At 39.1% G+C, this 144,179-nt stretch overlaps 6 protein-coding genes and 1 pseudogene across 9 annotated transcripts; 3 read left to right on the top strand and 4 right to left on the bottom strand.

Moving 5' to 3' along the window:
* Positions 1–32,407: 32,407 nt before the first annotated feature.
* On the top strand, positions 32,408–62,302 carry LOC132121385 (putative lysosomal acid lipase/cholesteryl ester hydrolase). The gene is made up of 10 exons (XM_059530721.1): positions 32,408–32,664; positions 35,125–35,236; positions 42,789–42,906; positions 49,906–50,104; positions 50,882–50,991; positions 51,321–51,457; positions 59,822–59,968; positions 60,069–60,140; positions 61,202–61,270; positions 61,698–62,302. Exons 1-10 carry the CDS (start codon positions 32,642–32,644, stop codon positions 61,929–61,931), a joined length of 1,221 nt encoding a protein of 406 aa, XP_059386704.1. The 5' UTR covers positions 32,408–32,641; the 3' UTR covers positions 61,932–62,302.
* Positions 62,303–76,934: 14,632 nt separating this feature from the next.
* LOC132120962 (ankyrin repeat domain-containing protein 22-like) lies at positions 76,935–81,420 on the bottom strand (annotated as a pseudogene).
* A 16-nt stretch (positions 81,421–81,436) lies between these two features.
* LOC132121383 (AMSH-like protease) lies at positions 81,437–92,127 on the top strand. 2 transcript variants are annotated; one of them, XM_059530718.1, is made up of 11 exons: positions 81,437–81,863; positions 83,642–83,748; positions 85,921–86,138; positions 86,324–86,399; positions 87,243–87,338; positions 87,455–87,764; positions 88,431–88,555; positions 89,103–89,240; positions 90,102–90,214; positions 90,672–90,771; positions 90,899–92,127. In XM_059530718.1, the coding sequence occupies exons 2-11, from the start codon at positions 83,719–83,721 to the stop codon at positions 90,953–90,955; spliced, it is 1,263 nt and encodes a 420-aa protein (XP_059386701.1). In that variant the 5' UTR covers positions 81,437–81,863; positions 83,642–83,718; the 3' UTR covers positions 90,956–92,127. The 2 variants fall into 2 exon arrangements, with proteins under 2 accessions (XP_059386701.1, XP_059386702.1); XM_059530719.1 differs by lacking the exon at positions 83,642–83,748.
* A 670-nt stretch (positions 92,128–92,797) lies between these two features.
* Positions 92,798–98,928, bottom strand: LOC132121384 (actin, aortic smooth muscle). The gene is made up of 9 exons (XM_059530720.1): positions 98,780–98,928; positions 97,118–97,289; positions 96,605–96,733; positions 95,928–96,038; positions 94,813–94,897; positions 94,567–94,728; positions 94,160–94,351; positions 93,880–94,061; positions 92,798–93,292 (listed from the first exon to the last, which is right to left on the bottom strand). The coding sequence occupies exons 2-9, from the start codon at positions 97,244–97,246 to the stop codon at positions 93,149–93,151; spliced, it is 1,134 nt and encodes a 377-aa protein (XP_059386703.1). The 5' UTR covers positions 97,247–97,289; positions 98,780–98,928; the 3' UTR covers positions 92,798–93,148.
* An 18,839-nt stretch (positions 98,929–117,767) lies between these two features.
* Positions 117,768–119,222, bottom strand: LOC132121382 (cholesterol 25-hydroxylase-like protein). The gene has a single exon (XM_059530717.1). It carries the CDS (start codon positions 118,898–118,900, stop codon positions 118,139–118,141), a length of 762 nt encoding a protein of 253 aa, XP_059386700.1. The 5' UTR covers positions 118,901–119,222; the 3' UTR covers positions 117,768–118,138.
* A 687-nt stretch (positions 119,223–119,909) lies between these two features.
* LOC132121381 (cholesterol 25-hydroxylase-like protein) lies at positions 119,910–121,087 on the bottom strand. Its single transcript, XM_059530715.1, has one exon. It carries the CDS (start codon positions 121,042–121,044, stop codon positions 120,283–120,285), a length of 762 nt encoding a protein of 253 aa, XP_059386698.1. The 5' UTR covers positions 121,045–121,087; the 3' UTR covers positions 119,910–120,282.
* Positions 121,088–123,957: 2,870 nt separating this feature from the next.
* LOC132121380 (interferon-induced protein with tetratricopeptide repeats 5-like) lies at positions 123,958–128,770 on the top strand. 3 transcript variants are annotated; one of them, XM_059530713.1, is made up of 4 exons: positions 123,958–124,034; positions 125,212–125,334; positions 125,936–126,058; positions 126,504–128,770. In XM_059530713.1, exon 4 carries the CDS (start codon positions 126,506–126,508, stop codon positions 127,931–127,933), a length of 1,428 nt encoding a protein of 475 aa, XP_059386696.1. In that variant the 5' UTR covers positions 123,958–124,034; positions 125,212–125,334; positions 125,936–126,058; positions 126,504–126,505; the 3' UTR covers positions 127,934–128,770. The 3 variants fall into 3 exon arrangements, with proteins under 3 accessions (XP_059386696.1, XP_059386697.1, XP_059386695.1); XM_059530714.1 differs by lacking the exons at positions 123,958–124,034; positions 125,212–125,334 and adding an exon at positions 125,705–125,751 and having other exon boundaries at positions 125,828–126,058; XM_059530712.1 differs by lacking the exons at positions 123,958–124,034; positions 125,212–125,334 and having other exon boundaries at positions 125,811–126,058.
* Positions 128,771–144,179: the final 15,409 nt, after the last annotated feature.

Genomic DNA, 144,179 nt, shown 5'->3' with positions numbered 1-144,179 from the left:
CTAACGGGGTTAATGCAGAATGTTTACATTAATGAGAACACAGAAACATATTTTACATATATACATGAATGCATTCTTATTGGCACGTCCATTCTGTTCCAAAACCCATTGAGCTTTCTATGGAGGAACCATTTTAAAGCGTTTAAGGGACACTACTTCTGCCTTCTAAGATACCTTGTTTTTGCCAAATTCTAAAGTAGCACTGAATATATCCTTCTTAGAAAAGGCAACGGCAAAATGCTCAGTACAAAAAACATCAAAAATCAAAAACTCTATCCAAGATGGTGGACAATGCACAAATGTATTGCAAAATCAAAGTGTCAAATTAAATACACATTTGTATTATTAATATTCAATTAATATTAAATTGTATTAAACATAAATACTACATTACTACTACTAAGTGTACATGTAAACATTTTGGGTTGTGGTTTCTAGCAGAGCTGCATGTCATTTGTTGGGCTGGTTACACATAAATGCTACTTGGCTTGAAAATATAAATCCGGAGTTATTTTGCAACAGCCTCTCTGGTTCACAGGCAATCAATGAGGGGTAAAAAGGAGAAGGTGATGAATTACGATACAAGGACATTTTTCTCACAAAACAAAGTGCATATTTTGACTACTAATGTGTCATTTCTAAACACACAAAGTCAGCCAGGACTGTTCCAGCAGTGGTTGTGGAACGGTGTGATTTTTTCCTTGGGGATCAAGTTATTTTTTCCTTGTCAATGATTGGCCTAATTGGAGGTGTCAGGGGATGTGATTTAGGAGGTATGACTGTCCCATTGTCAAGTAGAGTTAGGCCTCTTTGACTGTCAGTGCTGGAGAAGTGAAGAATGAAAAATGAGGGTCTATTCTGCAGTGGTTTTAAAGGTACAGGGCATCAATGAAAATTCTATCATCATTTACTTTCCCTCAAGCAATCCCAGATGCGAATGACTTGGTTTCTTCCGTGGATTTATAGAAAAATAATCCATCTCTGTGAGTCCATAAATTGCAAGTGGATAGGTCTCTTAAAACTGAGGCTTCAATAACCACGCAAAACAAACACAACCCATACAACCCCAGTTGATGAAGCAATGTCTTCTTAAGCAAAACAATAGGTGTGTGAGAAAAATACTATGAAATGCTTTCAGCCATTCGTCATGCGTTTATTCTCACATCGACTTGCTTCAAAAAACATTGATTCATCCACTGGGGTTGTTTGGAATACCGCCATGTTTACCTTGTGTGGTTTTTGAACCATCAACTTCAGAGGTCCCATACACTGGCATTATAGGGACTCACAGACATGAATTATTTTTCAAGAAATCTTAACAAAGAAAGTCATGTACATCTGGGACAGCATGGGGTCAGTAAATGATGAGAGAATTGTCATTAGAGTGGAGTGGAGTATTTTTTAACTCACCCTCATGTTGTTCCAAAACTGTATTACTTTTTTTGTGTGTGTGTCATTAACTGTATTTAGCACCATTCAGTAGAAACAACATTCACAAAATGGGAATCTTCATTTTTTTCTTTGAGAATAAGCAGAAACTTGGATTTTCCATATAATAAATGACATACTAGGTTGATTCAAGCTTAAATAATGAATGAAACACAACATCCAGCATGCAGTGAAATTCAAAACATGTTTATTTTTGAATTTGGGTGGTCATTTTGTTTCACATTGGCATTGTTTGAGGCAACATTGTTGCAAGCGCACCTCCCAAGCATTCATCATTGTTCCCTGGAAGGGCTGGCCTTTGCTGCTACCCTCTGGGGCGCCACACAGCAGCACAGCAAACTGGAAGGCTACACAGAGAGACCAAGAGAGCTGAACCATTTCCCAATTTATGATCTCTTAGCCCTTTAAAGGTTGATTTAATATTTGCCTGAGAGGTTCTGGAAAGCTTCCCGAAAAAAAAAAGAAACGGAGTAGAATGTTGTTTAGGTAACCTTTAATGCACTTGTTGGTGACTTGTGTCCAACAATAAGTAGTATTTATTAGTCTGGGTGAAGTGGAGGGGGACTGACACCATTCAGATTCAAAGAGGCTTTGCACGGGAGTGAGAGGTTCATAGCCGTAGTTTCTATTGAACCACGTTTCAACACACATTTGCTCAAATGACATGTGATTGGGATGATGTACAGCAAGTTGGGAGGGAAGAGTCCTGAATTGCTTTTCCAACTGCTCACGAGAGCCAGGTTACATAGCCAGGTAATATTCGAGTCACTTTAAATAATAAAGCAGATGAGATGTGTGCACTCAGTATCCAAGGCAAGCTGAAGCTAGCGCTGCCAAACCACCTGGATGCGAAAGCACTTTATCTCATGTATAAAATTAACGAAGTGAAGGCCAGCAAAATAATATATGCCTCCAAGTTGTCTGAAAACATTTAGTATCTAAACACTGATAAATCACCACTTTTATTTGCCATGTGATTTCATTAAAAGTGACTCAAAAAAAGGCCTCCATGTAGGCTGGATTCACTTAAATGCTGATCCTGTGGATGAAGTTTTGCCCTTCAAGTCTTAGCCTTAAAAAAAAAACTTCAAATGATGGCACTTTTGGTTTTGAATGTGCCAAAGCCTGTAACACATGCTCAATCTTTCAGATGTCTGCCAAATATGATTAAATGTGCATAGAACCAAAATTTGTGCTGTAATTCATCTGCAACAAGATGTTCTTGAGAATGTTCTCCATGTATTAAAGAAGCTTCTATACATATTAGAGGAAATGGCCCTCACTATAACACACATCCAGGTTTTCTCCTACAGCACTGGCCCATAACACAGAGGATTCTGTGAGCCAACTACAGATCATCCATAAACCACAGTCTTTGGCCGATGCTTTAAATGAAAATTTCTCAGCTCTTTATATCAGGAGTTTGAACCCTGGCTGCAGGAGAGACAGATAAGCCTCCACAGATGCAGGCCACTTTAAATCAGCACAGGTTTTGATGGATGTTTATTAATGTGTTTGCTGGAGGGACTTTTTCTGCAAACAGGCCAATAACGACACTTTTGTGTATAGCCAGGTAAACAAAGAAGAAACTGCTCTAAAATCAGCTGAAATATCTGCTGGATAAACAAGGTGATTGCCAGCATGCCCGAGTGGTTTGTTTCATAGATAGCTCAAGTGTAATTTGGGACTAAACCGTGACATTTAGGGCAGCTACCTGAGGGCTTCAGTGTTGACGTCAAGCCACAGGTTATTTTAAGCAGTAGGTCAAAGGTGACCTATTTCTTTTACAGAAAATTTTGCCCCAACATGGCAAGCTGAAATCCATGTTACAGCATAAAAACCTGTTTTTAACTAATGGACAATGCTAAAAGCCTTCATCATAAATGTGTATAGTGTGTCTGGCGCTGCAGTGGACTTTCAATGATGTGGTATAGGAAATCAATACATTCCATTTCTAACTCCAGACTCATTCAAAGAGCAAATAAAAGGTGTTCTACTGTGGCAATGCAATCAATTTGTTTATCTAATTTACTGTAAATTACATCAGGAGTGCTACAACTCAGATTTCTGGATGTAATGCAAATTTTTTTCTTTTTTAACTATCTAAAATACTTTCCAGCCTCATTGGAAAAATGTGCCTGTGGTGACATTGTTGCAAAATTATTTTTTCTTGCATGTTTTGCGACACTTTCAAAGTGAAATGTCAAGGGAGCGGAACTAAATGTGTGTTCAGTTTTATCATAAACAAATGAATGTGAATCTGGCAACTTCTATTAAAAGTTGCTTGTTGTACATATTGTGTCAGTTTGGAAATGTGAAAAGTGCTCACCAGGTGAGCTACAGAGCAAGTTTACTACAACAAAAGTGCAATTACATATGGAGCTGGTTATGTGATGCAAACATCAAAATGTATTAGTTTTACAAATCATTTACTATGGTAATGTTTTGAGGTTATCATAATTATCATAATTTGTGTAAAAAGGAGTTTCTGTTTTACTGCAATAAATTACATGTATAGAGTTTTGGAGCAAAATAGTAGGTAGAGTTAATTTTGGATAATTTCTGACAAACAGCGTTTAAAACTAAGACACATAGCTTTCTTAGACTTACATTAACAAAGAACAAAAGGCTGTTTGACAAAATGGCAGTTGACAACAGTTGCTAAGGTAGGATTGGTCAGCATGTAATTGCATACTGTAACGACTGAGTGAAGGAGTGGCAGGAAGCAAGTGCGAGATTAATGAGATTTAATGAAGACAATGAGAGAATAGAAAACTGAGACACAAATAACGCTGGGAGGAATACACAGTCCAAGATGGTGGTGAGGAATGACGAATCCGGAAGGTGGAGGTGAGTTGGCAGCAGGAGAGGGTGACACAGGAACTGCGGGGAAGCGAGCCGAAGGTAAGTGGTTTTGCTTGGTGGTGGGTTGCGTAGAGTGGACGGGGTTCCGGGGAGACACGGACATCCAACGCAGAAACACACAAGAAAGCAAGGCATAGGTTACAAACATGAAACAATGCACTCACTAACACAAGACGCTAGACAAGCCAATATATAGGGATGAGTAATGAGTGACAGCTGTTGCTGATGACAATTAACGGAGACGCCCACAAACTAATCAGTGCTGACACGTAACACACAGACTTCACCCACAAAGTGCAAAACCCAGCCGTGACAGTACTCCCGCCCCCCCCCCGAGATCGCCTCCTGGAGTTCCCAGAAGGGCCTACCTGCTGATTGTAATCATCAATAAGGGAGTGATCCAGTATGTCCCTAGCAGGTACCCAACTCCTCTCCTCCGGACCGTAACCTTCCCAGTCCACCATGTACTGGAATCCTCGTCCCCTCCATCTCGAGTCCAGAATACAAATTAACCGAATAGGTCGGTTCCCCATCTACAAGACGCGGTGGCAGGGGTGGCAAATTTTAGACACATGGAAGGCGGGATGTATACTCCTGTACGCTGGAGGTAGTTTGAGGCGGACTGTCACCGGACTAATGAGCTTGGTGACAGTAAACGGGCCAATGAATTTGGGAGCTAATTTGTTAGAAATGGAACGGAGAGGAATATTGTTAGTAGAAAGCCACACTTTTTGACCCACGATGTAAACGGGAGGCTTTGACCGGTGGCGATCGGCCTTGGCCTTAGTGCACTCCCTCATCCGGAGCAGAGTCTCTGGTCCAGGTGTGGTTGCACCTCTGGACAAATGCGTGAGCGGAGGGGACCGCGACTTCAGATTCCAGACTAGGAAAAGCTGGTGGCTGGTAACCTACGCTGCACTGAAACGGAGAGCGGCCCATGGCTGACACTGGTAATGAATTGTGAGCGTACTCCACCATAGAGAGTTGTTGGCTCCAGGAAGAAGGATTCTTGGAGATCAAACATCGCAACTTTCTCTCTAAATCTTGGCTGGCTCTCTCAGACTGCCCGTTAAACGATTCGGTGGGCAACCGGACGGAGGCGTTACCCCTTCTAAGGCCATCTTGACCCTTGATTCGACCTCCCATACAAGTGCCGAGACGACTATTTTCTCAGGTAAAATACACTCGGGAGTCACCGGGCGGGCGGAGGGATCAAAAAGACGTGACAAAGAATCGGGTTTGACATTTTTGGAACCCGGGTGGTACAACAGAGTAAAATCAAAACGACCGAAAAAAAGTGCCCACCGAACCTGCCTGGAATTGAGTCTTTTGGCAGTTCTAATGTACTCTAAATTCTTGTGATCGGTCCAAACAATGAAAGGTACCCCTCACCCTTCCAACCAGTGACGCCACTCCTCTAAAGCTAATTTGACGGCCAACAATTCTCTGTTACCAATGTCATAATTGCCTTCAGCAGGAGATAAACAATGTGAGAAAAATGCGCAGGGATGCATCTTATCGTCCGAGGCAGCACGTTGGGAAAGAACTGCTCCTACCCCCACCTCTGATGCGTCGACCTCCACCACGAACTGCCGTGTGGGATCAGGAACTACAAGGATGGGAGCCGAAACAAAGCGGCTCTTGAGGTTGATAAATTCAGTTTCGGCTGCATCCGACCACCTGAACGGAGTACTGGGGGAGGTCAAGGCCGTCAGAGGTGAGACTAGTTGGCTGAAATTACGAATGAAACGTTGATAAAAATTGGCGAACCCCAGAAACCGCTGTAGGGCCTTACGGGAATCTGGAGATGGCCAATCTATCACAGCCTTAACCTTGTCAGGATCCATACGTATTCCCTCGGACGAGACGATATACCCTAGGAAAGGGACAGACTGTGCATGGAATACGCATTTCTCCGCCTTGACAAAAAGCCCATTCTCGAGTAACCTCTGGAGCACTCGTCTGACATGTTGAGTCATTAACGAGTGCTTGGAAAACCCCTGGCGAGTTGGAGAGCCCGAACGGCATCACCAAATATTCAAAGTGCCCTCTAGGGGTGTTAAAGGCGGTTTTCCATTCATCCCCCTTCCTGATGCGGACCAAATGATAAGAGTTACGTAAATCCAATTTTGTGAATACGGATGCTCCCTGTAACCTCTCGAAAGCTGAAGACATCAACGGTAACGGATAGGTGTTCTTTATCGTGATGTTGTTCAGCTCTCGGTAGTCAACACAGGGTCGCAGAGAACCATCCTTCTTACCCACAAAAAAGAAGAGAAAGGGCGGATGAAACTCGATGCCAAGGAATCAGAAATGTATTTCTCCATGGCCTCCTTCTCCAGAATAGAAAGAGAGTAAAGCTTGCCTTTAGGCGGAGACTTACCTGGCACTAAATCTATAGCACAGTCGTAGGGACGATGCGGAGGAAGAGAAGCAGCACGGGACTTACTGAACACCTCCTTCAGGTCCAAGTACTCTGCGGGCACGTTTGATAACACCATGGTCTCTTTCTGAAAGACAGAAACAGGCACAACAGGACAAGCAAAAACCAGACAAGACTCATGACAACTTTCACTCCACAAGGTGACTGTGTTGGAACCCCAATCCACTCGTGGATTATGTTTGATTAACCAGGGGTGACCTAAAACAATGGGAGCTACAGGGGAGTCCATGAGGTAAAAGGATATGGTTTCACTGTGGTTGCCTGAGGTGAGCAGAGTTATGGGTTCAGTGTAGTGGGTGACGTGTGGCAGTTCCTGGCCATTGAGTGAGGTGACCTGGATGGGATGAGACACAGGAAGGACTGGAAGGTTCAAGTGACGTGCAAGGAGAGAGTCAATGAAATTACCTTCGGCCCCAGAGTCCAGAAGGGCGTGACAGTCGTGAGTGTGGTTCTCCCACCGCAGTTTCACCGGAAGGAGAGTCGATGATGTGGTTGAGGACTTCCTGGCGGAGATCCCACCCGATAGTAGCCTCAAACTTACTACCGGGCTGGCTCTTTTTACTGGGCAGGAATGGATGGAATGCTCCGAGCCACCGCAATATAAGCATAGTCCTTGGGACCTCCGCCGCTCTCTCTCCCTCCGGGAAAGCCGAGCTCTACCCACCTGCATGGGTTCGTGATCGTCGACGGGACCGACCATGTTCTCTTGACTCGAGCGGCCCCTTTCCGGAGAGACGTAATGGCGTGTAGGACTGACTTGTCTACCCAGGCGGTTAATCCGAGCGTCCACCCGGAGTGCCAGGTCGATTAGGCCGTTGAACGTTGGGGGCAGCTCGAGGAGGTAGATCTCCTTCTGAACACGGTCGGCCAGCCCATGCAGGAATCGATCCCACTGCGCCGCCTCGTTCCACTGGCACACGGCCGCCAGGGTGCGGAACTGAATGAAATAGTCCGCCACCGATGATTCTCCTTGTTTGAGGTCCGAGAGCTGGTGAGCGGCCTCCCTGCCGGCCGCGGCTCGATCGCAACACGGATGTTGATTCTGCTGTCCCCCATAAGGCGGCCCTGCCAGAGAGTAGGGTAAGAGCAAACGCAACCTTGGACTCCTCTGTCGCGAAGGTGCGTGGCTGCAATGCAAAATGCATGGAACATTTGTTAAGGAAAGTCTTGCAAAAGTTTGGCTCACCGGAGTAACTCTCTGGCGCCGGAAGTGGTCTACTGGGGGACGGGCGGCACAGGCGGTGCGGTGGGCGCAGTGGGAGAGGTGAGTTGATGAATCCGCTGGGTGAGCTCGGACACCTGTGTCACCAGCGCTTGGATCGCGCGTCCGGTGTTCACGATGCTCTCCTGCTGCTGTTCCATGCGGTTGACGCTGTGGTGAATGAATTCAGACAGTGAAGTGGTGCTTGCTGCTTCCATGTTTTGGTGAGAGCGTTCTGTAACGACTGGGTGAAGGAGTGGCGGGAAGCAAGTGCAAGATTAATGAGATTTAATGAAGAAAATGAGACAATACAAAACTGAGACACAAATAACGCTGGGAGGAATGCACAGTCCAAGATGGTGGTGAGGAATGACGAATCCGGAAGGCGGAGGTGAGTTGGCAGCAGGAGAGGGTGACACAGGAACTGCGGGGAAGCGAGCCGAAGGTAAGTGGTGTTGCTTGGTGGTGGGTTGCGTAGAGTGGACGGGGTTCCGGGGAGACACGGACATCCAACGCAGAAACACACAAGAAAGCAAGGCATAGGTTACAAACATGAAACAACGCTCTCACGAACACAAGATGCTAGACAAGCCAATATATTGGGATGAGTAATGAGTGACAGCTGTTGCTGATGACAATTAACGGAGATGCCCACAAACTAATCAGTGCTGACGCGTAACACACAGACTTCACCCACAAAGGGCAAAACCCAGAGATCACAGTTTACCAACCGTGACACATACATACAGTTTTTTCAAAAACATTACAAGAGTGGTATTATGTGCTTCCTCAAATGACTAATCAGATTAAAACAAATTCTTCCTATATTTAAAAAATAATATAAAAATAATAATAATCTCTCAGGACAGGCTCTATTTCATAAGGGCAGATGGTTCTTTTTTCATGCAGTATAGCTGAAGATAAAGCTAGAGTGCATGATGAAACAGATGAAGCAGAGAACTAACATACAAATGTGTAAAAACCGCCATTACTATAAAAGAACATTTCAGTTTTAAGATGGCTTGTAAAGAGAACTGCTATTAGTATCACGACTTAGCCGGAGCCTTGCCTGGCGTTGTCAAAAGAAGCTCTTTCTCTGCATCACAAACTCCTCTTAATTTAGAGAGCAATTCACTGCTCATTCATCCTCTTTTCTAATCCAAATACAGATCATGGCACTACCCCAAAATGGCATTCGCTCTTGGCAGACCAGGGGTGAGATTATCTCAAGCCTCTGAAGTCACAGTGAGCCTCTTCAGGCAGCAGAGGATTTTACACTCACAACTCTGAGGTTTGGGCTCAATTTCTCACATGCTTGACTGGTATCTTCTTTTCTGGTTGTGACTCTAATTTTAGCTTTGCACACCTTACTTCCTCTTTTTATGCACAGTTTCCTGAATGGGGTTTGTATAAAGACACATTAAAATGCATGCAAAAAAAAAGCATGTTTCTGAAACAAGTATGCAAGAGGCATTTTATGGGTGACATCCTAAAACAAGTTCTGTTCTCTACAGTTGCAGATTCACTTGAAAAAACAGTTAATTAACTAAAAAGGGTAAATAAATCAATAATTAAGCTTTGACTTAATTTTTTTTACTCTCAATGCAAATGCCATTCCAAACCTGTATGACTTACTTTTGTTTTATGTGTCTTTTCTATTCAATGAAGACAGACATCTTAGACTAACTTGACTTTCCTTTAATAAACTTGTGAGCCCCTACACACATTTTCACATGTTTCCCACTACAACAAACAGGAATATGAGCTGTTCTATACCACTGTTCTACTAACATGTTTTACGAAATAAACAGAGAAATTCAGCAGAAAACATTATTGTTTATTAATTAGTGATCAAAATAAGAGAACATAACCACTGTAGCAAGATTGAAGATGACAACTGTCAGAAATGAGTAGGAAGTGTAGAGGCCCTTGCTTTGAATGTCTTCAGCACATCTGCGACCAGAGGATATCACTGGTTTCTCTCACTGCGCTGGTGTGATCTTGGTCCTCACTTCTTTCAGTCTCTTCTATAGTTCAGCAACTGTGGTGAGTTTCTTAACCATAACTTTGTCGCCAAGGATTTCCCAGAGATTTTAAATTTGGTTTAGATCAGGACTCTGGGCCAGCTATTTCATTAGTTCATTGCTCTTAGCTTCAAGGAACTGCTTTCCCCACTTTGCTGTGTGATGGGAAGCATTATCTTGCATGAAAATTACAGGCTGATTGAGAGATGCTTGCAGGGAAGGTACCACATGTTGTGCTGAAGGAGGTTCTGATAAACATACGAATTCATGCTGCCATGTATCTATTTAAGAGGCCTAACTCCTGTTGCAGAAAATATCCCCCAAACCATGACACTTCCTCCTCCATCTTTCACTAACTTCAAGTTTGATGCTGAACAAAATGTTGTTGCAGGGTTTCAGTCACCTTAGAGCAGCCTACCATCTTGCAATCTCAGTGAAAATTAGAGGAATGTTGCCAGTTAAATAGGGTTTGTCATATGATTAAGGAAATTAGAACTACATGCCAGATTAACACCAATAATTTGGAGGTATCTGTTATTCTCGAATTCTAATCATAGATATTTTTCAAATTTCTCATTTATGTTTTTAAACTGTGATTCGTTTATGAAAAAATGCTTAAAAAAACGGCCCTTCTACTCCTGTTAGGAAAAGTTTTATTAGGACCTTGAAATTTAGGAAATTGGAGGTTGTTCTTTATTTTGATCTCCACTGTAGACATGTAGAAACATTCATATAAATTCATTTTTAAAATGTTAATTAAATAATATTTGCATTGCCCAGCTGCTTTTCTTATTCATTTCCTGTTTTTATCCCATTAACAACAACAACAAAAAGTTACATTGAATTAATCTGTCATTAAACATTTCACACATGGGAATGAACAAATGACTGGATTTCAAGACGTGCACTTTTGATACAAAAACAATTTTTTCACCACATTAACATAAAGGTAAACACATAAAAAAAAATCTATTGTTTTATGTTTTTTAAACATGTTTTATGTTTACAGATGTATTACTTATTGCATTTATTGCACACAATTACTATTTAATAACTACTTTTAAATATGAATAAAATATGTCAATTTATGTAATTTATTTCAAAAATAGTCTAATTATTATTATTTTTTTATACACAGATAAATGATTTCTTCATTTATTTTTAAATGGCACTCCTATTCTGACATAACAATCTAAATGAACTGCTTATTCACCAATGGTAAATAAATTTTTCTTAGCACTACGCACCGTTATTTTCATTCAAAATGGACATGATCTGTCAAATCAGTATGATGCGTCAAAAGGCGACTCACAGAACAAAGGTACCGCACCAAGTGTCAACAAAAAACAGACCGCAACTTTGATGGGGTTAAGCGACCCAATTATAAAGAGAGAGAGAGTGACGAGAAAAGTAAAAAAAAAATTAAATAAAAAAAAACCCTATCGCTCTATTGTTTGGTCTCCTGAGTGCCTTTGAGAGAGCTGTGTAGAGAGGAGCACTAAGTATCCATTTAGTGCACAACACCCAGACAGTGCAATGGAAATAAGCATGCCTTTCTGTCAGGAGTCAGAACAAGAGATTACATCACGCCAGACTTGAAAGCAGCAGACCCAGACAGCCACTCGATGAGAGACAAAAAGAGAATCTCTAACCAAGAGGAGGATGATGTAACTTGACACATTTATTGTATTCTGAGCATGGGAGGAGCTCAAGGTAATTGCTAGTCAAACAAAAAGCTTGGATATTTACTTGTATGTTTGGTGGCAGGGAACAAAAGATGCGCCATTTTAAGTTTATCGACGCATCCTGTCATGCCTTTTATCATATCTGCTGATTAACAATGCTCTTTAAAGGCAACGGGAAAAAAAGGAAATAATCAGCATGCTACCTATCTCGCACAGCCAGACCCCAAATCGAATAATGCAGCCAGGGAGACTGATTACCACATGTGAAAGAGAGAGAGAGAGACTGCCAAAAATAGAGCTTTAATTTTATTAGAAATGAAGAATCATGTTTCTCAACATCAGCAGACTTTCAAGGCTGTGAAGGGATGTGGGCCATGGAAAAGATCCGCACGAGTGTAACTGCACACAGAGGTTAGCTGCAAAAATGCCCTATTTCAGCACAATGACATAATCACTATAGCACAAAGGCTTGCTATGTTGGGTGCACCCTGACAGACCTACACACGGGATGGACAGGAAGTAAAAGCACACAATAGGAAAGGGTGTGTGTGGGCACATCATCATTTACTGACAGTAACAGAACGGGCAACTGAGTCAATCACTCCTATATGAATACATCAATATTGCATCTGTCATCCTTGAATATCAAGATGTTTGCCTAAAGGCATTTATTAGTAGCCCATAAACTGCCACTAAGTGAATCAGGAGTTATGATTTACAGCTTTAACCTCATACAAAGAGGTTAAATGTGGTCATTCAGCACATGGAAGTGGAATGTAAACTTTACACTCCAAAGCTTGGAGGAAGTGTGACAATCAATCCATCAATCAATAGACAAACACCTAAAAAGAAATATGTCCCACTTTCACAGCAGGGAATGAGCAAATAGATGCACTCTATAGTTCAAAAGTTTAGGGTCGGTAGGATCTGATAATGTTTTTGAAAGAAGTCTCTTATGCTGAACATTTTATTTGATCAAAAATATAGTAAAAATAGTAATTTTAATACAATTTAAAATGACTGTTTTCTACTTTAATGTGTTTTAAAATGTCATTTTTCCTGTGATGGTAAGCTGAATTTTCTACAGCCATTACCTCAATTTTCAGTGTTACATGATCGTTCAGAAATCTTCCTAACATGCCTATTTGCTGCACAGGAAATAATACTTATTATTATCAATTCTGTAAACAGAAAAGTGCAAATTTTAAAGCTGCTTGATATTTTTGTGGTAACACTGATACATTTTTCCCCCCATGATTCTTAGAGGAATAGAAAGTTTAAAGAACACCATTTATTTGAAATAGAAATAGGCTTTTGTAACCCTAATGACTCCACTCACACTTTTAATCAATTTTATGCATCCTTGCTGAGTAAAAGTATTATTTCTTTCAAAATGAAATCCTACTGACCACAAACTTTGAATAGTAGTCTGTATAATGAACAATAATATGGTTTAGGAAGCATTTACTCAATGTTTAACTGGAGAAAGGGCAGAAAATCTAAACCGTTTTTGTAAGCATTGGGTCAACTTCCTCTTTAGGGTCTTCTCTGTCTTTAACCACAAAAGCAGAAATGGTCCTACATAGGCTTAAGCAAGCCTGCCAAAGTGGAAGTGAATTTTGATCAGATTCTAATTTAGAAATGTACTTATTCAGCCACTTACTGCTTCGCTGGAGAACAGGCTCAACCACCTGTTATAGATTACATCCTCTGATGTGCAGGAAGAGCCAGACCCAGTGTTTTATGTTCAAAAATTCACTGTCCTTAGTTTGTGTTAGTACATGTGTAGGCTTAGGGTGTGTGTGTGTGTGTATGTGTGTGGCATGTTTCCTAAGCTAGAAAATGTCCATGAAGTGATTACGGAGTTACTAGTTACTATGGAGGAAATCAGAGGTCTGAGAACACTCAAACACGTTATGTCACTTCAATTCAAAGGGACTGTGCCAGCGCTTGCAAAAGCTGCATTCCACTCTCTAATGTTAATTTCTGGCAGCTGGTGGATCATGTCAGAGACAACAGACAGCTAGAATGAAAGAATTAAGGAAGAAAGTAGTTGCAGAATATGATTAAAAACATCCAAACATTAAGGAGGGGAATTTCTGGCCAAGAAGTGATCAGAATCTGTCAGGAAGTCAGCTGCAACTGTACGCTCCAGAGTTGGCAAAGCACCTCAGGCCCAAATATATGTTACATAATCCCAGTCAAACCGCTAGCCCGAAATGTTCAGTAATATATTAGAGGAAACAAATCAGAGTCAAGTTCAGGGAGGGCTCTGATCCACATCATGCACGCCACAGCCCAGAGTTCATTCATCTTTTGCTAATGATACACGCTCATATTTCCACCTCACATACAAATTTCCCCTGCACATACAAAGCCACTGGAAAAACCAAAGGCCACTGAATGGAAGGGCAGGGCTGTAAGGAAGTGATTGCCACTGCATTCAGATTAAAAGAAATATGGCTCCTCTGGACTTTCATTGGTTTCTATGGATATTCAGCTTATATAAGCACATACAAACTCTAAGCACATGTAACAGCCATGTAAAGAATTGTTCAAGTTGTAGGTCATTTTGCTTTGGCTCATTTAGAATTGAATCAACCTCTGAAAATATATGTAAACAAATTCATGTGGAATATGATCACTGTCATGAATCACTACATGCTGCTACATTGAAGAATCATACTTTATCAAAAATATGATTTACAATAATAACATTTTATCATCTATACAGATAATTTTCCTAAGTTATTTTGACAAAATTGACCGATTCTGGGGTGAACAATAAAGTATAAAAAAGTAAATAATATTCTCTTAATTTGGTGTAAGAGTTGCCTATAGCATTATTTCAGCATTGAAACAATTCCAAACAATTTACATTTGCATTCATAATTTCTTTCACACACATTAGACCTAAAAATGGTGGTCAAAAAGACGCTTCTGTGGAACCATGCTGTGATAAAGCAGGAAGTGTGAGGCATTCATTTTATTTCAGCATGCAGCTCCAATCTGTGAATTATTTCCACATTGCATCTCTGCAAGTGCCAGTGGCTCATACCTGCCTGCTGCCCCCAACTCTCCAGCTGCTGTCATTACAAATAGGACCACCAACACTGTGACATCATAGCAAACAGGACAATGAAGACAAAATAAACACGTTTTATCTACTTGTTGTCTGATACCATAATTTCTGAGAATAAAGCTTTTTTTCTCAACCTTTCTAGCCATATTAATACCATAGCTTCAAACTTTGGGGTTGGTAAAAAAGGTCTCTCATGCTCACCAAGGCTGCATTAATTTGATCATACATACAGTGAAATAGTAAAATTGTGAAATATTATTAAAATAACAAAACTGTTTTTTAGTTTAATACATTTTCAATTGAAATATATTCCTGTGATGGCAAAGCTAAATTTTCATCAGCCATTATTCCAGTCCTCAATTTCACATAATTCTTCAGAAATCATTCTAATATGCTGATTCTAATATTCTAATTCAGATACTGTAGATCACAAAAGGTTACAAAAACTCCAACTAAATATGACAATGTTTTCTAGGAAAACAAAGATGTCTGAAGAAGAGAGAAAAAAACAAGTCACAAATGAAAAACATAGCCCAGTAAAAATGAAAGATCGGACAGGTTTGAGGAATTTAAATAGCTGTAATATGTCTCCCAGGAGCAGTGTTTTTCTGAACACATGGGTTTTCTCACAGTAAAACCAGTCATGACACTAAACAGAATAACACTTAAAAGAGTCCAAAAAGCCATGTCTTGTTGAAGTGGCTTTAAAATAACTATAATTTGACAGAGAAGCACAAAAAAAGAGAGTCTGCATTGACTTGAGCCTGCATTTCAACTTAATCTATTTGGAAAAAATTCTGAATGGATATTTAAAAAGAAAACTAGCCAATAATTTGCACATTATTTGTTTATTTACTTACTGTTCGCACATCTTAAGGGCCTCTAAGAGTTTCAATCATCTTCTATATAGGATGGGTTATGTGAAGTCCTGTGCAACTGCACTGTGACATTGATCACATGGCCTCCATCTCCATCCAGACCACTTCAGATTAATTTTTCTGCTACTACATGGCAGCCACATGGCGTATCAACGGTGTAGAGACTCATCCGCCTCTGCCCTACTTCTGCTGCTCTGTGCGTGACACCACAACCATTTAAAGCTCCGTTTTTTCGCTAGCGACTCCTCCACCATTTTCAGCTGTCTCGTTCCATTTTTCATTCATCCCTTAATTTGCGATGCAGCTCTGTTTCTTTCTCCTCGCACCCTGCATTATTAACAGTTTCTCAGAAGCTCAAACACCCAGATTGCCCAGATCTGACTCTTCCATTTCCATATTTCTACTTAAGGACTTATGTTTTACCATTTCAAACACGTCACACTGAGAAAACCAATTTGGACCCTGATGCTAGACCTGCAGCCGTGAAGCAGCTGGAAAACAGTTGAAGAGATGAAGATTTGGGGTTTCTGAAGCTCACTGGTCTGAATGGATGTAAATGGGAGGTGGACTTGTGCATTTGAATGGAAATCTGAGACTACTGAACATACAATCTGGATAGTGTTCAACCTACCTGTTGTGTTAAAGAGCTGTGTACAACTTTGGTTTTGGGTTTGCCCTATTGGTTTCACTTTCCATGAAATTTGCTAAAAAAAAACACTAAAAAGTTGTGTTAAAACAGAATAAAAAATTAAAAACCCTATTGTATTAGGGGTCAATTTGACCTACATTTATTTGTTCAAAATCAGCTTGTCATTACTACTTGTAGGGACTTTTTGCATACTCATGTATAAATATATAAAATAGTATCATTATTTGTAAGTAGTTGCCTATTTTAGCTCTGAGCTTTCTCTGTCTTTTTTTGTCATGTCTTGTTCTCTAAACCTTTTGAGGTTAAAATGGGTTTCTCACACTTCTTTTCAATGCTGCAGCGGTCTAGTAATTGTGAAACTCAACTATAAAGAAACAGTGAATTCTTAGATGATTCAGAAGATGTGTATTCAATTTTGTGTATAATCTGAGTCTTTAAATGAATACATTCCAATGTATCTCATATTTGAATGTTTTAAAAGCTGAACTTAAGGTTTTCTATTTTCTTACCCGACTCTGCTGCTTTTTAAAGTGTTGATTTTTGGCAAACTGCATGGAAACCAATGGTGGAGTCATGACAGAGCTTTTAAACATGTTTAAGTATTTAGGATATGAACGCCACAGAAGATGACCTTTGACCCTAGCACAGTTGTTTGTGTTTATGTTCTTTAATTAATGAGCATTATATATATGCTCTAATATTTGCTCTTTGATCTCCAGATCGTATGCACGTTTGTCTTCCGAGTTTCCCCCCACACAATATTAATCACATATTTCTCTATTTGGCAGGCAGTGCTGACATACATAGAGCAAATAGAACCAGATGCAATATTTTCTGTTTGTCATTTTTTCCCCTTTCTTTCCCACCTTTATTTATTTACTTTTTTTTTTAGAACAGATCCAGAGTGTGCATAATATAATGTATAATTACGAAACAGTGGGGGTGGGGACAATTAGTTTTGTTTTTTTAATTGTTATTATATTTTGTTAAAGAGCAAAAAAAAAAAAAAACACTTTGAAAAAAAGAGAAAGAAACCATGGCAGACAGCCAAAACAAATATTTCAATTATAAGGCCAACGTGTGTGTTTGCGGAGGGGTGGTAATGTACTCACAAGATTCTACGTCTCCTTGCAGCTGAAGTATTTGGGGTACTGGCATGGTTAAAACCACAATGTCAAACTGCTCTGGTGCTCCTCCTTTGTGACACACTTCCCAGTCAGTGTCTTTCCGGTGAATGTGAGAGACGTGTCAGTCATAGAGCACCTTTGTTGCACAAAGCAAAAAAGAGATGAAAAGGAAACTGGGGAATGAAAGAAAGAATTCCAAAGAAATCCACAGAAAGAAAGATAAAATAATGTATCACTGAAAAGGCAAGATTTGGTTTAAAGCACATGCAAATATTTCTTCATGGTTTCTCATTCTAGATACAAGAGCAACAATGGAAATACCCAATCCCACAGTTATATAGAAAAAGTACCTAATGTGAATTAGCACATCGCTTTTCACATAAGGCTTAAGGTGACAGAACAATATTTGCCAGAAGTATTTGAAATCAATATCAGGGCAATAGTGATAAACAGTGTGCATATTTACATAATTCACTTTTCACATTCAGATTTTCTTACTGTTTTGCTGATCTTTAAATAACTGTGTCATTTCTCAGTGTTGCTGCACACATTAAAACAGTTCCATCTGACTGCTGCTTTTTGTTCTTTGTTCTAGCACATGCACAATAGCAAAACATCCTGAACTGTTTCTAAAGACTCTGGACTGTGAGCTGTGATCTCTGAGTTCATAAATCAGCTTGCACGATCTGGCCAAATTCTTCTGCGCTCTCTCTAGGAAATCGGACGTATTTCTAGAAAGGTAACATTTAGTAAGAACAACAGCTGGATAATTCGGGTCTTGCTGACCTGAAAATAATTTTTTGGCAGCACATTTCTGTCATTAAACAGCTGATGAAAAACAGTGATAAAATTGGTTATTAAATTCTGTTTTGCTTCTCTGATTGTGTAAACATATAAAAAGCATTTCTGTGTGAAATTGCCCTGATGGAAAAGGCTCCAGCGAATGTTATTTTTGCTATTTTAATACATGTTTTAAATAAAATCTAGACATTTAAAGGGGTCATATGATGTTGCTAAAAAGAACATTATTTTGTGTATGGTGTAATGAAATGTGTTTATGCGGTTTAAGGTTGAAAAAACACATTATTTTCCACATACTGTACATTATTGTTTCTCCTCTATGTCCAGCCTTTCTGAAATGCATTGATTTTTACAAAGCTCATCGGTCTGAAAAGCGAGGTTTACGCTGATTGGCCAGCTATCCAGTGCGTTGTGATTGGCCGAATACCTCAAGCGTGTGACAGAAATGTTATGCCCCTTAACATACTTTTGATGCAGGTCCTGGTCAGAACACCGGCGCTACAAGACAAAAACAATAAAACCCATTACAAACAAGCCATTTGTTGCATCCAGTGGGGACATAAGGATTATAATGACTTGTGCTACGTTGCATCGCACAGCACATCGCACATATTACGCAGCACCTAAAAATAGTCCCAACTACGATAACTTCCATTAATCCTATTTTCAGGCAGTGCGTAATATCACTGTGCCTGCTGAACCCATGGTACGGCAGCAAAGTTCCTTGATTATTACGCCATAATGAGAGTATAGTTCCTAGCCATATCAGCCTAGAAAATCGCAACTTTTCTTAAAAGTTCTTCGTCTTAGAACATGATGTAACTACAGAAGAGTCAAGTTTTAAATAGGAAAAATCTAGAAACTATTTGGTCATTTTTGAGCGAATTGCTAACCGTCTAATCAGATTCAATGATCTATGCTAAACTAAGCTAAAAGTGCTACAGCCAGACCCAGAGATCAGCTGAATGGATTTGAAAACGATTAAACTCAACTTGGGTTGGAAAATGAGTCTATTTTCAAAAAGAGTGGAGTGTTCCTTTAAGTGTCTCTTATGAATTATTTTGAATAGCAGTGTATATCATCAGCATGATTTAAAGCAAAACCAGAAGAAAACAATCTGCAATTTTTAGGAAAGAAGTTAAACCTAAACTCAAATTACCTACCTGACTCTTTGAGATAGTGTTTGACCATGGAAGAGACCCCATTGGGTGCCACGTCATAGTTCACAATTCCTTATTCCTTCAACATCTTCAACAGGAGGTTTTAAAATGTCTATGTTATGTAAAATATGATTATGATTAGAAATTAGAGAAGTAGTCCACCTGCTTTGAATACGAGTGTAGTATGGTGCTGCACTTATTTATTGAGCACCAAGATCAACCGTGCACGAAGGATCATTTGGACTTTTGCTTGTGGACACCCCCCCCCCATTACATAAATGAAAAATATATTTACCATCTATTAAAAATATCATTAGGTCAAAGGGCTTTTTAATCATTAGAGATTAAATGAAATATCTGAATGAAAACATTAGCATCAATGTAAATACAAATACTGATGCACAAACTTGCAAAAACTATTGTAAATATTATAAAATAAAATATGCATATCATAAATAAGTGGTCATATCAGATATGTTGTATTCATAGCATCATAATATTATGTTTGCTTGTTTTGTTTTTTTTCCTCCTTGAACTTACTTTTGGAAGCTACTGATGACAAAATACATTTATGGTTGAGTTTTGGAACATTTGAAACAGTTGCTCTGACCTTTATAAAAGTCTTTCAAGTGAGCTTTAAAAAAAAATGCATGTTCTCCTCAGAGCCACTAAAACGTTGTCTATGATAAACTTAATTTGTGTGAATAATATTTAAATATGTGTAAAAATGTATGTTATTTTTAATAGGATGAACAGCCTACATTGTAGTAAACAAACACTTATGTAAAATAAAAAAAATAAAAAACATGAAATCACAATTATAACCAGTAGAAAGCAGCAGAAGAGCACTTATTGGCTTATTAGCCATTCATTTCTTCCTTTTCTCTATGTTTAGAAATTACAAAATCACTATTATAAAATATCAAATCATCAAGATTTTGTCAGAATTTTACACTTTTTTGTGTATGAAGTAAGAAAAGTCACAAACTTCTCAATTTGCTACTAAAACATGCATAATCAATGAAGTTGGTCAGTTCCATATGCTGGAAAAATAACGGTACATTTAATAAAAGTGGAAGATATATATTTTCTGTATATAAAAAGTAGATTTTGCACCTGTTACTGTTGTTAATAAAAGTACTTTTTGTATGCATCTTAACTCAAGCTTACTGCCTTACTTGCAGATCTGTAAACAATAAACAAAAGAAAAATAAACAAGAAATGAACATGCAAAACAATAGTCATTTTATGATTAAATGACCTAAATGATCTTTATTTTGAATTCCCCCACACATCATCCCCCAACGCTACCAAATCTGCTCCTGGCGCCACCTTCTGTAGACGCTGGTGCCACTGCTCTCAAATGTTCGTCTGGAGCCCTGCGTTTGTGTCAGGATGGGGAGAAAGGTATTGTAATAATGTAAATTGTGTTAAAATAATAATAATAATTATAATGCGTTTTTCGAACAACCAAGCGTACAAATTCAAGACATTGTAAAAGAGAATAATAGGACCCCTTTAATTACTGTAAACAAGTGTTGCAATTTGGCTATGGGTCAGCCTTAACTTGTTTGTTTTATTAATAACTTATCGTCCACATTCTAATCAGAGGCTTTTTTGATGAGATTTGAAGTGTATATATAATCCTCATATTTATGTCGCTTTGGATAAAAGCGTCTGCTAAATGACTAAATGTAATTGTAAGTGGGTGTGTCCTGTCAAGGACAAAGTTTCGAGTTACCTCCAGGTTTGTTATTATCGTGCATAGTGATGGGAAGTTCGATTCTTTTCCGCGAACCGGTTCTTTCGGACGGTTCGATTCAATAAACCGGTTGAAAAAACCGGTTCAGCTGTTCTTTTACGCTCGACGTAATGACGTCATTGGCGATGACGTAATGGCGTCACGTCTATCAAACATTCAAATATATAGTCAGTAATCAACTTTAGTCAGTTAAAAACCTCATAACCATGAAACGTTTACAATTAAAGGCAGGGTAGGTAAAAAATGTATAAAAAACTTTTTTTCCAAATTTGTTTAAACTTATTTTATATATATATAAAAAATGTATAAAAATCGAGTGTCTGTAGACCTCTCACGACTGTTTTAAAGACAGCTCATTATTTCTATTCACTCCACCCCCTCCCTTCTGGGCTCTTTCCAAAGCCTCTACTACGGCTCGCTAAGTAATGTTATGTTAGCTATATTACGCAGCTACGTGTGTTAATGACACATGCTTCATGAAAAAATAAACAAAAATATATGTATGATCAAAAAACAAAAAGAAAGATTTACCTGTCCGGCAGAAATAAGGCATCAAGGAGTCACTTTTCAGCCCCTTGAGTTCCCTCAGTTCTCGCCATCGCTGGAAAGCCACGCCGATATTAACTCGTGTTTTATTTCTTTGTTTATCCAAAGACTTTTTGTTCATTGCCTTTTCTTGTACTGTTACTGTCTTTCTTTTTTGCCTGGTTTGCCTTCACTTACTGCATAGGCCGGTACTGTGAATTTTGCTTGCTGTTTCTCTGCCATTGTTTTGGTATTCCTAGGATCCGTGCCTCTTGAATTCCTCAAATCAAACGTGCGCGCGCAAGTGGGCAGGTCATGTGTGGCAAAAGGGTGGTTGCCATGGTTGCGAGAGAGTGACAGTCGCCTAAGCCAATCCTATGTTTCGTCCCGAATGGAAATAATGAGCTGTGTTTAATACAGATTAAACGGTCTAGAGTCACTCGATTTTTATACTCTTTTTTATCAGAGTACTTACATTTTAATTATGCATTGATATATATAGAAAGTTTAAACAAATTTGGAAGAAAGTTGTTTATAAATTTTTTACCTACCCTGCCTTTAAGTTTTGCAACAACGCACCCACATACAGTAACAGCAATAATGTGCATACGAGGATTTAAGTCTTGAAGATATAAAGTAAATAAATTAGGTGTCATCAGTGCAGAAACCATGATCCACTTACTATACATAATCCATTGCGATGCATTTGTTATTAAATGAACTTACATTTTGCCAGATTGCCCTTCATTCAAGCCCTCGGTTCCCTTTCATAGGTCACTTCGATGCTGCGGTGACGTCACCGTATGGGAACACCCCTCGGTGTGACGAATGTCTGAAGCCCTATACCATCCCGCCAATCCTATTGGCCAAATAGCGCTTGGCACCACCCCTACGCATGCGCACGCATCGTATACCTGGGTGCCGCGCTATTTCGCTCAGATTTCATTCCTTCAGGGAAGCGAATCATCTGTGCCCTAGAATCATCTCGCGTTCTCAGCGGTTTCTACGAGCAGTGCTAATTCCTCTTCGCGGACGCGATGAATTTCCGAAAATGTAAGGAACCATGTACCAGGTTCATCACAAAGGGAGACTCACATGAAAGCTGCGTAGTATGTTTAGGCTTACATCACGCACAGGCGGCACTTAGCGGCCTTTCCTCTTGTCCCCACTGTGATGGCCTGCAGCTCAGAGTATTGCGCTCGAGGGTGGATGTATTTTCTAATGTCACCCGTGTCTAACCCCCGTCATGTCACTTCTGCGGCTGCCGAGGCACTGCACGAGGCGATAGCTTGGGGTGACACGTGCGACATGGATTTTGAGGTCAGCGCGGCGCTGGAATTTTCTCCACGTCACTCGCTCTCCCCTACCCTGGTCCAGGAAAAGAGCTCTATTGAACCGGTCGTCTTCTCTAACGAGGATTTTCAGCCCAAACCGGAGGCATGCGACGCCATCTCCTTTGGTTTTGGACGTTATGACGACGACATTTTATCCACCGCGGCCTCGGGGTCTGAGGACTTTGAGGCCAACACTAGCTCTCTCCCTCCTAGTGGACAGGAGAAGCGTGTTTCCCCATCCTACAGCGAGCTGTTGGATGTGGTTTCTCGTGCGGTGGGTAAATTGGGACTGGATTGGGAGGTTGAGAAGGCCGAGGCCCAACCTTCATCTAAGCTGGACGACCGTTTCTTAACTAGTCGTACACCTGTGCAGCCCCGAAGGCCCTTGCCTTTTTTCCCGGACCTCCACCAAGAAGTTTCGAAGTCCTGGAAACAGCCGTATTCGGCGCGTATCACTAACGCTACGGCTGCGGATTTCGCCACCATTTATGATATGGCGAACCATGGCTATGCAGTGATGCCTCCGGTGGAAGAGACTCTCGCTGAACATCTCGCTCCTTATTCAGCCGCGGCATGGAAGTCTTGCCCCCTTCTTCCCTCTAAGGCGTGTCGAGTCACGTCGAACCTCGTTGGGAAATCCTACATGGCCGCCGGTCAGGCAGCTGCTTTGCTCCACTCTATGGCGGTCCTTCAGGCCTACCAAGCGGAGCACTTAAAGGAACTCGACGAAGGGGAGGGTATCACACCCGAGGCCGTGAAGGATTTACGACAAGCAACGGATATGGCGCTACGCGCTACCAAACATACTGCTCGAGCAGTGGGCCGTTCCATGGCTGGTTTGATTTGGTTCTCGCTCAACCTCCTCTCACCGCCAACGAGTTGCCTCTCGGGAAGAGCCTTCACCTATGGCGCCCCCTCATGAGGATTGGGGTCATAAGGTTTTTCCACCGGCTCACCAGCGACAAAGGAAGAGGTTACGGCTAATGCCTCTCGTTCTCGGGCCCCGAATAGCAGCTCCTGATGTTCTCGCTGCTTGCCAGGGACTGTGCCCTCCACTAGAGAGCGCTGTTGGACCGCTTTTGCGCATCCAACCCTCTCACTGCAGTCCCCATACTCAAACACTGACTGTCTCGCCGCAAATAGTGCCTCGAGCAGCATTGGATCGAGTTGTCATGCCAAGCGTTCCCTCAGACACTCTGCGCAATTCAGCTTTCAGAATTCGAGGGACGGTTCAAGGGTCTGGCAAAAACGACCCGTTTATGATGGCTCATAAAGACGCCACTTTTTTGCTAGCGGCAGAGCCCAATGTTCATCCTGTTGGATTAATTCCTGCCATGGACACGTTTCAGGATAATACACAACGAGACGCAACGACTTTTACACATGCACTTCCCCTGTTCACGAACGCCACGGGCTTTTCGTGCCCGGACATTTTAACGCGTATGAAAGCGTTGCAGGAAGCGGAAATTTTGAGACCGCTAATGTTGTTTCGGGCCGCGTGGGGAAGCTTGCCTGGCATTTCACAATGGGTGTTACGCACAATTCACTACGGATACACCATTCAGTTTAAAAAAGGCCCGCCTCCTTTCCGCAGAATTCTTCCCACAGTTGTGAAACCGAAGAAAACAGCGGTGCTGCGACAGGAGATGTCAACTCTGCTGAGCAAAGGGACTATAGAAGAAGTACTCCCCTCTCAGATGGAGTCAGGGTTTTACAGCCACTATTTTGTGGTACCAAAAAAAGACCCATTCTGGATTTACGCCAGTTGAATCTTGCACTCAGGACGAGCATTTTCAAGATGTTAACGGTAAAGTCTATTTTGTCTCAGATTCAACCAAACGACTGGTTTGTCACGATCGATCTGAAAGATGCATATTTTCATATTCAGATCACCAAGAGACACAGGAAGTTCCTCAGATTCGCTTTAGAGGGCAAAGCGTATCAGTACCGCGTTCTTCCCTTTGGCTTAGCTCTGGCTCCCCGTACATTTTCAAAATGCATGGATGCAGCTCTGGCCCCGTTGCGGCTCCAAGGCATTCGCGTTTTGAACTACTTAGACGATTGGCTGGTGTGAGCACAATCGCAGACTCAAGCACACTCTCATCGGGATCTTGTGCTGAATCATTCAAACAGCCTGGGCTTACGCACAAATTTCCAGAAAAGTGTTTTAATTCCCTCTCAACGTATAACCTTTCTGGGAATAGACTTGGACTCTCGCGCGATGACAACAAAGCTATCTCTCCCGCGCGCTCAGTCGATCGTGTCATGCGTGCGTCAAAGCGGGTCGCACAGTGGCGGTGAGCTTGTGCCTCAGACTTTTAGGTCTAATGGCAGCGGCATCCCCCGTAATCCGTCTGGGATTACTTCACATGCGCCCTTTTCAGCGGTGGACGAAAAGACGGAACATTTCACCCCGTTGTCTTCCGCATTGGACGATTTCGGTGACACGGAGGTGTGTTACGTCGATAAAACTGTGGATGCCGGAGTTCGGCTGGGGATTTGTGCTTTCCGAGAGACTGTCACGACGGATGCGTCTTTGACCGGTTGGGGAGCTTTTTGTCAAGGGCGCCCAGCCCACGGAGTGTGGACAGCGACACAACGCAGTTGGCACATAAACAGGTTAGAATTACTGGCAGTTTTTCTAGCTCTCCAGTATTTCTCGAATCTGCTGATCGGCCGTCATGTACTGCTCAGGTCAGATAACACAGCGTTTGTGTCGTATCTGAATCATCAAGGAGGATTCAGCTCTCGCCCCCTGTGCAGGCTGGCGAGACATATTCTTTTCTGGTCTCTGAACAAATTTCTGTCGATCCGAGCGGTTCATGTCCCCGGACGTTTGAACTTCGAAGCGGATTTGCTATCCAGACAGACTCTGGAGCAAGGGGAATGGAGATTGCACCCCCAAACGGTGAACCTCTAATGGCAGATTTTTGGAGAAGCAAGAGTGGACTTATTCGCGTCGAACATGACTACGCATTGCCCGCTATGGTTCTCCCTATGCCCTCCATCACCCCTAGGCTTGGATGCGTTGGCTCACAATTGGCCCAAAACCAGCTTGTATGCTTTTCCCCCGATTCGTTTAATCCCAGCGGTATTATCCAGAATACGGCTGGACAGAGTGGAACAGCTGCTGCTGGTGGCTCCGCGGTGGCACACACAGCCGTGGTTTGCGGACCTGATCAGTCTGTTAGTGGGCTCTCCATGGGAGATTCCCCTCAGACAGGATTTATTATCACAAGCACAGGGAATGATTTGGCACCCAAGGCCAGATCTATGGAAACTGTGGGCATGGCCTCTGAGTGGAGTGAGCTAGTATGCCCCGGTCTTTCTGTTGAAACCACCAAGACTATACTGACTTCTAGAGCAGCTTCTACGAGATGCTTATATGCTTTCAAATGGAAACTGTTTACGACCTGGTGTGGAATTCGTAATACCGATCCAGTTTACTGTCCAGTGGCTTCAGTACTGGAGTTCCTTCAGGACCGTTTTTCTGATGGAGTGACGCCAGCCACTCTAAAAGTTTACGTGGCAGCCATTTCAGCCAACCACGACTATATAGATGGTGCCTCAGTGGGCCGTCATCCGCTGGTTTCTCGTTTTATGCAGGGTGCCTTTCCACCCTGTACGAATTCCTTCATGGGATTTATCTATTGTGTTACAAGGTTTATCAGGGCATCCGTTTGAGCCCCTGGAAACTATACCGGATAAAATCCTGACTCTGAAGACAGTTCTTCTCATGGCTTTATCCTCCCTCAAGAGAGTTGGAGATTTACAGGCCTCTTTCTGTCTCCCCCTCGTGCATGGAATTTGCACCGGGCTCTGTAAAGGTGTTGTTGCCACCGAGGCCTAATTATTTCCCTAAGGTCGCTTCTATCCCCTTTCGTTTTCAACAATTGGTCTTGGAGGCTTTATCCCCTGCTGAGGCGGGGTCAGGAGATCTAAGTCTTTGCCCTGTCAGAGCGCTAAAGACTTATGTTGATCGAACAGCCCCATGGCATGAGTCTGACCAGCTATTTGTCTGTTTTGGACATAACGAACAAAATGAACAAAACAACGCATGTCCCATTGGCTGGTGAAAGCAATATCTTTAGCCTATGAGGCGCGCGGACTCGCTTAGCCATTAGGAATTAGAGCTCATTTCACGAGAGCAGTGGATTCTTCACGAGCTTTTCTCAGTGGATCTTCTATGGATAATATCTGTGCTGCGGCAGGTTGGTCCACACCGAGCACTTTTATCAAGTCTTACAGTCTGGATGTGAGGATGGCTCCTGGCTCCCGGGTTCTCTCCGCTTGAGCAGATGCTTCCTTGGATCCCAGCTATCAGGTACGCCAGGCGTTATGGTGTAGCATTCCCATACGGTGACGTCACCACAGCATCGAAGTTACCTATGAAAGGGAACATCTCGGTTACGTATGTAACCATGGTTCCCTGAGTAGGGAACGAGATGTCTGTCTGAGGGGGCGATGGAGGGCATAGGGAGAACCATAGCGGGCAATGCATAAGCCATAAGAGGCTCACCGTTTGGGGGTTCAATCTCCATTCCCCTTGCTCCAGAGTCTGTCTGGATAGCAAATCCGTTCCGAAGTTCAAACGTCCGGGGACATGAACCGCTCGGATCCATAAGAAAAGATTTGTCCTTTTCTTTGATATCGGTGAGATTAAGCCAGAGGTGGCGCTCGACCGTAATCAAACCAGCCATGGAACGGCCCAGTGCTCGAGCAGTATGTTTGGTAGTGCGTAGCGCCAAATCCATTGCTCGTGGTAGCTCTTTCACGGCCTCGGGTGTGATACCCTCCCCTTCATCGAGTTCCTTTAAGAGCTCCACTTGGTAGACCTGAAGGACCACCATAGAGTGGAGCAGCCGCATTGCCAGCGGCCATGTAGGATTTCCAGATGAGGCTGGACGTGACTCGACTCGCCTTAGAAGGAAGAAGGGGGCGAGACTTCCATGCCGCGGCCGAATTAGGTGCGAGATGTTCGGCGAGAGTCTCTTCCAACAGAGGCATCGCTGCATAGCCATGGTTCGCCATATCAGAAATGGTGGCGAAATCCGCAGCCGCAGCGTTAGTGATACGCGCCGAGTACGGCTGTTTCCAGGACCTTGAAACCTCCTGGTGGAGGTTCGGGAAAAAAGGCAAGGGCCTTCGGGGCTGCACAGGTGTACGACTGGTTAAGAAACGGTTGTCCAGCTTAGATGAAGGTTGGGCCTCGGCCTTCTCAACCTCCCAATCCAGTCCCAGTTTACCCACCGTGCGAGAAACCACATCCAACAGCTCGCTGTAGGAGGGGGAAACGCGCTTCTCCTGTCCACTAGGAGGGAGAGAGCTAGCGTTGGCCGCGAAGTCCTCAGACCCCGAGGCCGCGGTGGATAAAATGTCGTCGTCGTAATGTCCACAACCGAAGGAGATAGCACCGTATGCCTCCGCTGTGGGCTGTGAATCCTCGTGAGAGAAAACGACTGGTTCAACAAAGCTCTTTTCCTGCACTAGGGTAGGGGAGAGCGAGCGATGTGGAGAAAATTCCAGCGCCGCTCTGTCCTCAAAATCCATGTCGCACGTGTCTCCCCAAGCTATCGCCTCAGAAGTGACATGACGGGGGTTAGACACGGGGGCGACATTAGAAACACTTCTACCCTCGAGCGCAGTACTGTAAGCTGCAGGCCATCACAGTGGGGACAAGAAGAAAGGCCGCTAAGCGCCGCCTGTGCGTTATGTTAGCCTAAACATACTACACACCTTTCATGGGAGTCTCCCTTTGTGATGAACCTGGTACACGGTTCCTTACATTTGCTAAAGTTCATCGCGTCCGCGAAGAGGAGTTAACACTGCTCGGAGAAACCGCTGAGAACGCGAGATGATTTCTAGGGCACAGATGATTCGCTTCTCTGAAGGAATGAAATCTGAGCGAAATAGCGCGCGGCACCCAGGTATACGATGCGTGCGAGACTCAGGACTTGACTTGACTTGAGACACGATGACTTGAATGACTTGAGTGTTAATCACATTATGTTTTCAGTTTGAATATAAAATATATAAATTATTTTTTTTTAAATAATTTGACACTATCATCAGTCATGCCCTCTCTACCTTACGCAGACCACGCCCACTTAGATCAGATATCACATCACATCAACATCTCAGCTTGAGGGGTACAGAGGGTCATCGCTTTTGTCGTCAATAATTCGCGCCTAAAAACGCGTGGAAATCGCTTGTTGATTTCTCCTTGTTTCCAAAGCGCTCGGACAGTTGCGCCCCTTAGGCGTCGAGCGTGTCTCACCGCGTGCGCGTCGCGACCGCGTTGCTTCCATTATGAGCGCCCATACCGGTGGCGCATACATGGTGGGATAGGCCACATCGTGCTTGGCTTGCAGACAAGACTGTCGAATCTTATATTTTGCAAGTGCAATACCTTGTAATAGAGGTAATGACTTACGGATGTACTCTGAGAGAGAGATTGTGTGTGTGTGTGTGTGTGTGTGAGAGAGAGAGAGAGAGAGAGAGAGAGAGAGAGAGAGAGAGAGAGAGAGAAAGAGAGAGAGAAAGACACTCGTGCTTCACCTGATGAAGGAAACCCAAACTGAGTCTGACTCCAATCACAACCCCAACATTCAGAAACTAATTGACAAAAATCTGAAGTATATGATGAAAAATGAAAAAATGAATTTGAGCTCCAAACCAAACTCCAGTGTTATTCGGCCCTAAACAGAACCACAAAACTGGCAAATTACTTATCACTCAAGCAATTAAAAGAAAGACAAATCCTTTCAAAATATCGACTCCGTGATCATGATTTGGAAATAGAGATTGGTAGACATAAAAGATCCTGGCTACCGAGAGAAGAGAGGCAAACACTGTGAGCTGAATCAAACAGAGGATGAGAAACACTTCCTTCTTGTCTGTCCCAAATTCAGCACTACAAGAGAAACATTCTTCCCACAGTTTGAAGCTTTGAATCCTTCATTCTTGTCTCTAAATGACTCGGAGAAACTACTCTATATACTTGGAGAGAATGAGACGGCAGTCACAATAGCTGCTAAATATTTATACACCATACGAAAGGGATAATTTATTATATTCAACTGTTTTATTTGATATTCTTAATTGTATATAATTACTATTATTAATATTAGAAATATTATCTGCTGCTGCTATTTTTATTGTATTGTATTTTATTGTAATCATATTTTATTCTGTATCTAAATGCTAAATTTGGCAATACTGTAACTCAAATGTCATGCCAATAAAGCAACTTGAACTTGAACTTGAGAGAGAGAGAGAGAGAGAGAGAGAGAGAGAGAGAGAGAGAGAGAGAGAGGAGAAATGTAAGAAAGTTTAATGTTGTATGTAAACTGTGTTTGAGGGGAGGTCGTGGCCTAATGGTTAGAGAGTCGGACTTGCAATCGAAGGGTTGTGAGTTCGAGTCTCGGGCCGGCAGGAATTATGGGTGCATTCATGTAAAGTTCTCTCACCACATTCAATACCACGACTGAGATGCCCTTGAGCAAGGCATCGAACCCCCAACTGCTCCCCGGGCACAGCAGCATAAATGGCTGCCCACTGCTCTGGGTGTGTGTTCATAGTGTGTGTGTGTGTGTGTTCACTGCTCTGTGTGTGTGCACTTCGGATGGGTTAAATGCAGAGCATGAATTCTGAGTATGGGTCACCATACTTGGCGGAATGTCATGTCACGTCACGTCGTTTGAGAGAGAGAGAGAGGGGGGTGTTCAGAGAGGAGTCTGCTGGATGTTTAGCTGTTATTTGTTTTATGGACTCAATGTTGAAAATGTAAAACATTTCTGTTGGCAGAAGTGAAAAATAAATAATTTTATGAAGTTACAATTTTGTTTGATTCCATGATGTATTTTACTGAACATGAGTATTTACAATGCAAATCCAAATTATTTTAATTTACTGTTACTTATATCTTGTCTTTTAACTTTATTAAGATCAGATTCTGCAGGTAAAATTACTATAATAAGGTGACTTGACTTGGACTTGACTTGACTTACTACAGGACTTGACTTGACTTGACATAACTTGTGACTTGACTTGACTTGACTTGCCCAAGAAAAAAATACTTGGGACTTACTTGAGACTTGAAGGTTAAGACTTGAGACTTACTTGAGACTTGCACATGTGTGACTTGGTCCCATCTCTGATTACTAGTGTTCATCTTAAGACAAAGCAAAGGCACTGGCCTGTTTTAAGATCAGTTAGTGCAAGTTTCTTTCAGTTGAAACAACTCAGATTTGCATTTAGTCTAGGACTAGGCTTGAGCCTTGTCTGTGAAACCGGGGGTCTATTTCCCAGATAGTAAGTTAAGCTTTTCATTTATAGAGCAATATTAACAACATAATTTTATTATCCATTGTAATATATTCAAATCCATTTCCGATACTAATACGTTCATGTTTAACAATTCCTGAAAAAAAATATGTTCATAGAGAAATAGGCTATATTTTGTGTTTGATCAGTTACCTGTGTCTTCAGTGCGCAGCAGACACACCCACCTAAATGATTATACTACCCCAAAAGACCGTAAACACGGCAGATAACATCTGAAGTAAAGATGAATTTACATACACATAACATAAAAACGAATCCCATTTGACAGATTTGCTTCAAATAGAGTTAGTTTAGGACAGTGGTTTGAATGTAACTCAATGGTGCTCTCTGCTGGTAGGGATTAGTAAAATGGCGGATCGAACACTTCCGGTGGCTTCACTGTCTTTTGGCAGTTTAGAACGCGATGAGCGATCCATATAGATCAGTGGTTTTGACATGTTTATGAATGACAGTTGTCAATATGTTGCAGATACCACTAATTCAATGATTAAAAGCGATAGACATCCACCACTCAAAAAATTGTTTCACATCAGTATATGTAAGAAGTTTAAACAAATTAACACAATATGCTAACCTGCACCACGATTAGCTTTCTTTGGCAGCTCCCTCCGCAGAAGACAACTGCCCAGCACCAACTATTAGAACTCGAGACATTTATTATTATTATTATTATTATTATTATTATTATTATTATTTTAGAAAAGGTAAATTAGCAGCTTCTTATGCAAAAGAGCAAAGGGATATTGCTTGTTTGAAGAGCTCACGCGATTTAGCACCCTGTCCCTTTAAGAATTATGAAAGGCCGAAATGTTTTTTTGTTGGCCAACCAAAACATCACCGTGGTCAACATAATAATAATAATAATAATAATAATAATAATAATAATATACGTTTTATATGTTACACAGCAGAGTACGAAATCAAATTTATTTTTGATTACTTAATAGCATTTATAGTCATTTTTACTAATTATTATTATTTAATAGTGGACAAAGTTGATCACTGCAAAGCACAAAATATGTTTTTGTTGTTTTTTTGTCTCATTATCTAAAAACACACATTTTAAGTAACCTAATGACGACGTCAGTTTGACAAATATTTAAATAATAATGAAGGAGACTCAATCAGGAAAAATGAGTTAACACATGAATGAATCTTTCTTCTTCAGGAAGGGGGTCTGGTCGATTAAAGGCGCTACAGAACAGTGTTTGATGTCAGCCAGCTGATGTTAACGCATTTCCATCGCAATCCGTGTGGACACTACCTCTGACACTACTGATGCTCCACTGTTCTGATTTCAGTAGGCTGCCATGGAGAGCTCTACTGAAGTTGGGTGAGTTTCACTAACTGAGCTAGTTTTTTTTTTCGTTAATCAAGGCTTAGGACCATTTCATAAACACGGTTCATCAGACCATTAGTCTCTGTTTAAAACGTTCATATTTATTTACGTGCTAGGCGGCTCAATGAATTAGCAGTGAACAAATTTACAGTACGAGGAAGTGTGTGAAGCTACTACGTAATTAAATTACAGTGATTTAAACCATTTGTTTGTTTGCACCGACTGGCTTTAGTTCGTTATATTTCAAAAGCGTGGCTAACGTTACATGTCATTCAAAACCATTCAGATGTGCTGGGTGGACTGCTTTCGCTTTGTGAAAACGCAGGGTTGCAAAATACAGTTTAATTTAAACTACAAAAACTAATTGTGCTTAAAGTAGAGACAAATTATATTGTGTATATTGTCTCAATTCAGCGTGGCATGGAGGTGATCAGTTTGTGGCACTGCTGAGGTGGTATGGAAGCCCAGGTTTCTTTGACAGTGGCCTTCAGCTCATCTGCATTTTTTGGTGTCTTGTTTTTCATCTTCCACTTGACAATACCCCATAGATTCTCTATGGGGTTCAGGTCTGGTGAGTTTGCTGGCCAGTCAAGCACACCAACATCATGGTCTTTTAACCAACTTTTGGTGCTTTCGGCAGTGTGAGCGGGTGCCAAATCCTGCTGGAAAATGAAATCAACATCTTCAAAAAGTTGATCAGCAGAAGGAAGCATGAAGTGCTCCAAAATTTCTTGGTAAACGGTTGCAGTGACTTTTGGTTTAAAAAAAACACAATGGACCAACACCAGTAGATGACATTGCACCCCAAATCATCACAGACTGTGGAAACTTAATACTGGACTTCAGGCAACTTGGGCTGAGCTTCTCCACCCTTCCTCCAGACTCTAGGACCTTGGTTTCCAAATGAAATACAAAACTTGCTATCATCTGAAAAAAGGACTTTGGACCAATGGCAACAGTCCATTTCTTCTTCTCCTTAGCTTTCTTCTTTCTTCCTTGACACTTCTGTGTGTGGTGGTTCTTGATGCCTTGACCCCAGCCTCAGTGCATTCCTTGTGAAGTTCTCTAAAATTCTTGAATCCAGTTTGCTTGACAGTCCTCATAAGGCCGCGGTTCTCTCGGCCAGTTGTACATCTTTTTCTTCCACACTTTTTAGTTCCTCTCAACTTTCTGTAAACATGCTTGGATACAGCACTCTGTGAACAGCCAGCTTATTGGCAATTAATTTTTGTGACTTACACTCCTTGTGAAGGGTGTCAATGATTGTCAGAGACCATTTTGAAGGCTCAGGAAACCTTTGCAGGTGTTTTGAGTTGATTAGCTGATTGTCATGTCATCATATTCTAATTAGTTGAGATTGTGAATTGGTGGGTTTTTGTTAAATGTGAGCCAAAATCATCAGAATTAAATATTCTAATTTATTGAGAAGCACCTGTAACACTGATTCTTCAATCGCACCATCTAGTGGTCTGTTATTGATACAACCACAACTGCTACAACTGATAATGGAGCACTCAAGCTGATTCTGCGAGTCATGGTGAGGTCATTAAAATGTCAAAATAATATTTAAATAATTATTTACTTATAGCACTAGCACTTTTTTTTCTTTTCTTGTCTTTCATATTTAAAAAAAAAAAAAAAAAAAAAAACCTGGCTATGTGTTCTGTACTAGACTAACTGAGACTTGTCATGGCACTTGTATACTGTTGTTGTTCTCTTGTTGATCTGATTGCTTCTATCGTTCTCATTTGTAAGTCGCTCTGGATAAAAGCATCTACTAAATTATTAAATGTAAATGTACTTATCAGGCAAGTGGCCACATGATAAGTGGGACAGTTATGCAGTGTTGTCATTATCACCCTGCAGAGGTTTCTTTTGCAAAATAATCTGCTGACTGTGCACGATCCCTCAGTTTGGGAACCACTGGAGTAGACGATTTGCGCTCTATTAGTTTAGTCTGTTATGATACTCTTTGTGTTTGATTACTAAAGCCTGTGTAGTATGGCGTTGCAATGCAAATTTGAAAAGCGTACCTAATTGACAAAAAAAAAAAAAAAAAAAAGCGGTAATAACGGTATCCACAGTATAGCAAAACCCATATAATGGAACAACCTAATACAGGTAGTCACCTTCATACACAATATTAATGGGTGACATAAATGTAAAAAAAAAAGAAAAAGAAGTAAGCACTTTCCAAACACGTTTCCCAACCAAACTGCTCTCATAAAATAAAGTGCAGTGATGTTCAGCAATGTTTGTTTTGGCAGCTCGTTTTGTCTGAACAGATAAGGATTTTTAGCAACATTGACCTTGCATTTTCATACTATGTATCGCTTGCTTTGGAGTCACGTGATACATGTTGAGCAACACTAAACAATTTATTGATGGCTGCTGAAGATTTGCGTGTCTTGGGAAACCCTGTATGTTAATTCACTTTTTGTAAATGTTTGACAGAAAGATGTCAAGGCTGGTGTTGTCTCTGGTACTGTTTACATCTGGGCTGGTTCGGTGCAGGCCGCCTGTTCAGGACAAGACAGGACTGGACCCTGAAGTAAATATGAACATTGTAAGTAGCCAATAGTTACAAGTTAACATGTAATAAGCTGCAAGGAGTGATCTTCATTACTGTCCAGCAAAATTGTCATTAAGTAATAAACAACCATAAATATAGAAGAAATTCGGGTAAATTGGGTCACTTTTGCCATTCATTGCAATGACATGCCATGAATTCAATAAACATCATTCATATCAGCTATGTGGACAATACTGTTTATTTTGTGAAATGTAGAGTTACTGAGGTGTAATAGTGTGGAGCTCACAGTTATAGGGGATAAAACACATCAGTTTTATTCAGAGACCCAAGCTAAGAAAAAATATGCAATGTGGTGTAGATGTTGTTATTTATATGGCCAAAAATAAGATAAAATTCTGATAATTCTCATAGCTTTTAATGATAATCAATGAGATTTTTATAACAGTATAACAGACTTAAATACATTTATTTTATATATATTTTTTGCTAACTTTATCTGCTTTAGCTGATCTCATGAATGTCATGTCATATTATTCCTGTAGTGAACTTTGCACTACATTTGTAATCTAATTTCCAGTTCTCCATTTTGTCTCATGCTGTAGAGAGAAGTGGATTCATTAGATGACTATATCTGTAACAAAATATATTTAGCACTTTATCCTTTGGTGAGCACTGAAGATAGCAATGTGCTGAAATGTCTGTTTGCTCGTGTCTGTTTTTAATTTACATGCACTGCACTTTTGCATTATGCAATTTATAAAATAAAAAAATAGTTTTGTCAGACTTTTTCAGCTTTTACTGGATTCAGTGTGCAGCTAGCAAACATCTTGCTCATTTGCACTTTGTCCTTCCATGATTCACTGTGGCTCTAGTTAGCTGATTGCAGAGCACATCATCATGTAATCACTTGTAAAAGTGAATATTAGTTCTTGGGTCATATTTTCCCACAGACTCTGAATCGAAATTGAAGTGACATTCATGCACTTTCATATGTGGTTAGATACGAAACAAGTTTTCTTGGTTTAAACAACGATAACTCATAATCATTGTTTAATAATTTGTACAGGTCAAATAACCATTTGCTGAAATGCAGATAAGACAGTGGTTTGTTGCTTTTAATTCAATAACTAGGTTTTAGACCCAGAATAGAGACTACTTAGTGTTTTGTCACTTGGACAACTTAAAAGAATGGTTTACCCAAAAATGAGAATTCTGTTATTATTGTTATTTCATTAGAACATAATAAGATAATTTAAATACTCTGCATACAGTTCTTTTCCAGACTACAACAGGTTATAGTGGCAAAATCCATAAGAAAGAAAATCAATTTGACTTGTACCCATATTTCATAGTCTTCTTCTGAAGCCATACAATAACAATTTTGTGTTGCAAAGAAAACATAAAAATGTAAAGGATCAGGATGAGTAAAAAAAAAAATAGAATTTTTATTTTGGGGTGAACGTCACAATGTAACCGAAGTAGCAACAGATCTTTGGATTGTGATTTATATCTTACTGAAAGAGGATAAATGTGGGGCGGGGACTTGGTTCTATCCATAGGTTGTTGAATTGATGGAGGCAGATCGGAACGCAAGCTTGCAGTCAATTGAAAGAAATTGGCAGGGTTAAAACAGACTGAATTATTTAAGAAGTCTGACTTACATCATCAGAGAAAAGTTTTAATGGAAGAAAAAAAAAAATAATGATAATAATTCTATGTCGTTTTTCAGTGAAGTGTGTCATTTTAGCATGTAAACGCCCATTAGTTGTCTGTGTTGCTATATTGGACTGCTAAAAATGTTTTTTTTGAAAGCAACCAATTGCTTAGTTCTTTCTGCACATTAATTTAAGATGGGCAAAAGTATTATAAATAAAAAAATAAATAAAAATGACACTAATATACTAAAAATATACTTCAAGTGATTTGGAGCTCAGATATATTTGCTCTTGATTTACAGGGAAAATTATATTCTTTAACATGTGGCCATGAAGTTCTACGTATTTTCAGTAGTGGGCACATTCTGCATTTCATTAAACTTATTTCCTCTTGTACTTCCATTCTGCAGAAGTGCACAAAATATTTCTCGTTTCCAACACACACAATTTCTGCACGAAAAGAGGATGAATTCAAGAGAGAGAGAGATCCCCCAGTGCTTACCCTCCTCATAATGTGTGTTGAGCCAGCAGTGAGTTTATCCTTAAGTGGCCTAAAGTAGAATGAGCAGACAGAAGACCCAGTGGGAGGGGGAAATTGCAGAGCCTTTAATTATGCATGGGGAGATTGCATGACAGGCCTGGAACCAACAAGCTCACACAGTTTCTTTGCAATCTCTGATTATAATTTATCTCATATCTGGAGGAGGAAGAGGAGCAGTCTGTCACCATACAGCTTAAATAATTGTGCTCTTGAAAATACAAACTAAACTAATAATTTAAGCTGAACTGATGTTTTCTATTTTCATTACATTAAAAAATACTGCCACGTTGAAGACATTCATTTTAGACCTTAGCCAAGAAGATATGTAGCTATTCTTAAAAAATACTTAGGTCTTCTTTGTCAAATGAATTACATTATACTGTTTTCATCACAATAGAACAATGCTTGTGCTATTGAGAGTGAGGAGTTGTCGTCATAGCACAGAGCCCCTCCCCTCGATATCACAGTCTCCGCCATGTTGGCAGGACACCGGCTGCAAAAAATGATTGTGTACGTGTGTTGTTATCTCGGTAGTAGAGGAGTTCCCTTTCATAGGTGACGTCACCGTATGGGAACACCTCTCGGTGTTACGAATGTCTGAAGCCCTATACCATCCCGCCAATCCTATTGGCCAAATAGCGCTTGGCATCGCCCTACGCATGCGTACGCATCGTATACCTGTGTGCCGAGATTTCATTTCCTTCAGGAAAGCGAATCATCTGTGCCCTAGGAATCATCTCGCGTTCTCAGCGGTTTTCTTCGCGCAGTGTTAACTCCTCTTCGCGGATGCGATGAATTTTCGGAAGTGTAAGGAACCGTGTACCAGGTTCATCACGAAGGGAGACACTCATGAAAGGTGCGTAGTGTGCTTGGGCTTACATCACACACAGGCAGCGCTTAGTGGCCTTTCTTCTTGCCCCCATTGTGATAGCCTGCGGCTTAAAGTACTGCGCTCGAGGGTAGAAGTATTTTCTAAGGTTGCCCCCGCGTCCAACTTCTGCGGCTGCCGAGGCACCGCACAAGGCGATGGCTTGGGGAGACATGTGAGACATGGACTATGAGGACAGCGCTGCGCTGGAGTTTTCTCCACGTCGCTCAAAAAAAAGACGGCGGTTTGCAACCCGTTTTGGATCTACGCCATTTTAATCTTACACTCAGGACGAGCAAATTCAAGATGTTAACGGTAAAGTCTATTTTGTCTCAGATTCAACCAAACAACTAGTTTGTCACGATCGATCTGCGGGATGCATATTTTCATATTCAGATCATCAAGAGATACAGGAAGTTTCTCAGATTCGCTTTAGAGGGCAAAGCGTATCAATACCACGTTGTTCCCTTTGGCTTAGCCCTGACTCCCCAAACTTTTTCGAAATGCATGGACGCAGCTCTGGCCCCGTTGCAGCTCCAGGGCATTCGCGTGTTGAATTACTTAGACGATTGGCTGGTGTTTGCACAATTGCAGACTCATGCACACTCTCACCGGGATCTTTTGCTGTATCATCTAAACAACCTGGGCTTATGCACGAATTTCCAGAAGAGTGTTTTTATTCCCTCTCAACGGATAACCTTTCTGGGAATAGACTTGGACTCCCGCGCGCTCAGTCTCTCGCGTCATGCGTGCCTCACTTCAAAGTAGGTCGCACAGTGACGGTGAGTTTGTGCCTCAGACTTTAAGGTCTAATGGCAGCGGTAATCCCCTGTAATCCGTCTGGGCTTACTTCATATGCGCCCATTTCAGTGGTGGAAGTAAAGCCGGAACATTTCACCCCGTTGTCTTCCGCATCGGACGATTTCGGTGACACGGAGGTGTGTTATGTCAATAAGACAATGGATGTCAACCGAATTACTTCTATCTGGAGTTCGGCTGGGGATTTGTGCTTCCCGAGAGACTGTCACAACGGACGCGTCTTTGACCGGTTGGGGAGCTGTTTGTCAAGGGCGCCCAGCTCACGGAGTATGGACGGTGACACAACGCGGTTGGCATATAAACAGGTTGGAATTACTGGCGGTTTTTCTAACTCTCCAGTATTTCTCGAATCTGGTGATCGGCCGTCATGTACTACTCAGGTCAGACAACATAGCGGTTGTGTCATATCTGAATCATCAAGGAGGATTACGCTCTCGCCCCCTGTGCAGGCTGCCGAGAAATATTCTTCTTTGGTCTCAGAACAGATTTCTGTCGATCCGAGCTGTTCATGTCCCCGGACGTTTGAACTTCAGAGCGGATTTGCTATCCAGACCGACTCTGGAGCAGGGGGAATGGAGGTTGCACCCCCAAACGGTGAGCCTTTTATGGCAAATTTTTGGAGAAGCAAGAGTGGACTTATTCGCGTTGAGCATGACTACGCATTGCCCGCTGTGGTTCTCCCTATGCCCTCCATCGCCCCCTTGGATGCGTTAGCTCACAATTGGCCCAGAACCAGCTTGTATGCTTTCGCCCCGATTCGTCTAATTCCAGCGGTGTTATCCAGGATACGGCTGGGCAGAGTGGAGCAGCTGCTGCTGGTGGCTCCGTGGTGGCCCACACAGCCGTGGTTTGCGGATCTGGTCAGTCTGTTAGCGGGCTCTCCATGGGAGATTCCCCTCAGACAGGACTTACTATCGCAAGCACAGGGAATGATTTGGCACCCAAGGCCAGATCTATGGAAGCTGTGGGCGTGGCCTCTGAGCGGAGTGAGTTAATATGTCCCGGTCTTTCTGTTTAAACCACCGAGACTATAATGAATTCTAGGGCAGCTTCTACGAGACGCTTATATGCTTTTTAAATGGAAACTGTTTACGGCCTGGTGTGGAACTCATAATATGGATCCGGTTTACTGCCCAGTGGCTTCAGTACTGGAGTTCCTTCAAGACTGTTTCTCTGATGGAGTAACGCCAGCCACTCTGAAAGTTTACGTGGCAGCCATTTCAGCTAAGCACGTATATATAGGTAAAAATTGATAGCCTGAATGCACTGTAAGTCGCTTTGGATAAAAGCTTCTGCTAAATGCATAAATTTAAATTTAATTTAATTTAATTTTGATTTATATAGATGGTGCTTCAGTGGGCTGTCATCCGCTGGTCTCTCGTTTTAGACAGGGTGTGCGATGGCTGAGGCCTTTCCGCCCTGTGCGAGTTCCTTCATGGGATTTATCCATTGTGTTGCAAGGTTTATCAGGGCATCCGTTTGAGTCCTTGGAAACTATACTGGATAAAATCCTGACTTTAAATACAGTTCTTCTTGTGGCTTTATCCTCCCTCAAGAGAGTTGGGGATTTACAGGCTCTTTCTGTTTCGCCCTCGTGCATGGATTTTGCACCAGGCTCTGTGAAAGTATTGCTGCGACCGAGGCCTAATTATGTCCCTAAGGTCGCTTCGAACCCTTTTCACTTTCAACAAGTGGTCTTGGAGGCTTTACCCCCTGCAGAGGCGGGGTCAGGAGATCTGAGTCTTTGCCCTGTCAGAGCGCTGAAGCCTTATGTTGATCGAACAGCCTCACGGCGTGAGTCTGACCAGCTGTTTGTCGGTTTCGGACACAACAATAGAGGCCATGCTGTCACAAAGCAACGCATGTTCCATTGGCTGGTGGAATAAATATCTTTAGCCTATGAGGCGTGCGGACTCGCTTCGCCCTTAGGAGTTAGAGCTCATTCCACGAGAGCAGTGGCTTCTTCACAGGCTTTTCTCAGTGGATCTTCTATGGATGATATCTGTGCTGCGGCAGGATGGTCCTCACCGAGCACTTTTATCAAGTTTTACAGTCTGGATGTGAGGACGGCTCCTGGCTCCCGGGTTCTCTCCGCTTGAGCAGATGCTTCCTTGGATCCCAGCTATCAGGTACGTCAGGCGTTATGGTATAGGGTTCCCATACGGTGACGTCACCGCAGCATCGAAGTGACATATGAAAGGGAACATCTCGGTTACGTATGTAACCACGGTTCCCTGAATAGGTAACGAGATGCTGCGGTCCCGGCCGTTCCATACCTTGATAGCGTTCTTCTTCAGTTCATGAAATCTGAGCAAAATAGCGTGCGGCACTCTGGTATAAGATGCGTATGCATGCGTAGGGCGGTGCAAAGCGCTATTTGGCTAATAGGATTGGCGGGATGGTATAGGGCTTCAGACATTCGTCACCGAGAGGTGTTCCCATACGGTGACGTCACTGCAGCATCTCGTTCCCTATTTAGGGAACCGTGGTTACATACGTAACCGAAATGTTCTCGCAATTCTGCACTGTTTTACCATGCCTGGAAGTTACTGCTGTGTTAAAAAACTTCTCCAATACCTCACACGATACATATGGAAAACATAGGAACAATGGAATACAGTTTTTTTTAGGTTACACCAAGCGCAAAACAGCGGTATTTGGAGAAGCTCTCAGGCATCCAAAATATCGACCCATACGAGCTTCCTGGAGCGGAATGGCACAGAGACCTGGACCATACCTCCACGCACATATATGGACATTGTGAATTATCTTGTTTTTGGTGTAAGTCTGCTGTGGCTGGGTCCATCTACAAGCCTCCATGTGGTGAAAACAGGGCTGTACTGGCCAAAGTAAGTTTATTCACATGTGTTTTAGCGTGTTGAAATTACACATTGCATTTAGCAGACACTTCTTGACCAAAATGACAAAGTAACTAAAATAACTGCCACTATTTCGTAAACACTAGATTGTAGCGAGATGTTCAATGTACACAAACGTTTTTGTGTTGGGGGTTGCAAAGTGGACAAACCAGTTCTGGGTTGGCTAGGGTAGTTAAATGTGTGATTGCAAGATGTAAATGTCCTGGTTAGATTAAAGCCATTAACAGCGTGAATGCAAGGTGACTTACATCGTGAACAAGATAATTCACAATGTCCATATGTGTGAATGGAGGTAAATGGTCCAGGTCTCTGTGCCGCTGCAAGGGAGCTCATATGGGTCGATATTTTGGATGCCTGAGAGCTTCTCCAAATACCACTGTTTTGCGCTTGGTGTGAGCTTGTTCCTGTAAGGTCCCATTTCTTTCCCCTTATCTTTTTGCATTTCTTTACTTTCTTCCTTTTCTTTCTCGTATTCGTAGATCCGTCTCTGTTCCGCCGAGATAATAAATGCGCAAAAATTAAAGAGCTCTGGAATGTTTAGTCGCACCTCTGTGAAGTTCTGAAGGCGTTGCCCCTGGCAACCGATAGCGTGTCCTACCATCATGGGCGACCGGCTCAGACCCCTCCCAAATCAACCCAAATCGGCACGTGACTCCTCACTCTCAATTCTGAAGTGTGAATTGTCTGAAGGGAGAATGCATATGTTTGCTGTTCTATTTAATTTCCTTTATCTTACACAGAGGTGTATTTCCATTGATTTCTCCATGCTGTTATGCTTCTTTTGGACTTTGCCCGTGTTCACCATTATGTTTGTCTCTTGAAGAGTGAGATCATCAGACACTGGGGTTACCCAGCTGAAGAATTTGAAGTGGTCACTGAGGATGGATACATCTTGAGCATCAACCAAATCCCACATGGGGTCAAAAACAAGGATGGACAAGGTAAAGGTTTGAGTTGGTGTGCCAGAAGATTTGAATGAGCCCATTCATGCCTCTGTTTTGGCTTGTGTTAATGTGAATTATTAAAGATGGGAGCTTTTGTCCTCACTATAGTGGCCATTTAAAAGAGGAATGTCTGTAAGATGAACTCTTGAATTGTCACTAGGCATGGGCCGGTATGAGATTTTGACGGTATGATAACCTTATAACCTAGGACACAATATATTTTGTTTTTGAGCAACATACAGAACATTAGAAACAGTAGAATTTTTTTTTTCCTTGATTTTGTTTCCTAAAAATAAAAAAATTTAAGACTGACATCTTTATTTAACCTAAATCTGTAATTACAGTTATTTAATTTTAGTTATATAATTCATATACATAACATTTATATAATTTCATATCATTTAGTTATATAATAATAATCATACACATCATTTGATTGAATAATAACCCAATTTGAAGCAAAACAATGTTTGAAAAGCTTTGTGAAATTATACCACATATACTTTTCAGAAGACACTCAACTTCCCTCAGAAACACATTCATATAAACCCCCAAATCAATATTGAGGATTTTCTTCCAATAGTTTGTGCATCATGAACAGTGAGTGATCTGCCTGCTACTGTATTTTTCTCTGTGAGTCTGTCTTCATCGTCTCTGGCCTGTGTTAACGGGCGTTAACAGACTTCATATTATCACATAAATGACATTGTGCAAGCACAAAACAGAGAGTTGCAATGGGGCAAAAAATGGTCGGTTGCCGATCGCGTAAAGGCCAAAGTATTTTTCGGCCGTCCGCGCACCGTCGGCATTACATTATTTTCCTCATCAAGAAGGCTCACACACAGCCGCGCACCCCGTGGATCTGCGCATGTGAGCTCATCTGTCCGCACTCATCTGCGGTTGAGTATACTTTTGAAAGCTGTGCAGATGCGGCTGTGCGCAAGACGGAAAGGAACGCTAAATTTGAAGTGTACCCAGGCCTTAAGTTCAGTCATCCTACACACACGTGACTGACCGCTTGCTGGCACCAACAGGTGGAGGAGGGCACAGTGTTACTCTCTACACTGCACTCAGCTTGAGGGATTCCTACTCTTTCAGTCTTTGAGGAGACATGGAAAACAGTGCATACCGCAGGAACGGTATAATGGAAAATATTAGTGGTTTTGAAACCGTGACATCTTCAAATCGCGGTATACCTTGAAACCGGTAATCGGCCCATGCCTAATTGTCACCATTGTCTGGTTTACTTTGAATCCATTAAGAAACATACATATGTGTGTGTGTGTGTATATGTATATAAATACTGTACACACACACACACACACACACATACAGTGGGGAAAATAAGTATTTGATCCTCTACCAACCAGCAAGAATTCCGGCACCCACAGATTGGTTATGTGACCATGTGGAACACGGATTAGTCCTGTCACTTTAAGAAGTTAGATGGATAAAAAGGTGTACAGGAAACAAAAACCTCGAAAAATTATATACGACCCGCCAAATCCAGGCCAAATCACAGAGATGTCTAATATTATCACAGGACCTCGGTATTCGGCGAAATATGGTAGGGGTTTTGCGGGGGAATTTTTACTTTACAATTTACAGACATGGCCAATTTGAACGGGATTAAGATCACAGACAACCTCCGCAATTATTACAAATGACTGGAGGTGACCAGGATATACTAATCCCATGTGAATAGGGCTTTAGACACCTGTCCATACAATCTGTATCTTCCATTCCAACCTCTCCCACCACCATGGGCAAGTCCAAAGAGCTGTAAAAGGATGTCCGAGACAAGTTTGTAGATCTACACAATGCTTGAATGGGCCACAAGACCATCAGCAAGAAGCTTGGTTAGAAGAAGACAACTGTTGGTGAGATTATAAGAAAATGGAAGAAATTCAAAACAATCATCAATCTGCCTCGGCCTGAAGCTCCGTGCAAGATCTTGCCTCATGGGGTAAGACTGATCATTAAAAAAAGGTGAGGGATCAGCCCGAACTACATGGGAGGAGCTTGTTAATGATCTTAAGGCAGTTGGGACCATAGTAACCAAGCAGAACATTGGTAACACATTGATAATTGCCATGTTTTGCAAAGTGTGTTTTTGAGATTGCACCTTGGTTGGTATAGGACTGTCATGGATAAATAAATATGACACTAAAGCCGCCAGTAGTTGGCAGCAAGTATCCAGTCACACTGAAGTCATCAAGGGCTATTTGACCAAGAAGGAGAGTGAGTGGGGTGCTGCGCCAGATGACCTGGCCTCCACAGTCACCGGACCTGAACCCAATCGAGATGGTTTAGGGGTGAGCTGGACCGCAGACAGAAGGCAAAAGGGCCAACAAGTGCTAAGCATCTCTCAGGGAACTCCTTCAAGACTGTTGGAAGACAATTTCAGGTGACAACCTCTTGAAGCTTATCAAGAGAATGCCAAGAGTGTGCAAAGCAGTAATCAAAGCAAAAGGTGGCTACTTTGAAGAACCTAGAATATGACATATTTTCAGTTGTTTCACACTTTTTTGTTATGTATATAATTCCATATATAATTCCACATGTGTTAATTCATAGTTTTGATGACTTCAGTGTGAATCTACAATTTTCATAGTCATGAAAATAAAGAAAACTCTTTGAATGAGAAAGTGTGTCCAAACTTTTGGTCTGTACTATATATATATATATATATATATATATATATATATATATATATATATATACCGTAATTCCTCAAATAAAAACTGGTAGTCAAATAAACGCCGGGCCTCGTATAGTGGCCGGGGGCGTGGTCAACACGGACAAATAAAGGCCGGTCTTATATAAAGGCCGGGGGAAAATTTGTGCAGCAGAGCCAGATAATGAACGTACACTGACGTAACTGAACTGAGAACCGTTTCTGAACCGAACTGATTCTTTTGGTGATTGATTCTGAACTGATTCTGTGCTAATGTTATGATCTCTGTCCACTGGCACGCTATCGCTTTTAATTTAAAACGGGTTATTTAAAACAATTACTTAACAAACAGATGGAATTAGAAATAAAGGCCTGCCTCTAATAAAAGCCTGCTTCAAATAAAAGCCTGTTATCTTCTGCAGTTCAGGTAAATAAAGGCCCCGGCTTTTATTTGAGGAAATACGGTATGTGTATATATAAATATAAATATGTGTGTATGATGTGTGTGTGTGTGTGTGTGTGACCCTGGACCACAGTACCATTCTTAAGTTTCCATTTTTCTAAATTGAGATTTATACATCATCTGAAAGCTTAATAAATTAAGTTTCCATTGATGTATGGTTTATTAGGATCGGACAATATTTGGCCGAGATACAACTATTTGAAAATCTGGAATCGGAGGGTGCAAAAAAAAATCGAAATACTGAGAAAATCACCTTTGAAGTTGTCCAAATGAAGTTCTTAGCAATGCATTTTACTAGTCAAAAATTAGGTTTTGAAATATTTACGGTAGGAAATTTACAAAATATCTTCATGGAATATGATCTTTACTTAATATCCTAATAATTTTTAGCATAAAAGAAAAATCTGATAATTTTGACCCATACAATGCTTTTTGTCGATTTCTAAAAATATACCCAGCGACTTACGACTGGTTTTGTAGTCCAGGGTCACATATCAGAGGCAAGGGCAGCGGATTGGCCTGACGAGCACACTCTGTTGACAGCGCAACCCCCCCACCCCCAGTTTATTATGCAAGTAAAATATTAGTTAAATAATTATTGTGTATTTTAACTCAATTAATGAACTGATAAATCATCTTAAATAACTAAAATAAATAAAATGTGTTTTTGCATAATTCCTGATGAGTTTGATTGCCAGCAGTGTTACCCAATTGTTATCCAGGCTGTTTCGGGCATTTCGCACATTTAAATTAGTACGTGTTCACCCATTCAGTTGGACTTTAATTTGCAGCTGTGTGCAGGGGCGGACTGGCCATCTGGACGTTCTGGAGAAGTCCAGATCGGCCGTCCATCTAACGGCCATCGGCCTGCTGGTTCATCATCAAAGAAAAAGTGTCCGATTACGTATGTGACGTTGACGGCTACTTTAACACTGTTGCCAGGGGTTGTTTTTCATGTCCACAGGTTGAAAAACAAACTCAATAAGATGATATTTAGCCCCTGAAAATGTGAATTTTACCAGGGAAACACGTGCATTTTATCCCCAAAAAGTATTTTTAATGGTGGACCCCCCTCGAAAGCGATTGTGCTAGATTTTGAGTACCGATTGGGTATTTATTTTATTTATTTTATTTTTTTTTGTGAAAACGTGGCAACCCCGATAAGAGACCAAAACTTATGCGATGGAGTGTGGACTCGTGATGGCAAGCAAACCACTTTGAATATTAAGAGAGTTGGGAGAAGCTAAAAGGAAAAAAAGCGACGGTTATATCATGTTACCTTTGAATGTCGGTGCTACTTCTGCTATATTTTCACATTTAAAACAATAATTTGGTATTCCTGTTGTACCATTGTCCTCTTTTATACTAAGAAATAAGTCACCTGGCAGTTCTCTCTCAAGTGCTTCAACTGCTGTCAGCATTAAGTCGGAGTATGATTCAGTGGTCTAAATAAGTCTTTTAATTGTCAAAATATTACTTGTCTTTAAAAGTTTTGGTTCAATTTGGTTCACTTCAAAATCAAAAATAGCCTTTTCTAATACATTTTTTTTTCTTTAGTAAATTTTAGGAAGGTGTATATCTATATATATATTTATATGTATATATATATGTATATATATATATATATATATATATATATATATATATATATATATGCATGCTTATACTATATGCTAAGTAATCTTTTGCTAAATTAATCTTAAAATCAATATGCACTTTTCATGTTATATTAAAATGTTAAAATGCTCAATTTATCTGTAATGTGATACATTTGATTAGTGTTTAATTTTAATAAATTTTGAAAAAAAACAACTGTATAAAACGTAAAATCTTCCTCAATATCTAAATAACATCTTAATATCGAAATATTTATAAAGAAATTTGAAATAGCGTCAAAATAATAAAAAGCTTATATGTATCTCTGTGATGATAAAGCAGGCTGAAATCGATTCATTTCAGTTGAGTGTTATTGTGTTGTTCATGTTCTAGGTCCAGTACAACAGTGCTTCTGGAATCAGTATTCAGTTTGATATTCAGTGCTCCCCATCTTTCATTAATGAGCAGAGAGATTTCTAAAGCTCATGCTCTCGCACTAATCTCGCCAGGGACCCCACTGAGGCGGAAAACCAATTCAACAGCCATATATCAGCTACCACTCTCCCTCGATTTACTAACGCAATGTCTCAAGTTTTTCTAAATGAGAATACATTTCCCTGACACAAATCCCTCTGCTGGAGGATTTGAGGGCCTTTGAGAAACTCTGGCCTCATGCGTCTTTGCATTTCACTCATTGTATTAGATTAAGAGCATTGTTGGCTGCGTTCTTGTTTTTGACCTTCAGAATAAAATTGGCTTATGCAAATGAAAGTGTGGAAATGTGCTCGGTACATTTATAACTGTACTTAATCAGAAAGAGGCAATTTTGAAGACCATGCTAGCAAGACAAACCCCGTGAGACGTTTTCATTTTATAGTGATCTTAAAGCTGTGTGTGTCTGTGTGTGCTAAGAGCTGGTAAGTGTTAATAATAAATTCTGATATCTGATAAATAATTAAAGAGCCATCAAGTTGTTTGTTTTTACTGGATGTCTGGTGCTGAGGAGTGTGACGTTGGGTGTGATAAGAATTGAACCTCTGAGGTGGCACATGGGATTATGCAAATCATTTCCTGCTGTCCCAGTTCTTCAAGTCACACGAGACACTGTGCTGCATGGCTCGAAGAAACACCAAGGAGTGACCGTATTATTTTAACGCAAAGTAAGGTTTCACAAAAACAGTCTCACCTGAGAAAATACACACTCATGCAGGCCGTACACACAGCGACTTCAATACAACTCTTCTGTTACAAGTATATATTTAATTTTGGAGTTAAAATGCCAGGGTGATACAACTGTCATGATTTCAAAATAACTAATAATTTTTATTTTATTTTATTTTGTTTATTTTGATTGAATTGTTTTTGTTATTATTTCTTAGATAAATAGTAATATTTTAACAAAATTGCTTCACTCATAATTAAGATTTGATCAACTTTGCCTGCCAAATCATATCATGTGGTGTAACAAACTATTAGAAACAGGAAACAAGATAATAATAATAAAAAAAACATAATGTTGGTAGATAGACCTGTAGACTCCCATGACAGCATGTATTAATGTTAGTCTCTGATCAGTGTTATTATCAGATCACTTAAATTTTATGAGAAGGCAATATTAACTGATGGATATTTGTAAAAAAAAAAAAAACTTACATTATATATTTAAAAGTAAAAAAATGACTAACGTGTGTACACACATTTATTCAAGGTGAAAGAAAAATATATTATTTTTTACCTGATGGTAATTGTTAGAGTCATTCAAATTGGGCCTAAACTTTTTTTTCTGAAAATTGTATTACTTTTTCAAAATCATGCCAAGATTAACAGGTCAATATATGAGGTTTGAAGCAGTGATTTCCTTTGAACTTCATTTCCCATAAACCCTATCATGACTCATTGTGCAACTGCTCTCCTGGGATTATTCTGCAAAATGTAGTCTTCAGCTCCACTATACTTCCAAAGTCTTGCTATGAGTTACAGGGTTTAAGCGGGGTAGAAGGAATGACAGGTATGAAGTCAAACAATGCTGTCAGCTCAAACAGCGGTCTGTTTGTGCTATTAAGAGGACCAGCTCACATCCTGTTTCTGACAGATATTCATGATAAAGGTCCCAAAAAAGAAAGGATGGCATTATCAGTATGAAGCTAATGCACATACTCCCTCTGCTGGCCAAACGTATATACAGGTATATTTGATAAAAATTACATCCATTGATAGGTTTTGTGACTTTTTTTGGTCTCTTGATTTATATTTATGACAGAAGCCAAGCCTGTAGTGTTCCTGCAACATGGTCTTCTTGCAGCTGGAAGTAATTGGGTGACAAACCTGCCCAACACCAGCCTGGGTTTCCTCCTAGCTGATGCTGGTTTTGACGTGTGGATAGGCAACAGCCGTGGGAACACGTGGTCCAGAAAACACATCAGCCTTGATCCTAAACAGAAAGAATACTGGCAGTTCAGGTACAAGAACAACATTTCTTTGAACGCGGTGTGTTCTGCATGTTACTCTGTGGTTTACACTTTCTCAAAAAAATCAACCTTTCTACTTTTTAACAAATTTAAGATAAAAGAAAATCTTTTTTATAGATACACTAAGTCTCTTATGCTCACCAAAACAATTTATTTGATCAAAAATACAGTACAACAGTAATACTGTTATATTACAATTACAATTTAAAATAACTCTTTTCTATATAAATATATTTATGAATGTAATTTTCTATGTACCTTTGTAGTGTAATGTAATCTAGTAATCTTGTAATATAATCTTTAATATCATATGATCCTTCCAAAATCATTTTAATATGCCGATTTGGTACTCTAAAATAGTTTTATATTATCAATTTTGAAAACGTTTGTGCTGCTTCTTCTTTTTTTTTTTTTTTGGTATAATCTCTGATATATTTTTTCAGGGTTATTCAAAGTTCAAAAGAACAACATTTTATTTGAAATATAAATCATTTTCTTGTAAATCTTAACTGTACTATTAAGCATTTATTTCCTCTTTTCAGCTGATTACTTGTGTGCAGAGCTTGAAACCTAGTCATACCTCAAATTTTTACATTACTATTTTTCTTGCCTTTCAAGCTTTGCTATTTCCATCAGGAAATGCAGATCTAGTTCTTATTTTTGGAATTCTCTGTTGTGTTAATAATGTATCAGCCAGAATCCTGAACTCAAAATCTAAAAAAATCTATTTTTCTTTCTGTGTTGTTTGTTTTTGTGTGTGTGAGCCAGTCATGATGAGCTGGCTAAGAAGGATCTTCCTGTAGTGATCAACTTCATCACAAAGACCACTGGCCAGGAGCAAATCTTTTATGTGGGCCATTCCCAGGGAACCACTATAGGTATCAACTATCCTCTAAGCATTTTGGAGTGATTCATTATTTTAATATGTGGAAATGTGACTCAAAGTTGCTATACATCAAATCACTGGTCTACAAAATATGCTCAGAGATGTGTTGTGCATTATGCATCTCACACTGACAGTCAGCAAAATGCATTATCATATGTGTTATCGTGTGGGAACATCTCACACCACACAGCAGCTACAGTATTTCACACTTTTTCCTACGCATGGCGTGTTATTCCAAGTCTTACATATTTTATATTTATATAATTAGTTTTTATTTAAATGTTGACATATAACTTCCTATTGTTCATTGTTGCTTCTCAGCATTCATTGCTTTCTCCACAATGCCGGAGCTGGCCAGCAAAATCAAGATGTTTTTTGCTCTGGCTCCTGTCGCCACAGTGGGGTTGACCAAAAGCCCCATGAGCAAATTGACTGTTATTCCAGAGTTTCTCATTTGGGTGAGCATTTTGTTTAAAATACTATAATGTAGCTCTGTTCCAAAAAACTAGAAAACGTCTCTAGGTTACGTATGTAACCCTAGTTCCTCGAGGGAACGAGACGCTGCGTCGAAAGCGCTTTGGGGAACGCATCCAGCGTACGCGACTCTGAATATCGTGTGTAATCAGTCCAATGGAAGGGCGTGACGTCACCGACGTGGTGACGTAAGCGACCAGGAAGCTATAAAAGCACGTGCCACGCAGCTGGCGTCAGCTTCGAGTACCAGCAAGCGCCGGCAGGGGTGCCGGGGGTATGGCTCCGAGACGCAGCGCCTCGTTCCCTCGAGGAACTAGGGTTACATACTTAACCTAGAGACGTTCCTCATCAGGAACTCGAGCTGCGTCGAAAGCGCTTTGGGGAACGAGTCCTAACGCCGCCAGACTACCAAACCCCTGCCTGGTGTGTATCCGAAGAGCACAGCTCAGGACAGGAGGACAGAAGCGCCTGGAGTGACTGGCATATCTAGGCCATAGAACCTAACAAATGTAGAGGGCGTGGACCACCCCGAAGCGTTGCAGATGTCCAGCATGGATACACCTGCTAAGAAGGCCTTAGAGGCCGCCATAACCCGAGTAGAGTGAGCCTTGGCTCCCGACAGCGGGGGACGACCAGAGGACTCGTAGGTAACGTTGATAGCCTCGACTATCCAACGACTAATAGTCTGCTTAGAAGCAGGAGAACCCCTCTTGGGGGGACCGTAGCACACAAGCAATTGATCAGTTTTTCTCCACAGGGCAGCTCTGTGGACGTATGCGTCCAGTGCTCGAACTGGACACATACAATTTAGCTTCGCCTGGTCGGGCTCCCGAAAGGGAGGAGGACAGAAGGCCTGCAGCACTACAGGTCATGGTGTAACAGAGGGAACCTTGGGAACATATCCCGCTCGAGGGTATATGAACGCTTTAGTCATGCCTGGTGCAAACTCAAGATAAGAAGGGGCCACAGAGAGGGCCTGAAGATCTCCTACTCTCCGCAGAGAGGTAATAGCCAACAGAAAAGAGGTTTTAAGTGTGAGATGTCTGTCTGAGATATCTTGAATAGGTTCAAACGGGGGTTTGCACATTGCCTCTAACACCACAACCAAGTCCCACGGGGGAATACGGGACCGTACTGGAGGTCTCAGCCTCAGTGCACCACGGAGGAAACGTGTAACTAGGGGGTGTCTTCCCAAAGACTGACCGTCGAGAAGGGCGTGGTAGGCCGCAATGGCCGCCACGTAGACCTTCAGAGTAGAGTGGGTCAACCCTGCAGAGAGCCTAGCCTGTAGAAACTCCAGAACTGTACCAACTGGGCAATTTGCTGGGTCTAGCTGGCGGTCTCTGCACCATGAAGTGAAGAGCTTCCACTTCAGGGCGTACAGTTTCCTCGTAGAGGGAGCTCTGGATTGGAGAAGGGTCTCAACAACCTCAGTTGAGAGACCGGCTGCTAACAGTTGTGCCCCCTCAGGGGCCACACCCACAGCTTCCACAGCTCCGGGCGAGGGTGAACTATCGTGCCCTGCGCCTGTGAGAGTAAGTCTGTCCTGATCGGTATCTCCCACGGAGAGCCGTCGAGGAGCGAGACTAAATCTGAGAACCATACTCGGCCCGGCCAGAACGGGGCTAATAATAGCAGACGGGCCCCGTCCCGGCGTACTCTCGCCAGAACTCCTGGGAGCAGAGCGATAGGGAGAAAAGCGTACAGACGAAGCCTCGGCCAGGTCTGTACCATAGCGTCCAGTCCCAGAGGAGCTGGATAAACTAGAGAGAACCAGAGGGGACATTGTGACGTCTCCTGAGTCGCAAAAAGGTCTACTTGAGCCCTGCCAAACACTCTCCATATCTGATCTACCACCCATGGGTGAAGTCTCCATTCCCCGGGCCTCGGCCCCTGCCTCGACAGTATGTCTGCTCCCATATTTAACTTCCCAGGAATATATACTGCTCTTAATGAGAGGAGTTTGCTCTGGGACCACACCAGGATCTGGTGCGCCAGCTTGTACAAAGGGCGCGAATGCAGACCTCCCTGGTGGTTGATGTAAGAGACCACTGATGTGTTGTCGGTGCGCACCAACACATGGTGACCTCTCAGGTCTGGGAGGAAGTGCTTCAGTGCACGATAAACTGCTAGCATTTCTAGACAATTGATATGCCATGTTAGATGGCGATCGCTCCACAGACCACGGGCAGGGTGGCCACTCATGACCGCACCCCAGCCGGTGAGGGACGCGTCCGTCGCTAGTGTCACACGGCGACAAGGAGCTCCCAGCACCAGGCCCTGATTCAAGAACCAAGGTTTCTTCCACATGTCTAAGGCACAGAGGCAGCGCCGCGTGACCTTGATAGTGCGAAGCGGATTGCCCCTCGGGGAAAATCCCTTGGTCTTGAGCCACCACTGTAGGGGTCTCATGTACAGCAGGCCAAGAGGTATCACGTTGGACGCAGCTGCCATCAGACCCAACAATCTCTGAAATTGTTTGACAGTGAGTGACTGGCCTTCTCTGACTCTCTTGACTGAGATGAGGATCGACTCGATACGAGCAGGGGACAATCGTGCCTGCATCGCGGTCGAATCCCATACTACGCCTAGATAGGGTGTTCTCTGAACTGGAGAAAGTACACTCTTCTTGGCGTTCAGTCTCAAACCCAGCTCCCCCATATGTGCGAGAACGACATCTCATTGTCGAACCGCAATCTGCTCTGACTGAGCTAAGATCAACCAATCGTCGATATAATTGAGAATGCGGATGCCCTGCATGCGGAGGGGGGCCAGAGCCGCATCTACACACTTTGTGAACGTGCGGGGTGAGAGTGCGAGGCCAAAGGGAAGTACTCGATATTGGTAGGCTTCGCCCCCGAAAGCGAACCTCAGAAACTTCCTGTGTTGTGGAAGGATGGAGATATGAAAATATGCGTCTTTGAGATCTATCGTGACAAACCAGTCCTCGGACCTGATCTGAGCTACAACATGCTTGATTGTGAGCATTCTGAACTTCAGTCTCATAGCTGAACGATTTAAGACCCTCAAGTCTATAATCGGACGCAGCCCCCCATCCTTCTTTGGAACTATGAAATACCGGCTGTAAAATCCGGACTCCCTGTCCTGCGGAGGGACCACCTCGATGGCCCCCTTCTCTAATAGGGTTTTCACTTCCTGTTCCATAACCAGACCCTGCCTGGGGCCCACTATCGTGTGAACGACCCCGTTGAATATAGGCAGCACGGAGCCGAACTGAATGCGGTAGCCTTTTTCTACTATATGCAGGACCCAACGAGATACATTTGGCAGTAGTTTCCATGCTGCTAAATAATCTACTAAGGGAATCAGTCTCTCGAGACTGAGCTCTGGTGTAAGAGACCCCCGCAGGGGCGGCGACCGTCCCAGCCCCGCTACGCGCACGGGCGGAGGATATTGAGAGCGATGCTCGCCCGGGGCCGCTGCGCCCTGGAGCACTGGCAGGGTTGGCAGAACGACCCCCAGAGGGCACTGAGGTGGGACGGACACCGTGGACTGCGGTGTGTGCCGTTCTACCCCAGCGGAGGCTGCCCTCTGAAACCCCAGGCCCTTGGCATCAGGGTTTCTTGGCCGAGGACTTCTTAGCTTCAATAACTGCCTTTAGATCTAATTTGGGCTTAGAAGACCTCGGCCTAGAGCGTCGCTGAGACTCTCGTTCCCGACGCGGAGGAGCACGAGAGGTGACGCTCTGTTTCTGGGCCTCGTGGTGTGAGGAGCTAGGGTACGGCTAAGGCATCTCCTGCCCAGATGCCTTGAGGGAGCGACGAGGGAGGAACTTATGAAACGCCGCCGCCTGTTTGCGGGCCTCCTGGAACCTGTCGACGACAGAATTGACTGCGTCGCCGAACAGGCCAGTCGGCTGGATCGGGTCGTCCATGAGGCAGACCCTGTCCCGCTCTTTCATATCGGACAGGGTCAACCATAAGTGCCTCTCCGCAGCCACCATAGCTGCCATGGACCGCCCAATCGCTCGGGCGGTCTCCTTGGTGGCGCGGAGGGAGAGATCAGCGGTCCTTGATCTCCTCTCCCTCGTCTAGCTCCTTAAGCAGGTCGGCTTGGTACGCCTGTAACACCGCCATGGTGTGCAGACACGCACCAGCCTGACCTGCAGCCGCATACCCTTTGCCCACCAAAGCCGATGTTGTTCTTAGTGGCTTTGAGGGCAATGCCGGGGCCTTTAGAGACGATGCCGCGCCAGGTGACAGATAGCTCGCGAGCGTCTGTTCCACCCGGGGCATCGCTCTATAACCGTGCTCTCCCATCCCCACTACATTTCCGTAGTAATCAGACGAGGGGATGTAGAGGCGGGCCGAGAATGGACGTTTCCACGATCTGGTGATCTCTTCATGCTGGTCGGGAAAGAATGGAAGGCCCCGGCTGGGAGGTGGCTGACTCGCGCGCAGGAAGCGTTCATCCAGCTTGCTTCTCTGCGGTTCAGTTGACTTTTCGGCGGGCCAATCGATGCTTAATTTGGCCACCGCGCGAGTAACCACCTCTAAGAGCTCCTCATACTGTAGTGAGTGGGGTGGCGAATCCCTATCGAGCGACTCCACATCGACCTCCTCGGAGGAAGAGAGGCGGAGCGTCGATCCCTCACCCTGAGTGTAAGGAACCGCTGTGCGTGCTTCCGACTCTAGGGATTGGGTTGCGGATCTGGCAGAAGTGGAAGGAGATAGGGACTGGCCCGTCTCCATTCCCTCCACCAGATCGACTTGCGACTTGCGCCTCGGCAGAAGCGGGACCAGCACCGCGGGGAACGCTGGCGAAGGCCCCCTCCTCGAAGAGGGCCCTCCGGGAACGAAGCAGCCGCACCGACATTCGCTCGCAGTGCGGGCAGTCGGCCCCCTCGAGAGCCGACTAAGCGTGCTTCGAACCCAGGCAAACCACGCAAAGGTTGTGTGTATCCCCACCCGTTATATATCTCGGGCAGGGAGGAACACACAGCCTATAACGCGATTTGGAATCGCCATCAGAGTGCTTAACTTTCGCCTTGCTTTTTGGCATGTATAGGAGCTCTTTTAACTGGACAGACAACAGTAAATAAGACTCACAAGACGGACAAATGACATTCACACACAGAGCGCTTGCTGAAAGACGCGAAGCTGACGCCAGCTGCGTCGCACGTGCTTTTATAGCTTCCTGGTCGCTTACGTCACCACGTCGGTGACGTCACGCCCTTCCATTGGACTGATTACACACGATATTCAGAGTCGCGTACGCTGGACGCGTTCCCCAAAGCGCTTTCGATGCAGCTCGAGTTCCTGAAGAGGAACTACCCTGTTGACTACTTAGGCAGCTGCCATTTAAGGATCTGTCCTTTAAAAGAAAGGATTTAGAATGCTCTACCTTAGCAATAAACCTCTCAGTTGATTTTAAAGGGGTCATGAGTTGATTTTCCTGGATCTTTTGACATGTAAGGGGTCATTTTACTATAAAAACAATCAAATTCCTTGTTAGTCCAAAAACAGCTTTTATTGAAAGTAAGGTCAGAAAATGTCTCTGTTACGTATTGAAACACATGTTCACAGATGGAGGGAACAGAGATGTTGTGAGACACTAGGGGTCATACTTGGGAGCCCAGACACCTCTGACATCATTGAGAAAAGGCCAGTGAATTTGGGAAGCAAAATTTGCAAAGCTGGCCACGACCTGGACATTGGGGCATAAACAGGCCAGCGTGGCACCAGTAGGTGGTTTGAATGAGTGAGTCATTTATTCAACCTATTTGTTCAAATAGCTGATTACTTCAGAAACGATGGGATATGAATGAGCCACTGAATCACTGACTTGATTCGTTCAAAAGCGTGTATTCATTCACTAACAAAACACTGCTGTGTTACTCGTAGACACAACAGTTTTGCAGTGGCTTGATTAAAACTATATTCCTCCTGATCCCATCCAGAGACCAGACATGGATGTACCAGAGACATGGGCACGGCTGGCAGATTGAGTCCTTTCCCTGGGAGTGAAGGTCTTTCCTCAGGAAAATCTGCCAGGGAGGAGCTGATTCCAACAGCACAAGCTTAAGAAGTCTTTTTGGGCCATTATGTCACTATTATGAGTGTCCTCCCTGACTTTGCACAGAATCTGTGCAATGAGGCTCATGGGGAAAATGCATACTGTACTTGCATAGGCCCCTGGGCCAGCTGTGTGCCAGTGCGTCCATGCCGAGGGGGCCTCGATCAGGGAATACCACAGTGGACATTGAGGCAAACAGATCTATCTGCGTCTGATCAAATCGATTTCAATTCAGCTGGACCATCCTGGGTGAAGCCTCCACTCACCTCGGAGCGTGACATGCAATAAGAGAGAGTCTGCTTCATGACTGAGGTCACCCAGAATGTGAATGCCAAGCAGAGACCTGAGTAAGTGGTGGGCAAGATGTAACATGCAACGGGAACAAACACAACCCTGATGGTTGATATGTGTGGCCATCGCAGGTATGAAGGCAGTGCTGAATATGCATCAGTCCAAATGCTGTAACCACGGCTCAGGATGCCATATGCCACATGAGCCCCTGAAAGTATTTGAGAGAAGCATTGTTTTATAGTTGAGCATCCTCTAACAACTCTAAGAGGCATGCTGTCATAGTGACCAAGTCCAGATCTACACAGAGAAAAGAGATGCTCTGCATTGGGGAGAGTTTGCTCTTTTCGCAGTTGACCCGAAGTCCCAACCAAGCTAGGTGATTGAGGACCATGTCCCTGTGTGTGCTAACCAAGGGCCTTCCACAATTTTGTCAGCTCCTCATGCAGCACAGAGAAGAAACAATACTGGGACTGGACACGACTTAGTGTCACACTCAGCAGCCAGAAATCAATCGTCCAGCCTAGAGCATTCAGGACAGGGTGGGGAAGCACACTCAAGACCAATGCTCTTCTTCGTTTGTCACAGACTGAGACAGTTCCGTTGAGTCATCAGCTTCCGATGGTTCCAGCCCATCCTCCAATGCTGAGAACACCTCATCCTCTTCACAAGCCTCAAATGAGAAATTTTAATTTCCCTGAGACAAGCTGTCAAACTCATCCGGAAGCTCCACTTGGAAGACACAAAGTGTGGGAGAAAGTAGAGGTCTGCAGTTACTCACCCAGCGGAACTACTCTCACCTCACTATGTTCTTCCCTGACACACATTGCTGCGGCCTCATACCTGGAAGTAGAAGGACCAGAACAGGAAGCAGTTGGGGTGACTGCTGCAAGTGCAGTGTGTCTTAGTTGTGCATTATCTTTGGAGTACTTATACTATATAATGTTGCACAATATAACGGTACTAAAAAGGTATTGTGATACCCCGCTTAAAAAACGTTACGATTCCTCATTTTGATAGTAGCGGTAATTTAAGAATGACAGCGTTTTAATAAGAGCTGTATTTCTTTAGTTGCGTCGACATGCAACAGACATAAGGACAGTGTGTGTTCATACTCTGCTTCAGGTCCCTGCATGAACATTTGCCATGCCAAACTTTATATATCCGTGCAGCACAGCACTTCTTAAAAAATCTAAAATTTTGGAGTGAATAAGAAATTGGAATAAGAAAATAAAGTGCGGGATGTGCTTGATGTTGAAAAGAGTTATTAAAATGCAATAAACATCGAAAAGCGCTATCACACACCCGAAGCACGTGCACGAAAGTATAGCATGCGCTTGCAAATTCAGATCTCTTTCATCAGTTACTCCACTTCAGCAGTCAAATACACATACAATGATTTTTTTAAGGGGGAGGAAAAAATAACAGAGATTTCTTTCTTTTATTAAAAAAATTTAATATTTTAGTCAGGTATTGTATCGAAGTCCAAATTTTGATACTGTGACAACACTATACAGTGTGTGTGTGTGTGTATGTGTATATATATATATATATATATATATATATATATATATATATATATATTAATATTAATTGTGTGTGTGTGTGTGTGTGTGTGTGTGTGCATACTACATATATTCTTACATGCATACTACATATATTCTTATGATCTATTCTTCTTGTAGTGCTTTAAATTCTATCCTCTGTTGAAAGTTTACTAGGTTTTGGAACAGAGCCTTTAAGACATTATAGTGTTTTTACAGTTTTCTTCCTGGTGGTGATAAAGAAATAAATGTAACATTACAGAAATCAGTAATCAATAAAAACTGAATGTCATCAAGCACATACGGGTTAAAGTGAGTTTTTTTTTTTTTTAAGATTAATTACAGACACAAAAATAATTTGAAGCCTATTTACTTTAGATCCATTCTAGGTAAACATATACAAAAGAAATACTGGAATCAGCTCAGTCATGCACATTCAGCCATGGTAATTTATAAGAAACATGTTTTTTTCTTTTGTAGGATCTCTTTGGAAGAAAAGACTTCTTTCCTCAGAATGACTTGATTAAGTTTTTTGCCACTGAGTTCTGCAGCAGAAAGCCTTTGAGTGTGCTGTGCGGGAACATCTTCTTTCTTCTCTGCGGCTTTGATGAGAAGAACCTGAACATGGTATAACACTCTTAAGCTTTGTTAACTAAGACTTTTTTTTTTTTTACCTCAGTGGATTTGAGAAGGTTCCTTCATGGGTTCCTTCATCTCTCTTTTTCAGAGCAGAACACCTGTGTACACAACACACTGCCCAGCAGGAACCTCAGTCCAGAACATGGTTCACTGGGCTCAGGTACAAAAAAAAAACTCTGTTAATGTGTCTTACTGAATGTGAAGTGAAGTGACATACAGCCAAGTATGGTGACCCATACTCAGAATTTGTGCTCTGCTTTTAACCCATCCAAAGTGCACACACACAGCAGTGAACACACACAAACCGTGAACACACACCCGGGAGCAGTGGGCAGCCATTTATGCTGCGGCTCCCGGGGAGCAGTTGGGGGTTCGGTGCCTTGCTCAAGGGCACCTCAGTCGTGGTATTGACAATTCCTGCTGGCCCGAGACTCGAACTCACAACCCTCCGATCGCAAGTCCGACTGCCTAACCATTATGCCACGACTTCCCCCGTCCCTTTCCATCTGCAATAAACTTTAAAACATCCCACATTATTTCCTCAAAATTAGTGAAAGCACAAACACCAGTTTCTTCAGCTTCAACAATAAGGGCTTTTTGGTGAGACCCACAGCTGCACTGAGATTTTTCTGAATCTGCTTGATCACATTGCCCCACATGTATTCTCAGGTGCACTGTATTATAGTCTGTCATATATATATATATATATATATATATTCCGTTTATACTTTCTGTAAGCCGATGAACCCATTTGTTTTAGGTGCTGTTAAATGTCAAATTGCTGTCAAATCTGCAATTTGCCAATGTAAATTTGATATTACAAACTGATTTAAGCCTTCGGGCCATCACCCAGAGACCAGAGTTTTACACTCGCAATCTTTCTAGATAGGGCAAAAAGCTGAGTGATTCAGTGAGACAGTAGTTATACATAGCAGCAATTACTTGTAAAGATAATAAATTCAGACCACACCTTACTCTGTATGTCTTAGAGCTGGTTCACACTGCCCCACCAAACAGCAACAACTCAAACAATGTAAAGATGTCTGTTGGATTGATGTTAAGCAACAACTGTCATGTTCACACTGACCCAACAAACACCAGCATGGTCCAATAAAAGTCACACAGACTGCTCTTTGATAAATAAGGCACTATCAAACATTTTAATGTTCTACTTTATAGTTTTACCTGATTTTAAATACATCTATTGTATTCTTTTTACAGGCTGTGAAATCCAGTAAGCTTATGGCTTATGATTATGGAAAAGCTGGAAATATGGCACATTATAATCAGGTAACATTGAGGACTTGACTATTTCTGCCCTTAAAGGGACCCAAAAATGAAAATTCTGTCATCATTTAATCACCCTTATGCCTATATAAATTTCTTCCTTCTGCTGAACACAAACAGCTTTGGTTTACAATTCTAATTACCAACGCTTTCTTCAAAATACTCTATCTTCATTTGTGTTCCTTAGAAGAGACGGTTTGGAAATGACTTGAGAATGAGTATGTGATGACAAAATTGTTAAATTATTTTCATATTCATATGAAATGTATATTTACTATACAATTAATGTGCCTGTCCTTTTTTATTATTAAATACTTTAGAATCTAGTGTGGATAAATGTGTCATGTTTGCTGTCACTCTGAGAGTCAGTAGTGAAACTGACCAGTGCTTGAAGTAGCCTTAAAGTCTCTTCCTTCTTCTCCCCTATCAGTCGACCCCTCCCCTGTACAACATGCGGGATATGACAGTACCCATAGCCTTATGGTCTGGTGGGCAGGACACTCTGGCAGATCCTCAGGATGTGGCTCTGCTGCTTACACAGATACCTAAATTGGTGTACCACCGCAACATTAAGCACTGGGAGCACCTGGACTTCATCTGGGGTTTGGATGCCCCACAAGAGATGTACAACAAAATGATCAAAATGATGAGGGAGAATGTGTGAAGAGACATTTTGTTTGAGCAGTAGGTTCTATCAGCAGTTTTTCGTTTGTACTTTCTATAAGCAGATGAAGCCATTTGTTTTAGGTGCTGTTAAATGTCAAATTGCTGTCAAATCTGCAATTTGCCAATGTAAATTTGATATTACAAACTGATTTAAGCCTTCGGGCTATCACCCAGAGACCAGAGTTTTACACTCACGATCAGATGTTGCATTTTAATGTCTTTTAAATGACATGCACTTGTTTAATGTGTTTTGTACCTAGCTTTTACTAACTACAACTACAAATCTAAACTCACTTGTCTTAAGTGTTTATCACATAATGGATGGATTTTGTAAAACATGACTTGAAATAAACATGCATTGGAGTGGAAGACATGTATACAAAAAGTAACTTGGCTTGGTGAGAGATTTAACATTTAAATCAAAAACTTCACTCAAACCATATCCATATTAAATCTTGCAGTGATAAAAACAGACTTTAACACTTAAAACAACTGAATATACATACTATACATTAAATGATCAATGTACATAAGAAAATCAACAGAGACATGAGTAATCAAATAAAAATGAAATCAAATATGCTTAAATACATCTTTCATCTAAAAAATTAAGTGGAACAATGTGTGGTGCAAAAAGTGTAAAAAATTGACAACTGGTGAAAACCCATCAAAAAATTGTAATGGACCCCATCTGCTGCTGCACATGAAACATCTCTAATGTCCTCTATTAATAATCACATTGATTTTGTTAACATTGTTACAATTTTGTGGAATTGTAGTCTCTTTGCAATATCTAGCGGGGTTGGTTCTGTAAAGAAGACCGAAACAACATGTCAAACTATAAATAGAGTCATACAATGTGTATATACACAGTAAAAAACGTTGGGTTGTTTTTTGGGTTATCTTAAAATTTGTTGGGTCATTTTTTTCGTCCTTGGGTTAAATATGTTTCCCGCTTCATTCCGGTTCAAAATTTAACGGTCCAGTCAGTGACTCAGCGCGGACATCAGCGGCAGCCTGCATGAGGATAAGTAATTGTTAATATAATCGTATGATGTATATAACTTTTATAACATTAAGTAATGTGTCTGATACGTTAATTATTCTTTTTTATACGTTAAAAAAGTTTTTATTCCCTTTAGTCCGTTTGTTTCCCCCAGAGAGGAATCCTATTCCTGTGTGTTCGCCAGCATTAATACATAAGGTTAGCTGCAAAACTTTTTAGACAAGTATTACTTAAAGTTGATAAAAATGTCTGGTGAAATGTGAAAGTTTGACGAAATCATTAGAATTAAGCTAGAAAAGCCGCACGGACCATTTATCGGATCGGACAGTGAAAGAAGCTGCTCGAGCGACTCGCGAGCTGAGGTCACACATCAGTCATGCGACAGACAGCAGTTTCCGTGAGAATCGTTTGAATGTACCTGCTATTTCTGTTATAAAAGTTCAAAACCAAGACGAAAGAAAAGCGCTCAGTCGTGAATCAATCCGCTCTTTCAGTGGAAATTTATACCAGTGCCCCAAATTTACATAACGTTAACGTTACTCCTACAACCAACCTTTAAGAGGGGAGCGTAAACAGAAGCCATATTCGTCTTAGCGCACCAGCACTAATTAATTGTACAGTAATAGTGTTTCTATGGTTTATTCATATTGAATATTGTTATGCATCTATCAGAATACCCTATAATTACAGCAATATCTCTTATGAAGCTAGATTGATTGACATGTTTTTTTAAATGCTTTGTACTAGTCAAGTCAAGTCACCTTTATTTATATAGTGCTTTAAACAAAATACATTGCGTCAAAGCAACTGAACAACATTCATTAGGAAAACAGTGTGTCAATAATGCAAAATGATAGTTAAAGGCAGTTCATCATTGAATTCAGTGATGCCATCTCTGTTCAGTTAAATTGTGTCTGTGCATTTATTTGCAATCAAGTCAACGATATCGCTGTAGATGAAGTGACCCCAACTAAGCAAGCCAGAGGCGACAGCGGCAAGGAACCGAAATTCCATCGGTGACAGAATGGAGAAAAAAACCTTGGGAGAAACCAGGCTTAGTTGGGGGGCCAGTTCTCCTCTGACCAGACAAAACCAGTAGTTCAATTCCAGGCTGCAGCAAAGTCAGATTGTGCAGAAGAATCATCTGTTTCCTGTGATCTTGTCCTGGTGGTCATCTGAGACAAGGTCTTTACAGGGGATCTGTATCTGGGGCTCTAGTTGTCCTGGTCTCCGCTGTCTTTCAGGGCAGTAGAGGTCCTTTCTAGGTGCTGATCCACCATCTGGTCTGGATACGTACTGGATCCAGGTGACTGCAGTGACCCTCTGATCTGGATACAGACTGGATCTGGTGGCTACGGTGACCTCGGAATAAGAGAGAAACAGACAAATATTAGCGTAGATGCCATTCTTCTAATGATCTAGCAAGTACATAGGGTGTTATGGGAAGTGTTTCCGGTTCCGGTTTACCTAATTAATGCAGCCTAAAAATCCTTTAATGGATTTGGATATTAAAAGCATATTAGTATGTTATGTGTAAGCCAGGTTAAAGAGATGGGTCTTTAATCTAGATTTAAACTGCAAGAGTGTGTCTGCCTCCCGAACAATGTTAGGTAGGTTATTCCAGAGTTTAGGCGCCAAATAGGAAAAGGATCTGCCGCTCGCAGTTGATTTTGATATTCTAGGTATTATCAAATTGCCTGAGTTTTGAGAACGTAGCGGACATAGAGGATTATAATGTAAAAGGAGCTCATTCAAATACTGAGGTGCTAAACCATTCAGGGCTTTATAAGTAATAAGCAATATTTTAAAATCTATACAATGTTTGATAGGGAGCCAGTGCAGTGTTGACAGGACCGGGCTTATATGGTCATACTTCCTGGTTCTAGTAAGAACTCTTGCTGCTGCATTTTGGACTAGCTGTAGTTTGTTTACTAAGCGTTCAGAAAAACCACCCAATAAAGCATTACAATAATCTAACCTTGAGGTCATAAATGCATGGATTAACATTTCTGCATTTGACATTGAGGGCATAGGCCGTAATTTAGATATATTTTTGAGATGGAAAATGCAGTTTTACAAATGCTAGAAACGTGGCTTTCTAAGGAAAGATTGCGATTGTTCTAGGTTATTACAAGCAGAGTTTTTAGGTCCTATAATTAACACCTCTGTTTTTTCAGAATTTAGCAGTAAGAAATTACTCGTCATCCAGTTTTTTATATCGACTATGCATTCCATTCCAGTTTTTCAAATTGGTGTGTTTCACCGGGCGGCGAAGAAATATAGAGCTGAGTATCATCAGCATAACAGTGACAGCTAACATCATGTTTCCTGATGATATCTCCCAAGGGTAACATATAAAGTGTGAATAGCGGCCCTAGTACTGAGCCTTGAGGTACTCCATACTGCATTTGTGATCGATATGATACATCTTCATTCACTGCTACGAACTGATGGCGGTCGTATAAGTACGATTTAAACCATGCTAATGCACTTCCATAAATGCCAACAAAATGTTCAAGTCTATGCAAAAGAATGTTGTGGTCAATTGTGACAAATGCAGCACTAAGATCCAATAAAACTAATAGAGAGATACATCCACGATCAGATGATAAGAGCAGTCTCAGTACTATGATACGGTCTAAATCCTGACTGGAAATCCTCACATATACCATTTTTCTCTAAGAAGGAATATAATTGTGAGGATACCACCTTTTCTAGTATCTTGGACAGAAAAGGGAGATTCGAGATTGGTTTTTAATTAACTAGTTCTTTGGGGTCAAGTTGTGGTTTTTTGATGAGAGGCTTAATAACAGCCAGTTTGAAGGTTTTGGGGACATATCCTAATGACAATGAGGAATTAATAATAGTCAGAAGAGGATCTATGACTTCTGGAAGCACCTCTTTTAGGAGCTTAGATGGTATAGGGTCTAACATACATGTTGTTGGTTTAGATGATTTAACAAGTTTATACAATTCTTCCTCTCCTATAGTAAAGAATGAGTGGAACTGTTCCTCAGGGGGTCTATAGTGCACTGTCTGATGTGATACTGTAGCTGACGCCTGAATGGTTGCAATTTTATCTCTAATAGTATCGATTTTAGAAGTAATATAGTTCATAAAGTCATTACTGCTGTGGTGTTGGGAAATGTCAACACTTTTTGAGGATTTATTTTTCGTTAATTTAGCCACTGTATTGAATAAATACCTGGGGTTATGTTTGTTTTCTTCTAAAAGAGAAGAAAAGTAATTGGATCTAGCAGTTTTTAATGCTTTTCTGTAGGATAGGTTACTTTCCCGCCAAACAATACGAAATACCTCTAGTTTTGTTTTCCTCCAGCTGCACTCCATTTTTCGGGCTGCTCTCTTTAGGGTGCGAGTATGCTCATTATACCATGGTGTCAAACTGTTTTCCTTAACCTTCCTTAAGCGTAAATGAGCAACTGTATTTAAAGTGCTAGAAAATAGAGAGTCAATGGTTTCTGTTACATCATCAAGTTGTTCTGAGGTTTTGGATATGCTAAGGAATTTGGATACATCAGGAAGATAACTTAAAAAGCTGTCTTTTGTGGTAGAAGTGATGGTTCTTCCTTACTTGTAACAAGAAGTAGAATTTACAATTTTGGCTATATGAAGTTTGCACAAAACTAAATAATGATCTGAGATATCATCACTTGGCTGCATAATTTCAACACTATCAACATCAATTCCATGTGACAGTATTAAATCTAGAGTATGATTTCGACAATGAGTAGGTCCTGAAACGTGTTGTCTAACCCCAATAGAGTTCAGAATGTCTATAAATGCTGATCCCAATGCATCTTTTTCATTATCAGCATGGATATTAAAATCACCACATATTAAAACTTTATCTGCAGCCAGAACTAACTCGGATGTAAAATCACTCTTTAATAAAGTCTGTATGGTGCCCTGGTGGCCTGTATACAGTAGCCAGTACAAACATAACAGGAGATTTATCATTAACATTTGTTTCTCTGGATAATGTTATATGAAGCACCATTGCTTCAAACGAGTTATACTTGAAGCCTGCCCTCTGAGAAATCCTGAAAACGTTGTTATAAATTGAAGCAACACCTCCCCCTTTGCCTTTTAGACGCGGCTCATGTTTATAACAGTAATCTTAGGGGGTGGACTCATTTAAAATAATGTAATCATCAGGTTTTAGCCAGTTTTCTGTCAAACAGAGCACATCTATATTATGAACAGTGATCATGTTATTTACAAAAAGTGTTTTCGTAGAAAGGGATCTGATATTCAATAAGCCAAGCTTTATCATTTGTTTATCCATATTGCATCTGTTTTTTATTTGTTGAACCTCAATTAAATTATTAATCTTAACTTGGTTTGGACGTTTTTTGTATTTTCTAGTTCGGGGAACAAACACAGTCTCTATAGTGTGATATCTAGGTGCACAGACACTATTTAACTGAACAGAGATGACATCACTGAATTCAATGATGAACTGCCTTTAACTATCATTTTTGCATTATTGACACTGTTTCCCTAATGAATGTTGTTCAGTTGCTTTGACGCAATGTATTTTGTTTAAAGCACTATATAAATAAAGGTGACTTTGACTTTGACTATGTGCTGAGAATTAGCTGACCTCTGTGACGTGAGGCAGCTAGCAGACGGTCGGTTTAGCCAGTCTGTCTGCTTTGTAGCCGCACTGGGTTGTACATTATAATTAACTCAAATGATATATAGGGAATTTTAATAATTAATCAGGAATATGATTAATATATATATATATATCTCATATGACAGTTACATTAAAATTATTGAAGATGAAAAATAGGTCAATTGTATACATCAATAACTCATTACAAGGTACTGTAATTTACTCATTAATGTCAATATTCCATTCTTCATATCAATTATAGTGATATCTCTTACTGTAAATTACCACAAATCAAACAGTGGTTTGTCCAGCAAACGGCCGTAAGATTAACTTATCAACTTTCAATAAAGTTATCACTTCTTATAATTCAAGGAAAAATATTTTCTGGCCATGAAAACATTATCCTATCACTATGAAATTTCGGTTACTAAAAATTAAAGAGCTTGTAGCTAAAGATCAGACATTTCATTGACTCGTGATGTGAGCGACAGAGGCAATCATGAATATGATTCATGAGTAAATACGCATACGACAATACAGACAGTAACTTTGTACAAGACATAACGGAATCCAAATGAGGGAGAGAGAGAGAGAGAATGAGTGAGAGAGGATGAGAGAGAGAGGTGAGAGAATTAGGCGTGATCACAGAATCACGCGCTCAGTTATGCAAACTCACAGACAGTAACCCTTGAAAGACAACAACGAATCAAATCACCTTGAAAAGGTAATAGACAAACTTTAAGCAGCATTTAAATCTCCATAGAGAATGATACTTGCATGTGGTCACTTTGTCAAAGTCACCTTTATTTATATAGCGTTTTAAACAAAATACATTGCGTTAAAGCAACTGAACATAATTCATTAGGAAAACAGTGTCAATAATGCAAAAATGATTGTTAAAGGCAGTTCATCATTGGATTCAGTTATGTCATCTCTGTTCAGTTAAATAATGTCTGTGCATTTATTTGCAATCAAGTCAACGATATCGCTGTAGATGAAGTGTCCCCAACTAAGCAAGCCAGAGGCGACAGTGGCAAGGAACGAAACTCCATCGGTGACAGAATGGAGAAAAAAAACCTTGGGAGAAACCAGGCTCAGTTGGGGGGCCAGTTCTCTTCTGACCAGACGAAACCAGTAGTTCAATTCCAGGCTGCAGCAAAGTCAGATTGTGCAGAAGAATCATCTGTTTCCTGTGGTCTTATCCTGGTGCTCCTCTGAGACAAGGTCTTTACAGGGGATCTGTATCTGGGGCTCTAGTTGTCCTGGTCTCCGCTGTCTTTCAGGGATGTAGAGGTCCTTTCTAGGTGCTGATCCAGCATCTGGTCTGGATACGTACTGGATCCGGGTGACTGCAGTGACCCTCTGATCTGGACACAGACTTGATCTGGTGGCCACGGTGACCTCGGAACAAGAGAGAAACAGACAAATATTAGCGTAGATGCCATTCTTCTAATGATGTAGCAAGTACATAGGGTGTTATGGGAAGTGTTTCCGGTTCCGGTTTACCTAATTAATGCAGCCTAAAAATCCTTTAACGGATTTGGATAATAAAAGCATATTAGTATGTTATGTGTATGCCAGGTTAAAGAGATGGGTCTTTAATCTAGATTTAAACTGCAAGAGTGTGTCTGCCTCCCGAACAATGTTAGGTAGGTTATTCCAGAGTTTGGGCGCCAAATAGGAAAAGGATCTGCCGCCTGCAGTTGATTTTGATATTCTAGGTATTATCAAATTGCCTGAGTTTTGAGAACGTAGCGGACGTAGAGGATTATAATGTAAAAGGAGCTCATTCAAATACTGAGGTGCTAAACCATTCAGGGCTTTATAAGTAATAAGCAATATTTTAAAATCTATGCGATGCTTGATAGGGAGCCAGTGCAGTGTTGACAGGACCGGGCTAATATGGTCATACTTCCTGGTTCTAGTAAGAACTCTTGCTGCTGCATTTTGGACTAGCTGTAGTTTGTTTACTAAGCGTGCAGAACAACCACCCAATAAAGCATTACAATAATCTAACCTTGAGGTCATAAATGCATGGATTAACATTTCTGCATTTGACATTGAGAGCATAAGCCGTAATTTAGATATATTTTTGAGATGGAAAAATGCAGTTTTACAAATGCTAGAAACGTGGCTTTCTAAGGAAAGATTGCGATCAAGTAGCACACCTAGGTTCCTAACTGATGACGAAGAATTGACAGAGCAACCATCAAGTCTTAGACAGTGTTCTAGGTTATTACAAGCAGAGTTTTTAGGTCCTATAATTAACACCTCTGTTTTTTCAGAATTTAGCAGTAAGAAATTACTCGTCATCCAGTTTTTTATATCGACTATGCAATCCATTAGTTTTTCAAATTGGTGTGTTTCACCGGGCTGCGAAGAAATATAGAGCTGAGTATCATCAGCATAACAGTGAAAGCTAACACCATGTTTCCTGATGATATCTCCCAAGGGTAACATATAAAGCGTGAAGAGTAGCGGCCCTAGTACTGAGCCTTGAGGTACTCCATACTGCACTTGTGATCGATAGGATACATCTTCATTCACTGCTACGAACTGATGGCGGTCATATAAGTACGATTTAAACCATGCTAATGCACTTCCACTGATGCCAACAAAGTATTCAAGTCTATGCAAAAGAATGTTGTGGTCAATTGTGTCAAACGCAGCACTAAGATCCAATAAAACTAATAGAGAGATACACCCACGATCAGATGATAAGAGCAGATCATTTGTAACTCTAAGAAGAGCAGTCTCAGTACTATGATACGGTCTAAATTCTGACTGGAAATCCTCACATATACCATTTTTCTCTAAGAAGGAATATAATTGTGTGGATACCACCTTTTCTAGTATCTTGGACAGAAAAGGGAGATTCGAGATTGGTCTATAATTAACTAGTTCTTTGGGGTCAAGTTGTGGTTTTTTGATGAGAGGCTTAATAACAGCCAGTTTGAAGGTTTTGGGGACATGTCCTAATGACAATGAGGAATTAATAATAGTCAGAAGAGGATCTATGACTTCTGAAAGCACCTCTTTCAGGAGCTTAGATGGTATAGGGTCTAACATACATGTTGTTGGTTTAGATGATTTAACAAGTTTATACAATTCTTCCTCTCCTATGGTAGAGAATGAGTGGAACTGTTCCTCAGGGGGTCTATAGTGCACTGTCTGATGTGATACTGTAGCTGACGGCTGAATGGTTGCAATTTTATCTCTAATAGTATCGATTTTAGAAGTAGTTCATAAACTCATTACTGCTGTGGTGTTGGGAAATGTCAACACTTGTTGAGGCTTTATTTTTCGTTAATTTAGCCACTGTATTGAATAAATACCTGGGGTTATGTTTGTTTTCTTCTAAAAGAGAAGAAAAGTAATCGGATCTAGCAGTTTTTAATGCTTTTCTGTAGGATATGTTACTTTCCCGCCAAGCAATACGAAATACCTCTAGTTTTGTTTTCCTCCAGCTGCGCTCCATTTTTCAGGCTGCTCTCTTTAGGGTGCGAGTATGCTCATTATACCATGGTGTCAAACTGTTTTCCTTAACCTTCCTTAAGCGTAAAGGAGCAACTTTATTTAAAGTGCTAGAAAAGAGAGAATCCATAGTTTCTGTTACATCATCAAGTTGTTCTGAGGTTTTGGATATGCTAAGGAATTTGGATACATCAGGAAGATAACTTAAAAAGCAGTCTTTTGTGTTAGAAGTGATGGTTCTTCCATACTTGTAACAAGAAGTAGAATTTACAATTTTGGCTATATGAATTTTGCAAAGAACTAAATAATGATCTGAGATATCATCACTTGGCTGAATAATTTCAACACCATCAACATCAATTCCATGTGACAGTATTAAATCTAGAGTATGATTTCGACAATGAGTAGGTCCTGAAACGTGTTGTCTAACACCAATAGAGTTCAGAATGTCTATAAATGCTGATCCCAATGCATCGTTTTCATTATCAACATGGATATTAAAATCACCAACTATTAAACCTTTATCTGCAGCCAGAACTAACTCAGATGTAAAATCACCAAACTCTTTAATAAAGTCTGTATGGTGCCCTGGTGGCCTGTATACAGTAGCCAGTACAAACATAACAGGGGATTTATCATTAACATTTGTTTCTTTGGATAATGTTATATGAAGTACCATTACTTCAAACGAGTTATACTTGTAGCCTGCCCTCTGAAAAAACCTGAAAACGTTGTTATAAATTGAAGCAACACCTCCACCTTTGCCTTTTAGACGTGGCTCATGTTTATAACAGTAATCTTGGGGGGTTGAGTTGAGTGATGACAATCTGCTATGCATCTCGTTACCACGGTAAGCAGGGAGGGGACCAGAGCATATTACAGTGTCTGACATCGTGCTTGCAAGTTCACACACCTCTTTAATGTTATTTTTAGTGATCTACTAAATGTGTTTATACTTATGTTTTAGACAATGGACTTTTTCGTGAAGGAAAAATTGCAACAATAGAATTTCTGCCTGTTAATTGAAACATTTCAAGGTAAGTAACCTATTTAAATTAATGATACATAAGTTTTCAATTTTACTTAGACCTATGACTTCCAAAAATTATGAAAAAAGACAAATGAGGTGAAATAAGTGTATTGTTGCATTCCGTCCAACAAAGCTTCCTTTCATTTACAGTGTACTTTTGTTCCTCCCTACAAGTCCAAATCAGTCAAAGGGTAAAGGGTGGTAAAATTTACTCACATTAGCCGCAAATATTGCCACAAATTTTCTGGAGGGAGTGAAAACTGGTTTAGTCTGTCTGTTAGTGCAAATGATATACAATTTCATGCAGAAATTGTCTTTAAAACCCTTCCTGCTGTCTGCACCATACCACACAAATGGAAAAATGGTGTGCACATCATACACGGAAATGAAGCGGTCCTTCATTGACATTCAACCCGTAAGTAAAAGCAACACTTAAAACTAGAATTAAAAGTTAGTGAACTAACTTTGATGTTGGCTTGGCCATGGGGCAAAAGGGCCACAATACTTGTGTGCCAAACATTCTTTAGCTGCCCTGCTGCAAAAAAACAAAAACAAAATACACCTGCAACAGTCTTTTTCCATGGTCCCTTGCTGTTTTCTTTTCTAATAAAACGCCTAGGCTAAGATAACAGCTACGACAGTTGTCAGAGTTGGATGCGAAATAAGTTCTGCCTATTTTTCCCATGTTTGCTATTTCACAGTCCTGTCATCGTCGCGTTGTGGGCAACAACACACAAGGTAACTGAAACAATGCGGTTTAAATCAAGGTGATCATAAGGGGTCCAAGCACAATGGTTTGTATAGATGATGCAGTTACACAATGGACGTGTATCTTTTCAAGCAAATTATGAGTCCTTATGTGAGTACTATTATATGCACAACATGAAAATACATAGCTATCATAGTGTCCCTTGTTCACTTTTTCAGTAATCTGTGATAACTTGATAAATATATTGGCAATACTATTAAAATATGATAAAATTTAATGGTATTTAGGAGATGATCGTTTTTGCATAATTACTTTATTGGGTTTTATGAAAGTTTATAAGAAATAAATAATATTTAGTCTTTTTTAAATTTATTTATTGGTGTGCTATATCTGTGCTATATATAACTGATTGGACTTACGGTTTTCATAAAAATTAATATAAAAAAATCATAAAAATACCACAGACTTTAATTGACAGGATGTTCAGATGAGCCAAGCTCCAAATCCCATTACACTCAATCAAGCTTTGCTTTTATTAACTATTTCTAATCAATTTAAACTCATTCAAACTCATCTAATATTTCTAATCTATTTATATGCATAAATAAAAAAAATTATAAATATTTATTATATTTTTTAATAACCTTCAATAAGGCCCAATCTAGTAATAATGCAAAAACTATAATCTCCTAAATACCATTCAATTTGATCTTATTTTAATAGTACTGACAACATATTTCTCAAGTTATCACACATTACTGAAAAATTAAAGAAGGGACACTATATTAGTTATCTATTTTCATGTTGTGCATATAATAGTACTCACAGAAGGACAGATAATTTACTTGAAAAGAGGCAATTTATGTATTCGCTTGTATTTTTAACCGATTTAAAAGTGAAACTAAGGCAGAATACTGTGCTCAGCTGAAAATAAAATCACTTTAATATTCAAATCCAGTATCATAATCAACTTCCGATTTATATATCAACGGTTTATGTTCACATGGCTGTTTTCGTTTCTATTCACCAAGCAATTTTCTATGGACCCTTGCTGTCTTCTGTTCTAATAAAAAGCCTAGGCTATGACAATAGCTTCAACAGAATTGGCTATTGAACATAAACTGTTGAGAAATAAATTGGAAGTTGATTATGATACTGGATTTGAATATTAAGGTGACTTCATTTACCAACTGCTTTGTCTCTGAAAAGATCTTGAAGTATTTAGTATTCTGTGGCGCCATCATGTGGACAACATTAGCAATGTGGCCTTTATTTCTGAACAATATTATGAAAAGGGGAAATATTTATTGAATGATTACAAGTATTTAATGATTAGTTTATTGAAATACCCCCATTAAAATCTAATTTACTGATACTGTATCTTATTTCATGCTTTGAAAGTTTAAATTTCAACTTAAATTTTTGAGCAGTGTTGAACGATTACAATGAAAGTTGCTAAATTTGTTTTTACAATTATAATACATAAACTATACAATGTTGAAAAAAGTACAACAGTTATTGTTTTCATAATTTTTTATATTGACAATAGTTATTTTGTATTGTAATGAAGAAGGTTTGTATGACAACAAAAATGGTCATTACTAAAATTAAACACAAATGTAAAATAACATGTCAACGATTTAATAAAATATAGATTAATTCTTGTTAGAGCAAAACTATTTAATTATAAAGATATATAATAAATAATTAGAAATGACTTTCTGTTTTTTATAGATTACAATTGAAGACAAAAAGCAGCTGGTAAATGCAGTCTCTTTTAATATTCAATCCAGCATCAATACCCATTTTCGATTTATTTCTCAACAGTTTATGGTCACGTGGCTGTTTTCGTTTATATTCGCCAAGCTATTATGAATTTTGAAATAATTGTGTACTTGATTTGTCCGATCTACCGACGAAAAGCCAGAATCACTGTCCTCTGAAGCTGGAGAGATGGATGTTATTTTCACCTAAGACAAAAAGATCACACAAGCACTCATTTTGAAAAAACAACTGGAGGCTGAGAAAAACAGGTCTGCAGCTAAAAGAAAAATGAATTTTGGCAACAACAAAAAATCCAAACCAAAGAAGCAGAAAATTCCGGACTCATCTGATGAAGAAAATGAAGTCTGCATTGTGTGCTTGGAAAGCTTCTCCAGGCCAAAGGAGGTCTGGCTCCAGTGCTGGTCCTGTAAAGCCTGGGCACACAAGGACTGCACAGATGGAAGGGATTTTTACACTTGCCACAACTGTGACTCAGACTAGGCCTACCGAGCCCCCCACCCCCCCTCTCTCTCTGTTGTTGAGAATGTTTGAGTTCATGTTTAATGAACATGTTTCATGTTTCTGAGGTGTTCTACCCATTAAATAAATTTCTTGTATTATAATTTGACGGTTTCACCTCTTTTTTGTCATGTAGTGTGAAAAAAAAGGTAATCATTCCTTAAAAACATTAAATGAATAGTCACAATAACATGACTGATAAATAATATTTTCCATTTTGAGTATATGATTGATTAATTATGTATATTTTAGACATGTTACAACCGTCCCTGTACACTGGGACGGTTGTAACAGTGGAGAGACTGTATTAAAATCAATTTTGCAACCTGTACATATTTCATAAAACCACTTAAATACATTGTTTCAGAAGTTGACAGATTGAAGTTTATAATATAACAAATTGGTTATTCCAGTATAAATGGTTTTTGATGTATTGCTAAAATGGCAAAAAGTGTTACAACTGTCCCTGGTCTCCCCTATGTATGCCAAGCCAACATAATTACAGTGCCCTGTGTAATCAAGTCACCTTTATTTATTTTGTATAAGACAACCCGTTGTACAATACAAATCGTTCCAAGAAGATATTTTGAAAAAAAAAACATGATGACAGAATTTTAATATATGGGTGAATTTTCACTTTAACAAATTTAAATTCGCTATAGCTTTTAACTCATTTAAATGCACTAATTTGTAAAGTGAGTGTATCAATGAAATATCATCACAATGCATGTTAACTGAGCTTTTTTTTTTAAATTCTTTTAAGGTCGGCACTAATTAGTGCTGTACTTGAATCATGAGACAAGCCAGAATCCACATGTCCTGGTGCTTGGTGACAAGGAAAACTCCTCCCAAGTTTTTATTATTTTAAACGGGGAGGCGATGGAACAGAAGACGGTACTACAAGCAGTCGATCTGTGTTTCAAACTTTTCTTTGTATATGACATACTACCCAAAGCCCTCTGCTCATATTTGAGAGTTTTTGTAACACACAGTCTTAAAAACTTTGTATTTTGTAATCAGTAAAAAACTTTTTTATTTTATTGATCATCAGTAGGTCCAGCAGCTGGTATATATTTATTATTATTACTTGATTTTATGATTATTTTTTGTTTTATTATTATATGTTAGGTTCATTTTATTTGAAAGTCGTAATATTTGCCAAGTATGGTAACCCATATTTGGAATTGGTGCTCTGCATTTAACCCATCCAAGTGCACACACAAAGCAGTGAGAAATGAACACACACCCGGAGCAGTGGGCAGCCATATCCAGTGTCCAGGGAGCAACTGGGGGTTCAGTGCCTTGCTCAAGTGCACTTCAGTCATGAGTATTGAGGGTGGAAGAGAGCGCTGTTCATTCACTCCCTCCACCTACAACTCCTGCCAGCACAGAGACTCGAACCAGCAACCTTCGGGTTACAGGTCCAACTCTCTAAACATAAGGCCACAGCTGTGAACTGTATTTGCACGTTTGTGTGTTTTCATATGAATATGAATTGACACATTTGTAGATCTTGAAAATGTCAGTTGTATTTTTACACATTCTTGTAAATATAAATAAAATATTTTAAAATATATTTGTAAATGTATTATTTGCATATTAAAATAAAATCTGTAATTTACAGACCCCAACAGGATTTTAACCCAATTGGTTGGGTTGAAATAACCCACAGATGGGAAGGTGCTATACCAACCCATAGTTGGGTTACAGGTTGGGTTATTTTTAACCCAACATTTTTTAGTGTGTACCAATATATATTTAGCATACCACTTTGAGAGAGAAAACAGAAAACAAAATGTACAATGCTTGTTTCACAAGATCAACACCAGTTTCAAATCCTGTCACACTCAGCAAATGTAATTTTTTTTTTTTTTTTTAAGTTACTTCAATAAATAAGAGAGCATGATTACAGATACACCAGTTCCGGTTCAAATAATTGCTTTAAATAATTAACCATCTTTATTCTGTACTGAAACATCTGCACTTTTCTCCTAACAATGGAATGATCCTTTGACTTTATCTTTGGCATGCATAGTCCAGTGTTCCCCTTCTGAAAAAACAAAGATGCATTATACCATGAACATAAATTGAGTGGTCTACTTAGTCTACATGATTTACTTCTACCTTAGTGGCCAGCAGAAGCTCCATCAATTTCACTTTTTCTTTGCTTCTCTTCCTTTTTTTTGAGAAATAAAAGGGGCATGCCATTCTTTAATATTGTAGAATTAAAGTTGACTAAAGTAGGTTAGTCATAAATTAAAGTCAGATTGCATATGTGGTGGTCAAGAACACCCTTTAAACATAAAACAATTTATATTCCTGTACACTAATATCAGGGAAATTCCTGATCTCACACAGCAGGTTAAGTTAAGTTACTAGTCTCTTCCAGAATGCCATGACTGAGAGATAACCTACCAATTAACAATATAGGCATTAAAATGGCATCAGGTAGTCCAGGAAGGAAAATGTTCTTCTTGTAGTGTAGTGCAAACAAGTCCTCTCTTTCTAAAGGTAAAATGTACACACAGATGTTTAAATAAGCAAGCTGACCACACAAAATAAACCATTATCAATAAAATTGACCACAGGGTGAGTCAGAAAAACAACATGCATTAACATGAATCACTGAGCATAGACTCACTCATAACAGTACAATGGCAGCATTACGATAACCAGGATTCAAACAGGACTTTTTTTAGTCTCCTCACTTATGCAATACCTTATTTCTAATAGACACATTTGCAGTGCAATCTAGAAGGTATTTGACAGTCCTGAGGTGTCCTTGTCTACAGGCGGCTATGATTGGTGTGTCTCCTGTTCCATCATCTTGAACATTTACATTTCTGGGATCAGAAATGTTTTTGCAACTTGTGGATGTCATCGTCATAAGCTGCCTAACACACAGGCTATGGAAAGAAAGCAGCACAAAATATGATAAAAAAAATGTACAGGAAACAAAGTCAAAGTCACCTTTATTTATATAGCGCTTTAAACAAAATACATTGCGTCAAAGCAACTGAACAACATTCATTAGGGAAACAGTGTCAATAATGCAAAATGATAGTTAAAGGCAGTTCATCATTGGATTCAGTGATGTCATCTCTGTTCAGTTAAATAGTGTCTGTGCATTTATTTGCAATCAAGTCAACGATATCGCTGTAGATGAAGTTACCCCAACTAAGCAAGCCAGAGGCAACAGCGGCAAGGAACCGAAACTCCATCGGTGACAGAATGGAGAAAAAAACCTTGGGAGAAACCAGGCTCAGTTGGGGGGCCAGTTCTCCTCTGACCAGACAAAACCAGTAGTTCAATTCCAGGCTGCAGCAAAGTCAGATTGTGCAGAAGAAAAGATTGTGCAGAAGAAACAATTATCTTAAAACTAGTACACACACATTGTGCTGGTCAAATATATATGACATATATGACAAGTCTCAGTTAGTCTAGTACAGAATGCATAGCCATTTTTTTTTTTTTTTTTATAAATGAAAAAACAAGAAAAGGAAAAGTGCTGGTATTAGTTGGTTAAGTGCTGGCGAAAAAGATGAGTCTTTAGATGTTTCTTGAAAATGAGTAAAGACTCAGCTGTACTAATTGAGATTGGGAGGTCATTCCACCAGCTGGGCACAGTCCAGGAAAAGGTCCGTGAGAGTGATTTTGAACTTCTTTGGGATGGCACCACGAGGCGTCGTTCACTTGCAGAGTGCAAACTTCTGGAGGGCACATAAGATTTAACCAGTGAGTTTAGGTATCTTGGTGCCGTGCCAGTGGTCGTCTTGTAGGCAAGCATCAGTAACAGAATTTGATGCGAGCGGCTACTGGCTACTGTTGGAAAATGAAATCTGCATCTCCATAAAGATGGTCAGCAGCAGGAAGCATGAAGTGCTCTAAAACTTCCTGGTATACGGCTGTGTTGTCCTTGGACCGCAGATGACATGGCACCCCAAACCATCACTGACCGTGGAAACTTTACACTTGACCTCAAGCAACATGGACTGTTTGCCTCTCCTCTCTTCCTCCAGACTCTGGGACCCTGATTTCCAAAGGAAATGCAAAATTTACTTTCATTAGAGAACATAACTTTGGACCACTCAGCAGCAGTCCAGTCCTTTTTGAAACGAGACACTTCACAACTTTTCTGTTGTTCAAGAGTGGCTTGACAAAAGGAATGCGACAGCTGAAACCCATGTCTTGCATACGTTTGCGTTGTGGTTCTTGAAGCACTGACTCCAGCTGCAGTCCACTCTTTGTGAATCTCCCCCACATTTTTGAATGGGTTTTGTTTCACAATAGTCTCCAGGGTGCGGTTATCCTTATTGCTTGTACACTTTTTTTCTACCACATCTTTTCCTTCTCTTCGCCTCTCTATTACTGTGCTTGGTCACAGACAGCCTCTTTTGCAATTACCTTTTGTGTCTTGCCCTCCTTGTGCAAGGTGTCAATTGTCGACTTTTTGTGACAACTGTCAAATCAGCAGTCTTTCCCATGATTGTGTAGCCTACAGAACTAGACTGAGAGACCATTTAAAGTCCTTTGCGGGTGTTTTGAGTTAATTAGCTGATTAGAGTGTGGCACCAGGTGTCTTCCATATTCAACCTTTTCACAATATTCAAATTTTCTGAGATACTGAATTTGGGATTTTCCTTATTTGTCAGTTATAACCATCATAATTAAAAGAAATAAACATTTGAAATATATCAGTCTGTGTGTAATGAATGAATATAATAAACAAGTTTCACTTTTTTAATGGAATTAGTGAAATCAACTTTTTGATGATATTCTAATTATATGACCAGCACCTGTATATATAAGATAACTAAAGAATAATTAGAGACGGAGGCAATTTTAGAAATATGACTTGATATCAGATAGGGTGAAGAGCAAAACAGGTCTGGTGACATCCCAAGCATAACATAACTTTACACATAAACATGCCCTTTCCAAATACAAAATGACAGCTAAAATAACAAAAGTTACATTTTGTTTACATAAACACTGTAAATAAATGTCTTTAAGCAGTTCTGTATTTTCATATAGATGTAAGCTATATTGTATATTTCAAGGTCTAATGATCTAGAAGTTAACACTGCAATAAAAGTGACAACAGTAGTGCCATAAAAAAAAAATTCAGAAAAGATGATTCTCTGGGACAACGTCAAACAATGTGTCCAGTGTTATCTGTGAATGTGTGGTAAACTGTCTGAGAAGAGGACAGTTATTTGGCACTGGCGCATCTCCAAATTTTTAAGCATGATTATGTTATCATGTTGACACACAACCGAGATATGGAGAACAACATATATATATGTGTATATTATATTATATATATATATATATTTTTTTTTTTTAGAGATTAAATCACCTTAATTAAGCACAACACGATTAGTCGATTCTCTTCATCATCATCATTAGGAAGCCTACATGAGATGTTTTCTAAAGAAAGGAAATTCAAGACACGTTTCAAAGTAGTTTCTCTTCGCTGAGCACAATATCCCAATTTGGCTTCCTGTAAATCCTTAATGCAGACTGTTATTTTATAAAACGAACAGCTCTTTGCTAACTTGTTTGCTTTCTGTTTTTGTACAGTCTATGTTTCTACCCGTGTCTGTGAGAACTGTATGAAACAGCGCTTCAGATAAGAGTGTGGTCAACAATGACGCCATACGTCAGGATGCAATAAGTGCAGTTCAGGTGTGCAGCAGTGGATTCCTGTGGGATTACTATCGCGCTAGATCTTATTTTGAGCGCGCAAAAGTGAGCTTTGTGGAGAAAATGTAGGTCAAACACTAATGTACTTTAGAAATAATCCCCTCTCAAAACCTCTCATCTGTTCATATTTATAAGAAACTTTCCGAGAAACAAAAAACAAAAAACAAAAAAAAAAAACAAGCTCTTATAATTGGCCGACATTGCGGCACAGTTTGTTTTGATTTACAGAATCATATTTTACTCAACTGCGTCAGAAACGGGCTTCGATAGTAGCTATGCTTATTATTTTAAGAGTTTTGATTTGTCGGTAGTCGTGTTATAGGCGATCGAATCGGAAGAGTTGTGCCCCATCTGGTGGATTAAAAAAAAAAAAAAAAAAACAGCATACAAATCTTATGTCAGTCAGTATTTCTTTTTCTGGCGTAACATTTCACAAAATAAATGCAAACAGTTCGAGAAGAACATGTCAGGCTTCATAGCCTTTATAATGTGAACAATATATTTTCTAATTGGTCGATGCTTGAAAATAATGTAATATTTGAGAGTGTCTATTTATCAAATTAAACTGTCTGTTTATCAAATTAAAAGCTTGCTTGTAGTTGTACATGTCATGCATCTACCTTTACAGACGTACAGTCATTCCCAGCCCCCTTAGCTGTCACACTGGTTGCGGCTCAAATCTAGTGAAGAAGACAGCGTTTGGGCATCATAGAAGAATCCAGAGGATCCGGATGCTGACTAGATAGGCGGCTCGTGAGGTTTTGAAACACAGCCAGTAAAAGCACCTCTGTCATAGCAGCATTCATCTGGCTCGTAGAGCTCCGCGTGAACCGTCTGACATCGCGGGGTCATTCGCTCTGAAAGACAGCAATCAGCCATTTTAGCTTTGCGCGTATATCAATGCCAAAAGAACAAAGCTTCCATGAGGCACAAAGGCAAAAGACCGAGAGTTTTAGACAATAATAAAAAACCTGCCCTTTTATTTCCGCGAGTTGCCTGTTTTCGAGCTGAATTCTAGTATGTGCCACTTCTAACGATTGTAGGAATGTCGAGCATGGGATCACATCAGTTCTTCTCTTACAGGTGAGGATTTTATTGTATTTATACATTTCATTTTCTGATAATAAATCAGGGCTATGATTATTACTGGTTTTGTTTCTAAACTATTTTTAAATGAATGTTTAAATGTAATTGCTGCAATCTTTTCAGGTGAATGTATCTGACCTGGTCATTGGGACTGGTTTACTGATAAAGTAATATTATTTGTATGATCTGTATGATTATAAAGATTTTAGGATTTTAGCTTGACGTATGTTGACTGTTTATTGAGGGAGCTACAAGTTTGAGCACTTGAGATGTTCATCATATAAAATGCATTTGTATCATAAATTTATAGTGACAGAAATATTAACGTATTTACTGTATGAGGACAACAATGAATCAGGAGATTGGAAATTATAAAGTTACTTTAGTGTAATATTATTTATACCCACAGTACTCACTGTAATGTATTTAATTGCAAATAAATATACTGTATATTATATTAGAGCCTGATTTATTCATGTGCTGGACAGGAATGAATCCTTCATGAACTTCATGAACATCATACATGAACATCATACATTTCAGGCATATTAATAGAAATGGCTATTTACAAACTTGGTAATAGTAGTCATCATGTTAATAGTTTAATCGTGAGACACTGTCATAGAGATTGGTTTACCTAACACAAACATGTTTGCAGATGTGGACTGCAGTTTGATTTACTTGGTTTTTAAAATATGTTGAAGAACCGCTCATCACTCCTTGAAAATGCTTGTGCTTTACTGTATAAACCCTCTTTAGTCTTCAGCAGAACACCATAATAACCTTAGTATTGTGGAGAGCAATTATTTCAGTCTGACACATACCATTATATATATATATATATATATATATATATATATATATATATATATATATATATATATATATATATATATATATAATGGTATGTGTCAGACTGAAATAATTATGTATATGTATATGTGTGTATATATAGGCCTATGTATGTATGTGTGTGTGTGTGTATATATTATATGACACTTAAAATCATTGATTTTTAGAGACATGTGAATCCAGACAGTTGCTTAAGTCAATGTTTTACTGAATCATTATCTGCTTTTTTTAATAAATGTGTAATTGCTTAAATGTTTTGAACATTAAACTACACATCATATAATATATGCATGTAATCTAGATTTACAATCTATCTTCTTAACTAATCAAATACAAATTTATGTTATGCAAGGCCCTAATTAGCAGAGATTGCTCGGTATTAAATCTGTCCTTTTTGTCAATCTTCTTTACACTGCTCTCTTTTTTTAACAGTGCATCTACTTTAAGTTGCCATGGAATCGGTATTCAGAATGTAATCTTCTGTGGTGGTGATACTTTTCCATTTGTTAATTAGCAATTTGCTGTACTCAGTTTTCAAAGAGTAAAAAAGAAAGAAACCATCCAATATGTACCTAGATTTGTGCAAAATGAAAAAGCTCACCAAGGTTCTTTTTCACAGCAAAGAAGATATCCATGAGTCACCATATTTTGCTGCATGGTAACAAGCTGTCATAGCAACTGTAGCACAGATTCTGGAATGAATAACTGTGTTATTTGGACAGAGATGCTGAATTATATTTGATAATCCCCATGGAAATGCACAGGGCATGGTAACCGTGTTAATAGATTAGGAAGAATATGCTTGGAATTCTACAGCGTAGAGTTGTAGCCTAAGCTAGTGTTGAGTAACTGAAAAGAAAGACTGTATCGACCTTCTTAACAGAACTGCTGTGATGCCAGATATGATATTTCTTGCTCCTCAGCTTGGAATCATCTTGGGAGATGACAGATGGATGCATAGAGAGGATTGAAGTCTGCCAGTCAGTGTTGTAAACTCACCATGGACCAGGGCTTCAGTTTCAGCACACTGGTGAGTGGTGTTGTGGGAAGAGGAGGAGGAGGTGGAGGAGGGTGGGGGACAGCTGATATTACTTGAAGTTGGGTCATAGGGACAGAATGGTTTTCTCTGACTCACTCCCATTAGTATTCCCATTGCAGCTGCTCCGTCATTTAGATCCCTTCATCCTGGAGTGGGCTAGAGGGAAGTAACGGATGTAACCTCCTTCACACTTTGTTTCCCCTCTTTGTGAATGCATGATCTAACATAGTCTTCTTATTTTGGCCACACAGAGTGCTATTCTCCAACAATAGTACAGAGACTTTTAATTTGGCTTTTTCACAACATTCGCAGATTTTTGTGCATGTGCTCTTCAAGAGTCAAGCAATCTGTCATGTCCAACAAGTGTAACAGCTCGGCAGGCCCTTGTTGTAGTCCATCAGTGTCCTGCTGCATGTTGATAAGACGCCCACTCTTTTCAGTGACCCTAAAACAGAGGCTCTGTTTAGTCATTAGTATGAGAACTGGAAGCGAACTCAGCGTGGGTGCTGCTGGGTGTTCCGGTTCGCTCGAGCTGGGTGAAGAACAGAGCTTATGTTGTGTTTATCGGAGGCCTGTGATGTCTCTGGGACAAATGCTCTATGGGGACCAATCCTAGTTCAGTTTGCCTATTCTAGAGGATTTTTATTTGGCAGAGCTATAATGTAGCTCATCAGATTGAAACTTTTAAAATGAGTGGGAAATATTTGAAGGGATAGTTCACCCGAAAATGAAAATTCTGTCATCAATTACAACCCCTTCATGTCGTTCCAAACCCGTAAACCTTCGGAACACAAAATCCAAGAGACAACAAGGCAACTGACACGTTCAAGGCCCAGAAAGGTAGTAAGGTCATCGTTCACAAGAGTGTCACGATGCATGAATGTTCATTTCTCTGCTTGTAAACAAGGCGCAGCCCATCCGGTAGGGCTGTGCAAAAAATCGAATGCGATTTTCATGCGCATCTCATCAGTAAAGACGCTCCTGTAATTAGAAGTATATCTCCAGCACGTGCGTTCAGATCAGGGTTGCCAGGTTTTCACAATAAATCCTGCCCAGTTGCTTCTCAAAACTAGTCCAAAACTAGCCCAATTGCGTTTCCAGGAGGTTCCCCGATAAAAAATTTCTTCCCGGGGTTAAAATATATGTTTTTTTGGCAGGGTTGCCTTGGTAAAATTTGCATTTTAGGGGCTAAATATCACGTTATTGGTATTGGGGTTGCTTCAAACCGCGGACATGAAATACAACCGCAGACTTGGCAACACTGGTTCAGGTGGAGCGCCAGTTACTACACAGAGCCATGTTTTACCAAGGCAACCCTGCCAAAAAACGTGTATTTTAACTCCCGGGAAGCAATTTTTATTGGGGAACCTCCTGGAAACGCGATTGGGCTAGTTTTGAGAAGCAACTGGGCAGGATTTATTGTGAAAACCTGGCAACCCTGATCTGAACGCACGTGCTGGAGATATACTTCTAATTACAGGAGCGTCTTTACTGATGAGATGCGCATGAAAATCGCATTCGATTTTTTGCACAGCCCTACCATCCGGGTTCTACATCAGAACGCCGGCTCCTGTGTCAGCAACATCACAAGCATACAGTACATCATAGTACTCTTGAAAATGCATGTCAAAGACTGACATGAAAAAGAAGAAATTGTTGAATAAATGTTTATTTTTGTTTGCTTTGCGCTCAAAAGGTATTCTCATAGCTTCATGAAATTAAGGATGAACCACTGATATAACATGGACTATTTTAACGATGTCCTTTCTACCTTTCTGAGCCTTGAATGTTTCAGTTACGCGGGTGTCTATTTAGGGTCATAAAGCTCTCGAATTTCATCAGAAATATCTTAATTTGTGTTCCGAAGATGAACAAAGGACTTATGGGTTTGGAACGACATGAGCGAATTAATGAGGTAATTTAAATTTTTGGGTGAACTATTCCTTCAAGCACACAAAACAGGCTAAATAAGGAAAAATCGATTGAAACTAAAGGGTTAAATTGTCCAAAAAAACACCACTGTATGTCTTTATCGGCAGTAATATTTCGCAACTGACAAAACTCTTGTGCATTATATCATAATGGTCTCATGGTTTGCAGAGGGTACCTTGTGTGGCATTGCACTGTGTTCACATGGTTTTTTGTTGTCATCTCCATTCGCAGAAGAAGTTAGCTGCCGAGCCAGATCACACTGACGTGACTCTGCCAGCGGTGGAACGCGTGCGGGCCCTCAGCAAAATGGGCTATAACATTGAAATAAATGAAGACATCGCCCCGAGACGCTACTTCCGCTCTGGTATTGAGATGGAGCGTATGGCAGCAGTTTATCTAGAGGAAGGCAGTCTGGAGAATGCCTTTGTCCTCTACAACAAGTTCATCACGTATGTTTATTTGACCTTATCGCATCGCATCAATTGTCCTAAAGTATTCAAGGTCACAGGCATGAAGGAGTCTTTCCCAGCATCTTGGGCATTTTTGTTTTGTCTTCACAGCTGTCATAAAATAGTATTCTCTAATTCATGGCAATCAGTCCTCAGCTTTATTTTCCTTTTTCACTCTTGCACAGTTTATTTGTTGAGAAACTCCCCTGTCATAGGGACTATCAGCAGTGCAACGTCCCTGAGAAGCAAGTTATAATGAAGGTAAGCCCCTGGCATGTTACTCACAGGAACTGATGGAGCCCTGTTGCGCTCAGCCCACTGTAAATCTAATTAGCATCATTCTCAATTACCTTGGCTAGAGGACTTGTCAGGCTCGCAGCTGCTCACATGGTGGGTTTGCCTTGTTCCTTGTTTCACACGTCCTGCTTTCATTTAAGCATAGTGACATGAAACTGACTTTAGTCAAAAAGTTCTTCCCAGTGTCCTGATGCATCAATCATTGTTTAAGAGACAAACGTCTGATTAAAACTGCATTCTTACATAATTGTTTTAATGCATTTTTTAATTCGTTTTTTTATGAAAAATGGAAAAGTTAGGATGTGACATATCAACGATTTTGTCCTTTTTTCAAACTAATAGTCTGAGGTTAATGTCAAAGTCATTAACCATTTGCTAATCACTATTGCTAGTTGATGGCATTGTTATTGGTATTGCTACAGAGGCATTCTCACTTTGGTATTGCTATAGATTTTTTTTTTTTTTTTTTGGAACCAACATTTGTAGTGCAATGTGAGAGATCAATATTTTTGGTAAATTTTTGGAAGATAATCTTCTAAAGGTTTCATCCTCTAGCATATACTGTAAATAGCCTCAGTGCTAGCAGACAATGACTAAAAGCCACAAAACTCAATTTTTTATTTCATGGGTTCTTTAACCTAATGATCTTAATGTCTGCTGTTGGTCCCTGAATAAAAAAAAAACAAGATGAATAATGGTTCAAGTGTCTCATTATGTCCATGAAAGCGTTAGCGCATATTGATCTGGTACTCGCTGTCTGTAACACAACCCTTAATGTTTGTCCTATTATCTGTTCATTATGTACAGAAATTGCAGGAAGTGGCCTTTCCACGGAAGGACCAACTGAAGATACTTCTCCATGAGAAATACAGCAAAGAACACAATGAATATCTAAAGAGTCAGGTACATTCGACAGAGTACTTCTCATTCACTGCTGATGAATTTCCTGTTTGTCAAATTTCAGATTCATTTCATTAATGTGAATATTAATCATTCATGATGTGCAAATATTTTTGCAGACTCAAGCCATGGCTGTTGACATGTGTAGTGGACGACTGCAGAAAATGTCTCTGTTGGAGGAGGAACGGCAACGTGTAGCACAGCTCAGGAAGATGCAAATCGAGTCTGAGCAGTTCCGCTACTTCGAGGACCAACTGCATAGACAAGAGTTGGCCAGTCGCAGGGATGAGGCTGTCCCCAAAGTGCCTGAACAAACTGATGGGTCCTGCTTATCCCAGACCCAGAGAAACCATGTGCGCCTTGACCCCAATCGTAACAAACCAGCGGCCCCTGTCCCCAAACCGGCAGCCACCTTAGCAGCGATACAAAGTGAGTGCCCTCAACTATCTCAAATTTGCCTGTTAGTAATTCTAATGATTTAATACACAGCTCTCTGATTATTACGTTTTTTTATACATTATTTGTTAAACTGCATATTGGTATTGTTCACATATAATAAAATAATTCATGTTCGTTTATTTACGCTGCCATTTAAAAGTTTGGGGTATAAAATTTTTGTATTTATCTCACACTCAACAAGACTGCCTTTATTTGATCAAAATTCAGTAAAAAGAAAAAATATTATGAAATATTATTGTAATTTGAAAAGACTTTTTTCTATTTTAATATGTTTTAAAATTTCTGTTGTTCCAGTGTCACATGATCCTTCAGAAATTCATTCTAATAGGCTGATTTGGTGCTCAAGAAACATTTCTCATTACCAATGTTAAAATCAATTGTACTGTTTAATAGTCACCTTTGATCAATTTAATGTTTCCAGGCTGAGTAAAAAGATTAAAACTGAACAGCGAAACGGACACAATGCATAGGATAATGTACAGTCAGAGTCATTATCACAAAATAAACATGTTCAGAATGCTAGAAAGCTTCTATTGATTCTGAAGGGGTTTGTTTTGCAATGATACCTGTCTCACTGTACATTATCCTTTGCTTGTGTTATTAGCAGAACTACAGTATGTACCTGTGTGTTTCTAGATCAGCGTGTTGAAGGCCTGAGGCGGGTTTTAATCCCACGAGACCTGACTTACAGGTTCCTCCTGTTGGCTGACAGTAACACGGCGAGAGGAATTGAGACTTGTGGAGTTCTCTGTGGAAAACTGGTAAGGCCTCAGCTGGAGCATAGCTCTTCTCTGTGGACTTTTGTTCTTGAAATTGCAGATTTTTGCTAATCCTTTCCTGAAGTGAGTGTGAATATTGTTTGGGGAGTGTTAAAGGTCAATCATGCCTTTTTTTTTTTGGCTAATTATTTGCAACCTTTCTCATTCACTGTAAAACTGGGAGCTTCAGTGTTGCACAATCAGTGTAAATACTAGGTGTTCACTCAAGGAACTTCCTCATACTTTTAACTGACATTATTCATGAGCATTACATAGAATTTTTTTAGTGTCTTATTCACCAACCACCTGCAATCCATCTTGATCTTACAGCAGTTGCATTATCAAATGCTCCCAACATTTTTTTATTTTTTTGTCTCTGACTTGTCTCAAGTTGAGAGTTCTTCCCCTGTTGTACACTTTCATCACCTGCTTCACCTGTCAGTCCCACAGTTCTTTACAGCAACCTGATGTTCAGCTGCCATAAAGAATGAATTGTAGGATAATAGAAAATGATATCAAACAAACTAAAATCAGTTTTGTTGCCCTGCAGACACACAATGAGTTTGTGCTGACTCATGTGATCATCCCCAAGCAGTCCGCCGGTCCTGACTACTGTGACATGGAGAACGTGGAAGAGCTGTTCAGTTACCAGGACCATCATAATCTTCTGACCCTGGGCTGGATCCATGTGGGTGTCTCTCTTTTTTAGGCTGTCATGTAATTTCTGAACACCAAGATAATGAATGTGCTCCTCTTTTTTTCACACCTTTGGTGGGTGAAAAGCTTGCTGGTGACAAATTTCCAAGCCCGCACAGAATCTCAGCCTGCAGAAAGTGGCAAAAATGTTCACAGATTTTGAGCAATTACTTTTATTTTACAAGTAATTATTTTATAACTGACTGTTCTTGACTTGAAATGTAATAGTTTTGCTACTAGTTTTTGTCATTGCATTGAAGAAGTACTTATGTTCTTTAACTAATAAAAATAATATATGTAATATATGTAAGATTTTTTTTTAAGGGGTTCATAGTTTTATCCTGCAAGGATTGCAGAAATGTATAATGTTTTAATCTTAATCTTTTAGACTGATATGTTCATGTGACATTGAAGTCTGGAGCAATGGCTGCCCAATATTGAGCTTTTCCATCATGGGAATAATAAATATATTAAAATTCAACATTTATTTGAAAATTGTAATAATATTTGAAAATATTATTGCATTTTACTGTATTTTGATCAAATAAATGCAGCCACGGTCAGCCAAACCTTTGAACAGAAGTGTATGTAAATAGGCTACTTCTAGAAGTATCAGACCATGCACTTAAACACAGATTCAGTTTTATTAATATGATGGGCATCAGTCCGAGGATCAGCCTGGAAACAGTTTTAACCATGGTTTAAAAATTTACTGAACTTTTATTCTTAGTAGCCCATTTTTTTTTATTTTTAATTGGTTTTCATTTTGCATAGTTAAATTATTTCATAGCTGTATGAAAATAAGGGGCTACTAAATGGCGTTAATTAGAATTTTTGCATTTTTGGTTCATAGACACACCCGACACAGACAGCCTTCCTCTCAAGCGTGGATCTGCACACACACAGCTCTTATCAGCTCATGTTACCTGAGGCCATCGCCATTGTTTGCGCACCGAAACACAATGAGTGAGTATGACACTAATAAAACTCCCACACCTCCATTGTGTTCACACAACCTAAACCTTTTTTCATCTGCAGTCTCTAAAGCACTACATCAGAGTAATGCACATTAATTTATTTTTTAACAATGGTTTTGATTGTTTAACAGTTGTTTATCATTGAAACATCCATGAATCAGTTCAGGATTCTGGTTGTAAAAAATAAAATAAAATAATGTAAATAAATTAAATGAATGACTCCATGCAAATATATTCTATAGATAATCATTTGTCTAAATTTATTTATTTTATTTATTTTTTTTAATGGCTAGATTTCTGAAATATATGCATGCATACTATGAACCCATGCATACTGTACTCCAAAAAAATAAATAAAAATAAAGGTCTTATTATGAAAAAGTGTATTATGTATGTAAACAAACATCATTGAGATCAATGAGATGTGTGTCATTCCGCTTCTTCAGCACGGGAGTGTTCCGCCTCACCAGTGCTGGAATGGGAGAAGTGGCTGGATGCAGATTGAAAGGTTTTCACCCCCACTCTAAAGACCCTCCTCTGTTCACTGTAAGAACCCCCTGTTCCTGCTGTGAATATGAAAATCGGCAGACATGTGTGCCTTCTGTTCCAAATGTTGACATCAAAATTGAAACACTTTTAGAGAAGTGAAAAATCGTTTTTTTTCTATTTGCAGATTTGCAAGCACATTGTGGTGAAGGACACGAAAACGACAGTTCTGGACCTCAGGTGACAGAGGAAGAGAGGAAATATTTCAGTATCTGCAAATCATTGAGAATATTTATATCTTTCTTTACTTGAGTTCTTTTTTTCTATTTATTTATTTTACAAAAATCTAGAATCCCTCAGCTGCAAATTTCACTGTGAGCAGGTTTGGTGAAGTTATTGAGGTGTTCCAATGGTGTTTTGTGTTTTTAAGTCATCATGCGCTTTTTGTTCATAGCCAGGTGTTTAACAAATGTTTTGGTCAGATTGTTCCATCTCATCATCTGACTGCTGTTTTGGTTTTGTCCACAAGGTGGCGTCCTTTATCAAGGCATACTATGAGGCTGCTACAAATGTAAAATGGTTTCAGGAAGTTGTGTGTGTGATTTGCCTTTTTTTTTATCCAGTGATATCACTTGCAGTTCTCACTTTAACACAATGTACACTGAAGAAGAGAAATTTATTTTAAACCTAACTGAATTTTCTAGTTTTGTGTTTGCTGCCAGTACTAAAATAAATTGAATTGCTATATGAGAGTCATTTTTAGGCCTTACTATGTTATCATTTTTGTGGTTGAATGGTTGATAATTAAACTTTGTATATAATGTCAGTTCAGATAAAAGTTCAGGCTAAAGGATTTCTGTCTTTTTCAACTCCAGCCTAATGATGCGATATGACGTTGACCAGTGAGCTGACTGTTTTGATTTCCAAGTTCAGCATTTTTTCCATTGTGGATCTGATTACAAGGAAAGTGACTTTTGAAAAGTATAAAAAAGATTGGGATCTCTTAGACGAGACCAAATTACCCATAATAGAATAAGCATAGACATCCCCAGAGGATCTCAAATGCACTATTCTCACGGTTTCATTGCCTCATTTTAACATTTACTTTAATTTTTGGCTCCACTATTTTTATGGTTTGGGAAGAAAACTTTTTGTCACCAGTGGGAGATGAAATCCATTATATGATAACTTGAACTCCATGCAGTTCAGAGGGGTGTTCGCTGTATCCTGTAATTCTTGTATAATGTGGCATTGGATTGTTTCTTCAGTCTATTGCTGTGTGCCAGTGGCTCCACTGAGATGTGCTGTTGTCGTACTTTGTGCTCAAGAGAGTACAAGGAGGCTTATGTGTCTGTACAAACACAATTTTATCCTCCGCGCATTTGTTAATAAAAGCTAAATACCTCTGTTATGAAACAGCATGATGCTGTATTTTTTTTTTATCTGTAATTGATTCAGAGTGAAAAGCGTGTTCATATTCCCAAGTAAACTGAAAATGGAATGATGAAATGAGAAGGAAACATTTAGCATGATTCATCACAGGATATTGATGGCTCACACATTCTTCACCATATTGGGTATTTTGGGTCATAAATGGGGACATAATAGTTAAAAAAACATCTTGCCTTTTTTTGACCACTGATTTTCCATGGCTTTTGTTCTTGTCCCTTATGATCACTAGAAATCAGTGATTCTTTAAAAAATGAAAATAAAATAAAGAAATATAATCATTTTGATTATATCAATAATTATAAAGAATAATAGTTTCTTTAACAGAAATTGCACTCAAAAAGAGCAATTTCTAGCTGATTAAATATAGAGATGAACTAGAAGAGCACCTTTTAAGATTTGATTCATTAAGTTTTTCAGGCATGGAATTCACCATTTTAAATACTTCCAGGTTTTCTTTAGGAACTCTCTGTATACAGACATGTTATCATATCTACAGTGAGTTATTTCTCTGTATTAAAAAGATTTTAAGAATATAATGTGAATGAGTTCATTTGTATGTTTTAAATATTAATCCTGTGCTGTGTAATTTTCTTTTTTTTTTTTTTTTGCAAAAACAAATGAGGTGAAATACAGGTTATTATTGCAAAGCTTTATTCCTTCATGGAGTTATCATATGATATCCATACAGATGGTCTGAAAGCCGACATGCAGTTGTGTTACCTTGTAGCGTTTTAACACAAACGGGAGAATGAGCCCTGTTCCTCAATACCCTCTTCTCATCTCTTTCAAACTGGCAGCACAATCAAGCTTTTTAACCCATTTAAAACAACTCTATATTGTCATGACATAATTAAATCAAAATATTGAAACAGATGTGGGCAGTGCAAAGAGAAAACAATAGAGGGAAGTAAAGGGAACATTCACAGTTTACAGGCTATGAAGCAATAGCAGAATTAGGGGAACAGGAGGGAGTTGGTGGTGTCCTTTAGAAGCACTTGCGATGCACAATGGATGGCCCGGCCTCGTCATACTCCTGCTTGCTTATCCACATCTGCTGGAAGGTGGAGAGGGAGGCTAGGATGGAGCCACCAATCCATACTGAGTACTTGCGCTCAGGTGGGGCGATGATCTGAGTACATACAAGGTAGAAGCAGGGGTATTTTAGTATTGATGATAAAGTTAATATTAATATTTTTTATTTGTTTTTACTTTTGCTGTTTTATGTTTATTATTATTATTTTTTGTACATTGTTGAAATAGTTTATATATATATATATATATATTTTTTTTTTTTTATCAGTTAATGTTTTAATGTTAAATACTTTTTTAAACCAGTTTGTATAGATGAATCAAAATTGTTCAATGATTTAACTGATCCATTTTTCAATATCAAGACTGTAATTAATTGAATAACACTGTGGTAAATTGTGGTCTTCTCTAGAGCTGCTTGTAGCTGAACTGATCTTGTTTCATAATAAACTTTACAATTATTGAATTTAACAGGATAATGTCTTTTTTAGTGCTCATTATAGCAGAATTGGAATTTTGCATTGATTCTGTTATTTTCCTGTTTATTACTGGCTGCTTTGAAACAATATTACTGTATAAATAATACTAAATAAAGGTGACTTGACTTAGTTTAGACCAGAAACTGTGATTAATTGGAAAAAAGTATGAAAAATGAATGATCTAATCAGATATTTGGCCTATGCTGACCTTGATCTTCATGGTGCTGGGGGCCAAAGCAGTGATCTCCTTCTGCATCCTGTCTGCAATACCAGGGTACATGGTGGTACCACCAGACAGCACGTTGTTGGCGTACAGGTCCTTACGGATGTCAATGTCGCATTTCATGATGCTGTTGTAGGTGGTTTCATGGATGCCCGCAGACTCCATTCCTAACAAAGCACAGATAAAGCATTTGAGCATTTATATCAAAGTGCTGTGAATTCATCACTTGTAAAGAGACGGGGAATAAAGAGAAACGAGAGATCACCGATGAAGGATGGCTGGAAGAGTGTCTCAGGGCAGCGGAACCTCTCATTGCCAATGGTGATGACCTGTCCATCAGGAAGCTCGTAGCTCTTCTCCAGAGAGGAGGAAGAGGCTGCGGTGGCCATCTCATTCTCAAAGTCCAGCGCCACATAGCACAACTTCTCCTTGATGTCTCGGACGATTTCTCTTTCAGCTATACAAGGCAAATGAGAAAGACTTGGTAAAACAACATTGTCAAACCTATATTCTAAAATAGTAATTCAATTTCAGCTGAAACATTCAAATCATACTAATTAGAACACATTTTCATGTAAGTTTTATTCGCAATTGTTTCTTGTTATATTCAAAATATAAGCGTAAAACTATATTTCATGTCATTATGCTGGTACTGTATGTGTCCAGACTCACCAGTGGTGACGAATGAGTAGCCTCGTTCAGTTAGGATCTTCATGAGGTAGTCAGTGAGATCACGGCCGGCCAAGTCCAAACGCATAATGGCATGCGGAAGAGCGTAGCCCTCGTAAATGGGCACATTGTGGGTGACACCATCACCAGAGTCAAGGACAATGCCTGTTCGACAATAATAAAGTACTTGGTAATGTGTAGCAATGTGAGTCAAATGTGAGCTATGACCTGTTTGACAGGTGAACTGACCTGTTGTACGACCAGAAGCATAGAGGGACAGCACCGCTTGGATAGCTACATACATGGCTGGAACATTGAAGGTCTCAAACATGATCTGGAAGGTGAGAACAGCACTGTTTATGAACAATCAACCAAGTGCTTTCGGTTTTTACTGAACAGTAGGTTAAAATATTGATTTCTGATTAATCTTCTCTTTGACAATGCCAAGAGACTGACTGTTAAAATCTTCAGATCACTCTATGTAACTGTAAATGTGTATTTTTGAAGAATTGTCATGACTGGCTGCATGCAAAAACTAAGATACAACGTGGCCAGTCTAATCTGAATTACAAACGAATGAGCCGTGATTTAGTTAGTCTAAAACATACAGCACAACCAGTGTAGCTGTTTCCCCTAAACAAATGATGTTATGAATTCTGTTGAAGATCAGTTCGAGCAGGCAAGATGCCAGTTTGAAGCAATCAGAACACATTATAACTACTGCCCTCTGGAAATGTTTTTTTATTTTTATTTTTATTTTAAGAGATTAATACTATTCAACCAGGACGCATTAAATTAGTCAGAAGTGAAAGTAGAGACATTTACAATGCTACAAAATAAATTCTGTTCCTTTGGACGTAGTCATCAAAGAATCAAGAAAAACGTATCATCTGTTATCGACATTTAATAAGAATTAGAAATGTTTCTTGAGCACCAATTCAAATTAAACCAAAATTTCATATTTGTATAAATTACACATAGACATACCTCAAACATGCAGTTTGAAGCCACCGTGGGGGAATTTTCTTCTACTACCAAAGCCACAATGGGTTTTTATTTTTACTACTGATAATCGTAGCAGTTAAATGCATTCAACACTTACAATCAACATTTACGGTTTGACAGTAACATTATTTTGCACTACATAAATTACACAATCACAACTCCACAGTTTATTTTTCGGTGCCTTCTGAATAACTGAGCACCAAATACCGCTTACAAATGAATTCCCCCTTTGTCTGGTGATACTACTGTAGGCGTACCTGATAACATCTCAAGACCTGAAGGCTTAAAACAGATAAGCTGGAGTTGAAGCAAATAAAGTTTTACTGCTTTCTCATTCACCCATGCATTCAGCTCTTAACCTGGGTCATCTTTTCCCTGTTGGCTTTGGGATTGAGAGGGGCCTCTGTCAGTAGAGTGGGGTGCTCCTCTGGAGCCACACGGAGCTCGTTGTAGAAAGAGTGATGCCAGATCTGGTGAACACAAACAATGGACATTAATGGACAAATGGCTGTCACATGAAATGCAGTTTTAAGATAACAAATGAAAATGAATCACTTTGTGTTCTTGTGTAGAGAGTGAAATCTGATATTCAGAATTACAGTTTAACAAACAGATCCCAATCAGGAGGTACCGCGTTGGCTGAGATAGATAGATAGGGAATAATTCCATCTGTTGTGTATGTGTTAACACCACGAGGTGTGAAATGCGGGACATGAGAGATATTGTCACAGTGAGTCATCAGTGGGAATAGCTGTAGTTTAGAATTTGGAGAAATTCTATGGATTGACGTAGATGTAGAGAATGTATGTGTCGATACTAGGAGATGTAGGACGAAAGACCTTGAGGGCCATTACAGCAAATTGTATTTAATATGGAAATGTACAGAACTATGGAAAAATATAAGCCTGATGTACAATAAGACATGCTCATGGAAAGATAAGAGATATTTTTGGTAGACTGTTTAGAGCTCCTCTTTATCTGCAATCAAATAGTTCAGGTTTGTTGTCTGTATGCTTGTTTGATGGGATCTGCTTACTTTTTCCATGTCATCCCAGTTTGTGATGATGCCGTGCTCGATAGGGTACTTGAGGGTCAGGATACCCCTTTTGCTTTGCGCCTCATCACCGACGTAACTATCTTTCTGCCCCATTCCCACCATTACTCCCTAAGAAAAAAGTAAACAACGGTTAACACAGTAAGAGTGAGTTCTAGTTAATTCTATCTTTTCAATCTTGTACAATGCAGACACTAGGCTGTAGTCCAACTTTCCACAAAGCATTGGAATCAGATCAAGATAAATAAGTAAAATGTGCAAAACATTAAACGACTGTTAATTCAACTTCAACTGCAAGTGTACAATAAGTAACTTACCTCAAATACCAGCTAAAATACACACACACACACACACACACATATATATATATATATATATTTATATTAATATATATTTATTTATTTATGTATTTTAGCTTGTATTTGATATATTGTATTGTATATATTCCTAAATACTCATTGATGTTGGATGTGAATGACTGCAGTGCTCACACACCTGGTGTCTGGGACGACCCACTATGGAGGGGAACACTGCTCTGGGAGCATCATCCCCGGCGAAGCCTGCCTTGCACAGTCCTGATCCATTGTCACACACAAGGGCAGTGCTTTCCTCGTCGTCACACATTTTCTGCTCGGATTTCCTTCCTTACTCCTACAGGAGACAATCACTGCAAAAAAGTTCATTTTTAATGCTGTATACATACTTTTAGCTCATGTCAAGCATGTATGATAATTTGCTTCAGTTTGGGGTGGATTCCTGAAATAAGCTAAATCCCCTTCTAAATACATTTTGGATCTGTCCTAAAATGGAAAAAATATTCCTAAATAAAATAAAAATACATGTTATTCTAAAAATGCTAAATATTTCTTTTAGTGCAGGGTTATAATTATAATTAGCTAAATAAAAAACAAAAGTCAATGTTATATATGTCACGGAAAATAACAGCACACGTGTGGGAGATGGTGCGGACACCCACTAAAATTAAATTAAATTAAATTAATGCATTTAGCAGACGCTTTTATCCAAAGTGACTTACAGTGCATTCAGGCTATCAATTTTTACCTATCATGTGTTCCCGGGGAATTGAACCCCCAACCTTGTGCTTGATAAAGCAGTGCTCTACCAATTGAGCTACAGGAACATGAAGGAACATTTAGCCACTAAACCATGAATAGGAATACTACAAATAATGTGAGGTATACCAGGTAAGTTCACTCATAAACTAATTCATGCACTTTTTTGTTTAAGCAATAAGGGAAACCAGAATTGGTTTCAAATATTGTTTAAAGTTTGCTTTGATGAAACTTGTGTGTAGTTCAGATATATGTTATGGGAATAAAATGTCCCCACAAAGATGGCAATATCCAAAATCCTCGTTATATGTGTGTAACACACACACACACACACACACACACACACACACATTCTTTAAATCCATCCTGCAGCCCTTCCAGGAAAACTTCCTAATTTGGAAATGATGGGAAAGCATGTTTCTCTTTGGACTCTCCCTCCCTCTGTCTCTGCCTGTCTACAATACTTTATGAAAAAAGAGAGTGGTGAGGAAAAGAAGGGATGGGTCAGTGGTCCAGAAGAACCATATTTAGTCATAAACCTCACAAATCAAATGGGCTTCCAAAGCCGTCGTAATTTCTAGGTCTTCACCATCATTTACGAACTCCGAGGCCTTAACAATCAGCATCATCATACAATTACAGATGCTAAAAAAAGATGCATCAGACATGTATGTGCATATTAGTTCCTCATGAACATTAATGATTTCAGTAATATCTTTTGGTAAATGCAAAAAGAAAATCTATCTACTGTACTTTTAGAAACACTTTCAAGGATAATCGTTAGAAGCATCATTGCAAAAAACATCACAAATTAATATTTACTTAAATTAAGATGAATCTAAAAAACGCTTCACAAAACACTCTAACCAACCAAAACTTTGTAAAAGAACCTTACATATGTGCAGAAACCTTTTCTCTAAACGACAGCATGTTTCAAGTTCAAGCTTGACAAAACCTTATTTGAGTCTATCAGCATCAGGAAAATCTTGCAAAGTACAAAGCTGCATGGACAGAAAGAGATGGAGAGTGAGAGAAAAAAAGTGAGAGGATGTGAGTGGGGTGAGGCGAGATGAATGACACTTACCCTGACAGTGCTGGGCCGGGGGGGATTTTGCCACTTGGTGATGGTGTACCACTGGCTGGCTTGTGGTGTACTTATGTAGTTCCCATCCCTGCTCACCGCACCCTCCCACATCCCAAACAAGGAGCCTGGGCTGCACTCAGAACGGTAGCCTCACTCCACTAAAGCCTTATAGGGATGACTGGGAGAAAACACTCCAATCCGGGCGGCAGCGGTGGGGCCTCCTGCCTCATCACTCAGGGCATTCCAATGGCCCTTTTCCTTTTTTTCTCCTTGGAAATTTTGGGGACCTCACCATGCAGGAACATAAACAGAGTGGCTCTACTACACAGACACATATCATGGCCCAGTTCTAAAACTGAGAAAGAACAGCAAAGTGAATTGAGATCACGTCATTAGGATTTTGGTCACACACTAAAAGCACTTGGCAGTGTGGAAATTCAGACTACCATGTTGTAAAAACACCACAAAAAGTGGTAACCTGCAGTGATTACCTTAATGATAAGCTATTTTACCTGATCTAATACTTATCACTAATTTATTTATGTATTAATATTTATATAATAATTATATGTTAACATTCTAATAATATTACTTATTAATAAATAAAAATGTAATGCTATCTTTTATTCAGTTGTTTTAGTTGTATTTTTATGTATTTGGTTTGATTCAGTGATGATAAAGAATATGTCTGAGGAAAATAAAATCAATAAAATTACATGTTACAACATAAAGCACATTTTGTGTTAGGCCTATTTTTGGTTGAGAAGTTTGGTGTCAATAAGATTTGGTGATGTTTTGAAAGAAACTCAAGCTCAATCATCAATTTTTTTTAGACAATTTAAAGTCATATTGTTATTACAATCCTAAAAAAGAACATTATGTTGTGTATTTTGTGTAATGCAATGCGTTTATGTGGTTTAAGACTCATAAAACACATTATTTACCACATACTGTAGATTATTGTTGCTCCTCTATGCCCCGCCTTTCTGAAACAAGTAGATTTTCACAAAGCTCATTGTTCTGAAAAGTGAAGTGTACACTGATTGGCCAGCTATCCAGTGCATTGTGATTGGACAAATGCCTCAAGCGTGTGACAGAAATGTTACGCCCCTTAACATACTGTGATTCCGTGTCCCGTTGCGATGACACAAAACCAATAAAACCCATTACAAACAAAGCATTTGTTGCATCCAGTGGGGACATAATTACTGATTATAATGACTTATATTGTCTTTTTACATGTTGCGTTGCATATCGCGCTGCAAAAACATAAAACCATGTCTGCATTTGTGATCAGAGAAAGGACAAACAACAAGCGCTACTCTACACTGCTCAAAACTCACGTTTGAATCATCGGTGGCAAATTCTGTAAATATGAAAACATACTTACAGACTGTGAGTCAGAAGCGCCAGACTGTTCTTGAAAAGTTTAAATTGCCCCATATACAAACAGCCTCTATGCACCGAAGCATTGTAGGCTACTGGTTCAGGAAACAGGCCTCGTTCTCTGTAAAATGCGCGGCAGACATTTGAATATTTGGGTTGAAATGTTCTGGGACAGTGTTGTAAAAACTTAACCACTGATTTCTAGTCATGTCCTCTTTTGGAAGGCCAAACAAAGTAGTTTAGTTTTCACAACGAAACACAGAGCATCTCCACAACATGGCAGCAGCGAGAATAAATGTTATGCCTTTTTTCTTTACGTGAACATTTGGGTAGCTTTATGCAAATCTTCCCACACAGTGATGTAGACATGTGGGGGCGTGTTTAAACAAGGCGTTTTAGGAGGCTGTGGACAAGTCTTAACTTTTATACAGAATATCTCTTTGGGTTTGAGACTTTAGTTGTTGGAACTTTACAGATCTTCTTTAGACACCAAAAACTTGTAACACTCCAAAGAGAAATGAAAAGATGAAATCACATCATATGACTGCTTTAAAATGTAATCTGTTCATTTGATGGCGAAGCTGACCTTTCTTGATATTTTCAATGGTGAAAACAGTTGCTGATTAATATTTTGTGGAAACTAATATTTTGATGAATACACAATTCAAAGTACAGCTTTTTTTTTTAATAGAAATATTTTGTAACATTATAAATGCTTTTGCTGTCACTTTTGATCAATTTAATGCATCCTCCCTGAATAGAAGTATTAATTTCTTTCTTTCAAAAAAAACAAACAAAACAAAAACCTGTAATACTTTTGAACATATTTGTCTGTGTATAAAGGTTTTGGGCCACTGAAACATATTTTAAAACACTATATAAGGCTATAACTAGATCTAAAAATGGTAACATGGATTTCCTGTGTGGCACCAATTGACAAGCTTCAGCTGTGATAACAAGTCTTTTCAAATGATTTTCTGTGGGGTTGTGCAAAGCATAAACACCCATTTTGAGGGAAAACAATGGGGAGAGCATATTACAGTAAACTAAAGCTTTTTTTTTTTTACTTTTCTTAACAAATATGTGTTTAATGACAGAAGAAGAAATCACAGGTAACATGATTATGTAATTATGTGATAAAGAATATGTAAAGGTTATGTAAATAATAATAACAGCTCTTTCATGGTCTGCTTTTTGATGTTGATTCATCATCTTTTGGACAATGAATGCTGACAAAATATTCAGCCTGATAAGTGTTTGGACCAACAATACTTGCTTGACCACTACACTTAAAAAAGATGTGGGTGTAGAAAGGTGTAACAGTTTTCACTCAGAAACTGGTGTTAAATTGCACAAATAATTACAAAGAAATGGCAAGTAACACACTGAATTAAACATTCTGATTATCTTCCAGAACCATATTTTGGGTACATTGTATACAAAAAAAAAGAAGAGGGAGAGAGAGGGAAAGTGAGAGTAAATTAAGTCATAGAAGGAAGTAAATCAACAAAGATATTACAAATCTAAGCTGAGGTGTGAAGAATAACATCTTGCATTATCAACCAAACAGTTGCTTTGCCTGTTGACTTCTGAAATGCTAAAAATACACTTGTTAAGTAATATATCATTAGAGATTTAAGGAAGTTTCATTTTAAAGAAACTAATAACTACCACAGTTTCAGTTATTTCATTTCTTTCCAAGTTTCTAGCAGCTGTTCTTGGATCATGTGACATTCTGGCTCAGGCATACTATGGAAAAATTCCATGGAATGCTTCTAATTAACCAACAGTCAGCAAAAGAATTCAATTTAAATGGAAAATTCACACAGATACATAGTATATATAATTACAATAATAGCTTAGAGAAAGGAAAGCAGCCTGTGATGCAAAACACACCCACGTTTTTTTTTTTTTTTTGGACACATTCCTGGGAAGAGCTCAGTTTCGGGATTAACCTCAAGTAAACAATCTCGCAGAATGTGTCCGTCTCTTTTTAGACCATTTTTTGGTCTCAGCTTTCCTCATTCAAGACAAGATCTTGCTTTCCCCTTCCCCTTCAGCAGTACGCGCAGCTTTGTCGCACCAAAAAAGGAACTGTTCTGTAAATAAAAAAAGTTTTGGCAGTCCACTGCACTCTGAGGCATGTAAGGCAAGAAATGACCCTTCTGAAGGTGTGGTCTGGGAAATCACACAAATTACAGCCTGCTGTAGAAAAATACTGTGTATGTTGCATGCAAATGTCTCTGTCCTTGTGTGTATGGGGGAAGGACCCACAGATGGGGAAAGGCCAGAGGAAGAAAACTGTTTATATCCCCCATAGAAAAATACTTTGCAGCTTCATTGCCATGTTTAGGTATACTTCCGACTCCCCATTCCACTGCCTTGTATTCTGTTCTGGAAGTACAGTAGGATTCAAACTAGAAGTATAAGAAATAGTATGTGAATGTAGTATTTGGAGTTTGGCCTGTCTTATTGACACGTCTTTTGGTTTGCATAGCACAGACTTTTGGCTTGATTGCACAGAGATTATTAGAAGAGAGCTGAACTGGATGATGACATCACTAAATCATTAATGAACTGATTTTAGCTGAAAAATTATTTGGTTATTGTCTTCTTGCATTATTGACAAACTATTTTCCTGTTTAAAGCTGCTTTTACACAAACAGTATTGCATAAAGTGCGATACAAATGATGGTGACGACTTATTTGACACATTTTTGACATTTGCATCATACAACTTTGTCTGACTAATTATAATAGTTTTTTTTTCTTTTTACATTATATATCACATATACTTGCAATATAGACTGGATAATTCCCCGCCTTTATCGTTAAGCTAACCACACATTGTCAGTACAAAATAAACCAGCATTTCAAGCCAAAACTATAATCAAATGCATTATGGATTCATAAAATTAAAATCTGTGAAACTCTTTGACTTCATTGTATATACAAAAGCAGTTGAAACATTCTTTAAAATGTCTTATTTTATGTTACACAGAAGAAAAAAAAATCATAAAGACTTGGAATGACATGTGGGTTAAGTTATGTTTTTTTTTTCTAAGGCACATTTATAAAAACTACTCTAATGTCAATTGAACAATTGCCTAAACCTGGTTTAATCTAAGCACTGTCTGTGAAACCAGGCCTCAATGTACTAAGCTAAACTATTACCATTAGCAACATGTAGAACAGTTTACTACTGGGCAGTGGACAAAATTTCTGCTTGTTTGGAATGTGCTTTGACCGAAAATGGCAAAGCAGCTCTGCTCTTAATGGACTCAAGCCTGTGTCTTATTGGACACCTAGCATCAACAAGCATCTCCTCACAAGCAGCTCGGGAATGTCTTATGACAGCTGTGTGCAATGCTGTGTACTATCACTGTTCCCCAATCTCACATTTCTTGTTGCGCTGTTTGTCGTTTAGAAATTCCCCATTCATTATTAAAACCCTTTAAAACTTTGAAAGTGCATGAGAGATAAAACAAAAGGGTAGAAGGGAAAGAGGCAAATAAAAAGGGAGTTGTTTTTTCTTCTTCTTTTTGCAGTATCTTGGAAACAATCAATAAATTAAGCAAACCAATTACATGGAATACTTCTTGCCTCTCCATTGCATTTCCTAAAAATCTTTAACCACATTTCAAATACACATTTCCACTCACTGCATCCATTTCGCCCCCTTGTGGCAATTATTTTCAGACATAAATCAATAGGTTTGACTGTGGAGAAAGTCGAGCAATTTCTTTATTGATACTGTTTGCTGGTATTTACAAATAAAAATAAAATATCAAACCATTATTTTAGTAAGTTAATAAAGTTAATAAAGTAATACGTAATTAATAAAGTGTATAAAATTATTTTTTTTTAAAATGTGACAACTTGCCCTGGCCAAACACTGAAAGATAAAATAATAATAATAATAATAATAATAATAATAATAATAATAATAATAATAATAAATAAATAAATAAATAAATAAATAAATAAATAATATTTTGTGTTGCACAGTTTCTGAGATAGAAAGCCTTTCTAACTCCAGTGTCTCCAGTTTAAAGATCAAATTATTGTCACTATTAATTAATCAACAAAACCACACTTTTTTTGTGCCGTGGCGATGTTTGTGCCTTACACATGGCATGTAAATTCCGAGTATTGCATCACGCTGTGAAATGGAAACCAACAATATAAAGCGAACACGTCATGGACTTTCCAACGAGGTTTAACAATGATGAAAGGCGATTACTACCCTGACTTGAATAACAGCTTCACTTTAGCACGTGCATCTTCAGGCTACACCTAAAAGCAAAGATCCCTTATGGGGCGCTCTATTCACCCGTCAATGTGACTGACACTCTTTAGGACGACATGGGATTTCCGGATTTTACTAAATCGGACAGATTTACTGCTTTAAATACATTACATTTATTTTTCATTCATAGTATGTAGACTATTATATATATATATATATATATATATATATATATATATATATATATATATATATATATATATATATATATATATATGCTTGCTTTAATTATATATTGCTGAAAATATATGATATATTTGTCAAACAACTGAAACAATAAGACTGCCTTTTTTTGAGAAAGGTTTTAAATCTGAAAATCATATCATGAGGTTTATCCACCTGATATACTTTATGTTTTTATTTACCCATGAAAGTCTGAATATTTTATTCCAAACGTTAATTATTAATGTTTAATTCTTATCATTAATAAATATTACAAATTTGCCATTTGTAATAACCATTTGACCTAGATGATCTGATGCGGTTTATACCAGAAGGAAATGCATGAATGAGGTTGCGACATGTTAAAAGACACCACAAACTACCCATGAAAAATAAACCTGAGCAAGTCATGACAAGAAACCCGACATAGCACACTCACAGAATACATGCATAGGCCTAGATAATTTAACACCAGTCCATAAAAACTATCTATTATCCTTGAGGGCGCATAATATTATTTTAACCCTTTTGTCCTCTTTAAACTTTACATAAATATAATCTGGGCTTTTACATCACACATAGGAAGGAAAAAAATAGAGACAGGATGGAAGACATTAGTGAGTTCATCTACATATTCTGTGGTCATTATGTACATCTGCTTGATTTCCTTTCTGTTTCTGCGTTACATTGTGGGCCCCTTCATGTGGAAAAAAGTCTTGACGTTTTTTTTAAACCTATTTAAAGGCCTTTACGAAACTTCATCCAGTGGCACATTTAATAATGTTTTAAGCAGACCACGTGCCACAGTTTCACATGTAAAGTCCCTAATACATGCATTGGTCAATATATAGCTCTTGGTGAAAAATAATAATAATAATTTCAGAGAGTTTCACAATTTTTTAACTTTTTTTCTCCAAAGAAAACCCTTTATGGATGGGTGCTGTTATCTGGATATTATCCTGTGAAAGGATAAAGTAATTTCACATGAACTGATTTTATAATGTTGTCCAAATGCAGATGTATGGCAAATATAAAACTTTTATGCTATTTTGTTAAAAACAAAATGTATCAGTTTTAAATGCTACAATGCATTTCACCAGTTTAAACGGCATATTATATACAGAATAATAATAACAATAATAATAAAACATTTTATGGATCTTATATTAATTTTACTTAATTTAATGAATATTCATATTCATTATATTTAACCCATTAAAAAAGAGAAATGACCATGCACAATTAAATATCAAATATTGATAGATAGAATTATTTAAAAATACTATAAAAACAAAAAAATGTGGTACAGACTTTTGTGATAATCCTTAGATTTATCAGAAATGATATGGTCGTTTTTTGTTAACAATATAATATATTGCTGCTTTTCCTGAGAAATGAATGTTGTTTATCAGATTACATCTGTTAGACTTGCCATAACTCCTGTGTACTGCCATCTCCTCTGCCAAAACATCAGATTGCTCAATTACATATTTCAACTCACCTAGCATTCCTTATTGTTAAGTTCCAGTAAATCCTACCAGAAGGACCTTTCACTGACGCAAGTAAGCAGTGTGAATCATAAGCTTGATATCAGAATGCAATTCTCAAGAAGAACAAGTTTGTGCAAGGCTGCTTTAATTCACTCCATTAACCAAGCATACAACTTTCTGCATGCCTCTTTCTGTATCTTTTTCATTATAAAATGTATTTCCAGAACTTAAATTGTTTATAGCAAACACACTGATAACATACAGTATTCACAATAAAAATAAAAAGCAAATGTTTCCAGTAGTCAAATACTACTAATAAGTAATGCATAAAAACCTGTCACACAAACAACAGAATTCTCTCAAATGTTGTCCAAACTATTTAAATACAGTTTTCTGAACAAAGAGGGGTTTGTGAGTTCCCACCATACATCGCAGAACGAACAAATTATACGGTTAAAGGATTGTTGTGGTTTTCCGATTTATTGTAACTTTTGTTGTTGTTTTGTCATTTTTTATTAGTTATAATCTGTTGTGTTGTGATGTACACAGCTCAACGTTTTTACATGTGTTGATTGTTAGCATTTTTGAGGTTTGATTCAAGTGTTGAGCACTGCAAAATTTTCATTTAAAAGTTACATCTTAATTATTTGCACTTTTGAAGGATGATTTTCCCTTCTTAAACAAAGATGGCATAGTTCACATAATATATTTAGTGTCATATTAGATATATGATTATATACTAAAAAACAAAACAAATAAAAAAAAAACCTGAATGAGGTACTTTGCATTTAGTGAACAAACAAATGCAAATTGGCAAAGTACTGTTACTCAGTATACAATTATTAAGACAATAATAACAGAACTTAAAAATCTGAACACCAATATACCAACACCAATATATATATATATATATATATATATATATATATATATATATATATATATATATATATATATATATATATATATATATATTACAGTGCTGGCAATGAGTCTTTTTAGTATGAACAATGACTTTAAGCAGAGTTCAGAATTACAAACAAACATTTCAGAGAACAAATATAATAAAATAAAAAATACAAATAAAAATCTAAAATTAAGTTTCTCACAGTTTCTTCATGTGACCACATTTTACCTTCATTAGGCAGAAATGAAATGAACTTGTCTATATGAAACATTTTGACTAATTTCTACAGGGTCTCTGAACTAGTATCAGACTGCTTTTTAAGGAACAGTTTCAGTTCCTCATAGCTGAGACAAGGTTCAACTACAGGTATGTGTGCCCAGTCAGATTGGGTCAAATGATAATGCATATGAGTAATATAAAGTGTGTGATAACAAAAAATAAGGAAATGAGAAATAATGATCAGTAAATTAATTAGTAAATAGGGCTTTACAGTGACACAACTATATTTTGGGGATATTCAAATAAGCATTTTTAACATGCAAGTGAGGTGAGTGGAATTCAACATAACCAGAGAGAAAGTCTGACAGAGCTGGTGCAGAAAGTAGTTGAATTAACAGTGGGTTACTGGTTAGCAGACATTGGTTAGTCCATATCTTTTCTGGAAATCAGCTATCTAACATAGTATTACAAAGTTACTGTTAGTTTGGTTCCACTCAAATGAATCCCCCATGCGTGGTGGAATGTTTAACTAATAATTAGAAAAATGACAAATAAGTTTGTTTAAATGACTAATACCTTTCACAACCATGCAAATATATGATTCAGCTGGTTCTCAACAGTTCAAGCTTCCCTAAAGGTTGACTGTAAAAAAGCAACCTAAACCTGTTAATGCAGCCTAAGTCTTGGGCCTGGGTGCACGGGTGTTAAGTAACGAATTAGCTACAAATACTCACGTTGCTGTAATTATGTAGTCTAGTTTTCATTAAAAATACAACTTTTTTTGGGTTTAAAAATAGTACTTTTACATTTTAAGTGGTGTATCTGTAGCCTGCTTTTACTTCGCTATTTTCACTCTGTTTGTGGTCATTACATGCTTGCTCTAATTGTATTTTATTCATCAACGTGATTGTATAGAGAGAGAAGGAGTAATTGGTCTCATGACTCTTGATAAATCAAATTGTGCATAGAAAACTTTAACCGCCAACTGTTGGTCATATAATTAGAATATCATCAAAAAGTTGATTTATTTCACTAATTCCATTCAAAAAGTGAAACTTGTATATTACATTCATTCATGCACACAGACTGATATATTTCAAATGTTTATTTCTTTTAATTTTTATGATTATAAAATAAGGAAAATCCCAAATTCAGTATCTCAGAAAATTTGAATATAACTTAAGACCAATACAAAGAAAGGATTTTTAGAAATCTTGGCCAACTGAAAAGTATGAACATGAAAAGTATGAGCATGTACAGCACTCAATACTTAGTTGGGGATCCTTTTGCCTGAATTACTGCGGCGTGACATGGAGTTGCTCAGGTGTTATGAGAGCCCAGGTTGCTCTGATAGTGGCCTTCAGCTCTTCTGCATTGTTGGGTTTGGCATATACTGTAGCATCTTCCTCTTCACAATACCCCATAGATTTTCTGTGGGGTTAAGGTCAGGTGAGTTTGCTGTCCAATTAAGAACAGGGATACCATGGTCCTTACACCAGGTACTGGTAGCTTTGGCACTGTGTGCAGGGGTCAAGTCCTGTTGGAAAATGAAATCTGCATCTCCATAAAGTTGGTCAGCAGCAGGAAGCATGAAGTGCTCTAAAACTTCCTGCTATACGGCTGCGTTGACCTTGGACCTCAGAAAACACAGTGGACCAACACCAGCAGATGACATGGCACCCCAAACCATCACTGACTGTGGAAACTTTACACTGGACCTCAAGCAAAATGGATTGTGTGCCTCTCCTCTGTTCCTCCAGACTCTGGGACCCTGATTTCCAAAGGAAATGACCTTTTGTGTCTTGCCCTCGTCTTTTGGACAACTGTCAAGTCAGCAGTCTTCCCCATGATTGTTTAACCTTCAGAACTAGTCTGAGAGACCATTTAAAGGCCTTTGCAGGTGTTTTGAGTTAATTAGCTGATTAGAGTGTGGCACCAGGTGTCTTCAATATTGAACCTTTCCTTAGTTAAGATTTCCCTTAGTTGTCAGTTATAATCATCAAAATTAAAAGAAATAAACATTTGAAATATATCAGTCTGTGTGTAATGAATGAATATAATATACAAGTTTCACTTTTTGAATGGAATTAGTGAAATAAATCAACTTTTTAATGGTATTCTAATTATATGACCAGCACCTGTATATACATATATAATTACTGCTTTTTAAATGATCTGTATTTGCTAGACTATATACACTGAACAAAAAACCATAGTTTCTATAGTTTCTATAAGCGGAAACCGATATTGTGGATATAAAAGCATTGATAGGCGACAATAAACAGGGATGGGCCATTATTTAAATAGAAAGTCGTTTCTCTTACAAATCCTTTGGAGCTTTTGGGATCATGTAAGTACACAACTGCATGAAATATATAAAACTGTGCAAATGATTTTGGATATTTTATTATGAAAATCTTACATACAGTTTTGGGGGAGAAAATGTTTAAAAAAGTTTTCCCGGATATACTTCCATATTTAATGGATTTTTTTCCCCTTATCATCAGCATAACAATTTGATTAAAAGTAGCTGTATGATGCCCTCCTTCTAGAACAATATGCATTTATGTTTAAACTGTAACTTAAACTATCATGTTTATGTTTCTCAATTCATTATCAAAAAATCTGGCACCATTTTGGAGAGAAATTGGTTCATTTGAATCTCTCTTTCTAACCCATCTCATTTCGTATGATGATGAACTCTTGTATGAGTTTCTAAAGTTTATTATTTGTATTTTTTTTGCATTGTTCTAAACATCAGTATTTTATGTGCAACAATAGCATGCTCTGGCTCCGTCTCCATACACCTAATTGAAATCAATTTTTTTCAGACATTCTGAATTAAATGTTGATGAGTGTGCTGAGAATAGCTCTTTCACCTTTTCACCACTTAAATAGTTTTTCCATGTTGTTTTGATGTATTTTAAAGAGTTGGCATTCAAAATTAACTCACAAGTACTTTTAAACAACCTACTCTTTTACTCTTACTCATACTACAGTTTTTTTTTTTTTGGAATGTAATGGTATATTTACTTGAGTGTATTTTTTTCAGTACCCTATCCACCACGTCCTGGGTGATGTTTCATGAACTCTTTCACACCTTTCATTCACATTTTGTACTAAAATAAAAAGTCTTTTCGAGTCACCAGACTTCTGCTTTCACATGTCTGTATTAATTTTCCACCGGATGAGTTTATCTAAAGATGTAATGCAGGATAATTTTTTTGCTGGATCAAACTTCCATGTTACATTATGTTTTTTTCCCCCTGTGGTCTTTAGTTTATGTGTCTAGAAAAAAAAAAAAAAAACTAGATATTCAAGGTATTCAAGGTACTTGGTATGCATTGACATTTGTGACAGGTCACATAACCGGTTAAATGGGATTTTATGGGGTTTTATCATAACACGTCAAACTCATACACATGTCAATTATTAAACATATGAACGCTATAGGGATAGATGGATAATTGGACCCGAGGCCCTTTCATGTCATGATCTGACCCTGAAATGCTTTTTGTTCATGGAGTGAGCTTATAGTAAGCATCACACCTCAGTATTAACAAAACAGTGATTATTCTCTATGAAAATTGTCTAATATTCTAGTGCTGACAAAAGTGGCACTCAATATGTTAGTTAGGGTGTGTTTTATAAATTTTGGGTTAGTGTTTTATTGTTGCATCGTGTTTGTATTGATCTGATTTTATTTATATATTCCATTGCGGTTTGGACCTTAAGGCTGTTCCACTTCAAACACTCTCATTGTTTTCCATTTTCATTTGTGGTTTTCTAGTCATTAGGTTCCTCAATTTGAATTTCCTATGCTTAACCTGCCATTTTCATTCTTGTAATGGAGCTCCCAGTCTAGTGAACAAACAAGGTTTTTTTTTTTTAATGTAAAAGCATCTATTTTCTTTATCACAGATTAAGTGATTTCTATAACTTATAAGATATACGAGAATAACAGACTATTTACATAAAATGCATAGAAATATCAGGTTTCACTCTCTATCTCCCAGTAATATGTTTAACCAAGATGAAATCTATGCTTAAGCTTTTTGGTCGAAGTATAGTCTGTATAATCAGTGTGGGAGGATAATACAGTTTACCTAAGTTGTTTCAGTTCAGTAAATTACTTGATATATTATATATAAAAAGCTATTCTTACTTTTACTTAAAAAAATCATTAAAGATTTCACAGCACAGGACCTAGATTTAGACTTAAACTAAACAGCCTTTTACTTGCTAAAAAAGTAAGACTATCAATCAAAGAGCAGAAGGTATGTAGTAGTTTGTGTACAGAAGTTGTTCTGCTAAGTTTTTGTCACATTGTTAATTTAAGAGTCCTCATATATCAAATATGATATACCGGGATCTCTAACCCTGCTCTGTCTCTGATCTCCCACCCCCCGTAGTTTTCTGAGAAATGCTTTATAGCGTCAGGCTGTAAATCTGTGATGCATAAATGTTACTATACCCGAGAAACTCCAAACCTTTACAGCATTCATCTGTTGTATGGATTTAATTAAGGACTTTACATAACTCATATCCTGTCTAGTGGCGACATACTGTATCTTTGTAGCAGCTCTACACTTACAAAAAAAATCATGGAATCATGGTGTGAAAGTGCTCACTAAGATTGAGAAATGCACCAAGTCTTATCTTAAGATCAGTCATCTGCTCTGATCCAGTTTCATCGGAGGTGTAATTTGAATACTGTTTTATATATCTGCATCTGCATGTGCATGGTCCAGACATGCTGTTTCGATATGGCTTAAAGCAACCTTTCCACAACACTCAAGGGTATTTGATGGGCCAAATATTTCTAAAGAAGGTTTCCTGTGAAAAGCATTTTTCATTATACAGAATTTGAGTCATTTAATGACAATGAAACAAGTTTAAACATTCACAGTTGATGTCTTTTTCTGTTGGCAATATCAGTCAGTCCACAAATCCCTTTTTTTTCAGTAATTAATCTGTAAAAAAAACAACTGTCAATAAAGCAAGTGAAATGTCCTAAAGCCTGAAAGTGATTAGAACATTTGTGTGTGTGTGTGTGTGTGTGTGAGTATGTGTGTGCAAGAGCAATTTTGATTACGGTGAAGCCTTTTGGCAGATTCAAGTTTTTAGTACAGAAGCATGATAATTGTCTTTGCTCATGTCACAAGTTCCTCGTTTCGTAATAAGAAACTGATGTCAGCACAGCCAGGTGATGATAATTGTCTCCTCACTGAGCTTGTACTTTTCCTGGAGGACTAAACCTGGTTTAGTCTGTCAATTTTTTTTTAAACATTAGCATTTTAACTTGAATGTGCAAGACTTCAGGTCAGCCACTTCCATTATTTTATCTGTACAAAAACAGCCTTTTATGCTGCATGATACTGCAAATGTGTATTTTTTTACCGGCTAATGAATCAGATCTCTCACACATTCACAGGAAATAGCTTGCATCAGTGTTGAAATATATGGTGAATAGCACATTGATGCCTGCTATAAACCAATTAAATGCCTAAGGCGAGTTGATCATGACTCTGGAAACCCCCTTGCCCACACAGATATATGTCACACACATTAAACATTTTTTGTTGATTATTAGGACAATTTGTCTGAGGACAAATACCCCATTTTCATTATAAAATTAGAACTGAAAACTGCTGTTATAATTCTGTCTTTGTTTTTCTCAACTATTTACTATATACCAGTATTTAATACTCCAATTGTTTTTTTTTTTGTTTTTTTTTTTGTCGGATCATATCACTGTTTACTTGGAGTTTGGATAAGCAGCAGTGTTTTTCCCCTGAGGTCTTTAAGTTATGTTTCCTGCCCACAACAAAACCAAAATATACTCAAGAATTCTGCACTGACATTTGGTACAGGTCACATAATCAGTTATGGGACCATCTATTACCCATAAATCACTATCATGCAGTGGAAAGTGTGAGAGACGACTATTCTTTCAGCAGCACTGTACACATTAGATCAGGGGTCACCAACATCAGGTAAGTGCCCCCAGATATATTGTGTTTTACTCAGTGCAGCTTATAACAGCCAAGTAAAAGATATAACACCAACTTGTCAGAACATTTTTTAATAAATATAAAACCAGAATCACTGAGTTGGAAAAAGGATCACCCCCTAGTTGTCAGCATTTTGTTGGACCAGCTTTTGCTTTAATTACAGCCTTTAGTCTGTTAGGATGTGTCTCTAACTAACTTTGCATATCTGGACTTTGCTATATTTGCCCACTCTTCTTTGCAGAACTGCTCAAGTACATTTCAATTTGAAGTCAACCGTTTGTGGACCGCAGTCTTCAAGTCATTCCACAGATTTTCATTGGGGTTTAAGTCTGGGATTTGACTAGGCCATGCAAGGCCATCCTTCGACCACTTTGTGCTCAGGTTTGCTGTGCTTTGGTCATTGTCATGTTGGAAGGTAAACCTACTTCCCATTGACAACTTCTGGCAGAGGGCAGCAGATTTTTCTCAAGAATTTTACAGTATTTTGCCCCATCCATTTTTCCATGTATCCTGAAAAGTGCTCCAGACCCTGCTGCAGAGAAACACCCCCATCACAGGATATTACCACCTCCATGCTTTACTGTAGGAATGCTGCTATTTGGGATGGTAAGTATTAGCTTTCTGCCAGACATAATGTTTGGTGTTGAGGCCAAATACTTCATTTTCTTTTTCAATTTTAATCTCATCTGCCTCAAAATCTTCAATGTGTGTTTTGGCAAAGGAGGATTGAGGAGTTTCTTGAAGAGTGTCTTTTTTTTCTTGAAACCCTCCCATACAAGCCACATTTGTGGATAATTTGTGATATTGTTGTCACATGCACACAATGACACTCTGTGTTATAAATTCCAGCAGCTGCTTCAGAGTTGCTGTAGGCCTCTTGAAGGCTTTTCATTCAGTTTGGAGTGACATCCTGATCCAGGGAGGATCTCTGTTTTACCAAATACCTTCCACTTCTTAATAATAGACTTCACTATGCTTCTAGGCATTGATAATGCCTTTGAGTTTTTTTTTGTATCTATCTCCTGACTTTTGTCTGTCCACAACATTATCCTGTAGATCTTTTTACAGTGCCTTGCCACCCGTAGTTGATTGTTTGCTTCAGCTGCACTACCAAGGATTGAAATGCTCCAGGAAAGTTATTTTCATGCTGAGCTAATCAAAATGCCCACAGCCGATCACAGTTGAAAATCAAATGGTTTTGTGTGCCATTGAGAAGGTGACTAGCTAGTCATTAGGCTCGTTTGAGATGTGGCTAGCCTTGCCTGAAATTTAGGCCAGAGTAGGCAGCTGAGGAAAGGAGTAAAATAAGCGCAGTCAAGATGGACAGTTCTGACTCCTAGAAGTAGAACAGATACCTATGAGATCAAAGGCTGATATTGTGTTATTCAAACTTATCTGATGTGTTGCTGATAAACCTGATATAATTTCTGTTCTGTTGCTTTTATATAAATAAAAAATATGATGAACAAGACACTCAAAGTACTTGCTGTTTAATGCCATTCGAAAAACATTTATCATTCATTTCTACTTTACTACAAACATGTTTTGTATTTTTTAGAAATATAACAACAGTCACATATCTCACACAGAGATCTCACTGTCCTAGTGTTTGGGAATATTCACGCATAATTTAAACACATAATCACATGATATCAGAGATATCAGAGAATTTTTCCAACTCAGTGATTATGTTTTTTATTTTATTTTATTTTGTTTTATTTTATTTTTGACATGTTGGTGTTATATCTTTCACTTGGATGTTACAAGATGCACAGTAAATACAGCTAGATAAAACAAAAACTGTGTCCATCTTCATTTCAGGCTTCAAAGTAACAAAATTTGTATGTGTATGTAGTTTTAGAGTCATGTATACTTTGTGAGGATGCTTATATAAAATATTTTAATTAGAAGGGACAAGAGACATTTAGCTGAATTTTACCTTCTTATAATTAGCTTAGGTTAATTGCAGACCTTCTGTCTGTCTGATCTTGGTTAGCATCAACATTGCTTGTGCATGCACTTGGATATAAAATGCAGTTTTAAATGTCTAAATGTCAAAATCTAAAAAGTCTTTATAATGTGTATCTCATGTGTCCTCAGATTGGAACCATAATAACTGCGTAGGAGCCAGATCTGCTTTTACACAACTCTGTCTGTCTGAACTTGAACAGGAAGTTGCACAATAAGTCTTTTGGATTCAGTATGCCCAAAGGCAAAATCGAAGTCCAACCTTTTTGTTCTCTTGAGTATTATGCAAGATTCACCATTAAAGAGGATTTTGTAGTTACATTTTTTTTTTGCTTAGAGAAAAATACTTTCACTTGTGCTGTTTCTTCTCGTTTCTTTTCCTCTTTCACTTTTTATCAACTTTTGTGGTTAAGAATAGCTGTCCTTGTCTGTCTGACTTTTGAGACTAAGAGATTGTTGGTGCTTAAAAACATCAAACTTTTCACACACATTTCAAGTCATTGGCAGATAAATTTTATAGATTCATATTCTCTCATATGACATTTTTTTAATCAGAACTGACTTTGATCTTTTTTCATAAAGCTTTCGGTTTTATCTGATAAAAAGGACACATGACCTCATGTTGAAATCCCCCGTACTCCTGGAAACCACACATCTGGGTATTCAGATAGCAGACAATGTATACATCACTTATCTCTTTGCTTTTACATTAACTTTTATTTTATTTTTTAAATAATCATAATTTATTTAAAATTCAAAAATACAATTCCAAACCATGGGTTATATTTTACCTATTTATTGATTTTTGAATGTTGCTGTACACTGTGATGTGGCTATGAACTACACTGTGATTGTTAGTGATTTAAACTGAAAAAGAATGTAAAAAGTTATATTATCATATACAGTTTGGAAAACTTTATACTATATTTTAAAGACACATAATTAGCTGTAAAATATTTGTTACCACTAAAGAGCATGCATTTGTATTATACTCACGAAAGCAATATATTGTCAGTAAAATATTTCCTAATAATTCATGAGTAAAAGGATATTCTCAGAATTCCCAGCATGATCCACCTTTATTAAGAATGAAGAAAAGTTGTTTCTTTATTTTATAATTATTCATAGATGTGGTGTTTTCTGTTATAATATGTTATTCACTTAATGTATTTTGCATTATTTTAGTATGATATGTGTTTCTGTAATGGTGTTTTCTGTGAGTAACCCTGTCCTTGTTTGTTTTTATTGCCCACCAACGATGGAGGCCTTAATCTGAAGAACTTTAGTCCTTCCATAAAGTTATCAATAGCATTATAGCAATACAGATTGTAACAGTTCAAATATGTTAGCATATTAACATTAAATCATTAAATGACAGACAGATCCCCCAAAATGCCATAATGCTTTTAATTTTTTTAGCAAAGTTCTGGCAGCCTCTGTTGCGATTTTTGTATCATATACAAAAAATATGTACAAGTGTATTTGGGATCTGTTTAAGAATGCTGAAATCATATTAACAGTGACGATAACTGATAGCTATACATTTAAATCTGTTATTTCCTCTTAAATCTTGGTGAATGTCTAACTGCCCTTAAAGCATACAAAGTCTTCTTCCCACACATGAAACTCAAACTAAGGAGTATATTAAGTAAAGCCAAATGTTTAAGATTACTTCACCGACCGCTAGAAGTGGTAAGGGCAGAAAAGCATGTACTGTATGAAGATGAACAGGTTCCACAAGAATGATCAGAAATTCTGCAGATTTTCAATGGTTTAAAAATTTGGCAGCTTATACTGTATATGTAAGCTGTATAAACTGTCTAAACTAAGAGTAAAAACATGCTTCGATATCAACTAGTGCATTACGGGAACTATGGCGATTCTGGGAATTCTCACATGACTTGGGAAATTCTCCATTGTCCTTTTCAGGATGTGTCTGTTTTAATAACACTTGCTCACTCTTTCTCTCTAGAAGTATGACCCACCAGAACTGTGCTAATAATACCAAACGGCAGCTCAGTCTCTGATGTTTGTTATTTTAGATTGTTTTGGAGATAATTTCCTTTCTGGGAAATGATTGTAGCAGAATTACAAACTGAATCTGTTTGATCTGAGAGATCTCCTTTTTTATTTAATTTTTTTTCCGGTTAAAGAAACAATTCCAGGGCCACAGTTGCTTGACCCAAGCCCACAACATATACATTGCTTTATTTGTAAAGCATGATTTAAAAAGATTGCAGTGCAGGTTATTTTGACCGTTATTTGGCATGGTTTCATAATGCATATAATGTATGTGATTCATTAACTTTTACCATTAATAAGACAAATAATATACCCATGTGTAATTTTATTGTTTTATGTTATTAATTATTTGTTGGTTTAATAATTAAATTAATATTAATCCTAACTTCCCCACATCACTTTATTCAGACATTATTCTGAGAATTAATTGTACCATAAATTGTGACAGTTCCTTTTTTTTTGTCACAAATGTATTCTTAATATTCAAAATGAAAACACAAACACAGAAATATAATTTACTTCATAGCTTTTTATTGCCATTAGTTTTGTTAGATTTGTTCTTCATGTTCCAGTGCAAACATTCAGTATCAAAACTGTTTTATAAATAAATGAAAATACATTAGGTTAATGTTAACAGATATATCTCACATACTCCTTAGACATAGCATAGTCATATCCCTGATAATTGTTCTTAGGCAACAGTCACACTTAAATACAGACATTAAATAAATAAATGAGAACATTAATTAAACACACATGAATTATAAAGCAACTTTTAAAACAAGTTTTAGAGTCAAAGGTATTCATTCATTGAATGGTAATGCACTTTTTACAAACAAGACAGATGAAATCAGTTCATGTAGTTTGTTCCAGTTGCTCAGTTCATTCAGAGTGCAGTGTCCCAAAAAGCTTGTCCCAGTGAGTGAAGTATGGAGCATAGTTGGACTTGAACTTCTGATGGTGGACATCATGGTGTGGAGCTCCTCCATATAGACCAAAAGGCACCAGTCTGTGTGTTGCCCACGGCAGGTCATAGCCACAGTGGTCCTCAACTGACAGCCACATGTTCAGCATATGGAAAAGCATCTCTGTCATAGGATGAACCCCCAGTAACATGGGATTCACTGCAGCGAAGAAACCCAACGACAGAGTCTCCCATGCCCCCGAATACTCAGTGGCCAGAGCGAAGGTGGACGTATATTTGTGATGCACTTTATGGAAAGTGCGGTAGAGCCAGGGTACTTTGTGATGCAGAAGATGCCATACGAAGTACTGGAAGTCAAAGAGAAGCAGGCAGGCAGCAAGGTCCCAGATGACTCGCAGAAGCCCTGGTGCCGTCACTGGGTAGCTGACAGGTCTCCAGTACCAGTGCAGGACACTCAGTGGGAAGATGTACATGACATGGTTGTAGAGGGAGAGTGCAAGGCAGCTCCACATCATCCTCCAAGATATGCTGGTCTTCTGTTGAATTTTGTATCTCCTTATCCATGCTACCCTGGAAGATAGGGCGTCCAGAACAATAAAGGGCAGGCAGAAGCTTAGGTAGACTGTAATAGAGAAGAAAACTGGGAAATATGGAGACCTAAGCACGGCCTCGTACTGCAGAATGCTGTCCCAGATGTACTGTAGCCCAAACATTTTCATTTATTTTCAGATCTCGTTCTGAATGGTACGACATGGGTACCGTGGCTTTTTATCTAGAAGAAGTCACGCCCCCCTTTCCACTACACGCACTGCAAGTCCCCTAAATGGTTTGCTTCCTGTTGGAATTTCCAGGAAATTTTGTGGTAGTTTGAGAGAGTTGGCTATCTGGTGTGGAGTTGATCAGATAGTCAACTATATAAATGCAATACTTTAGAGACTGAAATGGTTTATTAGCCTACAAAACTATTATAATATAAATGATAATGGAAAGAGTGTATTGAATCACAGTGCAGAAAGAATAACTAAACAAGCAACACAGAAGAGTAAGTTAAGATTCAGAACCTGTAGACGGACTTACCTATAGGAAATGGTACTGTAGCCTACCAGTTATTCTTTTTAGATAACGTTAGCAGGTCAAGTAGATAATCTCGCCCAGTCCCTATTGCTATTGATATTCCCGATTCCGTTTTTTAAACCTGACAAAATATCTATTAATCCTACAAAACATGACAGTTAATATTCAGTTTCCGTGCGTCACTTTTTACTTTGAGAAATTTTTGTAGCAGAATTACAAACTTAATCTGATTGATCTGAGAGATCTCATTTTTTATGTAATTTTTTTTTCCAATTAATAGAAACCATTCAAGGGCCACAGTTGCTAGACCCAAGCCCACAACATATATATTGCTTTATTTGTAAAGCATGATTTAAAAAGATTGCAGTGCAGGTTATTTTGACCGTTATTTGGCATGGTTTCATAATGCATATAATGTATGTGATTCATTAACTTTTACCATTAATAAGATAAATAATATACCCATGTGTAATTGTATTATGTTAGTAATTATTTGTTGGTTAAATAATTGAATTAATATTAATCCTAACTTCCCCACATCACTTTATTCAGACATTATTCTGAGAATTAATTGTACCATAAATTGTGACGGTTCCTTTTTTTTTTGTCACAAATGTATTCTTAATATTCAAAATGAAAACACAAACACAGAAATATAATTTACTTCATAGCTTTTTATTGCCATTAGTTTTGTTAGATTTGTTCTTCATGTTCCAGTGCAAACATTCAGTATCAAAACTGTTTTATAAATAAATGAAAATACATTAGGTTAATGTTAACAGATGTATCTCACATACTCCTTAGACATAGCATAGTCATATCCCTGATAATTGTTCTTAGGCAACAGTCACACTTAAATACAGACATTAAATAAATAAATGAGAACATTAATTAAACACACATGACTTATAAAGCAACTTTTAAAACAAGTTTTAGAGTCAAAGGTATTCATTCATTGAATGGTAATGCACTTTTTACAAAAAAGACAGATGAAATCAGTTCATGTAGTTTGTTCCAGTTGCTCAGGTCATTCAGAGTGCAGTGTCCCAAAAAGCTTGTCCCAGTGAGTGAAGTATGGAGCATAGTTGGACTTGAACTTCTGATGGTGGACATCATGGTGTGGAGCTCCTCCATATAGACCAAAAGGCACCAGTCTGTGTGTTGCCCACGGCAGGTCATAGCCACAGTGGTCCTCAACTGACAGCCACATGTTCAGCATATGGAAAAGCATCTCTGTCATAGGATGAACCCCCAGTAACATGGGATTCACTGCAGCGAAGAAACCCAACGACAGAGTCTCCCATGCCCCCGAATACTCAGTGGCCAGAGCGAAGGTGGACGTATATTTGTGATGCACTTTATGGAAAGTGCGGTAGAGCCAGGGTACTTTGTGATGCAGAAGATGCCATACGAAGTACTGGAAGTCAAAGAGAAGCAGGCAGGCAGCAAGGTCCCAGATGACTCGCAGAAGCCCTGGTGCCGTCACTGGGTAGCTGACAGGTCTCCAGTACCAGTGCAGGACACTCAGTGGGAAGATGTACACGACATGGTTGTAGAGGGAGAGTGCAAGGCAGCTCCACATCATCCTCCAAGATATGCTGGTCTTCTGTTGAATTTTGTATCTCCTTATCCATGCTACCCTGGAAGATAGGGCGTCCAGAACGACAAAGGGCAGGCAGAAGCTTAGGTAGACTGTAATAGAGAAGAAAACTGGGAAATATGGAGACCTAAGCACGGCCTCGTACTGCAGAATGCTGTCCCAGATGTACTGTAGCCCAAACATTTTCATTTATTTTCAGATCTCGCTCTGAATGGTACGACATGGGTACCGTGGCTTTTTATCTAGAAGAAGTCACGCCCCCCTTTCCACTACACGCACTGCAAGTCCCCTAAATGGTTTGCTTCCTGTTGGAATTTCCAGGAAATTTTGTGGTAGTTTGAGAGAGTTGGCTATCTGGTGTGGAGTTGATCAGATAGTCAACTATATAAATGCAATACTTTAGAGACTGAAATGGTTTATTAGCCTACACAACTATTATAAAATAAACGATAATGGAAAGAGTGTATTGAATCACAGTGCAGAAAGAATAACTAAACAAGCAACACAGAAGAGTAAGTTAAGATTCAGAACCTGTAGACGGACTTACCTATAGGAAATGGTACTGTAGCCTACCAGTTATTCTTTTTAGATAACGTTAGCAGGTCAAGTAGATAATCTCGCCCAGTCCCCGTTGCTATTGATATTCCAGATTCCGTTTTTTAAACCTGACAAAATGTCTATTAATCCTACAAAATATGAGTTAACATTCAAAATATATAAGTTAATATTCAATTTCCCTGCGTCACTTTTTACTTATGTAAGAGTGTCTCGAGTAACAGCAACGAGACTCACAGTGGACCAGTTTTCCCAGTTTTATCGAGTAAACACCGCCATCTGCTGTTTATAACAGGAAAGGGCTGCTGCGACACTCAAAGAGAAGGGTATTCCTGCACAACCGGAGGCTGCAGTTTCCATAGACAGTTTCAGAACCGCAACTCTTGGACCGCAGCTTTAGGACCCTAGTTTTTTTGTGACAGCGCCACCTACCGTACTGGATCAGCACCAATTAAAGATGGACGACATGGACAGCAATCAGACGGTGAGAACCGATATTTAATTAAGTTTTATTTTATAACGTTTAAACGGTGCGAAGTTTACATAGTGAGAACTGCTAACTGTGAATTAATAATTAATTCCCACCAAATTAATAATTTGTGAGCTAGTTTTATTAATTACTACGACGTTAATTCGTGGCCATGATTTCATAAATCCTTGTTGAGTTTTAATGAAAAAAAAAGAAAAAAGTGAAGTGACATTCAGCCAAGTATGGTGACCCATACTCAGAATTTGTGCTCTGCATTTAACCCATCCGAAATGCACACACACAGAGCAGTGAACACACACACACACTGTGAACACACACCCGGAGCAGTGGGCAGCCATTTATGCTGCGGCGCCCGGGGAGCAGTTGGGGGTTCGATGCCTTGCTCAAGGGCACCTAAGTCGTGGTATTGAAGGTGGAGAGAGAACTGTACATGCACTCCCCCCACCCACAATTGACGAAGTAGTATTATAAGTGAATCTAGCCTGCACATTAATTAAACTTATCAGATGACAAGAGCATGGTTGATGTAAGGTTTGTAAGATTTACCTGCAACTTAATGTATTAGTGTGAATACTGGCTTAATAGTCGTTGTTTTACCATATGTATAAAATATATTTCATAATTAAACTGCACTGACTGCCTAGTTGCAGTATGTGTTAGCCTGTTGTTTTGGCATTGTTTTGCAATGATGAATGAGGCGTTTGGCAATTTTAATAGCTTGTTACAATTTGGCCTAATCTGCAGGTCTACTCCACACACAGTCCATTGATATCATGTGTTAGTTTCTGTCATGTTCTGCATGGCCAATATGAAGGGATTTTATGGATTGGGTTAGGCTCATTGTAGGACAGATGATTAAAAATGGCACTAGGGATATATTCATGATCTCAAAATATTCTAAGAAGTAGGCTCTCTCTTTTTGAAGATACATATAACAATCCAAAAAGGGGGATCCCTGCCCGAACTGAAGAGATGCACCACATGCTGCAAGGACTTTCACTTTTCATATATATATATATATATATATATATATATATACCAGTTGAATATGTTAAACAAATGTTTCTTATTTATCTCTCTCTGTCTCTCGCTCTCTCTTTCTCTAGAGTTGAAGCCTATAGCCATTCTATCCATGCAGCAACTGATGGAAAAGGGGTTCACTTTGGTGCTGTTGTGATGTTGTCGCAAAAATGACATATATATATTTATATATAAATAAACATTCTTGAATCATTCTTGTGTCTTGTCTTGCCTCTCAACAACTTTTAAAATATTGGCTGTAATTTAGTGACTCCATACGCTTTAACTTACCTGATAATGAGCTAATTCACCTTAAGGAGGTTAATCAATATACTGTATAATTCAAGAGACTAAGACTTTTAAGGTTCTTCATTTTTTACAGTTGTTTTAAAATTGATATACATCAATTTTACAAAATTGAGATTTCATTTATATTTTTTGTAAATTCATGTTTAAAATTGTGACTCAAAGCACACTTAGTAATTATCCTCTGCTGCATTTTGAATCAAAAATCACATTTACAAACAAATACAGAGATTAATATATTGATGGTATATCAAAGTAATGTGACTGCAAACTAAACCAACAGGGTACTAGAACTGCGGTCCTGAAACTGCAACCATCGCTATATCGTACAGTACGGTAGGTGGCGCTGTCACGAAAAACTAGGGTCTACTCCACTAGAACTACACGACAAACACCACATTAAAAATGCATTTGATAGAAACACTACAAAATGCGAGAATAATTATAGATCGAAACTTGCAGGGATTGCCTTACAAGGATAATTTTGTTGCGAAATAAATGAAAAATGTAAATTATTGGAATCTTAGTGGTAATAAATTTTTTGTTTATTTATTAATTATTAATGAATGTATGTATGAGTGTCGGCTATTTATTTATTTATTTGCTTTCAACCTATATGAAGCCCGTATACAATATAACTGTCGATGAAATACTTTCATACACTGGTTTAATGACAAACAAAACCCAAAAGTTATGAAGATCAGCAAAGCGAAACTTATCCTTCTGCTTTATTAGTTTCGTTTCGTGATAGCGGATCTTTCGATACGCACTCTAAACGGAAAGAAAACATCCTGAAATATTAAATGAGGTAGGAGTAAATAGAACCTATTGAAAAACACATTTATCAACCAAACCTGTCTAAAACACGCTTATACGATTCGCCATGTAGTAGAAAGTCAATAGGTTATTTGCATGTTCTTCTGTATATCTCTTAGCAGTCATATTTTTTTCACCATTACATATCTGTCTATCCAGTCTTTTCTGTCTTTTGTTTTGCAAAATAATGTGGATATATATATATATATATACACACTGTAAATCCTAATTTGCAAATTCTCAAGTGAGATAAAGTGGTGTGTTTTACAAAACACTTTTTTTTTTCCATGTCTCCAGCAACAAAGACATAGAAGCTAATTTTTTGAGGGCTTTTGAGGCAGATCCAGACAACATGTTGCATTAGCAGGTACAATAGAGCCGTAACTAGCTGGCATGTCTGTATTTTTTTTGTTTTGTTTTTTGAGGATCAAATTACCAAAGTATAATCCTTTAGTTTAAATGTACTCATGAATAGCCTTTATGGTTATATTGTGTTTGTTTTATTATTATTCTGAGAATAGACATTTGATCTTCTTTTCTCACCCGAATTGCTTCACAACTTGTAAGATTCTAAATCAACATTTGGAGGTGATATTAAGGCAATTATAATACAGCATTTTATGCTGTTCTCCGAACCTGTCAATCAACATTAGCACGCCCCACCCACAGGATAAATATATCAATGCCAAAATTTTGTCAGCATGTGTTCAGAGATTAGAATATAAAGTTTACAAAATGTTTTTCATATATAATGGCGATGATCTAGCACATGCCCCAGCTAAATTTACAGACAGGAGCCACTACTGCTTTAAACAACATTTTTTATAGGCTACGTATGTGTTTGTGTATGTGTGTATAGCCCATTTGTCACTGTATATAAATACAATATAAAATCAATAAACACAAAAAATTATTTTCACTCACACTGTATGTAAGTTTTATATTGTCATTGTCTTTTAGCTAAAAATGACAGCCAAATACAGAAATAAATATGCAAAAGAAGCATGACAATCAGACTCCATTTGTCAGGCAATGGTTTAGAACAGGGCAGCCTTTATTTAACTACCAAATATTGCACATAATTTGAGACGGGCTTAAGCTCAAGAGACTAAGACTTTTAAGGTTCTTCATTTTTTACAGTTGTTTTAAAAAAGTCCCTCTTTCTTCAGCCAAGGTTTCAGTTTCCATTCTGAGTTTGACACTCCCATCTCTAGAAGAGGTTAATAAAGAGCGCACCCCCTTCCTCCTCAAACAGATCCTGAAACATTTATCAAACAGACGTCCTAGATAAGGTAAGTGTATCCCTAATATTACAATGTTTTTTTTGTTGTTGTTGTTTGTTTTATTGTAGTTGGTCTACAGTAGTTTCAGCAAAGCTATTTATATAGGTTATGTAAATCTGGTAGGTGTAATATTTCATATGAGGAAATGCATTTCCAATTTTGAAATTAAATTTAGAATAAATGTACTTTTTAAAATATATTTTGGCTAGAATAAATACATTTAAATAAAACAGATATTAATTAAAATGGCCAAAAATACATAAGAAATATAAATAACTTAAATTATTGAAAATATAGTTTGTGCATATTTCATATATATATACGTGTGTGTGGGTGTGCAGTCTAAATGACACTGTATATAAATACAATATATACAATATAAATACAAACAAAAAAATATTTTCATTCATATGTACAAGTTTTATCGTCTTTGCCTATAAGCTAAATATGACAGCCAAAGACAGAGATAAATATGCAAAAGAAGCATGACTCCAGACTCCAGCTGGCAATGGTTTAGACCAGCATTTATTTAACTACCAAATATTACACATAATTTAAGACAGGCTTAAGTTTTCACTCTTTTGCTGTTTGTCTTTCCCTCTTTCTTCAGCCAAGTTTTCAGTTTCCAATCTGAGTTTGACACTCCCATCTCTATAAGAGGTTAATAAAGCCCGCACCACCTTCCTCCTCAAACAGATCCTGAAACATTTATCAAACAGACGTCCTAGATAAGGTAAGTGTATCCCTAAAATGACAATAATTTTTGCATTTGGTCTACAGTAGTTTTAGCAAAGCTATTTATATAAGTTGTGTAAATCTGATATTGTATTTAATATAAAAAATGTACTTCAAGAGGAAAATAAACATGTTTTCAATTTAAAAAAAAATATTTAGAATAAATGCACATTTTAACATATATATATATGTATATATGTATATATGTATATATGTATATATATATATATATATATATATATATATATATATATATATATATATGTGTGTGTGTGTGTGTGTGTGTGTGTGTGTGTGTGATTAAATGGTGTGGAAAGCTATTGGTATATTGTTATAGACACTGCTATATATAAACATTCAGACAGATGTTTTTGTCTGTTGAATTATCATTGTTATTAAATGAACAATATTTAATATACATATACATGTTTGTATTTTTACAGGTATGGATCCGGACAGGACTTTGAGAGCAAAACTTCTCCAGTTGGAATGCCACTTTACCTGGGCTCTGAACAAAGATGATATAGATCTAAATGATGTTCTCAATAGACTGCAAGAACAGATTAAGTTGTACTTCGGAAAGAAACAAGGCCTTGCCAAAACTTACAGTCCTTTGGCATATGTCCAGTTCCTTCTGGGGTTTCACGAGGAGGCACATAATAATCTCATGACATCCGTGAAGCTACTCATGGAATGCCACCAGGATGAATTTCATAAAACTCTCATTGTCACTTATGGAAACCTTGCCTGGCTAAACTACCACATGAAGAACTACACAGAATGTGAAAGTTATCTGAAGAAGCTTCAGAAGATAAATGAAATCTATCCCACTGAATGGTCATCTGTTCCAGAGGTGCTTGGTGAAAAGGGGTGGACTTTTCTTAAATTCTCACAAAAATATTACAACACAGCCAAAGAATGTTTCAGGAAGGCTTTAGAAATTGAACCAGAGGAAGGCGAATGGAATGCTGGTTATGCAATTGCTCTGTATCGCACCGAATTCGAGAATTCCAGTGTGGATAATTCGCCTACAATAAAGCAGCTGAAACGAGCCATTGCCACGAATCCAGAGGATGACGTTCTCAAAGTCCTCTTAAGCATGCGGCTGATTTTTTACAAAAAGTACAAAGAGGCTGATAGTTTGGTAGAGAAGGCTTTAGAAGGATCTCCAGATCACCCACATGTCATGCGATATGTTGCAAAATTCTTCAGGGGTCAAGGAAGTGTGGACAGGTCAATTTCTCTTTTGAAGCGAGCACTGGAAAACTCACCCGATTCGAGTTTCATACATCATCAGTTAGCTCTTTGCTATAAGTTTAAGAAAATCCAACTGTTGCAGGAGCAAAGTCACCATGCCAAAGGGTCAAGAGTTCAACAGATTCGCGATCAATGCATCTATCATTTAGAAAAGGCCACCAGCCTGACAGCCTCCTTCATTTCTGCAATGAGCGATCTAGCGCTGCTGTATGGAGAGAACCGGGATATGTCACGGGCTGAGGAGCTGTTTCAGCTCGCTTTTAAAGCAGCCAGAGAGAAAAACGACAATCTACATGTTGTCACTTTTTGTTATGCTGAATTTCAGCTTTACTGCCACAGATGTGAGTCATTAGCTATCAAATACTTCATGGAATGTCTAAAGATTAAACCAAATTTACTCGAAGGGAAGAAAAGTGCCTACATTTTAAAGAAGATCGCTGACAAACGAATTCAGAGAAACTCACTGGAAGGGGAGGCTTATGGGATACTAGGGTTCCTTCATAAGGTAAAGGGGGAGAAACATCAAGCCATTGAGTGCTATGAGAAAGCTCTGAGTTATGAAGACAATGATGAGTTCCTCAGTAACCTTAGTGAACTCAGGATGTCCTCAAAGTAAAGTCATCACATATTAAATGCTTACACTATCAGTTGTACATAATGTAATATGCATTTGATTGTGCTTCATGTACTGACACTTTATGGCTATTTATTCTATTAATGTATAATGAAGATTAAGTCAGAATAAATAAATATACTCTACCTTTATGTTTATGTTTTAAGATTAAAGATTAAAGTAACTAAAGCCTAACATCTAGTTGGCTAAAAATATTTTACAGGATTTCTAAACTGTCACTATCCAAAGGCACTTTACACTAAGAGCTTAAAGTTTAAATAACATTATCATATAAATATAATGCTTGTTTGTTTTTCCGGTTGTTTTTTTATTTTATTTATTTTTTCACAGATCAGAACCTATTCCACAGGTAATGTTGACCATAAGAAAGGTAAATAGTTTCCTTTTGGATCACAAAGATAGTTTAATGTAATGATTGATTCCATTTCAGTGTGGCATGCATTTTCTTCCATATAGCAAACAAGTGAAATTAAATGTAATTTTATGTTATATGTTCTCTCCACAAAAAAAAAAAGTAATATAAGAATTATAACGCACTGGTAAAATAAAACATTTACCTTTAACCTAGCATTTAGCCATCTCAATCATTAGACGGCATTTTGTTCCCCACGTGTTTTCCATGACCCAGTTTTCCCTCATGTTAATTATGTTTATTGATCCTAGGTGTATCTAGTCCCCTCCTCTAATGCATTTAAGTCCCAGCCCTTAGCGTTTTGGTGTTTGTCTGGTATTGAATGAATACGTGGTTCTTTGCGTGTACTCCTGCCTGCCCTGTGTTATACCTTGGTTTTGTATTATTAAAGACCAGTGTTTGAGTTACTCCTTATCTGGGTTCCTTGCTCCTCACAGCAGTCCAATAATTGTGACAGTAACACTATATATTTGATAACATTTGTTTTTATTTGATTACATTTTGAGGTGTGGATCACATTTAATTTTTACACCATGGCTGCATTGTATTAAAATATTTTCTTTTAATAAAGACATACAGAATTTAAACTCCTGTTCTTTTTCCTTGTGGCACAATTTCTGCTGGCCCTTAATTAAAAGGCAATTCCATAAGTCAATTGCATTTACCATTGTTCTTTCTAATAATACTTATGTATTTTAGCATCACAATGGCAAGTTTTACAGTTCTTCAAGTATCCAAAATATAAAATAAACTGTCCAGTTTAAATGTAATTGTGACTATAATATGACCATGATATGATAGCAGATTCTGGTTCACTTGAAGGCATAGTCTAGCCAAAAATAAATGAACATTCTGTATTTACACTTCTTATTTAACACAGCTTAAGACAAACATATTCATGAAAAACTGACCCAACTGGATCACATGGGGTATGAGAAAATAAGACAAAAATAGCTAATTTGATTAGACTTGAGCACAACTGTGATTAGTCCCAAAGGAAGGACAAGTACAGTTGCATCTAAAAAAAAATTAGAATATCATGGTAAAAGAAAATCGGCCAAACATATCGGTTCAAAAATCTGCATCATATCTCAGTCATCGGCCGCCCTGATTTCTAAATATCAGCATCGGCCAGTGAAAAAACATTTATGGTTGACCTCTAATTGCAAGATATTTTTATATTTTTGCAGTGGAAATGGGTAGAACAGTTTGAGAATGGAACCTGCAACCATGTCGCTGGTAAAGGGTAATAGGAGCATATGACCGTCTGTCTAAATTTTGTCGACAGCCAGAGAAGGCACTAAATTTGACAGACATAGCTGCTTTGAAATTCTCTATGCAGGAAAAACCCTGTCTTAAATTAAATGCATTTAATATTTTAAGTAAAATTTTTCTTCAAATTCAGATAGAATATCAGAACCAACAGCCTTGTGCAGTGCTCTTACATATAGCGTGGATGTGCTTCAGGTTATCCTTGAAAGAGTCTCCTCCTCTCTCTCCCATTTGTGCACTCTCTGTACTGTCCTCAGTTAAAAAAAACTAACAAAAATAAATGCTTAAAATATACATTTTTATATTGTGAAATTGTGAAATATCTTTTACTGACAACTGAATACAAAACAAATCACGTACAACATGTTCACTTACAGTTCAATAACAGTGGGAAACAAAGTGCACAAGACTATTCATAAATAATTGTGGAAGTTGTGGTTTAGTGGTTAGAGAGTTTGACTCCTAACCTTAAGGTTGTGGGTTTGAGTCTTGGGTAAGGCACTGAACCCCCAACTGCTCCCTGGATGCAGCAGCATAAATGTGTGTATGCACTTTGAATGGGTTAAATGTAGAACATCTCGGTTACGTATGGTAACCCTCGTTCCCTGAAGGAGGGAATGGAGACGCCACGTTGGTGACCGACGAATATGGGATATCGCTTCGATAGACCAATCTACTTCGAGTGTAAACTAAACGAGCCAATGCACATTGGCATGCAATTATTGCATCCTGCTGCCGCTGATCACTGCGTGAGTATAAGAGGGCAGCAGGTGCAATGCATACCAGTTTTTCGCTGAGGAGCCGAGCCGGGGACCCGGCAGCTCAGCGGCGGTACAGCAACCATGGCGACAGGACGTGGCGTCTCCGTTCCCTCCTTCAGGGAACGAGTGTTACCATACGTAACCGAGACGTTCCCTTTCAGTCGGTCACTCTCGACGCCACGTCGGTGACCGACGAATATGGGATCCCTATCAAAGTGCCATGGGTGCTGCCCCTTCCAGTGCCCTGTGTGAGCCGCCTGCGCCCCTATTAGGTGTAGGCCGGGGCTCAGAACAAGTAGCTCCACTCTCCATTGTCAAAGCACTACCTCACTGGGTGAGATTGGATAACACTGGGAAAACGTACCCGGTCCACTTGGAGCCGGGACGCTGCGGAAGCCCCATCCTTCCCGAAGGAGGTCTCGGAGGCAAATACACATATAGCATCCGTTTAGGAGTATATGGAGAAATTTGAGTTGATTAAAACCCTCTTGGGAATGCAGAAGTCTGCCGGGGAAACACGGGCTCTAAGGCTATACCGTGGACTATACACATATGAGTACCGCTTAGGTCTCAATATGGAACCCACCCTTCCATGGTTCTCACGGATTCATCAGGAAGGTCTGGCGCCGGATGTTCCGCCGCGTCCAGCTGCTTAGGGTGATGGAGGATCTCAACAGGGTCTACAGTACGGACACTCTGGAGCGGTTTAAGCAAGCCGACACTAACCGGGGCCTCTCAGTGCCACTACCCGTTTGAGGTGAGAACACAGGAAGATACTGGCTCTATACGAAGGCTATAGAACCTAGCGAACGTGTTAGGGGTCGCCCAGCCCGCAGCTCTACAAATATCTGTCAGCGAGGCGCCACAAGCTAGCGCCCAGGAGGATGCAACACTTCTAGTTGAGTGAGCTCGCAAACCTGAACGGGCAGGGCACACCTTGAGCCTGATAAGCCAGGGTTATGGCATCCACAATCCAGTGGGCCATCCTCTGCTTAGAGATGGCACTCCCCTTCTGCCGGCCTCCGAAACAGACAAAGAGCTGGTCTGAGGTCCTGAAGCTTTGTGTCCGGTCTACGTAGCACCTTAATGCTTGGACGGGACAAAGCAAAGCAAGGGCTGGGTCTGCCTCCTCCAGGGGCAGCGCTTGCAGGTTCACCACTTGGTCTTTGAAGGGTGTAGTGGGAACCTTGGGCACGTAGCCAGGCCGGGGCCTCAGGATTACCTGGGAGTCAGCCGGCCCGAACTGTAGGCACGAATCGTCGACCGAAAATGCATGCAGGTCCCCTACCCTCTTGATGGAGGCCAGTGCAAGCAGGAGCAGAGTTTTCAATGAAAGAAACTTTAGCTCAACTGAATGCAAAGGCTCGAATGGGCCCTGCTGTAGTGATTTAATCACTAGAGGCAGGTCCCAAGAGGGTATACAGGAGGGCCGGGAAGGATTTAACCTCCTGGCCCCTCTAAGGAACCTGACGATGAGGTCATGCTTACCCAGAGACTTCCCATTCACGGGGTCATGGTACGCAGCAATAGCGGCAACCTGGACTTTGAGGGTGGAGGGAGACAGCCTTCGCTCCAACCCTTGCTGCAGAAAGGATAGCACGACCGCAATCGGGCATCTTCGGGGGTCTTCTCGGCGAGAAGAACACCACTCAACGAACAGGTTCCACTTCAAGGCATAAGCGTGTCTCGTAGATGGTGCTCTTGCCGAAGTGATGGTGTTCACTACCTCTTGGGGTAGGTCACCTAGAACCTCCGCGTCCAGACATGGAGTTTCCAAAGGTCTGGACGCGGGTGCCAGATGGTTCCCCATCTCTGAGTCAGTAAATCCCTCCTCAGAGGAACTGGACAAGGAGGGGCTGTCGAGAGGAGCACTAGTTCGGGGAACCAGGTCCGAGTAGGCCAATATGGCGCTACTAGCAAGACTTGCTCCTTGTACTCCCGGACTTTGCACAATGTCTGTGCGAGGAGGCTCGCTGGGGGAAACGCATACTTGCGTAGGTCCCGCGGCCAGCTGTGTGCCAGTGCGTCCGTGCCGAGAGTTCCCTCGGTCAGGGAGTAGAACAACTGGCAGTGAGAGGTCTCTGGAGAAGCAAACAAGTCTACCTGAGCGGCTCCGAACCATCTCCAAATCAGCTGGACCGTCAGGGGATGGAGTCGCCATTCTCCCGGGAGCATTGCTCGAGACAGCTCGTCGGCTGTACGATTGAGCAGGCCTGGAATGTGAATGGCACGAAGTGACCTCAGAACCTTCTGACTCCAAAGGAGGAGGTGGCGAGCGAGTTGCGACATGCGACGGGAGCGCAGACCACCTTGTCGGTTGATGTACACAACGGTCGCAGTGTTGTCCGTTCGGACCAGCACATGCTTGCCTCGTAAGAGACCTTTGAGACGGTTCAAGGCAAGTTGTACTGCTAGCAACTCTAGGCAATTGATGTGCCAATGCAGCTGCGGGCCCGTCCAAACCCCTGAGACTGCATGCCCGTTGTACGTGGCCCCCCAGCCGGTGGTGGAGGCATCCGTGTAAACCACAGCATGCCTGGAGATCTGCTCTAGGGGCACCCCCGCCCGGAGAAATGCAAGATCTGACCACGGGCTGAGGGTTTGGCGACAGGCCGGTGTAGCTTGGACCCGGTGAGTGCCACGCTTCCACGCCCACCTCTGGACTCGGCCATAAAGCCAGTGCTGGAGCGGTCTCATATGTAACAGGCCGAGCGGTGTAAGTGCCGCCGCGGCCGCCATATGCCCCAGGAGCCTCTGAAAGAGTTTCAGTGGGACCGCTGTCCTGCCCTTGAACGTATTCAAGCAGGCTAGCCCCGACCGCACACGTTCCTCTGTGAGGCGTGCTGTCTGTTTGACCGAATCCAACTCCATACCAAGAAAAGAGATCCTCTGCCTCGGCGAGAGTTTGCTCTTCTCCCAGTTGACCCGAAAGCCCAGCAGGCTCAGGTGCCGGAGCACCACATCCCTGTGCTCGCACAACTGATCTCGAGACTGTGCTAGTATCAGCCAATCGTCTAAGTACACTAAGTAGACATCCAAAAGGCCCTTTTTACCGCCACACGTACCGCCGCGCCGGCGGTATAAAGTGAATTTGCAGCCTTTGACCGCTGAGTGGCGCTTTAACCACAAGTTATCAAACAAGCGCATCAAAGCACATTATCGCTAATAGACGTCAGTTTTGCCTCACTGATGTGTTAGATTTGATGGCTTCAGTCAGGGAAAATAAAAGAAAAACACTGTAGTTAAAATATTTAATATTTAATATCCACAGACGAAAGTTTGGTACTTATGAAGTTATGTGCATTTCTTAGAACGAATTCAAGCAGGATGTCAAGCCTGTGCTTGAACCTGTGATTCTCTAATCTACATGGTATTAAACCATATTTTAGATTTGACACATTTAAAAGGTGTGCAGTATTATTTATATTATATTATGCGTTATATTATTCAAAAGAAATGTTGGTTTACTTTGCATTGGAGCATTAAAAGTGGTATAGCCTATTTAAGGGGGGTTGGCTACATGGATTGATATGCAAAATGTCAATATAAGGATTACTTTATCACAGAATATCTGTTTCGGCGGCACTTGTTTAGTTTAAAAGTAGACATGTCAAGCTTTCTATAGATATCTCTCTCATGTCTCTTTGTTGAGTATTCACGGAGTTACAGTTCATTTTAATGACGTGTTTGTAAATGAAGATCGGCGCAGACAAAGGCTGCAGACAGCACACCTTGTTAGTTATCTTTATTTTATAAGTGCACAAAGTTTTGTTGTTATTATGTCTGTATCCAAAACAAAGTAGACCCTTTACAGATTCGATTGATGTATTGCTCTTATCTGTACGATTAAAACTGAAAGTGTAATTTAAGTTCTTTTCGGGGTTATCAGGAGAAAATGACTCATAACACGTATCCGCGTTAATCGACTCCAGAGGGTTAATAAAACAACATGCATTTTTGTTATTCGTTACCTGTCCTTTAACTTATTGGGAAAAAGACATTTGTCTGTAAACTGATTAAGAAATTGTTGCATGTTTAAATGTGAAGCACTGTATAATGTCGTTCCCATTATTTAGGCCTAATTTGCCTAAAACAAGAAACGAATAAAATTAAACCGGCACGATTAAATCTTTGAAACTCTAAAGAATTAATAAAACGTCCTCACAATTAAACTCAAGTTCTCTCATTATAATCAACAACATTCACACGATGTAAAAAAAAGCTTTAGTAATTGACAACTAAAGTAATTTTAAAGGGAACCTTCTTTACTTGTTTTTAAAGTAGGGTAATATCATATAGCCTAAAAAAATCCCTGTTTTTTTTTATTTTAGAAAAATAAATCTGATTTATGATTTAAACCGATTTTTAAATCAATATTCAAATGACGAAGAAATTTTACAAAACAAGTTTTAATATAGTTCTTTATCATTCATTAAGCAGTCAAATTTATAACTGCAACAAGATGATAAAAAAACAGTACTGTTATTACCTTAATGCTGGAAATGCTTTTTTTTAATACTAGCCCATCATGCATCTAACCATCCACTCAGCTTTAAGAGCTGTTCAGATTAAAACTGCCAGCTCCGCAGTGAGTCAGTGTCATGGACGGAGGACCTGTTAATATTTTTTTTAGTTTATATTTCCATCTCGTTATGCCACTGGTTTAGATTTTTTATTTTTTTATTTTTTATTTCTTATAGAACTTATTTGTAAATAGAGCAGTCACTGTCTGTGTCTACACCGGACACGAAAGTTGTCATCTGTGCCCCACAGCGAAAAGTGTGTTTAAACTTGATGGCATCACACTATAGTGTCAAATCATCTGAACACAGTGTCAGAACATTTCATCATAAACAGAACGAGCATCAGTTCACTGATGGGGATCGAGTCCAGTGCATCCATCACTGTGTTCTGCTGTCTTTTGTTGGATCGTTCCACTCGTGTCCAGTGTAGACCTGGCATGCGTTTTTTTATTGTTTTATTTTACAGCCCTGCTTGTCTTAATGTTTTTATTAAATATCTGTATTGACTGCATGGTCATATTATCGAATTATTTACTGCCATGATGCGACCTACAAAAGTAAAGCTTGGCGAGTCGATGAACGAGCATTGCTGCAGGTTGATTTTCGGCGGATGTGCTGTGCTTGTGCAGCCGTGGTCGTCTTCATTTCGTCGGGTGAAACGTCTCTCTCACTCCGCAGCAGAGTCTGTGAGAAGCAACAACTTCCCCTCCACGCGCTCTGGAGAGTTTCAAAGTGGCTTAAGCTATTTTGTGTTAACTTTTTTTCCCTATAGCCTATCACATGCCAAACTAATAACATTGTAAGCATTACATCTTTAATTGCTGCTTTCTGCTGTGAAAATTTTGTTTGTGATAAAAATAACAGTATATTTTAGTCATTTTTTTTTCTAAACAGATCGATTAACTTCAAGATTTCAAAATCAGATAGCATGCTGATAATGCAGCATGTAATGTAAGATTAGCCTACATTTGTTTGAACGCATTATTGCGAAAGCGATTGAGTTTGAATCTGTTTATATCATGCTTTAACCCGAAAATAATCAGTAAAAGAAACAGACAAACTCTTAACATCCCGCTGTAGCTACTCTTCCAGTCAAACTTCTGATCAAGCTAAATATGTTGGCTGTTGGCATGAATTTTACTCGTGATAAGAAGCTCGATCATATTCAAGTGTTTGTGCAAAAATTGTTAATGTGCATTAATGACAGGGAGGCGCCGTCTCATCACTTTAATTTTTCATGATAATGAATGTATAATTTTTTAATTAACATACTATCATTGTGTCTCACATAGGTACATTAAAAATATATCTACTGAAAGCTTGAAATGTTTTTAGACGAAAAGGAATAGTGTAATGTGTGAATGTTGCATTTCTCTCGTCGGAGAGAGCCAGCACTGTGAATATAATCAAAACAACAGTCGTATATAAACCGGTTCAGCAAGTGAAAGCCTCTGTCCATATGAAAGAGCAATTCACACTTTTATCTCGACCCCCACATCCATGAATAACTACCCAAAACCCAACCCCCTCCAGCCGAACAGAATTCGGTCTGTGTTTTGGCTCTGAGGAACGGTGTATTACTGCTGAAACATGCTTTCACTCAGAAGTACTCTTTGTATTCATAATTTTCTCGCAGCCCATATTATTATTTTCACAAGACCATAATGATAATAACAAATCATCATTTAATAATTAACCCTCTGGGCTTCTTCGCCAGAAAAAAGGGCGAAAACTTGAACGTTTTGAAATGTTTAATTTTTTTGCTTCATCGGATGGGTATGAAACTTGGTGACTTTTGTTGTATTACCTATATGAACACACAAAAAAATCAAGGAGATGATTCTGATATGTTAAAGGGTCGTAAAAAAAAAAGTCACACTTAGCTTCCTCCCGCCCGAAAACGGGCGACATAGGAAATGAATGGGAAATACGAAAAAATAGGAAAACTCAGAGAAACTTTTGGTGGTACAAGCTACAGATCAGCAACTGTGCTGAAAAAAAAGTGTACAGCAATGAAGGGGTGACACTCTAGAACATCAAGAGTGCAAATAAGACCCCTCCCCCCACACACACACACACCCACGCACACACTCACACATACACACACACATACACACACACACACACACATTGTGTTCCCTTTCTAAACAAATGCTATAGTTTGATTGTAATCATAATGCAAAACCTGATACTTATCTAAACATTTTTGTTAAGAAAATAAAGTAATCATCTTTTAGAATATCTAAATGTATATCTAAATAAAAAAAACGAATAAGATAGAGAAATCATGTCTAAAACAACAAAAGGAATCAAAAAGCCTTTCTACATAGGATATATAGGAAGCTATAGACAGCCTACAGGCTGGTACAGGACATTACACAAAAGTGGCTATTTTTTAAAGCCACTAGATGAAGTTCTTCTCCTGGAACATTTTTTTTTTAGGCTGGCACTCTATTTTGATGTGAAATGCTGCATTTATTGAATTTTTAAAAAAAAATAAATATAAAAAAAAATGATATATTAATTCTAATGGAAAAAATAGCTCATAAAAATTATATAATTAATGCAAAGTATCATAAAAAAAATCTAAAAATTCTAAATAATAATCAGAAAACATTATAGAACAAAAATATATTTGATTGGTTATCCTGGGAAAAAGTAAAGTACAATTTTAAGGCTTCGCCCGTTTTCGGGCGGGAGGAAGCTAAGTGTGACCCATTTACGAAGAAGCCCAGAGGGTTAATCATTATTTTACGAAAATCATTGTTATTTGTGATCGTGATTGTTTGAGGGAGGCTTTAAGACCAAGCGGAATCCTCTGTTCCCGCCTCACAATGCACGGGTCTCGAGGCTTCACTGTCTGTGGTTTGACTTTACTGAATCAGATTGAGGCGAATACAACTTATTGATCATGAGCCCAGGGCCAGAGCAAGCTCAAATGCCGCTCTAGACAGAGCACGATCGTGAATTTTTTTTTTTAATCTATGAAATTACACTAAAATAAAAACGTGCAAGCATGTTGTTTTCAGAGTTTTTAATTTTTTCATTCTGCAAAAAGGTGAAAAGGGTAGCCTACACAATGCAACAGCTAAGTATAAATTCTGTTTTATAGGCTAATAGATAGTGTACATAAAACTAAACATGTGCACTCAACTTTTTAGCTCACAAAACTGGAGTTTTCGATTGTTTTCTTGACTGATACACACATTCACACACCTACATTTCAGAAGCTTGCGCGTCGGGCTTTCGCAGCGGCAAACGCTTTCGTCCTCGAGTTTAACTTGTACTTCGGAGATCATTTTTATCAGTTTAAGCTTTGAGAAACTGCGTTCTCCATAGCTCACAGTGACAGGGAGAGTGGGAAGCACTCTCAATGCTACAAAAACATTTGGAAAATTGTTTTCTATCCCTTTTTCACAGATGAATTTAAGCATATCCAGAGGTTTAGATCCAGCAACCAGGCATCTGCCCAAAGCAGTCAGCTCTTCAAACAATTCATGCCCATCAGCATTCTGTAATGGTCAAAATTACTCAGGCCAATGGTATTTTTTTAATGACATTATTTTATTAATATTATTATTTTTTGAATAATTGTAGCTTACATAAATAGGTAAAGCAAAACAAATATTCGGATTGTCCCTTATTTTTTCCCTTGTTTTCCTAAAGAATAAACACGTATTTTTTACAAGAACAAACATGATAACATATCATTAATTAATAAAAAATAATTTAAGCAATTAAAACCTTTTTTTAAACTTGAATTTAAATACTATTAAACTAACTTTAAATTCTCAAGGAGTTTACAAGTAAAAATAAGTTCTAAATGAACTTGTGTTAACAAATTAGAACTAATAATGTAATTCGATTTTTAAAATGAACAATTCCTGTATAAAATGGGACAGCAACCTTTATATCAGTGGTTCTCAACCTTTTTTTCCAGCGGGCCGCACTATGGTCTAAGTGCAAGTCTACGCATATAATTTAAATATTACGTCAGCAATACAAGCCAACCTGATTTATAATATTATAGCCTAACTATTATGATATATAATCTATCACATTCATTGAAATAAAAAATTCTACTCCCCATAAATAAAACACCTGATGCTGTCGGGAGCTGACCAATTTTGTGAGATTCAGAATAACACAAAGAAGTTACGATTGTAACGCCTGTTATACTTTCCGCATGAGCAATCCGGATGCAGACACGGCCAGCGCGGACGCAGACTTCTTCAATTTATACGAATGCGCAGGCTGATGGTCCGCTCTGCAATTGCTCATAATTATTGCACATCTGACTGTCTTTATATTCTTTTACTGACGGATTGCACAGGTTCGAGTAGCAATGAGCTTCTTCACTCTGCCTGCACATGTGCAATTTTGCTTTTGAAGCCTATTGACCACGCGCACCTGTCCGCGCGGTCGTCTGCTCATGAGCCTCGGCACACACTCTCCAATGACGATAAGGATTGTTACATAGTGTATGGTGTTTCCATTTATCTGAACTTCTTCAAGTGAGTTGCGGGGCAAAAAAACAAACAAACGAAAATCCAGCACTTCTCCTTCAATACTGATACTGCGACTATTCACAGTTTGTAGCCTACATGTTCAATCGCTGGCATTTTTTGAATTTCTTTTTTTTTCTCCCTTAAAAAAACAAATGTGTCCATTCTGATGCGCAATTTGACCTTAAAGGCAATTTACCTAATGGCTGTTGATGACTATTTGAATTGAATTCTGCCAAAGTGCGCGCTTGTATGTGTTCGTTAAATGCTTATACCAGTGCTCATGTCTGAAAATAATATATGAAGAAAAAAAATCACATAAAAACATTAGGATATAGCTTATATTTCATTAGTAGCATATATTTTTTTTAATTGATGTAAATAATAAAATTTTAGAAAATTATAAAAAAAACAATTTTTATTCAGCATGTGGTTCGGGCCTTAGTTGAATTCGTCACGGGCTACGGGTAGAGAACCACTGCTTTATTTCAAACATTTTCCACAGCTGAGTTTTGCGGGAGGCTGATCTGCGCCAGATCCCATGAAGTGAATGTAGCTAATGAACAAAGTCATTTTCAGATGCAATGAAAAAAAAAAAAAACACATGGATAACCTAGATTAGTCCCAGGCTCTGTAAAATAATTATAATTACTGTTAACCAAGAGTAACACATTTTTAACACATTTTAACGGATTAATCGACTATTTTCATTTGCTGAATTTTTCTTTATTTTTTATTTTTTAAACACGCTAAAAATTAAATAAAGTTAGTCAGAGGAAAAAAAAATATGAGTGGTGTATAGGTTTCATTTTAACGGATCAATCCCCTATTTTCGTTTGCTGCATGTATTTTTTTTTTTAAACACGCTAAAAAATAAATCAGAGTTTGTGAGAGGAAAAAAATAGGCTATAAGAAAATATTTTACAACAAATCCTTTAAATTTAACAAATTTATCAGAACAAAACAATAATTAAAATATATAATTCTAATGGATAAATATAATTGCAGTATATAATAATATAGGCTTAATAATAAAACAAAAAAAAATAATAATTTGAAGCTAAGCATAAGGTAAGGTTTGGCTTTCTCAATCGGGAGAAATCAAACGTTTCCATATTTGTGATGTTGCCCATTTGAAGCTTAACTATTATTCATGAGGTAAATAGGCTGTGTGCGTTTCAGTATCGAGCAAAAAAAAAATAATTAACATAATTAACAATGTCAAAGTGCTCGCGCCGAATGTCTGGTGAACGACTGCTGTTTCCAGTGAATATGTGCGCGAGGCACCAGCACGCTCAAACAGCTGAAACAAATAATACTTAATTTTTGGTCACACATAAGGCATAATTCAAAAATGCTGGTAGTTTGAAAAATCAAGAATAATAACAGAGTTAATACTAATTATTGCTAAATGCTGGACCGTTCCCATTTCGCTCTGCATATGGAACCTGAAGATTTTTTTAAACCAAGAATGAACCGAAATGAAAATGAAATTAAAACATTTAGCTTATATATATATATATATATATATATATATATATATATATATATATATATATATATATATATATATATATATATATATATATATAATTTATATAGGCCTTATATTTATTTACTGTTTAATAAAAATAGCATGCATATGATCCTTTGTGTTAAGGTCTTCTTTTAATTTTTGTTTAGTAGACTGTAGCCTAAAACTATCCTACATTTAAAAAATTAACAAATTGTAAAAAACATTGTTTTTTTTAAATGTTACAATGTTATATCATAATGTTGTTGTTTTACTTCCTTCTTTTATCTCATTTTACAGTTACATTCATTTCGCAATCCGTCCCTTTGCGCCACCTGGCGGTAGTTTCGCGAATTATTTTAACACGCGACTGAATTACAGTTACGTACACGCGGCGGTAAGCCCCAGATAGGATGGCCACCTACTGTAGTTGAGTATGCGAACACCTTGCTCTTTGAGGGGAACGAGAGCTGCCTCCGTGATCTTCGTAAAGACACGGGGAGACAGGGACAGCCCGAAGGGCAGGACCTTGTACTGATATGCCCGTCCTTCGAACGCAAACCGCAGAAAAGGTCTGTGGCGCGGAAGGATGGACACATGAAAGTACGCGTCCTTCAGGTCGATCGCTGCAAACCAATCTTGGGGACGGACGCACCCGAAAATGCATTTCTGTGTCAACATTTTGAACGGTAGCCGATGGAGGGCCCGATTCAAAACTCGCAGATCCAAGATCGGTCGTAACCCACCGCCTTTCTTGGGTACAATGAAGTAGGGGCTGTAAAACCCTGTCCTCATATCGGCTGGAGGGACCGGCTCTATCGCGTCCTTCGCCAGTAGGACTGCGATGTCTTCCCGCAAGACAGGGGCATCGGACGCTTTCACTGCAGTGAAGCGGATACCACGGAACTTGGGGGGACGGCGGGTGAACTGAATCGCATAGCCGAGGCTGATGGTTCGCAGAAGCCAGCGAGACGAGCTGGGTAGCGCTGGAGGAGCGGGACTTAGGACACAATTGCATCGCTACCGCCCGGTCAACCGACGGGATTCCCGAATACCCCTTCGCTGCACCGCTATCGAGGGTGGTGAGGGAGGAGGAGCCCACCAGCCGGTTTCTGGCAGTAAAAGGTGCTGTCCACGACCTGGTGAGCTCGTCATGCACTTCCGGAAAGAAAGGCACTGGGGTGGGGCGCTGAGAACCAGAGCGCGCCACCCCGAGAAACCAATCATCCAGCCGCGAGGGCTCGGGACGCGGTGGAGGATTCCACTCGAGCCCTACCCTCTCGGCGGCCTGGGAAAGCATAGCTGACATTTCGGGGTCCGACTCAGGCCTTGCCACCGTCCCAGAGGGCGGCAGCGCAGCTGAATCTTCATCCGACAGCTCTCCCTCCGATGCTGAGATCGACACCCGGTCGGGTGGAGGCCCAGTGGATACCACTGGTACGCTCGCTGTAGAGGGCCCAGTGCGTTCCGTGGGTTGCTCCACTGGATCGGAGGTGCAAGAGGAGCGGTGGTCCCCAGAGGGTTGGTTCCCTGCGGGGTTTGCCACCAGTGTGACCCTCAAACCGCCCGAGCCACTACCGGAAGTGGACCTCGTCTCTCCGCCAGAACGAGCCCCAGATCGCAGCGGAGGTAGCGGAGTCTGGTTCGCAGCTCCGAGATGGTCATCTTCCCGCAATGGGAACAGGACTCATCCACGAAAGCCACCTAATCATGCTTGATGCCCAGACACGTGAGGCAGCGATCGTAACCATCATACGGTGCCAGGTAACTAGCGCACCCTGAAACGCACGGGTGAAACGGCATCCTTAAAAGGACGACCCGTGAAGCTCTTTTAGAGAAAATTTGCTCTTTTAGGAAATGCTCTTTCAGTGCTGAGGCACACAGGGGAAATGGCCACTTGCCACACGACAGGGGATAGTGCAGCCTGAAGTGTGCAACCCACTCGATACTGGAACGACCGCCACTGTAGCACCGTCCCGCCAACACAGAAAGCTTCCCAGAGCGTGCTGAACACGCAGTTCACCGTAGACACAGTTCAAGGTAAGCAGAACGACACTGTCGCTCGGCTTCGAAGCGAAAAGCTGGTATGCATTGCACCTGCTGCCCTCTTATACTCACGCAGTGATCAGCGGCAGCTGGATGCAATAATTGCATGCCAATGTGCATTGGCTCGTTTAGTTTACAATCGAAGTAGATTGGTCTATCGAAGCGATATCCCATATTCGTTGGTCACCGACGTGGCGTCGAGAGTGACCGACTGAAAGGGAACATAAATTCTGAGTATGGGTCACCATACTTGGCTGTATGTCAGGTCACTTATTTGATGTATTCAGATGAATGTTTACGACATTAACCAATTATTCACAATCAGAGACCCCATTTACACTGTTGTAATAAGAATCTAACTGTAGAGTGTATCAAGTAAACAAGTAAAATCAAATTAAGTACAAAAGACCAATGAATCTCTACCAGGAGAGACTGTGCCGTGTAGCACATAAACAATTCCTTACAAAATTGCAAATAGGATGAATTGCCCTAAAGTGGGACACTGCCTAATGTGGGACACTTAAGGTTTCTTGTTTGTAGCTCCCCATAAATACATGAATGCCAGTGAAACTCTGGGTTAAAGCTGTGGTGTCATGTGATCAAAATCACACCTCTCAAAGGTACAATCATAAATGAGGGTGCAGGAATCATAAAAACTGGAAGCACATTGTGTGAAGACCACCCAAAGGTCAGTGACATAGAGTTTTGACAAACTTGATATTAAGGAGTTCATAAAAAAAAAACAATCCTGCTATTTTTTGGTTTAATGTGCTTATTAAATGTTTGTCCATAATTTTTTTTTATAACTTTGTATGTATAAACTATGTATTTTATATTTTAATCAAATTTCCTACCGTCCCACTTTAGGAAATATGGTTTCGTAAAGTGGGACATTATGATTAGCTTAATGTGGGACAGTACTTCAGTCAGTCAAAAATGTGTGGAGGAGCATGGTTTGTGGGGCAAAAATGATTATTTACAGGGTTTTAGAGTTGTTATGCAATATTAGAATGCTGTTACTGCAGATGGGATTATATATGATAATGGTGTGGTGTCTTGACACACAATGGATTGCTTGTTTTCAGAGATTTAATGAGTTAAACCTTTGTAGGTTGTTTTTATTCAGGTAGTTCTCAAGATTTGTGCAGACTAGCTGCTAGAGGTTCACAAAAAGACAGTTAAGTTACAGTATGCCT

This window comes from Carassius carassius, chromosome 39, assembly GCF_963082965.1.
Source record: "Carassius carassius chromosome 39, fCarCar2.1, whole genome shotgun sequence".
Lineage (NCBI taxonomy): Eukaryota > Metazoa > Chordata > Actinopteri > Cypriniformes > Cyprinidae > Carassius > Carassius carassius.
Note: the sequence above shows the minus strand (reverse complement) of the source record. Positions and strands in the feature narration are given on the sequence as shown.

Excerpts from the sequence above, each read along its gene's own strand:
- LOC132121385 (XM_059530721.1), top strand. The coding sequence starts at position 32,642 with ATGGAGAGCTCTACTGAAGTTGG. Across the intron at positions 32,665-35,124 it reads GAGAGCTCTACTGAAGTTGG|AAAGATGTCAAGGCTGGTGT; the intron begins GTGAGTTTCACT and ends AATGTTTGACAG. Across the intron at positions 50,992-51,320 it reads TTCCCAGGGAACCACTATAG|CATTCATTGCTTTCTCCACA; the intron begins GTATCAACTATC and ends GTTGCTTCTCAG.
- LOC132121383 (XM_059530718.1), top strand. The coding sequence starts at position 83,719 with ATGGACCAGGGCTTCAGTTTCAGCACACTG. Across the intron at positions 86,139-86,323 it reads CTCTACAACAAGTTCATCAC|TTTATTTGTTGAGAAACTCC; the intron begins GTATGTTTATTT and ends ACTCTTGCACAG. Across the intron at positions 88,556-89,102 it reads GAGTTCTCTGTGGAAAACTG|ACACACAATGAGTTTGTGCT; the intron begins GTAAGGCCTCAG and ends GTTGCCCTGCAG.
- LOC132121384 (XM_059530720.1), bottom strand. The coding sequence starts at position 97,246 with ATGTGTGACGACGAGGAAAGCACTGCCCTTGTGTGTGACAATGGATCA. Across the intron at positions 94,062-94,159 it reads CTTCCAGCCATCCTTCATCG|GAATGGAGTCTGCGGGCATC; the intron begins GTGATCTCTCGT and ends GTGCTTTGTTAG. Across the intron at positions 93,293-93,879 it reads CCAGCACCATGAAGATCAAG|ATCATCGCCCCACCTGAGCG; the intron begins GTCAGCATAGGC and ends GTATGTACTCAG.
- LOC132121382 (XM_059530717.1), bottom strand. The coding sequence starts at position 118,900 with ATGAAAATGTTTGGGCTACAGTACATCTGGGACAGCATTCTGCAGTAC.
- LOC132121381 (XM_059530715.1), bottom strand. The coding sequence starts at position 121,044 with ATGAAAATGTTTGGGCTACAGTACATCTGGGACAGCATTCTGCAGTAC.
- LOC132121380 (XM_059530713.1), top strand. The coding sequence starts at position 126,506 with ATGGATCCGGACAGGACTTTGAGAGCAAAACTTCTCCAGTTGGAATGC.